Source organism: Chiloscyllium plagiosum, unplaced genomic scaffold, assembly GCF_037043375.1.
Source record: "Chiloscyllium plagiosum isolate Xiang-an unplaced genomic scaffold, Cpla_swu_hap1 HiC_scaffold_39, whole genome shotgun sequence".
Lineage (NCBI taxonomy): Eukaryota > Metazoa > Chordata > Chondrichthyes > Orectolobiformes > Hemiscylliidae > Chiloscyllium > Chiloscyllium plagiosum.
In genome coordinates, this window is record NW_028270177.1 from 3060075 (window position 1) to 3199153 (window position 139079).

General features: G+C 45.7%; 2 protein-coding genes and 2 long non-coding RNA genes across 4 annotated transcripts; 3 read left to right on the plus strand and 1 right to left on the minus strand.

The window, feature by feature from the left end:
* The first annotated feature begins 8432 nt into the window (after positions 1–8432).
* On the plus strand, positions 8433–55522 carry LOC122540832 (retinol dehydrogenase 13). Its single transcript, XM_087981353.1, has 7 exons — positions 8433–9421; positions 23822–23962; positions 24441–24632; positions 29566–29727; positions 46163–46279; positions 48560–48767; positions 51751–55522. The coding sequence occupies exons 1-7, from the start codon at positions 9274–9276 to the stop codon at positions 51878–51880; spliced, it is 1098 nt and encodes a 365-aa protein (XP_087837479.1). The 5' UTR covers positions 8433–9273; the 3' UTR covers positions 51881–55522.
* Positions 55523–55669: 147 nt separating this feature from the next.
* On the minus strand, positions 55670–66586 carry ankrd34c (ankyrin repeat domain 34C). Its single transcript, XM_043677096.2, has 2 exons — positions 66330–66586; positions 55670–58618 (listed from the first exon to the last, which is right to left on the minus strand). The coding sequence occupies exon 2, from the start codon at positions 58566–58568 to the stop codon at positions 56973–56975; it is 1596 nt and encodes a 531-aa protein (XP_043533031.1). The 5' UTR covers positions 58569–58618; positions 66330–66586; the 3' UTR covers positions 55670–56972.
* Positions 60057–65820, plus strand: LOC148138621 (uncharacterized). The gene is made up of 3 exons (XR_015753754.1): positions 60057–60233; positions 62564–62765; positions 64651–65820. It is a non-coding gene; the product is annotated as an uncharacterized LOC148138621 (long non-coding RNA).
* A 36151-nt stretch (positions 66587–102737) lies between the features above and the next one.
* On the plus strand, positions 102738–122418 carry LOC148138622 (uncharacterized). The gene is made up of 3 exons (XR_015753732.1): positions 102738–103165; positions 109644–109752; positions 122002–122418. It is a non-coding gene; the product is annotated as an uncharacterized LOC148138622 (long non-coding RNA).
* The last annotated feature ends 16661 nt before the right edge of the window (positions 122419–139079 follow it).

Below are 139079 nucleotides of genomic sequence, written 5' to 3' on the forward strand. Positions count from 1 at the left end.
GGAGAGGGTGAGGAGGAGTGGGGGGGAGAGGGTGAGGGTGAGGAGGAGGGGGGGGGAGAGGGCGAGGGTGAGGAGGGGGGGGGGAAGAGGGCGAGGGTGAGGAGGAGGGGGGGGAGAGGGGGAGGCGGGGGGAGAGGGCGAGGGTGAGGCGGAGTGGGGGGGAGAGGGCGAGGGTGAGGCGGAGTGGGGGGGGAGAGGGCGAGGGTGAGGCGGAGTGGGGGGGAGAGGGTGAGGCGGAGTGGGGGGGAGAGGGTGAGACGGAGTGGGGGGGGAGAGGGTGAGGCGGAGTGGGGGGGGAGAGGGTGAGGCGGAGTGGGGGGGGAGAGGGTGAGGCGGAGTGGGGGGGGAGAGGGTGAGGCGGAGTGGGGGGGGAGAGGGCGAGGGTGAGGAGGAGTGGGGGGGGAGAGGGCGAGGCTGAGGAGGAGTGGGGGGGGAGAGGGCGAGGGTGAGGAGGAGTGGGGGGGAGAGGGCGAGGGTGAGGAGGAGGGGGGGAGAGGGCGAGGGTGAAGAGGAGGGGGGGGAGAGGGTGAGGGTGAGGAGGAGTGGGGGGGAGAGGGCGAGGGTGAGGAGGGGGGGGGAGAGGGCGAGGGTGAGGAGGAGGGGGGGGAGAGGGGGAGGCGGGGGGAGAGGGCGAGGGTGAGGCGGAGTGGGGGGGGAGAGGGCGAGGGTGAGGCGGAGTGGGGGGGGAGAGGGCGAGGGTGAGGCGGAGTGGGGGGGAGAGGGTGAGGCGGAGTGGGGGGGAGAGGGTGAGGCGGAGTGGGGGGGGAGAGGGTGAGGCGGAGTGGGGGGGGAGAGGGTGAGGCGGAGTGGGGGGGGAGAGGGTGAGGCGGAGTGGGGGGGGAGAGGGTGAGGCGGAGTGGGGGGGGAGAGGGTGAGGCGGAGTGGGGGGGGAGAGGGCGAGGCTGAGGAGGAGTGGGGGGGGAGAGGGCGAGGGTGAGGAGGAGTGGGGGGGAGAGGGCGAGGGTTAGGAGGAGTGGGGGGGAGAGGGCGAGGGTGAGGAGGAGGGGGGGAGAGGGCGAGGGTGAAGAGGAGGGGGGGGAGAGGGCGAGGGTGAGGAGGAGTGGGGGGGAGAGGGCGAGGGTGAGGAGGAGTGGGGGGGAGAGGGTGAGGGTGAGGAGGAGTGGGGGGGAGAGGGCGAGGGTGAGGAGGAGGGGGGGGAGAGGGCGAGGGTGAGGAGGAGGGGGGGAGAGGGCGAGGGTGAGGAGGAGGGGGGGGAGAGGGCGAGGGTGAAGAGGAGGGGGGGGGAGAGGGTGAGGCGGAGTGGGGGGGGAGAGGGTGAGGCGGAGTGGGGGGGGAGAGGGTGAGGCGGAGTGGGGGGGGAGAGGGTGAGGCGGAGTGGGGGGGGAGAGGGTGAGGCGGAGTGGGGGGGGAGAGGGTGAGGCGGAGTGGGGGGGGAGAGGGTGAGGCGGAGTGGGGGGGGAGAGGGTGAGGCGGAGTGGGGGGGGAGAGGGTGAGGCGGAGTGGGGGGGGAGAGGGTGAGGCGGAGTGGGGGGGGAGAGGGTGAGGCGGAGTGGGGGGGGAGAGGGTGAGGGTGAGGCGGAGTGGGGGGGGAGAGGGCGAGGCTGAGGCGGAGTGGGGGGGGAGAGGGCGAGGCTGAGGAGGAGTGGGGGGGGAGAGGGCGAGGGTGAGGAGGAGTGGGGGGGAGAGGGCGAGGGTTAGGAGGAGTGGGGGGGAGAGGGCGAGGGTGAGGAGGAGGGGGGGAGAGGGCGAGGGTGAAGAGGAGGGGGGGGAGAGGGCGAGGGTGAGGAGGAGTGGGGGGGAGAGGGCGAGGGTGAGGAGGAGTGGGGGGGAGAGGGTGAGGGTGAGGAGGAGTGGGGGGGAGAGGGCGAGGGTGAGGAGGAGGGGGGGGGAGAGGGCGAGGGTGAGGAGGAGGGGGGGAGAGGGCGAGGGTGAGGAGGAGGGGGGGGAGAGGGCGAGGGTGAAGAGGAGGGGGGGGGAGAGGGCGAGGGTGAGGAGGAGTGGGGGGGAGAGCGCGAGGGTGAGGAGGAGTGGGGGGGAGAGGGTGAGGGTGAGGAGGAGTGGGGGGGAGAGGGCGAGGGTGAGGAGGAGGGGGGGGGAGAGGGCGAGGGTGAGGAGGAGGGGGGGGAGAGGGCGAGGGTGAGGAGGAGGGGGGGAGAGGGCGAGGGTGAGGAGGAGGGGGGGGAGAGGGCGAGGGTGAGGAGGAGGGGGGGGGAGAGGGCGAGGGTGAGGAGGAGTGGGGGGGAGAGGGTGAGGGTGAGGAGGAGTGGGGGGGAGAGGGCGAGGGTGAGGAGGAGTGGGGGGGAGAGGGCGAGGGTGAGGAGGGGGGGGGAGAGGGCGAGGGTGAGGAGGAGGGGGGGGAGAGGGGGAGGCGGGGGGAGAGGGCGAGGGTGAGGCGGAGTGGGGGGGGAGAGGGCGAGGGTGAGGCGGAGTGGGGGGGGAGAGGGCGAGGGTGAGGCGGAGTGGGGGGGAGAGGGTGAGGCGGAGTGGGGGGGAGAGGGTGAGGCGGAGTGGGGGGGGAGAGGGTGAGGCGGAGTGGGGGGGGAGAGGGTGAGGCGGAGTGGGGGGGGAGAGGGTGAGGCGGAGTGGGGGGGGAGAGGGTGAGGCGGAGTGGGGGGGGAGAGGGTGAGGCGGAGTGGGGGGGGAGAGGGTGAGGCGGAGTGGGGGGGGAGAGGGCGAGGGTGAGGCGGAGTGGGGGGGGAGAGGGCGAGGCTGAGGAGGAGTGGGGGGGGAGAGGGCGAGGGTGAGGAGGAGTGGGGGGGAGAGGGCGAGGGTTAGGAGGAGTGGGGGGGAGAGGGCGAGGGTGAGGAGGAGGGGGGGAGAGGGCGAGGGTGAAGAGGAGGGGGGGGAGAGGGCGAGGGTGAGGAGGAGTGGGGGGGAGAGGGCGAGGGTGAGGAGGAGTGGGGGGGAGAGGGTGAGGGTGAGGAGGAGTGGGGGGGAGAGGGCGAGGGTGAGGAGGAGGGGGGGGGAGAGGGCGAGGGTGAGGAGGAGGGGGGGAGAGGGCGAGGGTGAGGAGGAGGGGGGGGAGAGGGCGAGGGTGAAGAGGAGGGGGGGGGAGAGGGTGAGGCGGAGTGGGGGGGGAGAGGGTGAGGCGGAGTGGGGGGGGAGAGGGTGAGGCGGAGTGGGGGGGGAGAGGGTGAGGCGGAGTGGGGGGGGAGAGGGTGAGGCGGAGTGGGGGGGGAGAGGGTGAGGCGGAGTGGGGGGGGAGAGGGTGAGGCGGAGTGGGGGGGGAGAGGGTGAGGGTGAGGCGGAGTGGGGGGGGAGAGGGCGAGGCTGAGGAGGAGTGGGGGGGAGAGGGCGAGGGTGAGGAGGAGGGGGGGAGAGGGCGAGGGTGAGGAGGAGGGGGGGGGAGAGGGCGAGGGTGAGGAGGAGGGGGGGGGAGAGGGCGAGGGTGAGGAGGAGTGGGGGGGAGAGGGCGAGGGTGAGGAGGAGGGGGGGGAGAGGGCGAGGGTGAGGAGGAGGGGGGGGGAGAGGGCGAGGGTGAAGAGGAGGGGGGGGAGAGGGCGAGGGTGAAGAGGAGGGGGGGGGAGAGGGCGAGGGTGAGGAGGAGTGGGGGGGAGAGGGCGAGGGTGAGGAGGAGGGGGGGAGAGGGCGAGGGTGAAGAGGAGGGGGGGGAGAGGGCGAGGGTGAGGAGGAGGGGGGGGGAGAGGGCGAGGGTGAGGAGGAGGGGGGGGGAGAGGGCGAGGGTGAGGAGGAGGGGGGGGGAGAGGGCGAGGGTGAGGAGGAGGGGGGGGGAGAGGGCGAGGGTGAGGAGGAGGGGGGGGAGAGGGCGAGGGTGAGGAGGAGGGGGGGGAGAGGGCGAGGGTGAGGAGGAGTGGGGGGGAGAGGGCGAGGGTGAGGAGGAGTGGGGGGGAGAGGCCGAGGGTGAGGAGGAGTGGGGGGGAGAGGGTGGTGGTGAGGAGGAGTGGGGGGTGACAGGGTGAGGGTGAGGAGGAGTGGGGGGGAGAGGCCGAGGGTGAGGAGGAGTGGGGGGGAGAGGGTGGTGGTGAGGAGGAGTGGGGGGTGACAGGGTGAGGGTGAGGAGGAGTGGGGGGGAGAGGCCGAGGGTGAGGAGGAGTGGGGGGGCCGAGGGCGAGGAGGAGTGGGGGGGGCCGAGGGCGAGGAGGAGTGGGGGGGGCCGAGGGCGAGGAGGAGTGGGGGGGGTGAGGGCGAAGAGGAGTGGGGGGGGTGAGGGCGAGGAGGAGTGGGGGGTATGAGGGTGAGGAGGAGTGGGGGGGAGAGGGTGAGGGTGAGGAGGAGTGGGGGGGAGAGGGTGAGGGTGAGGAGGAGTGGGGGGGAGAGGGTGGTGGTGAGGAGGAGTGGGGGGTGACAGGGTGAGGGTGAGGAGGAGTGGAGGTGAGGGTGAGGAGGAGTGGGGGGGAGAGGGCGAGGGTGAGGAGGAGGGGGAGGGAGAGGGCGAGGAGGAGGGGGGGGAGAGGGCGAGGGCGAGGAGGAGGGGGGTGAGAGGGCGAGGGCGAGGAGGAGTGGGGGGGAGAGGGCGAGGGTGAGGAGGAGTGGGGGGGAGAGGGTGAGGGTGAGGAGGAGTGAGGGGGAGAGGCCGAGGGTGAGGAGGAGTGGGGGGGCCGAGGGCGAGGAGGAGTGGGGGGGGCCGAGGGCGAGGAGGAGTGGGGGGGGCCGAGGGCGAGGAGGAGTGGGGGGGGCCGAGGGCGAGGAGGAGTGGGGGGGGCCGAGGGCGAGGAGGAGTGGTGGGGGTGAGGGCGAAGAGGAGTGGGGGGGGTGAGGGCGAGGAGGAGTGGGGGGTATGAGGGTGAGGAGGAGTGGGGGGGAGAGGGTGAGGGTGAGGAGGAGTGGGGGGGAGAGGGTGGTGGTGAGGAGGAGTGGGGGGTGACAGGGTGAGGGTGAGGAGGAGTGGGGGTGAGGGTGAGGAGGAGTGGGGGGGAGAGGGCGAGGGTGAGGAGGAGGGGGGGAGAGGGCGAGGGTGAGGAGGAGGGGGGGGAGAGGGCGAGGGTGAGGAGGAGGGGGGGAGAGGGCGAGGGTGAGGAGGAGTGGGGGGGAGAGGGCGAGGGTGAGGAGGAGTGAGGGGGAGAGGCCGAGGGTGAGGAGGAGTGGGGGGGCCGAGGGCGAGGAGGAGTGGGGGGGCCGAGGGCGAGGAGGAGTGGGGGGGCCGAGGGCGAGGAGGAGTGGGGGGGCCGAGGGCGAGTAGGAGTGGGGGGGCCGAGGGCGAGGAGGAGTGGGGGGGGCCGAGGGCGAGGAGGAGTGGGGGGGGTGAGGGCGAGGAGGAGTGGGGGGGGTGAGGGCGAGGAGGAGTGGGGGGGGTGAGGGCGAGGAGGAGTGGGGGTTATGAGGGTGAGGAGGAGTGGGGGGGAGAGGGTGAGGGTGAGGAGGAGTGGGGGGGAGAGGGTGGTGGTGAGGAGGAGTGGGGGGTGACAGGGTGAGGGTGAGGAGGAGTGGGGGTGAGGGTGAGGAGGAGTGGGGGGGAGAGGGCGAGGGTGAGGAGGAGGGGGGGGAGAGGGCGAGGGTGAGGAGGAGGGGGGGGAGAGGGCGAGGGTGAGGAGGGGGGGGGAGAGGGCGAGGGTGAGGAGGAGTGGGGGGGAGAGGGCGAGGGTGAGGAGGAGTGGGGGGGAGAGGGCGAGGGTGAGGAGGAGTGGGGGGGAGAGGCCGAGGGTGAGGAGGAGTGGGGGGGCCGAGGGTGAGGAGGAGTGGGGGGGCCGAGGGTGAGGAGGAGTGGGGGGGAGAGGCCGAGGGTGAGGAGGAGTGGGGGGGCCGAGGGTGAGGAGGAGTGGGGGGGCCGAGGGTGAGGAGGAGTGGGGGGGCCGAGGGTGAGGAGGAGTGGGGGGGCCGAGGGTGAGGAGGAGTGGGGGGGCCGAGGGCGAGGAGGAGTGGGGGGGCCGAGGGCGAGGAGGAGTGGGGGGGCCGAGGGCGAGGAGGAGTGGGGGGGGCCGAGGGCGAGGAGGAGTGGGGGGGGCCGAGGGCGAGGAGGAGTGGGGCGGGTGAGGGCGAGGAGGAGTGGGGGGGGTGAGGGCGAGGAGGAGTGGGGGGTATGAGGGTGAGGAGGAGTGGGGGTGAGGGTGAGGAGGAGTGGGGGGGAGAGGGTGAGGGTGAGGAGGAGTGGGGGGGAGAGGTTGAGGGTGAGGAGGAGTTGGGGGGGAGAGGGTGAGGGTGAGCAGGAGTGGGTGGGGGAGAGGGTGAGGGTGAGGAGGAGTGGGGGGGAGAGGGTGAGGAGGAGTGGGGGGGGAGAGGGTGAGGGTGAGCAGGAGTGGGTGGGGGAGAGGGTATGGGTGAGGAGGAGTGGCGGGGGACAGGGTGAGGGTGAGGAGGAGTGGGAGTGGAGAGGGTGAGGGTGAGGAGGAGTGGGGGGGGAGAGGGTGAGGGCGAGGAGGAGTGGGGGGGCCGAGGGCGAGGAGGAGTGGGGGGGAGAGGGCGAGGAGGAGTGGGGGGGCCGAGGGCGAGGAGGAGTGGGGGGGAGAGGGCGAGGAGGAGTGGGGGGGAGAGGGCGAGGAGGAGTGGGGGGGAGAGGGCGAGGAGGAGTGGGGGGGAGAGGGCGAGGAGGAGTGGGGGGGAGAGGGCGAGGAGGAGTGGGGGGGAGAGGGCGAGGAGGAGTGGGGGGGAGAGGGCGAGGAGGAGTGGGGGGGAGAGGGCGAGGAGGAGTGGGGGGGAGAGGGCGAGGAGGAGTGGGGGGGAGAGGGCGAGGAGGAGTGGGGGGGAGAGGGCGAGGAGGAGTGGGGGGGAGAGGGCGAGGAGGAGTGGGGGGGAGAGGGCGAGGAGGAGTGGGGGGGAGAGGGCGAGGAGGAGTGGGGGGGAGAGGGCGAGGAGGAGTGGGGGGGAGAGGGCGAGGAGGAGTGGGGGGGAGAGGGCGAGGAGGAGTGGGGGGGAGAGGGCGAGGAGGAGTGGGGGGGAGAGGGCGAGGAGGAGTGGGGGGGAGAGGGCGAGGAGGAGTGGGGGGGAGAGGGCGAGGAGGAGTGGGGGGGAGAGGGCGAGGAGGAGTGGGGGGGAGAGGGCGAGGAGGAGTGGGGGGGAGAGGGCGAGGAGGAGTGGGGGGGAGAGGGCGAGGAGGAGTGGGGGGGAGAGGGCGAGGAGGAGTGGGGGGGAGAGGGCGAGGAGGAGTGGGGGGGAGAGGGCGAGGAGGAGTGGGGGGGAGAGGGCGAGGAGGAGTGGGGGGGAGAGGGCGAGGAGGAGTGGGGGGGGAGAGGGCGAGGAGGAGTGGGGGGGGAGAGGGCGAGGAGGAGTGGGGGGGAGAGGGCGAGGAGGAGTGGGGGGGCGAGGGCGAGGAGGAGTGGGGGGGCGAGGGCGAGGAGGAGTGGGGGGGCGAGGGCGAGGAGGAGTGGGGGGGCGAGGGCGAGGAGGAGTGGGGGGGCGAGGGCGAGGAGGAGTGGGGGGGCGAGGGCGAGGAGGAGTGGGGGGGCGAGGGCGAGGAGGAGTGGGGGGGCGAGGGCGAGGAGGAGTGGGGGGGCGAGGGCGAGGAGGAGTGGGGGGGCGAGGGCGAGGAGGAGTGGGGGGGCGAGGGCGAGGAGGAGAGGGGGGGCGAGGGCGAGGGCGAGGAGGAGTGGGGGGGAGAGGGCGAGGGCGAGGAGGAGTGGGGGGGAGAGGGCGAGGGCGAGTCATAGAGATGTACAGCACCGAAACAGACCCTTCGGTCCAACCCGTTCATGCTGACCAGATATCCCAACCCATTCTAGTCCCACCTGCCAGCACTTGGCCCATATCCTTCTAAACCCTTCCTATTCATATACCCATCCAAATGTCTTTTAAATGTTGCAATTGTACCAGCCTCCACCACTTGCTCTGGCAGCTCATTCCATACACGTACCACCCTCTGAGTGAAAAGATTGCCCCTTATGTCCCTTTTATATCTTTCCCCCCTCACCCTAAACTATGCCATCTATTTTTGGACTCCCCCACCCCAAAGAAAAGACCTTGTCTATTTACCCTATTCATGCCCCTCATGATTTTATAAACCTCTATAGGGTCACCCCTCAGCCTCTGACCCTCCAGGGAAAACAGCCCCAGCTTATAGCTCAAATCCTCCAACGCTGGCAACATCCTTGTAAATCTTTTCTGAACCCTTTCAAATTTCACAGCATCCTTTCCGATAGGAAGGAGACCAGAATTGCACTCAATATTCCAAAATTCACCTTCAACAACATAATCTACAAACAAACCAACTGCACACCCATGGGATCTCCACTATCAGGATTCATAGCAGAAGCGGTAATGCAAAGACTAGAACAAACAGCCCTACCAACCATCAAACCAAAAATCTGGGTCTGCTACGTAGATGTTGGGGTGGCACGGTGGCACAGTAGTTAGCACTGCTGCCTCACAGTGCCAGAGACCCGAGTTCAATTCCCGTCTCAGGCGACTGACTGTGTGGAGTTTGCACGTTCTCCCCGTGTCTGCGTGGGTTTCCCCCGGGTGCTCCAGTTTCCTCCCACAGTCCAAAGATGTGCAGGGTCAGGTGAATTGGCCATGCTAAATTGCCCATATTGTTAGGTAAGGGGTAAATGTAGGGGAATGGGTGGGTTGGTATGGACTTGTTAGGCCGAAGGGCCTGTTTCCACACTGTAAGTAATCTAATCTAAAAAAATGACACCTTTGTCATCACAAAACAAAACAAGATAGAAGAGACATTTAACATCATCAACAACACCCTCACAGGCATAAAGTTCACCAAAGAGGAAGGACAACGGAGAACTACAAACCTGTGTATACAGAAAACCGACAAACACTGACCAAATACTTAACTACACCAGCAACCATCCCAACACATACAAACGAAGCTGTATCAGAACACTATTCCAACGAGCCACCACACACTTCAGCACAGATGAACTTCGGAAAACAGAGGAAAACCACCTGTACAATGTATTCAAGAAGAACGGATACTCAAAAAATACAGTCCGCAGATTCCTCAGGAATAAACCATGACAAGCAGACCTAACACAGCCAGAAACCCTAACCACCTTACCATACATCAAAGAAGTCTCAGAAATGACAGCCAGACTACTAAGACCCCTTGGAATCCTAGTAGCACACAAACCCACCAACACTCTCAAACAAAAACTAACAAACTTAAATGACCCAGTACAACCCATGGACAAAACCAATGTCATCTACAAAATTCCATGCAAGGACTGCCACAAACGCTACGTAGGACAAACAGGAAGAAAGTTAGCCACCAGGATACACGAACACCAGCTAGCCACAAAAAGACACGACCCTCTCTCCCTTGTAGTCCTACACACGGATGAAAAAAAACCCACCATTTCGACTGGGACAACACATCTATCCTGGGACAGGCTAAGCAAAGACATGCCGGAGAATTCTTAGAGGCCTGGCACTCCAACCACAACGCCATAAACAAACACATAGATCTAGATGCCATCTATCAACCCCTCAGAAAACGAACAGGAAATGACATCACCACAAACCCAGAACCCCATCCAGGACAAACATATAAATAGAAAGCAGGAGACAACAGTTTTGCTTCAGTTGGAGGTCACCGCTAATGATGTTACCGAGCCAGGTAATGAAACGCCTGGATATCAAACCTACAGCTCAGCGAGCAAACCTATACCCTAATTCCAAAAGTGGTCTAACCAATGACCTCCCAACATGACCTCCCAACACCTGTACTCAATATTCTGACCAATAAAGGAAAGGCTCATATGTTTCTCAGCCCCATTTTCTGCCTCCTCCCTGATCCCCTTACTAATTAAGAACATTCTAGCATTAGGATCAAAATTTGCCCAAATAAAGCAAATAAGTAATGAGAGTGAGGAAAACTATTTTTTTCTTTGCATACAGTAATTATGCCATAAGTTGCTTCATTGTTGGCGGGTACCCCTGGTTATAGTCAAAAAGTGTGGTGCTGGAAAAGCACTGCCGGTCAGGCAGAATCCGAGGAACAGGAGAGTCAATGTTTCAAGCATAAACGTTTAATCAGGAACCAGTGGTCCTCCTGGTTAGTAAGTTAAGCAAAAATTGGGCAATTTGTTTCCAGGTTCAGTAGAAATTTTTTTTCTGCTAAGCAGGAATAACCAGTCTGACTTTTAATCTCTTAAATGTATGTTTTGGAATGAGCATGACCAGTTTGTTGTCATTTGAAAAAAATGCATAACAGATCTGAAACGTACCCTGCAGCCCTCTGTTACCGGCACAGTTTACAGATCTGTTGTATATTTTTCATGTTTGATTTTATTTATTGTCATGTGTTTCTTACAAAATGTAGTCAGAAGTGTTGTATAATGTCACTATCTCAAAATACGGAAAAATAAATCAAAACATAGAATATAAAGGCAGAAGAATGAAATAGTGTCAAACTTTGCAGTCCTTCTTGTTATGTGCTCCATCATGGGCCTGGTTCCCCAACCATGATCCCCCTCACCGTGTTGCTAGCGCTGGAATGAAAGTTGCCATTCTTTGGCACCATCTCGTCTCCACTGACACGCCCGCCACTCTAAGAACATCATAACATAAGAAATAGGAGCAGAAGTAGGCCATCTGGCCCTTCGAGCCTGTTCTGCAATTCAATAAGATCTTGGCTGACTTTTTCATGGACTCAGCTCCACTTATCTGCTCGCCCACCATAACCCTTAATTATTTTACTGTTAAAAGATCTATCTATCTTTGCCTTTAAAACATTCAAAGAGAGCCTCAACTGCTTCACTGGGTAGGGAATTCACAGATCACAATCTTTTGGGTGAAGAAGTTCCTCCTCAACCCAGTCCTAAATCTGCTGCCCCTTATTTTGAGGCTATGCCTCCTAGTACCAGTTTCATACACCCCTCCCCCCACCGTGGAAACAACCTCTTTGCTTCTATCTTATCTGTTTGCTTCATAATTTTATATGTTTCTGTAAGATCCCTCCTACTATTTTTCTAAATTCTAATGAGTATAGCTCCAGTGTACTCAATCTCTCCTTGAACCCTCACAATTCCAGAATCAGCAAACCTCCTCAGCACCCCTCCAGTGCCAGTGCATCCTTTTTCATATTAGGAGACCAAAACCATGTACAGTTCTCCAGGTGTGGCCTCACCAGCACTCTCTATTTTTAAACTCCATCCCTCTAGCAATGAACGACAATATTCCATTTGCCTTCTTAATTACCTGCTGCACCTGCACACCAGCTTTTGTGATTCGTGCACAAGGAGACCCAGGTCCCTCTGCACAGCAGCATACTGCAATTTTTAACTATTTAGATAATAGTCTGTTTTCTGTTAATCTTACCAAACTGCATGATCTCACATTTACTAACGTTGTACCCCGTCTGCCAGATCCTTGCTCTTAACCTATCTATATCCCTCTGCTGACTTTGTGTCATCTGCACACTTTGCTCTGCCACTTATTTTAGTGTCATCTGTGAACTTTGACACATACACTTGGTCCCCAACTCTAAATCATCTAGGTAAATTGTAAACAATTGCAGTCCCAACACTGATCCCTGAAACACACCATTTGCCATGAGTCCTTGCTGGACCTCGCCAGTGCAAACGCCACTGACGACAAGCTGGTCAAGCACGATCCTTTTGATTTGATTTAAATTGTCACACATATCTAGGTACAGTGGAAAGTTTTGTTTTGCATGCAGTGCAGACAGGTCATAACATACAAAGTTCATGAGGTGATTGAACAGAGTGAGGAATATAAAGTTATGGCTGCAAAGAAGGTGCATAAAAAATAAGATCTATATTAGATTTGAATTTTGAGATGTCCATTCAGAAGTCTAATGACAGTAAGTAAGAAGCTGGTCTTGATACTTCTGGTTAAAGTGTTTGAGCTCTTGTATTTTCCCAAGCATATATTTAGGAGATAAGAAGTCAGGCTGGTTAAACATGCATTGCGTGCAAAGCAAATATTTACTAAGTCACTGGTTATCTTTGCAAATCAAAAATCCATGTGGTATCTTAAAAAAATCTCAAACCTGAATTTAACAGAAAATATTTTACTATGTTGCATGATACAAATCAATTCTCTCATTATCTCTCTCATGTACCCTCACCCATATCTCTCTCAAATACTACCACTCTCTCTAACACTCATGAAGGAGAGCTTCTTGATGGGAGGTGTACAGGGACTGGATGTCCATGGTGAAGATAAGGCGTTGGGGACCGGGGAAGCGAAAATCACGGAGGAGGTGGAGGGTGTGGGTGGTGTGCCGAACGTAGGTGGGGAGTTCTTGGACTAAGGGGGACAGGACTGTGTCGAGGTATGCAGAGATGAGTTCGGTGGATGGAGGTGTACAGGGATGAGCGCCTCCTCTTCTGCCTAGGAACCCTCCAACCACAAGGGATGAACTCAGATTTCTCCAGTTTCCTCAATTCCCCTCCCCCCCCCACCTTGTCTCAGTCAAATCCCTCGAACTCAGCACCGTCTTCCTAACCTGCAATCTTCTTCCTGACCTCTCCGCCCCCACCCCACTCTGGCCTATCACCCTCACCTTGACTTCCTTCCACCTATCGCATTTCCAATGCCCCTCCCACAAGTCCCTCCTCCCTACCTTTTATCTTAGCCTGCTGGACACACTTACCTCATTCCTGAAGAAGGGCTTATGCCCGAAACATCGATTCTCCTGCTCCTTGGATGCTGCCTGACCTGCTGCGCTTTTCCAGCAACACATTTTCAGCTAACACTCATGAACTCCGGTAGAAGTTTACAATTTCTTATAGTATATGCTAGTATTAGCAATAACATGCTAAGATTGAGCGCTGATGAATTAAAGTAAGTAAAGGCTCTCACTAGTGCAGCTCTCAGGCAGTGGTGCCTCACATTCCCCTCTGAGGATCAGGGTGGGAGGGATCTGCAACAGGTTATTTGCAACAGATCTGCATAGGTTAGGTTATTTTATTTTAGATTAGGAATAATCCTTGGCACAACATCGTAGGCCAAAGGGCCTGTTCTGTGCTGTACTTTTCTACGTTCTATGTTCTAAACATGAAGTACTGCAAGTAGAAAGTTATATTTTTCCAATGTTTAAATGTAGTGATTTAAAGTACTATATTTCATTTTACAAGATTTTTTTTTCTACTAAGAAGGGCTGTAGGGAATCCAACTCCAGGTTTAACATTGATTCCTAAAAGACACAAAAATTGCAGCTTTAAGTGAGAACTTCCTGTATGGTTTAGCCTTAAAACTATAGATAGTGATGGGAGAAGCTTGTTTCCACCGCATAGCTGACCAGGAACCTCCCCTGCTCTTGCTGTCTTTCATTTTGTGTATGTCAGAAGGATTTACAAATTTGATGTTCAACCTGTTTGCCCAATTATAAATGCATCTTCTTTAGCTATCTAGTTCTGAAGTGGATTTAATCCTGGCTCCAGGTCAGTGGCATTGAGAACTGAGGGCTAAAGGGGATGAAAAAAAAGGCAGGACACTATTTGAAGGAAGGGCAAGGAGGTTTTCTGATCTCTTAGCCCAAGTTCCTCCTGCAACAGTGCCAAAACCCTGAATTTGCCCTTGTTAGGTATGAAATTCCCTTGCCTACAATAGTTGATTGAAGTGTTTTGGAGATGAGGCATAGATTTGTTCATAAAGTAATCTCTATAAAGAAGAACAGTAATTCTCCTCTGATCACTATTCTAATGGGTCACGTTTCATTTGGAAGATTGAACTAGTACTCATTTGCTAATAAGGCCATCTGGAAAAAAAAAATTTCATGAGATTCTATGTGGCTGTGGGGCTGGTGTGAACAGGCTTGTTTTGTGTTGACTCAGGTTGCATTCACAATACAACCAAAGTACTGAGTTAAGATCTGGTCTGAGTAAACAAACCTCCTTAGTGGAGGTGTCTCACACTGCAATGCTGTTCAGTCAGCTGTGGTTTAAGTCTACAATTGCAGTACTTGACTACTTCGAGCCTGCATCTGCCCCACCGAATTCATCTCCACCTACCTCAATGCTGACTTATCTTCCCCTCCCCTCCCCTCCCCTCCCCTCCCCACCCCTCCCCACCCCCTCGGTCCAGGAACTCTCCACTTAAGTTCGGGACACCACCCACCCCCTCCACCAAGATTTCTGTTTCCCCAGCCCCCAAAGCCTCATCTTCACCATGGTCACCCAGTCCCTCTACACCTCCATCCACAATGACCAGGGCCTCCAAGCTCTCCGTTTCTTCCTCTCCCAACGTCCCCACCAGTACCCTTCCACTGACACTCTGATTTGTTTGGCTGAATTGGTCCTCATCCTCAACAATTTCTCCTTCAAATCCTCCCACTTGTTCCAGACTGCTAAGTAGAGCAGTCCATCTTCCACAGTTACACCAGCACCACTCCCCACCTTTTCCTCTGCTACATTGATAACTCCATCGGCGCCACCTAATGCTCCCACGAGGAGCTTGAACAGTTAATCAACTTCAGCAACACATTCCACCCTGACCTTAAATTCACCTGGACCATCTCTGACACCTCCCTCCCTCTCCTTCCTGGACCTCTCCACTGCCACTCCCTCACCACCCGATGCCTGGAGGAAGAATGCCTCATCTTCCACCTCAGGACCGTTCAACCCCATGGCATCAATGTGGACTTTACCAATTTCCTCATTCCTCTCCCCATCCACCTCCCCACCTTACTGCAGTTCCAACCTTCCAGCTCAGCACTGTCCTCATGACCTGTCCCACTTGTCAATCTTCCTTCCCACCGACCTGCTCCACCCTCCTCTCTGACCTATCACCTTCACCCCCACCTCCATCCACCTATTGCACTCTCAGCTACCTTCTCTCCAGCCTCACCCACTTCCCATTTATCTTTCCACCCCTGACATTCCCAGTCTCATTCCTGATGAAGGGCTTTTGGCCGAAATATCGATTTTTCCTGCTCCTCGGATGCTGCCTGACCTGCTGTGTTTTTCCAGCACCATGCTAATCTTGACTCTAATCTCCAGCATCTGCAGTATCCACTTCTGCCTACTTCAAGCTATATGCTTTACTTTTAATTCAAATGGTTAAAAGACATATAGCAGCCTGTCATTATATTTGTAAGTTTATTTTTAACATGTAGGTTTAAAAATGGGAGACGGGTTAGCAAGGTTAGGTCTCACGGGATAAAGGGAGAACTAGCCATTTGGATACAGAACTGGCTCAAAGGTAGAAGACAGAGGGTGATGATGGAGGGTTGTTTTTCAGGCTGGAGGTCTGTGACCAGTGGAGTACCACAAGGATCGGTGCTGGGTCCTCTACATTTTGTCATTTACATAAATGATTTGGATGCGAGCATAAGAGGTACAGTTAGTAAGTTTGCAGATGATACCAAAATTGGAGGTGTAGTGGACAGCAAAAAGGGTTACCTCAGATTACAACAGGAGTTTGATCAGATGGACCTATCGGCTGAGAAGTGGCAGATGGAGTTTAATTCAGATAAATGCGAGGTGCAGCATTTTGGGAAAGCAAATCTTAGCAGGACTTATACATTTAATGGTAAGGTCCGAGAGAGTGTTGCTGAATAAGGAGTCCTTGGAGTGCAGGTTCATAGCTCCTTGATAGTGGAGTCTCAGGTTGATAGGATAGTGAAGAACGCGTTTGGTTTGCTTTCTTTTATTGGTCAGAGTATTGAGTACAGGAGTTGGGAGGTCATGTTGAAGCTGTACAGGACATTGGTTAGGCCACTGTTGGAATATTGCATGCAGTTTTTATCTGCTTCCTATCAGAAGGATGTTGTGAAACTTGAAAGGATTCATAAAAGATTGACAAGGATGTTGCTAGCGTTGGAGGATTTGAGCCACAGGGAGAGGCTGAACAGGCTGAGGCTGTTTACCCTGGAGCGTCGGAGGCTGAGGGGTGACCTCATAGAGGTTTGCAAAATTGAGGGGCATGGATAGGGAGGTGGGGGAGTCCAGAACTAGAGGGCATAGGTTTAGGGTGAGAGGGGAAACATATAAGAGAGACCTGAGAGGGAACTTTTTTACACAGAGGATGGTATGTGTATGGAATGAGTTGCCAGAAGAAGTGGTGGAGACTGGTACAATTGCAACATTTAAAAGGCATTTGGATGGGTATATGAATAGGAAGGGTTTGGAGGGCTATGGGTCGGGTGCTGGCAGGTGGGACTAGATTGGGTTGGGATATCTGGTCGGCATGGATGGGTTGGACCGAAGGGTCTGTTTCCATGCTGTACATCTTTATGACTCTATTAGTAACTTTTCTTACTAAGGTGGTGACAGTAAAAGCAGAGTATTGCGAGGTCATTGTACCAATGGGTATGTTGGTGATGTTTGCCTTCATTGACAGATCGGTATGATAAGATTTAATCAATAATATTTTAAACATGTAATACTGAATACTCCATAAATTACAAATGTATAATGCTGGAAACCCCCAGAAGGACTGAAAGTATCACTGGAGCAAACTGGGTAGACTAAAATTTCAGCTTGAAATTTTCATCAGAATTCATCACCCTGAAATAATTCTTTCTGCAGAGGTAGCTTGACCTATTCGGTATTCCAATTTATGGATGTGTCCAATAGATTACATAATGTGATGTCAATCTAGTGTGTCGGTGCAATCTTGCAGTTTTTGTGTCAATTTGCTTTTCATTTCCACCCCATGCTTTTGGCTAGCGACCATTGAGACAAAGAACCAAAGTGTAAGACTTTGTCACTACACAGCCTTTCCATTGGTAAATCCTCAGTAGTGCCTCTTCAAGAGGTTTGAGCTATAGAGACGGGCTGAATAGGCTGGGGCTGTTTTCCTGCAGCGTTGGAAGCTGACGGGTAACCTTATAGAGGTGTATAAAATTATGAGGGGCATGGAAAGGGTAAATAGACAAAGTCTTTTCCCTGGGGTTGGGGAGTCCAGAACTAGAGGACATAGGTTTAAGGTGAGGGGGGAAAGATATAAAAGCGACCTAAGGGACAACTTTTTCCATGCAGAGGGTGGTACATGTATGGAATGAGCTGTCAGAGAAGTGCTGGAGGCTGGTACAATTACAACATTTAAAAGCCATCTGGGCGGGTATATGAAATGGAAGGATTTAGGGGGATATGGGCCATATGCTGGTAATTAGGGCTAGGTTAATTTAGGATATCTAGGTTGGCATGGACAAGTTGGAGCAAAGGATCTGTTTGCTATTTGTTTCTATTACTCCACAAAGATGCATGGAAATATTGTTCCAGCACTGTTCCAGTCTAATGCTTCAGAGGAATTCTTGAGCAACTTTGGGCAAGTAACTCCCTTGTGAATACCTCGCAAGAATGAAAGGCTAACCAATTAGATCCTGAAGAAAGTTTGGAGTGGGGCCCAAAGGCAGACTGATACGTAAAATATTCTCTTTCTGAAAACTTCTGTACCAAAAGCAGTGCTAGTGGTAATGACTTGTATTCATATGGAATGAGGGAAACAATATTTTTAATGATTTGGAGGTGCCGGTGTTGGATTGGGCTGTACAAAATTAAAAATCACACAACACCTGGGTATAATCCAACAGGTTTATTTGGAAGCGTTAGCTTTCAGAGCCTGATGAAAGAGCAGTGCTCCAAAAGCTGTTGCTTCCAAATAAACCTGTTGGGCTATAAGCTGGTGTTGTGTGATTTTTAACTTTATATTTTTAATGTTTGTATTTCTTGAGGCATACCATAACTGGAAAGGAATTATCCCTCGCAGCTGCTTTTGCTTTCTTAGAAACTGGGATTTGGAAACTTAAACTTCTGGGTAGCGTGAACCTGGCTAAAAGATATAAATGGACACTGACCAATTCAGGCTGCAGAGTACTAGAAGTTGATGAGTTCACTATGCAACACAAGCAATCTGAAGGAGATTGGCTAAATCCAGAAGCGGAGACTACGCAAAGAATTAGTTCTTGGAGTTGTTTCTAGTATTTGAAGACAGTCTGGAACATGTAGACCCAATGTAGAGTTGAGCACGTTCTGCACGTGTTGTTTTCAGTGAAAACTGTACTTTTGGTACTCAAGCTGGTTGTCTCTTGTTGACTGGACATTAGATTATGTCTTGAGGAGAAAGGTGCTAAATTTCTTGGGAAATTTGAATTTTAATGGACCTTGTGACTATTCATGATGTTTGCTGAGAGGATTGTCTAATCAATCTGCAAGATATGGCTTGGTTGTATCTGTCAGCTAAGGTATAAATTATAGTTTGTATTCAGCTACAATTTCCTGTTAATTGTTTTGGCTGGAGTTGATTCTGGATGTGAGTGAAAGACGTTATTATTTAAGATATTAAAAAAACAGAATGGTGGAGAAACTCAGCAAGTCTGGAAGCGTATGTGGAGAGAGACAAAAAGAGTTAATGTTTTAAGTCTGGCATGACTCTTCATCATTGTAAGCAAACCATTTCCCTTCCCGGCCCAGTATCTCCCTCTGCAACAAATGTGGCAGAAACTGCCATGCTAAAGGAGGGCACCTGAGTCACCCCAGATTATGTTTAAGCTGAGACAGAAGACTGCCACGTTTTAAAATATTGAAAGGTATCCTATCTTTCTTGATTTATCAGTTTTGTTTTGGTTCAGAATTTTTTTTTCTTGTACTGTCTTATGATGAAAGAGGCATGATGCTGTGGTTCTGTTCGCCGAGCTGGAAGTTTTTGTTGCAAACATTTCGTCCCCTGTCTAGGTGACATCCTCAGTGCTTGGGAGCCTCCTGTGAAGCGCTTCTGTAGTGTTTCCTCCGGCATTTATAGTGGCCTGTCCCTGCCGCTTCCGGTTGTCAGTTTCAGCTGTCCGCTGTAGTGGCCGGTATATTGGAAGCGGCAGGGACAGGCCACTATAAATGCTGGAGGAAACACCACAGAAGCGCTTCACAGGAGGCTCCCAAGCACTGAGGATGTCACCTAGACAGGGGACGAAACGTTTGCAACAAAAACTTCCAGCTCGGCGAACAGAACCACAGCAACGAGCACCCGAGCTACAAATCTTCTCACAAACTTTGAAGAGGCATGATATTTAAAAAGTGCCGCATCATCTCTAGGTGTGCCAAATACTTTCATAACAAGGTATTATGTTAAAGTATAATTGGTTATCATGATTTTGATCAGTAATCTATAAACATCAAAATTGGCATGTGCACATTGTTTGAGTTTACTGGGAGTGGCGAGAAGAATACTGATGAGGAAGCATTCTATTATTTCACAAACTTTCTTGTTTCAGTCAACCTGACAGTTTCATAATAAGAGGAGAAAGTGAGGACTGCAGATGGAGGAGATTAGAGTCAAAAAAGTGTAATGTTGGAAAAGCACAGCAGGTCAGGCAGCATCAAGGAGCAATGATGAAGTATTAAAGTACCTATTCGAGATGGCTCAGAGAATCCCAAATGACCTGACCTGTAGACCTCTCTTGATTCGTGTCAGATATTGTACTCTGTAGTAGTCTGGAATATAAAACTCTTACAGACTGTTTAGTTTAAATAATTACCTTTATTTACCAATGGCATCCATGTTAGCCAGGCTTCAGCTAAGGTTCTAAAATCATTAGCAGTGTAGCAGCACCAGCTCTTACCCCAAAGAGCTCTCTCAGGCTACTCCCCTTATTGCTGCAAACAAGTTGTCTTTATACAAAACTTAGTACTGAGATGACAAAAACACCATGTGTCCTTAATCAGATAAGCAGCAAAAGAAAGGCAAAAGTTTATAGAGTAAGAGAAACTCATTAACAGGTCTGAGTACACTTGACTAATTAAGCTACGTGCACATCAAAGTGGGAAACCCTGATCAAATCAGGACAAATGCTTTAGCTAGATAAGCTCCCTGTTAAGACCACAGCGTGACAAGAGACTCGTCTAACCTATGTGGAAAAGCTCATGAGGTATCCACGCTTAGCTAACATGCCCCAGTACCATTGTCCTACAAAATGGCTTTTTTTTTAAAAAAATCATCTTGATTCCCAAAATGCAAATCAAATTCATAACATTCCCGGATCTCGAGCTCCAGGGAGCAACACACAAACATTCAATACATGACAAGCAAGTGTACAGTCAAATCAGATCACAACAAGTTAACTTTTCCATCCGCTTCTGTCCTGTCTCTCCCCTGCCACCTCCCTCTCTCTCTTTTTACTCTCTCTCTTTTTCTCTCTCTTGCTCGCTCTTTCACTCGCTCATTCTTTCTCTCTCTCGCTCTTGCTCTCCCCATCTCAGTTTCAGCCTTTGTGTTTTCCTAGCCTGTAAGGGTAATGACATATTCACATTCCATAACAGTCAAGATGAGGGAGCTGAGCTTCATAAATTCAAATCTGCTCAGTGGTGGTGTACATGAAAATGTATCAGGATTGTTCTATTACGTGCATATTCCACTCAGCTTATTAAATTACAAGTTCTTTTCCTATTGAGTATGATTTTTGTTAAGAGCCTTCAACATAAACCAGAAATTTAGTTATCCATCATCCAGTTGCGCAGCTTCCAGCTCTCGGGGTCAAAAGGAAATACTGCCACATATTCCACAAGTGAATAAATGTTATCACCTTATTTACACCAATCCATTGACACTAAGGACAGATATCCTTAATTCTTCTGAACAAATGCTTCCCCCTCCCCACCCATATGGTCAAGCGATTTCCTGCATATCCTGTTTAGCTCTTGTGTGTGTGTGGCAGAAGTGTCAAATGTAAGGCAAACCTTCTCAGAAGGGCTAATGCCCGAAACATTGATTTTCCTGCTCCTTGGATGCTGCCTGACATGCTGTGCTTTTCCGGCACCACATGTTTTGACTTGGGTTTCATAATGAAAAGTTGATCTGAAAATATACGTGGTGCAGTGGCTCAGCACTCAGGACCTGGATTCGATTCCAGTCTTAAGTGAACTGTATGTGTGGAGCTTGCATGTAGGCGTGTGGGTTTCCTCCCACAGTTCAAAGATGTGTAGGTAAGGTGGATTGGCCATGCTAAATTGCCCATAGTGTCCACAATTGATGCAGGCTAGATGGGTTAGCCACGGAAAATGCAGGGTCACGGGATAGGGTCGATGGGGCAGGGGGTGCCCTTTGGAGAGTCATTGCAGACCTCCTGGCTGCCGTGGTCTCTATCTACACTATAGGGAGCCTGTCTGTTTCTCCAGTGCCCAACTAGATTATAGAAACATAAGAATAGGAGTAGGCCATTCTGCCCACTTGACTTTGCTCTACCATTTAATATGATTTAGACCAATCAAATGCTTCAATACCTTTTACTCTCACTATCCTGGTAACCTTTTATGTCATTGGTTATTAGAAATTAGTCAACTTCTACTTAAAAGATACTCAAAGACTGAGCTTCCAAAGGCTTTTGGGTAGAGAATGCAAAGATTCACAATCCTGACTTTATTAACAAATAAAACCCTCCTCATTCTCAGTCCTAAATGGTGCCCCGGGTTCTAGACTGCCCAACAAAGGGAGGCATTTTACCTGCACCTACCTTGCCCATCCCTTTTAAGTATTTTGAAAGTTTCTGAGATCAAAACTTGTCTGTTATGACTATAAATTAGGTGTAACTCTCAGATTTTTGAGTCAAGCTGTACATAATAAGCTTCAGCAAACAGCGATATGATAATTGGGTAATCACTTTTTGTGATTATGATTGTGGGATAAATATCAGCCAGCACATTAGGCAGAGCTCCTCTTCAAAATAGTGCCATTACTGTATTATAGGCTCAGATATTTGTAACAATATTTGAAACCATAACCAAGGTGACAGAGCAATAACTGAAGGAATAGTCCCAAGTTTTCATGCAGTTGATTGGGGGATCAGTTGAAATGTGCTCGCAGCAGGAGCAAGAAAGGTTTCCTTTTTTTTTGATGGTTGATTTGCACAGAAAAAGGATCCCTCTGCTTTCCAGGATGTGTCCCACTGTCCCACTGCACCTTTCAACCACTGAATGTGGCCAATTGCTTTGTAAAAGTAAAGTTGTCACAGTCTTACCAGACCATAGGGTTGCTCCATCATTAGAGAAAAGTAACTGATGATGCCTTAACCTGAGGGTCATCACACTTGTGGTAACCTCATCTGGTGTGGGGAATTGGTATCTCTCTGCATTGCAAAGCTGTCCAGCCAACAGTGCTAACAAATCTCCCTTAGCTCTAACTCTTGAAGAACATCATGGTCATCCCATGTGGTCTGTGGCATATTGTACTAATTGCATGGAGGTCTCTGTCTGCTTATGCACAATGGTAATAATAATATGAATGTTTTAAATGTATCTTTTTCTCGTAACTTGCTGTTAAACCAAGGCTATAAACTTCAGCAATGTACCATTAGTGTTTAAATTCCTGGTGGAAATCTATGTTCATTTTATCTATTCCAGTTTGAATGGTTTAAAAGTTTTTCTTTCTGTCCTTTTAAAGCATTATTGTTAAGATTAGATTCCCTACAGTGTGGAAACAGGCCCATCGGCCCAATAAGTCCACAGCGACCCTCTGAATTCAGAGTAATCCACCTCGACCCATTTGCCTCTGACTAATGCACCTAACACTGTGGGCAGTTTTGCATGGCCAACTTACCTGACCTGCATATCTTTGGACTGTGGGAGGAAACCAGAGCACCCAGAGGAAACCCACGCTGACATGGGAGAATGTGCAAACTCCATATAGACAGTCACCCGAGGCTGGAATCGAACCTGCGTTCCTGGCGCTGAGGCAACAGTGCTGCCCGCAGTTGTCTTTAAATTCACAAAGCTGTTCATGTTTCAACCTTGTAATGGCTCTTATTTTGATTCAATTAAAATGAAAAATTTCCTGGGTTTTAATTTATCTTCTGTCACAGTCTACTAATTCATGCCCTAATTTTGAGGATGACATCCTTTTGCATCACTTGACTTCAGCTTTTACACTGTAAATATTTTGTGATGCTTGTAGATAATTATGAATTATTAAATATTAACATCTTGTGTTCCGTCGTTTCTTTTCTGACTGAATCAGTTTGATTCTAAAACTAGTTGAGCTACTTTGCTGTTGCTTTCAGACAGAATGATGAAAAATCTGTCTCTTGTTCAGGCTAAGCCTCTAAAATTTTGCAATCTCGTCCCTCATTGTGTCATCATTTATTCTGCCCTTTCCAGTTTGTTGGGTGAAGTGTAGAATAGCAATAAAATACACTCCCTTCTCCTCCTCCTCTTAATCCCCTCCCATCCTCTTCCCCTACTCAAGGTGTTTCCATCTCTTTTCTGTTTGGTTGTTTTATATTTTGATTTCCCTGCTGCAACAGTCTCATTAAGTAAGTTGCCTACTCTATTCCTATGGTTAGCCTTCTCCAATCTCAATAAGCAGCAGAAATACCCAGGTAAACACACTGGCAAACAGTAGCATGGGTTTATGCTAACAGGATTAAATTAGGAGACCTGGACTGATCATCTGGAGATGCACGTTCAAATCTCATCATTGTAGCTGGGAGACTTAAATTATTAATTAAACCAGATTAAAATGAACAGGTAGTTTCAGTATCAGTGACCATGTAGCTACTGGATTGTTGTAAAAATCCCCTTGGTTCATTGATGTCTTTGAGCAAAGAAAGTACCATGTTTACCTGAACTGCCTTCTGTGGACTTCAGGTTCAATGCACTGTGGGATGACTCTTTATTGTTCTCTCAGCTATTTGCAAAATAGTATTTTCTGTGTTCTGCTCTCTGTGCTCTCCCTGTGCCCTTGTACCCTTGCTGTGCCTTTGCTTTCTTGTTTTACTTGCCTGAGAACCTTCTATCACACACCATCTCTGAAAAATCTGCAGTGCAGCAGGTGACTTTATGATCTCTAAACCCTGCTTTTAAAATGGGTGGAAGTATGGGGAGTGGCGTGTATGAACCTGAAGAAGGGTCATGAGACTCAAAACGTTAATTCTGTTTTCACTCCATGGATACAGCCAGACCTCCTGAGTTTCTACAGCTGTTCCTATATCTGCAGAATCCACAGTTCTTTGTTATACTTCTATATGCATTGACACCTCAATAGATGTTCTCATCTCTTCATTAGCTAATTTAGCATGAGAAAACTTAGTTGTGAGTGACCTGTCGTTTTAATGTTCCTACAGGAATTGGACTAGGTTTTTTAAGACATTGGTTTTCTGGTGGGGTTTGTAAGAGTAAAACACGACTGGATGGAAAAACAGTGATCGTTACTGGCGCTAATATTGGGATTGGAAAGGAGACTGCCAAAGACCTTGCTCAGAGAGGTAACCCTGCTCTTTAATGTAATGTTTTATTTTGTATGGTTACTTCTTTTATGTCAATCTGTATGACAGTTAATATTTGATTATCTGAAATTGAAAGTGCATTTCTGGTTTGCAGTGAACCAATCCTAATTCTGCTGTGAAGCCTGTTGCTACATCTTGACAACAGTAAAGGAAAACTGCAGCTTGTTTTGATCTTGAGCAGTCCTGTAGTGCTTTACAACCGAGAGAATGGTTGTCAGCACTGTTGCAATGCAGGAGTACATGTTGGAATGTACTGAATTTTGATTTGGTGGTTGCCATTTCTGGGACAGTGTCTTGTACTAAATATTTACAGATAAAAGTGTATAGAATTAGCAGAGGGAGAGAGAAATTAACCTCGTAGCTCCATCACAGAACCAATTGGGGCTCATACACCATTTTGCTGTACATTGTCTCATTTAATGATGAGAATCCTGATAGCCTCACTTTCTGATTGTAGGGGCTCGTGTGATATTAGCTTGCCGTGATTTGGAAAAAGCCGGAAAGGCAGCTAAAGAGATCAGAAAAGCAAGTGGGAATGGAAATGTCGTAGTGCAGAAACTGGATTTGGCATCACTTCAGTCCGTGCGTTCCTTTGCAAACAAAATTACAGAAACTGAAACACGCCTGGACATTCTCATTAATAATGCAGGTAAGAGCAGTTTAAGATGCTGGAAAAAGAAGAAAAATAATCTGATTCATACCAAATCTTATAATCTTCTCGGCTTTCAAAATTATTTTCAGCCAATTAATTACTTTTGAAGCATACTTTTTGGTTGGCAAGTGTAAGTTTAATAATTAGATAATTCATATTAATTCATTGTGGGTGCAATTTAGTTCAGATGCTTCAAATTTGACATAGTGTAGTCTAGGCACTGTGTTAATGAATAAAATGGAATTCTCATTGGTTAGTAATGCAGTAATAGTTAATTTGGTTAGATTTTAGTGTGTATACATTGCCTTAAACATGAGACTGTGGAGTGTTTTAGAGTGTACACTTTGCCATTCAAAATGGGACGGCATGGTGGTTCGGTGTTAGCATTGCTGCTTCACAGCGGGTTCGATTCCAGCTCGGGCGACTGTGTGGAGTTTGCACATTCTCCCCGTGTCTGCATGGGTTTCCCCCGAGTGCTCTGATTTCCTCCCGCAGTCCAAAAGGTGTGCAGGTCAGGTGAATTGGTCATGCTAAATTGTCCATAGTGTTAGGTGCATCATTCAGAGGGAAATGGATCTGGATGGGTTACTCTTCAGAGGGTCAGTGTGGGCTTGTTGGGCTGAAGGGCCTGTTTCCACGCTGTAGGGAATCTAATATAATATCAAATTTTTATGAGCATTTGAATTAAGAGCAGGAGTAGGCTATTCAGCTCCTCTTGCCTGCTCTACCATTTACTAAGGTCATGGTCAACCAGTTTATGGCCTCAAATCCATGTTCCTATCTATCCACAGCGCCCTTTTCAAAGTATACTCAAATTAAAGATTACACTCGTCTAACAGCTTAGGGATATTTAAGTAATTTTAAAAAATACAAAACTTTGCACTTCTCAAGAACAGAGGGCAACCTTGAAGCCCGATATCCAGAACCCAGCTTGTAGACAGTGAATTTTACTTCCTTGAGGCAAGATATCTAAAGTTTTCATGCTGATAGGAGCCCAACCTTTGGACAGGGGTCTCTGCCCTGGAAGTTAGGCTGTCTTAGATTTATCTATATTCCAGCCCTGAAATAAGAATATACCCTGACATCTTACTGATAAAAGAAATACTCAACATTAAGGTTCCTGGGACTACTTTTCAGTACTCAGTTTGGGTTAACCCACCCTAACTAACAATTCTTGTTGAAATTCTCATTGGTTAGTAAAGCAGTAATAGTTAATTTGGTTAGATTTTAGTGTGTATACATTGCCTTAAACATGAGACTGTGGAGTGTTTTAGAGTGTACACTTTGTCTTCAAAATGAATAGGCCTCCACTCTCTAGTGTAAAGATAACATCTTCATATTTTCTTTATTTTTGGGCTGTGGAAAATACTGGTGTGTATCAAGAACACAGTGGAATGAAAATCGCTGCAATTTTAAAAGTTATGCTTAACGGAGTTGTTTGCAGCATGTCAAGCAAATGGAGGTAAAAGTGCATAAGAAGCAATGGGCAGAATCCTCTAGGTACCAGTACAACATGGACTATGACGAGAAGTCAGTGAGGTCTATCTCGAAATCAGGAGCAATTTGCTGTATCTTTTAATTAAGTTCCAGCATATTGAGATGGGATTCCCATGAGGGAGTAGCAATTTCCCTGTTAAAGGGAATTATTGCTTGTTAAAAACCTATTAATATGTTGCTTTCAGCCCCACCATCCGTCACAAGCAAACTAGATGCTGAAAGTTCTTACATTGCTAGCCAGAGTGGATGCCTAGTGACTTCAGCCTGCTACTGGCTGTGAAGAATCTCTACATAATATATACACAGCAAGGCAGGGCATGATCTATGGGCATCAGTCACACAAACCCCTCATCCATGGACATTGGCATCTGATATTTGTCAACACTTCAGGCTCCACATGGCCCCTGTCCAATCTCAGGAGCAAGATGCATGGAAATCACAGAGCTGTATTGTACTGAGCACCAGCAGGGGAGGCAGTGGTGAAGTGCTATTATTGCTAGACTATTAATTCAGAAACTTGGCTAATGTTCCGAGGACCTGTGTTCAAATCCTGCCATGACAGATAGTGGAATTTGAATTAATTAAAAATCTGGAATTAAGAGTCTAATGATAACCGTAAAGCCATTGTTGATTGTCGGAAAAAAAACATCTGGTTCGTTAATGTCCTACAGGGAATGAAATCTGCCATCCTTACCTGGTCTGACCTACATGTGATTCCAGACCCACAGCAATGTGGTTGACTCTGAACTGGGCAATAAATGTTGGTCTAGCCAGAGACAGCCAAATCTCATAAGTAAATTTTAAAAAACAGCTAGTATCGAAAGGCTGTTGCAAGGACACACTGCATGCTGGGACAGGCGCGCATCTCTCAGATGGATCAAACTGCTTGTTTACTCTCCTCATGCTCAATCAGCACTGTGTGCTTACGGCATCCCCACCCTGTTTTGCCTTGCTTTGTTGCATTTATTAGCATAGTTACACAACCAGGCAACTTGTCTTGCTGTGTGGTAGCTGCATCAATTTTGCATCTGCACCATGCACAAACAGCTTACACAGCAAAAACACTGCATGTCCATCAAGCAAACAGTTGTGTCTCAGTTTTGGTTGATGGGTAGGTAGGTAGGTGGGTGGGGGAGTTGGGAGTAATTTTCACCAAAGTCCATGAAGTACTCATCAGCCAGGGGATCCCAGCACAGTATGTCAAGGGCAGTCTGTGATACCAGTCCAGAGGATCTACTATGGTCAAGCATCTGGTTGGAGTGTACTTGGCCAGGGGTACATGCTTCTGCCATCAGGGAGTGGGTGATACTCAGTCCTGTGGTTCCATAGTGACCAGGCTGAAGACTAGGGCCAAGGCAGTTTGGAATATGCAAGGCAGCATTCAGGGGTCTGGACATTTCTTATCTGTTTTGGTTAGGTAGCTCAAGGGATGGGTTACAATCAGACCATCTGGACTAGGTGGACTGCTGCTGTGTGAAAGTGCCTTGAGAATCTATTTGCAAGTATTGGGGGCTGCAGGCTGGGGAGGGGATAAATGTGGTAAAGCATGGATGAGAGTGGTGTAATAATTTGGGAATGGGGTAGTGACAGCATCTGACATGGTCAACTCATGGGTTGTGGGGAGAAAGTTGGGCAGATGCAGACTCATGTTGGGTGGGAACCTGGCGAGGTGTGAAATCTGTGGGGTTCATAAGAAAGGCCATCAGGATGGGGGGTGCTGAGTGTTTAGGGCCTCAATTGGCAGAGGCTGGAAACCACGTTCTGAGGAGTGTTCATTGTCACCTTCCATTATGCTGGAAATCAAAACTCTGCAATGTGAAGAAAATTGTTGCGACTGTACCTGGAGTACACATAGTAAGTGTCTTAACCTCTGAGGGAGAGGATTGCACAACCCACTGACATGAGGCCCTTTAGAAGGCAAGAATATTACACCTAGACTATACACTGTTTGGGAGGAAGACATGTGGGTTCCCTTATCCTTAATGTATTCCCTTTATGCTGCACATCTCCCTGCACCATATGTTTCTGACCACTTTGTGACCAGTGGTTAGAAGTGGTGTTTAATGAAGGGCGCTGACAGTGGGAGTTGCATTGGAATGATGAAGGATGCTTGGTTGCCAGGACGTGGATATTTCAGTAGGACATGGATATTTTGGCAAACCTGTTGTAAACTCCTGATTTTTCTTTTCTCCTGAGTGACAGGATTCTGTTCTCCTTTTGTTGGTGAGGTGGTGACATGGTGGTAAATTACTGAACTGTTGCCTATCCAATTGCTTGGATTTCATTATCAGTGATGAAAAATTATGACATTTGCTTTTGAATTGAAAGAAAACTGTCTGCAAAGATCTTAATTCCTGTGGTGTGTATTTTCCCATTTTGTTTCGATTTTCCTTTGCTCTCTAACCTTTCCCTGACCACCTCTTTTGTTCCATTTGATGCTTTCCACCTTTCCAACAGTCTAATACCCATAACTGTTCCATCCCTCTTAAAGAATCCTCTCAGATTTGAAATGTCAGCTCTTTCCCTGGCCATAGTTGCTGCTAGGTCTGCTGCATTTTTCCAGAATTTTCTGTTTATATTTCAAATCTCCAGTGTCCAGAGTAATGTGCTTTACTTCCTTTTTCCTGATGCTGGTTTAAATCTGACATCAAGTCAAATGATCTCCAGCCATCCAGCCAGTTATGTCAGCAAGCAATCATAAATGTTTTCAAAAACAGTATAATGTACAGATATTTTGCTTTAAAATTAAATTTAATTGACAGCAAAATGAATGGAACATTCACATGGGTTTAAAGCAAGCTAATATTTTGTATTTGTAGAATTATAAAATCAACAAATTTGATTAAAAAACTATATTAGCTTTGCAGAGTCAGAGGTTTTATCAAAAGAAGTTATGAATCTATTCCACCATTTAAAAACCTATTTGCACTTCATTAACTGAGTTTTGTTGTCATTACTCCTGCAAAATCCAGGCCAACATAAAGTTATATACAGCCTGGTCCCACAAGAACAAAAGACAAAAACGGCCAGCTAATTAATTTTAATGATGTCTAGAATGTAAAATTCCACAAACAACACAGCAGGATTGCTTTATTGTTCCAATAGCATCAAGATCTTTTATATCTTCCTGAGACAATAAACAAAGCCTTCATTTTGCATTGAATCTGATTGGTATAGCACTTGTTCTGTAGGATTTTACAGTCATTCAAATCCTTTTATCAAGAACCTACAGGTCCTACTTTCTTTAAAGTACAGTATTGACAGCTTTTTGTTATTGCTTTTGATTTTATTTGAAATAATCCTACACACAGAAAGTATACTTCAAAATTGATGTGCACTTTGCTTTACTGCTGCTGGTTTTTCATTTTGCGAGTCCAGTAGCTGGTGCTCAGAGTTCCTTGTTCTCACATGATGTTTTTATTTGTGTCTCCAGGTATCATGAGGTGCCCAAAGTGGAAGACTGAGGATGGTTTTGAGATGCAGTTTGGAGTTAATCATTTGGGTCATTTTCTCCTAACCAACCTGCTGCTGGACCTGCTCAAGAAGTCTGCACCCAGTCGGATTGTTACTGTATCCAGTTTAGCCCACATCCGTGGTACATTTCCTGCTTACTTGTAATGGTGTAGTGCTTCGTGAAACCTTATAGTCTAGGAACATTCCAGTTATCTTCCCCACTATGCTCCGTAGCTGATAATGGGAATAGAAGTCAGATCTTTGAAGCTGGAGTTTGTAAGATGGGGCAAGCAAGAGGTAGGAAGCAATTATTCAGTGAGGCTCTGCAACAGTTATCCAACAAGTCTGATTAATAGTGACAGGCTCGGCTGCAGTACCTTGGTTTGAATGGCCTGTGTGCGAACAGTTACTGCTAAATTCTACTGTGATTCATTTGGTTGTGTAAGAGTTGTAACTGTGGGATCTTAAACAAAGGCAGGAAGGAGAGAAAGGTGAAAATGCATGAAGGCAAATAGCAAGGACAGAGATCTCTCAAAATATACATCTCCAAATCAAGGTCTGAGACCGAATTCACTGGGACCCAATGCAGACCCTGGCCCTGATCCAAAGATACTTCATCTTGAAAGCCTCTAATTCCAATTACTGGTCCCTAATGTCATCTTCCTTTTTCCCCTGCCAGGCCATGTACAGAGTACAATGAACTAGCTAAATTGACGCTTTGTAAAATGGACTTGCTGAGAAATTTGAATAATTTAATTGTTATGAGGATGTAGGTATACTGGACCTTTTTTAATCAAAAAGCTGCTGATGCATTCTCTCAGAATGAACAGGCTTCAGAATACAACAAATCATAGGAAGCCCCACCCAAACCTTCATCATATTAAGTTTAAGTCACCTTTGCAAATCCCTATTCTCATGTATTGCACTTAAAGTTTAAAAAATAACCACTGCATCGCTGTGAGCCCGGGACATTGCTCAACATAAACTCCTTCACACCCAATAAAGCCTAAAGCTGGGGCTCTTTTGATAAAAACCTAGACATCAGAAGTAGCCATTTAGCTGTTTGAGCCTGGTCTGCCACTCACTATGATCATCCAGCTCAATCGCCTTTTCCTGCTTTTTCCCTGTATCCTTTGATTCCTTTAGCTCCAAGTTCTGCATCCAACTCCTTCCTGAAATCTACAATGTTTTGCTCTTGCCTGCTTTCTGTGAAAGTGAATTCCACAGATTTGCCCACTCTCTGGGGATAAAGAAATTCCTCCTCATCCCAGTCTTAGATGGTTTACTCCGTATCCTATGGCTGTGACCTTTGGGTCCCCCCCATCAAGAAGAACATCCTGCATCTACCCTGTCTAGTCCTGTTAGAATTTTAGAGGTTTCAATAAGAACCCCTCATTCTGCTGAACTCCCCCCCCCGTGAATGTAATCTGAATTGATTTAATCTCTGCTCATATGTCAGTCGTGTCATCCCAGGAGCTGGCCTGGTAAGCCTTTGCTGCACTCCCTTGGCTACAAAAACAACCTTCCTCAGATAAGGAGACCAAAGCTGCGCATGACGTTCCAGGTGTGGTCTCAGCAGGGCTCTATATAATTGCTCTACTATGTCCCTGCTCCTGTGCTGTAATCCTTTCACAATGAAGCCCAGTATACCATTTGCCACTTTTACTGCCTGCTGCATCTATATGGTTACCTTCAGTGACTGGTGTTAAGGGCATCCAGGTCTTATTATACATTCCCTCTCAGGTGGAATCCCTCACATTTATCCTAATTAAACTACATCTGCCATGCATTTGCCCACTCAACCAGCTTCAAACCACACTGAAGCATTCTGCATCCTCCTCACAGCTGCCAACCCCACCCCCTGCACACCCCATCACTCCCACTGTTGTGGTATTTGCAACTTTTGTTGTATTACATTTAATTCCCTCCCCCGAATCATTAATATATACTGTTAATAGCTGTATCCTAACACTGATCCCTGCAGTACCCAACTAATCACCATCTAACATTTGGGAAAGATCTGTTTATTCCCACTCTTTTCCTGTCTGCCAGCCAATCTTTTGTCCATCTCAATGTATTATCCCAATTCCATGCAGTTTATTTTTAGACTCATCTTTTCTTTGAATCTGTATCAAAAGCTTTCTGGAAGCCCAAATAAATCACAACCACTGGCTACCCCAGTCAACTCTACCAATTACATCTTTGAAAAACTCTAGTAAATTTGTCAAGCATGATTTCCCTTTTATAAATTCATGCTGACTGTGTCTTTCTGCCATTGATTTTCAAAGATTCTGCTATTAAATCTTTTATAGTGGTTGGTAGCATTTTTGCCTAATGATGTCACACTGACTAGTCTATGACTCCCAGGTTTTTCTCTGCCTCCTTTCTTAAATAGGTGGGTTACATTAGATACCCTCAAATGTGTAGCAACTGTTCTAGGATCTATAGAATCTTGGAAGATGACCAACAATGCATTGACTATCTTCAGAGCTACTTCCTTAAGTACTCTGGAATGTGGTTTAACATTTATTGGCCTTCAATCCCATTGGTTTCCCCAACATCCTTTCCCAGGAAAACTGATTTCTTTCAGTACCTTGCTCTCACTTAAACCCTGTGTTCCTAACATTTCTCATACAGGTAGTTCTCCTATAATACCATAGTTGAAATCCAGTGAAACATCACTTAATAGAAAATTGCTTAATATAAATAATGGGGCCTGTGGCAAAAGTGGGATTAGGGGCAGACCAGCAAAAAATATCACTTACGATCGCTCACATATTACCCAAAAGTGTAACACCAAGTTTAACAGCCTGAATGAAGGTTTAAATCATATTTACCAATGAAACAAAGGTAAATTTAACACAGTACATTTTTTAAAAATATTGTTAATGCAGGGACAGATGGTCATCATGGTGCATAAGGTAGACTTCCTCATTCCTGTTAAGTGAACTATATCACATATTCTCTCCTTATGTTCAATACGCTTTATAATATCTAGCTTCTCTTTCAGTGTTATAGCCTTTCTTTTGCATTCACCACCCGCACTTTTATCACCAGGATGCTTCTTGGTAACATTCTTATCACTATGCCCTTCCATTTTTTCAAAAAAAAGGGATAATCTACAAATTGAGGGATGATAGATTTAAGACCGATGTCAGAGGCAGCTTCTTTACGCAGCGAGTGGTAAGGGTGTGGAATGCCCTACCTGCCAATGTAGTCAACTCAGCCACATTAGGGAGATTTAAACAATCGTTAGATAAGCACATGGATGATGATGGGAAGCTGAGAATAGTTCACAAGTTGGTGCAACATCGAGGGCCAAAGGGCCTGTTCTGCGCTGTATTGTTCTATAATCTATGAGTAATGTACCTTTCACAGGAAGCTGCTCAATATATCTCCCACAGGTAGCTGCTCTCTGTACAGTACCTACCACAGGTAGCTGCTCTCTGTACAGTACCTCCCACAGGTAGCTGCTTTCTGTACAGTACCCCTCACAGAAAGCTGCTCTGTTGGCAGCTGATACTGGCACATGCGCAGAATGAAATGCATGAAATGATCATTGCTGGAATCGCACTATTGCGAACAGAGATAAGCATTCTCCAAACTCCTGTTCCTTAATTCCTCAGTGACATCATAAGCAAATCACACTTCCAGAATGCATGTTATTTGAGAACTATCTATGTTATTTATGTTCTCTTCCTAATTAGAATCAAATTGCTTAAATAGTTAATCAGGCATTTCTTTGTCCCCCCCCATTACAAATTCTCCTGTTTCTGGCTGTAATGGACCTATGTTTGTCTTCAGTCTCTTTCTCTTTACGTATAAAGCTTAATGTTTCCTATGAGCTGATTCTGGTACCCTACTTTCCCTTCTTGTTTAATTCTTATATCCTCCTTTGCTGAATTATAAACTGCTCCCATTTCTCAGATCTTTTCTTTATGGCCAATTTATATATCTAATACGATCTCTGATTTTCCTTGTAAGCCATGGTTTGGGCATCTTTCCAATTTTACTATTTTACCAATAGGAGTGTTGCAGTTCACCAATGTGCCATCACCTTTTCACTTTCATTCCTTTAAGTAATATTCCTCAATCTATCATAACCAACTTGTACCTCATATCATCGTAGTCTCCTCTATACTTTGATTTAGGACCGATTGCAGAATCAACTACATCACTCTTCATTTTGATAAAGAATTCTGTTATGGTCGCACATCCCCAAGGGGCCTCACACAACTGGATTGTCAATTATTCCTTTCTCATTGCACAATACCCAGAGTAGGCTCTACTGTTCTCTAGTTGGTTCCTCAACGTATCGATCCAGGAAACCAACCTGTATATCCTCGAGGAATTCCTTCTTTATGGCACTGTTAGTAACTTGATTTGACTAACTTATATGCTGATTAATGCCACCCATAATTGCAGATGGTCCTTTATTGCTTGAACCTCTAATTTGCTGTTAAATGCCAATCCCAAAAATCACTTCTACAGTTTGGGTGTCTATTTACAATCCCACTAATGTGTTTTGTGTCCCTTGGTGTCTCTCAGCTCTACTACAGATTCCACATCGTCAGAGTTAATGTCCTTCCTCACGGTTGAGTTAATTTCCTCTTTCATGAACAATGCAACTCCACAGATTTTTTGTCTGTTCTTCCTAAATACTAAACTTCAGTTCCCGTCAAATGCTGAGATATTTGGAACTTTAATTTCTTAAGTTATCAACTTATACTAATTTCCTAAGCTAACATACAGTTTTTAAACAGGGAAAAATACTTTTACTACAGACACTAGCTGGCTTAAAAGTCTCATATTGGGTTTTAAAACCGATAGTTGTACAACTGGTAAGCTTTGGTTTAATATTCCCGAAGTCACAAGATTCTTAAATTGTCCCTGTGGTTTACAGTGTAGAAAGTGCAACGCCACACTCCAAAGCCAGTGAAATAAAGAAAGCTTGAACCTTGGCCTAATTTGTTTGACATCAAAGTAAGGAAGCACTAGAATCTTATCATTTTGCACTTCTCAAAATCATGATATGATTTGGCATCAGTGTAATCTTCTGAAAGGGATTTCATATTTTACAAATGTATTGGTGTTTTTTGAAGGTGTGTTTAGCATGATAAATAGAGGCACAGTGAATGGAGTATTTGTGGAGTTTCAAAGGTTATTTGAGAAGGTGTAAAATGAAAGATTTTATGAGCAAGGCAACGTTAAGAGGTAATGTTGTATATTTGAACTGGTTAATGGGTTGAAAATAGAACGAGTAATTGGGTAGTTTTTGGGTTGGCAGACTGCAATTAGTACAAAGTACTTCAGGGATCAGTGCTTTGTTCTCAAATATTTGTTATATCAGTGATGTACTCATGTTTGTTTACAATATAAAATGAGCTGGGAGCAAACTGTCGAGGGCACGCTGGAACGAAGCTGTTATTATGTGTGTTAAAGTTTACTTCATTGACCAGCTACCTCATTCCACTCTGAAGAAGGGTCATTGGACCTGAAATGTTAACACTGATTTCTCTCCACAGATACAGCCAGACCTGCTGAGTTTTTCCAGTAATTTCTGTTTTTGTTTCCTCATTCTAAGAAAGAAGAGAGGAGAAAGGGCCACATTCTCTGGAGCTTGGATGAAGTAGTAGTCTCATTCCAATAGGTAACATTGAGTGGTCTTCACAGGATAGGTGCTGAGTTTATTTTCCCGGCTGAAAAATGTGGAATTAGAGGATGAAGGTCTGATCATTATGGATTGTGAAGAGGAAGGATTTCTTCTGAGGGTGTGTGTAATTTTGAAATTCTCTGTCTCTGACAGTATTCTGATAAGTCAATATTTGGAAGCTAATAGAAGCAGTTGTCAGGGTGGGAAAATGGAGTTAAGGTCCGAGATCAGCTTTGATTGTATTGGATAGTGCAAGTTCAAAGCCTACATGGTCTACCTCTGTTCCTGTTTCTTGTGTTAATTTGACTACCTTCTGTTTCGGGGCTTCTTTTGATGTGCTTATATAATAAACCTTTGCTTGAACCCTTGATACCAGCTGTATTTTTCCCACTATACTCCTTGTTCTCAATTGTATCAGCTTCCAGTAATGAAAAATTTGTGGTCTCTTGTGTCTTGGAGGTTAAACAACAACTTTAACTGAAACCAGCAAATTAACTCCAAAGCCTACTTTAGTGTTTCATTAAAAGCTTTCAGCTCCTGACGTGACAGTGGAGAGAGAGCTCCACTTGGGGCATGATCCAAAAATGAGCATGTAGATTAGAATCTCCAGTTTTTTGTGCTGTGTAGAGTAGAATTGTGGTCTCCGTATCAGGGAGCGAGTGATTGAAGCATCTCCATTTCACTGAGAATGCAGTGAGGTTTGAGGGAATTCCGACAGTACAATGACGAATGCAAAGAACCATTTCAAAGAACCTTCCTGTTGCTATAAGCTGATTTATTTCTTTAAAAAAAAAAATCAAGATCTGTGGGAGCAAAAATAGAGAAAGTGAGTCTGAAAATTCCTGAAGCTGTTTGGATTCCTTTAGTTTGGATCATAAGTCACAGTCTTCTGTACTTACTCTATAGTGCCTCCTCAATGTTTTTTGTAATGTTGGGTTGAAGGTTCAAAGTTTGTGAGAAGATTTGTAGCTCGGGTGCTCGTTGCTGTGGTTCTGTTCGCCGAGCTGGAAGTTTTTGTTGCAAACGTTTCGTCCCCTGTCTAGGTGACATCCTCAGTGCTTGGGAGCCTCCTGTGAAGCGCTTCTGTGATCTTTCCTCCGGCATTTGTAGTGGCCTGTCCCTGCCGCTTCCGGTTGTCAGTTTCAGCTGTCCGCTGTAGTGGCCGGTATATTGGGTCCAGGTCGATATGTTTGTTGATGGAGTTTGTGGCCAATGTCCACTACAGTGGACAACTGAAACTGACAACCGGAAGCGGCAGGGACAGGCCACTATAAATGCCGGAGGAAACACCACAGAAGCGCTTCACAGGAGGCTCCCAAGCACTGAGGATGTCACCTAGACAGGGGACGAAACGTTTGCAACAAAAACTTGGGTTGAAGGATAAAGAGTAGGTAGAAATCTTTTACAGGAATGTTAGAATAGGAGTAGGCCATTCAGCCCATCAACTTGCTCTGCCATTTAAAATGATCCTGGCTGATCAAATACTTCAATACCTTTTACCCATACTATTCGTCATGTTTTCTACCAATAATAATCAAAAAATTATCAACCTCTATTTTAAAACTACTCAAAAAATGAGCTGCTACAGCCCTCTGGGGCAGAGAATGCCAGAGATTTTTCATCTTCTGACTTGAAAAAAAATTCTAATCTCAGTCCTAAATGCCATCTCCTCTTGTTTTTCAATAGCTCCCCCTGGTTGTACACTTCCTAGCTAGAGAAAGATTTCAATGAGATCACCTCTCATTCTTTGAAACTGTAGAGAATGCAGACCCAGCTTTCCTACTCTGTCCTTAAAGGACTGTCCCACCTTCTCCAGGAACAGGTCTGGTGAACCTTCATTGCACACCGTCTCAGGAAATATCTTTCCTGAGATAAGGAGACCATAACTATGTGCAGTACTTTAGATGTGGTCCAAACAAAGGTCTATGCAAAGGCTTCACTAACCTTGCACTCAGATGCCCTTGCAATAAAGGCCAGCATTCCTGGAGCCTTCCAAACAGCTCGCTGCACCTAAATGTTAGTCTTCTGTGACTTATTGACAAGGATGTCCAAGTCTCTTTGTACAACGACACTTGCCATCACTGGTATTTCAGAAATACTCTGCACATCTGTTCTTCCTACCAAAGAGGATAACCTCATTATTTTCTAACTGTCACATTTTGCCCAGTCACTAGGTCTGTCCAAATTTTCCTGCAAACATTTTACACCTTCTTCACTGTATACATTCTTGCTTAGCTTTTTATCATCTGCAATTTTGGAAGTATTACATTTGAACAACTGGGCCCCAAATACTGATCCTTGTAATAGCCAACCAGTCAGGCTGTCAAATTATTCCTATACTGTTTCTGTTTGTTAGCCAGTCCTTAGACCATGCCAATATGTTACCTCCTATCCCACGTCCTTAAATTTTGCTAACCAACTTCATGTGGAGGACCTTATCAAAAGCCTTCTGAATATCTGTGGGCGGCACGGTGGCGCAGTGGTTAGCACTGCAGCCTCACACTACCAGACCCGGGTGCTCTGGTTTCCTCCCACAATCCAAAAATGTGCAGGTTAGGTGAATTGGCCATGCTAAATTGCCCCTAGTGTTAGGTGAAGGGGTAAACGTGGGGGAATGGGTCTGGGTGGGTTGCGCTTCGGCGGGGCGGTGTGGACTTGTTGGGCCGAAGGGCCTGTTTCCACACTGTAATCTAATCTAATCTAATCTAATCTAATCTTAATATCTGTTGACTTCCCTTTCTAAATTTTGTTAGTACCAGTCCTCATTTAAAAAACAACCTCTTTGTCAAAGGCGTTGCCCAATCAGATTTCAATCCAGTGTTCATTTATCGTGTTCTCTATGATAAATTCTAGCATTTTCCCTACTACTGATGTAAGGCTAATGGGTCTGAAGTTCCCTGTTTTCTTTCCCCTTACTCTTTTCTTAAATAGTTAGGTAGTATTTGCAAGCTGCCAATTTGCAGGAATCATTCCAAAATCTATGGAATTTTGGAAGATGGTTTAATGCATGGGCTATCTCTGTAGCCATCTCCTTTCAACACTTCACGATGGAAACAATCCAATCCTGAGTACTTACCGACTTTCAGCTCAATTTCTCCATTTTAGTAATACTAATTTCCCTCAATGCCTCATTATCCCTAGTCATTTGGATTTCTAATTACAGGAGATTTCTTGTATCTTCATCAGTGAAAACAGAATCTTTCCATTCTTCTTTACTACTTGTGTATGCTATTGTGCGCACCTGCATAGACCCTGAGACCTTGGTGTCATGGACTTGTTTCTGGCCACACTTCCCGGAGGAAATATTCCCTTCATTAGCTTCAAAAATTGAATGCTGATTAGCAAGCAAGATAGACTTGAGACTCCTGCTCAACCTTCTTGGATTTTTTAACTGTTGCCTCTTTCCTCTAGTTGCTTCTACTCTGCGGTGTGATCGCCTCCCTGTATGACCTCTGCCTTGCTGATGCACAACAGTGACTTCAGCTACTGCTCCAATTCCAAAACCTGGAGGTCAAGCTTGGGTAGCTGGTGGCATTTCCTGCATATGTTTGTCTGAGGATCATCATAACTCCATGACTTCACACAGGATATACACTCCCTGTCCTGCTGACTTGCCATCCAGTAACTTTGAAAGCTATTTTACATTTTACTTCACTCATATTAACTTTATTTTGGTTTGCTTTATTATTTGATTTTTCTTAAGTTTGCCTCCCTTCTGTTAATGTTCCTTCCTAAAATCCAAGTAGCTGCATCTTTTTTATAATTTTTTTTTTCAGTTTCAAGCTATTTGGGTACACTCAGTAACCGCAGATTCTGACCAACAAATAAACTTCGTAATTTCCTGCGATCTTATTCTTGAATGTTTTTTGCATTCAGCATCTCTCTGCACTGTGTTCAGAATGAAGCCACTGTCCTCTCTGCACACTGTATTTAAACATGCCTTCTCACTCGATGCTTTGTTCAGATTGAATCAATTGAAATAGTGTCATGATCCTTTATATCCACGAGAGGGCATTCACAACTTTGCTTTAACAGTTCATCCAAAAGCCTGCTTATTTAACAGTGCAGCAATCTTAAAGTACTGTTAATAAAAGTATCAATCTTGATGATGCCAGTGGAGTGGGTCTTTGAATGAAGCAAAATTGCTACCAAGCTAATGTGTAGCGGACTCTTTGTAAGTCAGATTTCAGCAAATAGTCTGCAGTTTCCTGCAAACTAAAAAAGATATTCATCTAATTCATTCATTGTTTCCTAGGACCTGTCCCTAAAATAGTTTTCAACTCTGTCCAGGTGAACTCATTGCTTTTCTCTTTTCATTTATCCTTTGAACTGATACTTGTCCTAGTAAAGTAAGTATACAGGTGACTCCCCCTATCCATGTGATACATTCCAAGACCTACCGTGGATGCCCAAAACCATGAATAGTAATGAACCCTCTCATTTACTCTATCACAACCCTATCACTTATCTGCAGTAAACCATAGATGTGAGGTTCTACTGTACTTCAATCAATGCTCACTATTTAACCTTTGTTTTGCCCATTACGCTATAGTTTCAGAGGAAATGATGGCCTTGTGGTATTGTCGCTCGACTATTAATCCAGAAACTTGGCTAAGGTCCCAGGTTCAAATCCTGCCACGACAAATGGTGGGATTTGAGTTAAATTTTTTAAAATGTAACTAAGAATCTATTGATGACCATTAAGTTGTTATACAGTGAGAAAAACCCATCTAGTTCACTAATGCTCTTCAAGGAAGGAATTCTACCATCTTTGCCTGGTCTGGCCTACATGTAACTCCAGACCCACAGCGATATGATTGATTCTCAATTGCCCTCTGAAATGGCCTAGCAAGCCACTTGGTTGGATCAATTGCTTTGAAATCTCAAAGGTGTGAAACGAGACAGACCACCTAGCAATGGCAAGAACTATGGCAAAAACAGCCCTCTTGACCCTGCAAAGTCCTCCTCACTAACACCTGGGGGCGAGTGCCAAAATTGGAAGAGGTGTCTCAAACTAGTGAGCAAAGAGTCTGACATCGTCATACTCACGGAATCATACCTTAGGACAATGTCCCCACCGCCACCATCCAACTGGCAGGACAGACTCAAGAGAGGTGGAGGTTTACTGGTATACAGAGGGGAAGGAATTGCCCGAGGGATCCTCAACATTGACTCTGGATCCCATGACATCTCATGGCTTTAGTTTAAGTGTGGGCAAGGAAATTTCCAGCTGGTTACCACTTGCCATCCTCCCTCAGCTGACACATCAGTACTCCTCCAAGTTGAGCAACACTTCAAAGCATGGAGGGTGGCAAGGAGGCAAAATGTATACTGGGTAGGGGATTTCACTGTCCACCACTAAGTGTGGCTTGGAAGCAACAGTATTGATCAAGCTGGTCAGGTCCTAAAGGACATAGCTGCTAAACTGGGTTTGTGGTAGCTGATGAGGAAGCAACAAAAGGGAACAACATACTTGACCTCATCCTTACCAACTGCCAGCTGCAGATGCTTCTGTCCATGATACTATCAGTAAGAGTGACCACCGCTCAATCCTTGAGGAGACAAAGTCCTGCCTTCACATTGAGAGTAGCCTCCACCACCGTGCTAAATGGGACAGACTTCAAACAGATCTGGCAATTCGGGATTCCATGAGGTGCTGTGGGCCATCAGCCGCAGCAGAATTGTACACAATCTGCAACTTTGTGGCCCAGTATATCCCCACTCAACCATTGCCATAAAGCAAGGGAATCTACCCTGGTTCAATGGAAATTACGGGAGGGCATAATGCATACCTAAAAATTAGGTTCTGGATTAGTGGTGCTGGAAGAGCAGCATCCGAGGAGCAGTAAAATCGACGTTTCGGGTAAAAGCCCTTCATCAGGAATAAAGGCAGAGAGCCTGAAGCGTGGAGAGATAAGCTAGAGGAGGGTGGGGGTGGGGAGAAAGTAGCATAGAGTACAATAGGTGAGTGGAGGAGGGGATGAAGGTGATAGGTCAAGGAGGAGGGTGGAGTGGATAGGTGGAAAAGAAGTTAGGCAGGTAGGACAAGTCATGGGGACAGTGCTGAGCTGGAAGTTTGGAACTGGGGTGAGGTGGGACAAGGGGAAATGAGGAAACTGTTGAAGTCCACATTGATGCCCTGGAGTTGAAGTGTTCCGAGGCGGAAGATGAGGCGTTCTTCCTACAGGCGTCTGGTGGTGAGGGAGCGGCGAAGGAGGCCCAGGACCTCCATATCCTTGGCAGAGTGGGAAGGGGAGTTGAAATGTTGGGCCACAGGGCGGTGTGGTTGATTGGTGTGGGTGTCCCGGAGATGTTCCCTAAAGCGCTTTACTAGGAGGCGTCCAGTCTCCCCAATGTAGAGGAGACCGCATCGGGAGCAGCGGATGCAATAAATGATATTGGTGGATGTGCAGGTAAAACTTTGATGGATGTGGAAGGCTCCTTTAGGGCCTTGGATGGAGGTGAGGGAGGAGGTGTGGGCGCAGGTTTTGTAGTTCCTGCAGTGGCAGGGGAAGGTGCCAGGACGCCCCTGGTGTTCACCTTCCACCCTACCAACCTTCGCATAAACCAAATCATCTGCTGACATGTCCGCCACCTCCAAAAAGACCCCACCACCAGGGATATATTTCCCTCCCCACCCCTCTCCACCTTCCGTGAAGACCGTTCCCTCCGTGACTACCTGGTCAGGTCCACGCCCCCCTACAACCCACCCTCCCATCCTGGCACCTGGAGGAAGAACGCCTCATCTTCCGCCTCGGAACACTTCAACCCCAGGGCATCAATGTGGACTTCAACAGTTTCCTCATTTCCCCTTCCCTCACCTCACCCCAGTTCCAAACTTCCAGCTCAGCACTGTCCCCATGACTTGTCCTACTTGCCTGTCTTCTTTTCCACCTATCCACTGCACCCTCTCCTCCCTGACCTATCACCTTCATCCCCTCCCCCACTCACCTATTGTACTCTATGCTACTTTCTCCCCACCCCCACCCTCCTCTAGCTTATCTCTCCACGCTTCAGGCTCTCTGCCTTTATTCCTGATGAAGGGCTTTTGCCCGAAATGTCTATTTTACTGCTCCTCGGATGCTGCCTGAACTGCTGTGCTCTTCCAGTACCACTAATCCAGAATCTGGTTTCCAGCATCTGCAGTCATTGTTTTTACCTAAAAATGAGGTGCCAACGTGATGAAGCTACCACCTAGGATTATTTGCATGCCAAACAGCATAAGCAGCAAGTGATAGGCAGAACTAAACAAACCCACAACCAATGGATCATATCTAACCTCTGCAGTCCTACCACATCCAGTTGTGAATGGTTGTATATGAGTAAACAACTCCCAGGAGGAAAAGGAGGCTCCACAAATCATCATTGATGGAAGAGCCCAGCGCATCAGTGCAAAAGGTAAGGCTGAAGCTTTCGCAGCAATCTTCAGCTAGAAGTGCGCATGGATGATCCATCTCTGTCTCCTCCAGTATTCTCTGAATTACAGACACCAACCTATGGCCAATTGATATCCACATTATATCAATTTGGAGGCACTGGCCACTGCACAGGACATGAGCCCTGGCAACATTCCAGCAATAGTACTGAAGAGTTGTGCTCCAGAACTTGCAGCTCCCCTAGCCAAGCTCTTCCAGTATGGTTACAACACTGGCATCTACCAGACAATGTGGAAAATTGCCCAGGTATGTCCTGTACTTTAAAGAAGGACAAATTCAATCTGGCCAATTACCACTCCATCGGTCTACTCTTGATCATCAATAAAGTGATGGAAGGTGTCATCAACAGTGCTATCAAGCAGCATCTGCTCACTAATGCCCAATTTGGGTTCCAACAGGGCCACTTGCCTCTTGATCTCATTACAGCTTTGGTTCAAACATAGAAGAGCTGAATTCTGGAGGTGAGGTGAGAGTGATAGCTCTTGATGTCAAAGCCATAATTGGGGTGAAAGACAGTATGGCATTGAGGACCCCTAGCAAAACTGGAATCAGTGGGTATCGGGTAAACCCTCCACTGGTTTGAGTCTCTCCCTGGTGCGTAGGAAGATGATTGTGGTTATTGGAGATAAGTTTTCTCAGTTTTCGGTCATCTCTGCAGGAGTTCCTCCGAGTAGTGTCCTGGGCCCAATGACCCTCCCTCTATCATAGGGTCAGAAGCGAGGATGTTCGCTGATGATTGCACAATGTTCAGCACCATTTGTGACTCCTCAGATACTGAAACAGTCCATGTTCAGAAACAAGAATCTGGACAATATTCAACTGACAAATAACATTCGCACATTACAAATGCTAGGTGATGACTATCACCAATAAGAGAAATATAACCACTGACCCTTGTCCTTCAATGTTATCATCATTGAATTCACCACTATCAACATTCTGGAGGTTACAACTGGACTCGTCACATAAACACAGTGGCTACAAGACCAGGTCAGAGGCTAAGAATATCGTAGCAAGTAACTTCTCTCCTGACTCCCCAAAGCCTGTCCACATCTACAAGGCACAAGTGAAGAGTGTGATGGCATATACTCTCCACTTGCCTGATGAACGCAGCTCCAACAACACTCAAAAATAAAAATCTCAGCACCATTCAGGACAAAGAAGGCCGCTTGATTGGCAATACATTCACAAGCATCCACTCTCTCCACCACTGATGCTCAGTAACAGCAGTGTATACCATCTACAAGATGACTGTAAACGTTCATCAAAGATCCTCAGATAGCACACTCCAAAGCCATGATAACTTCCATCTACCAGGACAAGTGTAGTAGATTTGAGGGAACACCACCACCTGCAAGTTCCTTTCCAAGCTACTCACTATTCTGATTTGGAAATATTTTGCCATTCCTTCAGTATTGCTGGGTCAAGATCCTAGAATTATCTCCATAAAGGCATTGTGGGTCAATCCATTGCAGGGTTTCAAGAAGGCAGCTCACCAGCACCTTCTCAAAGGCAACTTGGGCCATGAAATTAATGCTGGCCAGCCAGTGACACCCACATCCATGAATGAATAAAAAAACGTTGGGTCTGTTTGTGTGTCTACCTGAGGAGTAAATGACATTTGTCATAATTGCAGTTTGAGAAAGAGAAATCCATATTTTGGATTGGACTTTTGTTTCTTTGTGATCTCGTTTACAGATTTTCATTTTGGCAAATGCAAAGTATTATAGACTCAATCATTTTCAGCTGCTTCATCAATGACCATCCCTCCTTCACAAGGTCACGAGTGGGGATTTTTGTTGATGATTGCACAATGTTTAGCACTATTCACATCGCTTTGGATACTGGAGAGGCCTATATCCAAATGAGAAAGACCTGGGCAATATCACGGTCTGGGCTAGCAAGTGGTAAGTGATGTTTGCATCACTCAAGAGTCAGACAATGACCATCTCCAGTAGGAGAGAATCTAATTATCTCCTTGACATTCAGTGGCATGACCATTGCTGAATTTGTCACTGCCAGCATTCTGGTAGTTACTGTTGACCAGAAACTGAGCTAGATTGACCATATTAATGGCTACATGAGCAATCTGGTCGCAACAAATCCTGCAACAATCACCTTCTGACTCCCCTATGTCTGTCCACTGTCTACAAGGCACAAATCAGGCATGTGATGAGATCTCCCCACTTACCTTGATGATTGCACCTTCAGCAACATTCAGCCCACTCCATTGTGTTGAGCATAATTCACAAATTTGACAAAGTCTGATTGATTGGTCCCATATTCACAAACATTCACTCCTTTCATCGCCGACACGCAGTGTTTAAAATCGACAAGATTACCATATAAATTCACCAAAGCTTCTCCGACAGCACCTTCCTAACCCATAACAATTACAGTCTAGAAAGGCGAGGACAGCAGAGCTATGGGAATGCCACTATGTACAAGTTTCCCTCCAAGCCATTCACCATCCAGACAAGAAAATATATTGCCATTCCTTCAATGGTACTTTGTTAAAATTATGGATCTCCCTCTCAAACAGTTTTGTGAGTTACCTCCACCAAATAGACTGCAGCAGTTCAAGAAGGCAGCTCACTATCACTTTTTCAAGTGCAGATAGGGGTGGACAATAAATGCTGGCCCAGCAAAAGTCACTAATCATGAATGAATAAAAATGCCTCAGTTTTGAAAGCAAGGTCTTTTCACGTTCATTCATGTGCTGTGTTAAAAGAACCGAAGAAACAGTGATTTGATGTGAGCCACATAATCTGGAGTAAGATCAAACAGAACATTACCTGAATCACCGAGCTGGGAATTTGTGTTGCAGACGTTTCGTCCCCTGTCTAGGTGACATCCTCAGTGCTTGGGAGCCTCCTGTGAAGCGCTTCTGTGATCTTTCCTCCGGCATTTGTAGTGGTTTGTCTCTGCCACTTCCGGTTGTCAGTTCCAGCTGTCCGCTGCAGTGGCCGGTATATTGGGTCCAGGTCAATGTGCTTATTGATTGAATCTGTGGATGAATGCCACGCCTCTAGGAATTCCCTGGCTGTTCTCTGTTTGGCTTGTCCTATAATAGTAGTGTTGTCCCAATCAAACTCATGTTGCTTGTCATCTGCGTGTGTGGCTACGAAGGATAACTGGTCGTGTCGTTTCGTGGTTAGTTGGTGTTCATGGATGCGGATCGTTAGCTGTCTTCCTGTTTGTCCTATGTAGTGTTTTGTGCAGTCCTTGCATGGGATTTTGTACACTACATTTGTACACTAAGTAGGGGACGAAACATCTGCAACACAAACTCCCAGCTCGGCGAACAGAATCACAACAACGAGCACCCGAGCTACAAATCTTCTCACAAACTTTGGTTACCCGAATCACTTGAAATACCCAAAGACCATAATTGCTTCTTATTCAATTACTTCTTAAAATGTGATTTCACAAATGACTGAAGTCTGTAAATGGGTTACTGATTGTTCTAATCCTTTTCTCAAATACAGGGAAAATTAATTTTGATGACATTAATTTGGACAATTGTTATGATCCTGCTGTTAGTTATGAGCAGAGCAAGCTGGCCAATGTACTGTTCACCAGAGAACTTGCAAAGAAATTAAAAGGTGAGTGTTGTAGAATGTACCAGCACTGCCAAGGAAGATTGAACTGGCTGGGGCTCCCTCCTCTATAACTGAGAATAGTAAGGGGTGATCTGATAAATGTGTTTCAGATTATAAAATGATGATACAGAGTAGATGTAGAGATAATATACCTCTATCCATTGTGAGTAAGTAGCATTCAAGGCCCAGAAACATAAGATAATCATAACTTCATTAATAAATTTAGGGCAAACTGTTTTACCTAGTTTTGGATGGAATTTGTCAAATCAAGTCTTTAGTCTAAATGGATTGTAAGAAGGTGCTCTTTATTCAAGCTTGTACCAAAGCATTATGGGAGAGGCCTGAGGGTCAAGCTCCAAAACACTGCTGTTCACAGTTCAAAACAACATATTTATACATTTTCACATCATAATGGTTACATGCAACGTTGGTATAAAATAAATTATATGTCAATCTCTTACTGCAAAAACAGGATTTAGTTTAGATTTTTTTTTGCAAAGTATAGAGTTCTCTAAATTCAATAGAACTTCCATTTCCAGTTTATCTTCAGGACTTCTCCATTCCTACCATCTCTCCTCACACTGAAACCTTTCCTTATGATTAATGCTTGTGTAGCTATCTCAAGCTGTACAACTGGTCTCTGAACTCTAAGTTGACTATTGTGTGATACTAGTGACCTGTGATCCAGGGGTCATATAGCATGGCCTCTTGCCCAACGCAAATAACAGCTGCACTTTCAGTTAACTGAGGATTTTTCCCTCTTATGGACATGCAGTTAAACTACCTTAGCTACACTAACTGTTTTCTTATTTGGATATATCTCAGCAAACTGCTTGCTGTCTCCCATACACCATACTCCAGAATGTTCTACATACTACGTTACTTCAACCTTGCATCCCTCTACCCAGCTTCTTCACATGACTTGTAAGTCAAAGTACAATTAATAGTCGGGCCCTGGGTAGTGTTGTCAAACAGGGAGGCCTAGGGGTTCAGGGACATAATTCTTTGAAATTTGCATCATAGGCAGACAGGATAGTTAAGGCATTTAGTACGCTTAATTGCTCAGACCACTGAGTATGGGAGTTGGGACGTTATGTTAGGTTTGGACAGGATATTGGGGAGGCCACCTTTGGAGTACTGTGTATGGTTCTGATTTACAAGGATGTTGCCAGGACTGGAGGAATTGAGTTATAAATAGAGGGGGTAGTAGCCTGGGCCTTTCCTTCCTCTGGAGTTAAGAGATGACCTTACAGAGGTTTCTAAAATTATGGGGTGTAGATGAGATGAATAGCAAAGGTATTTTTCCTGGGGTAGGGGAGTTCAAAGTTAGACAGCATATTTTTAAGGTGAGAGGAGGAAGATTTAAAAGGGACCCGAGGGGCAATTTTTTCACAAAGTGGGTGATTCGAATGTGGAATGAGTTGCCAGAGGAAGTGGTAGATGCAGGTGCATTTACACTGCGTAATACACATTTGGACAGGTACATGAATAGGAAAGGTTTAGACGAATATGGGTCAAATGCAAGCAAGTGGAACTGGTTTAGTTTGGGAAACTTGGTTGGCATGGATGACTGAAGGATCTGTTTCTGTGCTGTATGACTCTTAAGACCTAGAGATTGCTTAGACTACACATTTGTTAGCACATCATTAGTGCGAAGTGAATAGCATTGATTTTATTTAGAGCTAAGCTAGCTAAATATATGGAAGGGGTTAGCTGGGGAAGGGTGAGTGGAGGTTCATGTAAAGTATAAATGGACCAAATGACCTATGTATGTGCTAAGTACTTTTATAACAGTACTATGTATTGTATTCAGAGAGACAATTAAGCTGTTTATAATGAAGTCAGGGAGTAGTGTTGATAATTGGGGGGACCAAGCTTCCAGTTATTAAGTTAACATAAGTTATTAGCCTTTAGGATCCTAGTTCAGTATTTATGGGTATCTTCTTCATCCTTGCCTCTTTGAAGTTAAGATGTCTACTTAACTGTGAAATGTATTGTTTAAGTTTTGTGTTTCCAAGTCAACAATAGCTTTTGTTTGGATGCATTAGAAAAATCTGCTTTTAATTAATATTAACATGTATTGTTTAATCCCAAACTCTGAAAAGTGCTTCAAGCATTTCCACTTTAAGAACTGACACCAGTGGATGCCAAATTATGACAAGCTTTATTGATCTGTTTGTTCTGATTTGAATCATAATTCTCAGGGAATCATCTTTATCAAACTTTGAGTATATATCCTAGATTTCACATATTTGCCTTTGTAATTGTCTGCCTTTATTTTAGACACAGGAGTAACTGCCAATTGTCTCCACCCGGGAGTAATACAGACTGAGTTAATACGTCACCTGTACCCTACTCTGTCAATCTGGTTGAAGATTCTCCTGGTGCCTTTATCCATTCTGACCTTTAAGAGTGTACAGCAGGGAGCTCAAACAAGCATCTATTGTGCAGTTTCTGAGGAACTGGACAACGTTAGTGGTCTGTATTTCAGGTGAGGTTGCATTCTTTATTTGGTATTAAGGTCTACTTCTTGAAACAGTTGAAAGTGCGTGACTAAACATTTTGGTTCCCTCGATGTTTTCCTGCCAGGATTCCTGTGATGGTGAACACAACCAATGCACTCACTGATAAAGCAGATAATAAAGAAACAGTTACCAACCTGTCATGCTCTGGCTTTTCACAGTCTTGCACCATCTGTCCAGAGGTGTCAGTTTAGTGGTGGCAGATAGCATTCTTACCTCTGAGGCAGTAGGTCATAGGCTCAAGTCCTTTTTCAGAGACTTGAATCTAAAATCAAAGCTAAGAATAGGGCGGCACAATGGTTAGCACTGTTGCATCACAGCGCCAGGGTCCTGGGTTCAATTCCAGCCTTGGATGACTGTCTGTGTGGAGTTTGCACATTCTCCCTGTGTCTGCGTGGGTTTCCTCTAGGTGCTCTGGTTTCCTCCCACAGACCAAAGATGCGCAGGTCAGGTGAATTGGCCAAGCTAAATTTCCCATAGTGCTAGGTGCATTAGTCAGAGGGAAATGGTCTGGGTGGGTTCCTCTTCGGAGGGTCAGTGTGGACTTGTTGGGCGGAAGGGCCTGTTTCTGCACTGTTGGAGGTGTTTCTGTTGGACAATGTTAAAGCAAGGGCCTATTTGCTGTGTCTCAGGTGGATATAGAAATTTTAGTGCAATATTTTTGAGAAGAGCAATGGATCACTCGATAATATCTTTGCCAAATATTTACTCATCCGTCAACATCACTGAAAAGGCTGATCTGACCATTAACAACTTGCTAGTTGTGAGATCTTGCTATGTACAGCCTGAATGCGTTCAAACATTACGACAATGACTATCTTTTCTCATTGTATTACACAGACATTTTAAGGATGTGAAAACTGCATTGTTAATGCAAATCTATTATTTGCATTTGTTGCTGTATTGCAGTTTCACAGTGTATCACATTGCTTTTGAAATGTTGCATCAAGGAGCATGTCATAGAGTCATAGCGATGTACAGCATGGAAACAGACCCTTCGGTCCAACCTGTCCATGCCGACCAGATATCCCAACGCAATCTAGTCCCACCTGCCAGTACCCGGCCCATATCCTCCAAACTCTTCCTATTCATATACCCATCCAAATGCCTCTTAAATGTTGTAATTGTACCAGTCTCCACCATATCCTTTGGCAGCTCATTCCATACACATACTACCCTCTGCGTGAAAAAATTGACCCTTAGGTCTCTTTTATATCTTTGCCCTCACACCCTAAACCTATGCCCTCTAGTTCTGGACTCCCTGACCCCAGGGAAAAGTCTTTGTCTATTTATCCTATCCATGCCCCTCATAATTTAGTAAACCTCTATAAGATCACCCCTCAGCCTCTGACGCTCCATGGAAAACCACCCCAGCCTGTTCAGCCTCTCCCTGTAGCTCAGATCCTCCAACCCTGGAAACATCCTTGTAAGTCTTTTCTGAACCCTTTCAAGTTTCACAACATCTTTCCGATAGGAAGGAGATCAGAATTGCATGCAATATTCCAACAGTGGCCTGACCAATGTCCTGTACAGCTGCAACATGACCTCCCAACTCCAGTACTCAATACTCTGACCAATAAAGGAAAGCATACCAAACGCCGCCTTCACTATCCTATCTACCTGTGACTCCACTTTCAAGGAGCTATGAACCTGCACTCCAAGGTCTCTTTGTTCAGCAACACTCCCTAGGACCTTACCATTAAGTAGGTAAAAACAATGACTGCAGATGCTGGAAGCCAGATTCTGGATTAGTGGTGCTGGAAGAGCACAGCATCCAAGGAGCAGCAAAATCGACATTTCGGGCAAACACCCTTCAATCAGGAATTCAATCCAGGATCCCTTACCATTACGTGTATAAGTCCTGCTAAGATTTGCTTTCCCAAAATGCAGCACCTCGCATTTATCTGAATTAAACTCCATCTGCCACTTCTCAGCCCATTGGCCCATCTGGTCCAGATCCTGTTGTAATCATAGGTAACCCTCTTCACTATCCACTATACCTCCAATTTTGGTGTCATCTGCAAACTTACTAACTGTACCTCTTATGCTTGCATCCAAATCATTTATGTAAATGACAAAAAGTAGAGGGCCCAGCACCAATCCTTGTGGCACTCCACTGGTCACAGGCCTCCAGTCTGAAAAACAACCCTCCACCACCACCCTCTGTCTTCTACCTTTTGTGTTTATACACCCCCCCCCCCCCAAAATAAAGTGCAAAATCTGTAAGGGTCATGCAACTGTTAGACTAAGGTTATAGCACTGTGACTATTGTACATTGTCATGTGACTGCTCTACACAAATATTCGTAGTTTTGATCTGAAACTCTTACTATTGATGCTTGTAAGTGCATAGGAATAGTGTGAGAATCTCCACCCTGTAACCTGTGTAATTCAAGCTAGTGATACCAGAATTATTGTTGTACAGCTGAAGTCAGCTGGCTGTGTACACTTTGGGAATCTTTCCCATCAGTTTGTACCAACAGTGGTGTTGAGACTTTGAATAATTTGCTTCTTTGCCAGTGTAAAGTTCTGCAGAAAATACTGAATCTGAGTTTCTTGAGTGGGTTGTGAGGGTGGGGAACTTTGACATGTGCAATGTCATGAAAAGAAAATGCAATGAAAGGAAAGGTGCCCTGACCTCATGAGAGACTAAACATTTGATGACTGAGGGTAATAAATCTGTTCCATTCTGCCGACAAATCCATATCATTAGGAATGGGAAAGCCAAAAACCAAAAAGTTAAAAAGAAATTATATATAGAGAGAGAGAGGACAGTTTTTGATTGCGGCATGCTGGGAGACAGTTTTGCATCTCTTGTTTTGAAGGTAATGGCTGTAAGGAGTGGTCCTTTACACCATTGCACAAAGCCAATACCTACCCCATTGTCACCTAGAGGACCATCTACAGTTAACAGTGAATGCTAGACTAATTCCAATTTGTTCATGTTTGACAGTGATTGTGCTGTTAAAGCAACTGCCCCTCAAGGCAGAGATGATGACGCTGCAAAGAGACTTTGGGAACTCAGTGAAAAAATGGTGGGTCTCGAGTCTGAAGGACAACGGCTTCATGTTCCTGAATCCTGAGATGTTAATCCATTTGTCTTTATTCTATATTCCTGATTGAACATCTTATCTCCAGGGTGTGTTGTGTTTCTAGCTACCTTACTATGTAATATTAGCAGTTCTGAGGGAAATTTATTATCATGGTTCTAGGATGTTCTTGCCTTGGTTTGTGCAGAGATTTTGAAGTTTGGATAGAGCCAGTGTAATCGTAGTATCTTTCAAGACATTAAAATTCAATAAATTTCAAGAAGTCTCATAACCGTTACTGATTTCAAACATGCAGCTTGTAGGGAGAGGAAATGCAAAGCTCAATCTTTCACAGGCATGGTCACTGGCTTTTGCTTCACTTGGAAGGGATCAGCGTCACCCCAACATACAATTTCAAAAGTTAGCTAAAAACTCGTGAGGAAAATAGAATGACTTATTTGATTAGTGTAATGGCCTGGGTATTGGGAAGCAAGAGATGACTGTAATGTGTGAAAATTATATAATGTGTCCAGTGAAATATTTTACTGTTATTCCAACCTTGTCAACTTTCTAATTATAATTATAGATGCAAGAATTTATAATGGAAATTTGTCACACTACAAGGCAGGAGCAAATGATCACAATGTGCTGAAGTATTTCTCAATCTGGATATGAGAATACCAGCATAGGACTCTGTAAAATGAGAACTGTAATGCATCTGTACTTCCTTATCCAAAACACTTCAGTGACTGAGTTTTGGGATAGTGAGATAGTGACAAGCAATATGCAAATACAGATCTTCCTTGCTTTTATTCAAAAACTGAACTTTATATTTTTAATGTAATTTTCCAGAAGATTAAGCTGGTATTTGGAGGGGAGAAAGAACTCAAATTCTTATCTGAAAAATAGGAAATATTCCTTTTGCCAGATCTCCTGTGCTAGAGCAAACAATGGTCTGAGTAAGTGAGTTTATAAATCTTAAGCCTCTTCTGCAATAATGCATAATTATCTACCAACCCTAAATCCACTAATGTGGGCTGTTTAGGAAATTGGGTTTGCACATTCTTAGCCTTGTCTCTGCTGGATTGACAATTGACATACTATTTTCAAATTGAATATGAATTTCTTCACTACAGTGTGAAGGAGGGGTTTAACCTGCAATCCAAAACTTGTTCTTCATTTTTCAGAACTTGTATGTTCAAAAATAATGTTAATTAATTTTTCTGATTTCATAAAGTGACTCTGATTAGAATTAGGAATTCTATCTTTAATCTTGGTCTTGTTAATGCAATACATAGGTCACCATAAGTCTCTAAACAAGAATAAAATAATTCTTTGATCATAATTATGAATTACCTGTACTTGTTGGATGTTGGAGTATTTGTGTGCAGAGTTTAAAAATGTCACATTCTGTCCTCTGCAATGTATAGTAATAGCTCTGTTTTAACATATGAATTTCACACACAAAACCTTTAAAGTATATTATGCCCTGTAATGAATTTGTTTTTTAAAATTGTTCAGTGAGTGTTGAGACTGAAGAATCTACCTGTAGTGTTTATAAAGCACAGGAGGTGGTTTGTATTCATTTGGAGGTGGGAGCAGCGTCCAGTATCATTCCCCCTCTGTCATTGACCATTGTGAGTGTAACTGTTTTTATCTTTCACGTGTATCAGACTTGTATCTCTGTACTTATGAGCCATCCTTCTCACTCAGTGCATTTAATCTGTAATTTGCCCTGGCCCTTATTAGTACTATTTGCTAGATAGAGTTGGCTATTTATCTATCTAGTGTCCATAAAAGAATTAAAGGCTTTGTGTAAGTTGTATAATTCTCTTCAAGAAAACTGTCATCTCTTGCTGTATGAACTCTGACCACAGATGTAAGCTATGGTACTACCCTATTGATAATCAATTTGAACCATTGCTCATTTTGAAGTATTCTTGCCAAATCCTTGAAATTCCTCCCACCAGCCATAACTGAACCTGAGCATAGAACCATAAGATGGATCATTTTCATATGCTCATCCAAGTTGAGATGTTAATTTGCTTTGCTGACCTTCAAGAAATTGGATGTCCCAGGTTAGGGTGGGATGGCTCTGTCTTACAGTTAGAATGTAAAAAAATTTACATTGCCAACTCCTTCTATTCAGGGTAAATTTATATTGTCATCTCCTATTCAGAATCGATAAGAAAATTTGCAGTTAAAATTCTGACCACAACCTGCAGTTTAAAAAAAAACCGATTTACATCAGATCTTGTCATTAAGGAATGATCTACATCACATTGTTTCTGGAAATAATCAAATCACTACATAGTCACATGCCTCTCAAGAGACAATGGGGGGTGGCTTGGGGGTTGACTTCTGGGCATTACTGATTGTAATGTAAAATCTTGTGTCAAGGAAAAACTGGTCCCTTTGTTCAGGGAGATCTCTTGACGTGGTTGACCAAGCATTGCGAAGAGTGCTAAGGGTTCCCTCCAAAGCTTGTACTTGCTTAACAGAAGTTGGCATATTGCAGTTGCATCAAGTATGTAAGAATCTAAAGACCATCCTTTTGCATATGAGGTTAGGCAGTGAAACTGGGAATGCCATTTGTTCACTGCAGCATTGGTAAATATAGGGATATTGTTCTCAAATGCAGTGGAGAGATTTTGCTCTTCAGTGTTTTTGTATTGTAAAAGTTTTGTCCAGTACAATGTTACATGCCATTGTAATATACCACCCATTTATTTTATGAAAATACTCTTGTACACAAGATGCTGTAACAATCTGCTTACATTCTGTAAAGAAATGCTTGCAATTTCAAATGATAATTTAAATCCTAGAACAGTCTCTGAACCTTTCAGTGAAGCTTCAAATATCTATCATTGAGACAATATGGGTTAACATTTGCAAGTTCCATCCTGGGAATGTTGCTTATTTACAGACATTAAATTTAAAATATTAAGAAAATACAGATATCATGTTATTTACACATTGACAAAACACTAAGCAGAACAATGGACAGAGTTAGACCAATAAGCAAAATGGCTTCCGCAAATTGTAATTTTAATCAGCTCAACACTTTCTGCTTCATTTGGTTTAACAAACTTTGTCCAACCATCATTCAGAATAGAAGCTTTGGATTTGAGGGAGTCTCACCTCTGACAAAACTTTTAAGGTGCTTTAGACAGAGAAACAAACACATCTTAATGCACTTCGAGTTGGCAAACTGCTAATTATAATGATTCACATTCTAAATTTATTTCCACAGAAATACACAAATATTTACTTGAACAATATATTTTCTCAATTTAAATTTATATTTACTCACACAATACTCTGCAAAACCAATGCTAATACTTGTTTATGTTATTGTATTTTTCCATCCATTAGTGTAAAGTATAGGATAGTTACTTGAATTTTTTTTTGTAATTAAAGTTTGCAATTGTTTAATTTTAATGGATTCACAACCTTGGTCGAATGAGTCAGATTGGTGACTTCTAAGTCTTTTGCCCTTTTAGTTGATGAACTGACCTCCTTGCATAATGTAGGTTAGTCTTTGATTATTAAATGCAAAAACACAAAAGAATTGACTGTTGTGATTCAAAGCCCGTGTGGTGGAGGGAAGAGTTCAGGAGAAACGGGGATGAGACATTGTAATCAGGTGGTTAGTACTGAAATATATTTAGAAAAATAAACATTTTTGACACTGGTCTAATTTGTATTGTCATGTTTAGCTTCTAATGTTTGTCACTTTTTAGTATATAAATCCAAATGACAATTGCAGTTACTGCTCCAATGCCTATGTGCATTTCTCCGATGAGAGAAATTGAGGTCCTATTTGACCTGTTTGGTTGGGGCATATGGAATCGTATGGCACCGTTCCAGAGCAGGGAGCTCTAACATCACTAAAACACGTTGCCTGGTTATTGCTTTGCGTTGGGTCTGGTTTTAAGCACATTGGCTGCCATATTTCCCGCATCACAACAGGAATTACACTTACAAAGTATTTAATTACCTGTAAAGCGCTTGGGGATGTCCTGAGGTGGTGCAAGGTGCTATATTAATGATCAACCTGACAAACACTCCGACCACTAACTGCCCAAGTCAAAATAAATGCTAACTCGTCCCCAGTAGACGTCTTCAAGTGGTTTAATCTATCCGGAAGGACTACGGATAATATCTACTGCCGTCAAAGTGGAATAAGGAATACCGCCTAAACTAAGGATCCCGTTCGACAGCATTCACAAATGGACAGCAGTAAATAGTCTTATTGATGCGGTTGAATTCTGCTGCTTAAACAATAATCAAAGTTGCCTTTGTGATTCTGGCAAGTTGGGTTTATGTACATGGGTACACAGTCTGGCTGCTGCTGCTGCTGCTGCAACAAAACCGGTCAATTCACTGACCATGCTCAAGACTTTCAGGCAGAAAGTCCCCTCCGCCTTTCTGATTCCATGGTAACTTGTCAATTGAAGGCAGGATCACACGTTCATCTCTTTAAGAATAATTTTAAAACGTCCGAGGGGTGTGCAGGAATTTACGCTAGTTAGTTGATGTCCAAAATTTCGATAGTTGGAATATTAAATCCGTCACAATTAGGGAAATATTTGCGGTGATTAACTCGCCGGAAACTGTCCAGGCAACAAAATCTAGAATGCGCGAGTTTGTGCGCGGCCTGGAAACTAAGGCTTCACTGAAACCAAAACAATACCAGCACTTTGGTTATGTCAGGAGTGACCACGTCTTTTGGCAGTTAACGGGAGAGAGTGTGGGGCGGAAATGCCCTTTGAAGTGCAACTGGTAGTTTTCCTGCCATCAAAACCTGGCTCCTGGCTGTCTCCATGGGAAAGGGTCTATCCTTTGGGCTCATTTCATTGTCACCAGCTCCAGTGCCAAACCGGCCCCGATCCCTTCCTCCCAGTTGCCGGTGCAAGGGAAAGGGGACAGTGGCGGGGGAGCCCCCACCATCGTTGAAGTTGAGCTCATTTCGGTCCAGTTTGGCGACTGGTTTATATCCAAATGAAATGCGGCTCCCTAATGCTGCCAGCCCAGTTCCCCCGGACACTGGAAAGGAAAAGACTAATCAGTTTATTTAACTATAATCTTGAATTAATTTACATTCTGTTGGATATCTGAAGGTGAGATGGGGCTGTCAGATGCACTAAGTGTTCAGCTCCTCAAAGTCAGAGAGCTGCTTCATCTGCTCCACCTGCATGGAGTGCCTCCTCACCAGCTTCTTTTTGGTTTTCATTTCGTTCCGTTTCGGTGAAGATGGTGCCACAGGGACCAGGGATTTCAGGCCCATCGTCAGCGGCGAGGACGGTTTGCTGTTGCAGCCGATGTCAGGGATAGGCGGGTTGGGATTGACATTGAGTGGGGGCAGGTGGCCTGGCCTGGTGTGGGAGATGTGATCGAGCAGGAGGGTCCCAGAGCCCCTCCTCTCCAGGAGACCCGGGGGCCGGCGGCGGACAGAGCCCGGGGAGGTGCTGGAAATACTGTCCAGGGACTCCCGGGAGCTGGTCAGCAGCGTCAGCGGAGAGGTGTTGTGCTTTTTCCTTTCAAACGTGATTTTGATGGAATCGAATGGATTGGAGAGCGAGTCTGAGTAAAGCTGGGAGTCTGAATCATAATGGTCATTGCCCAACCTCCTGCGGTGCACGGTGTCCCTCAGGCTGACCGCTCCAGTGTCCTGCTCAGACGGGAGGGTACTCCTCCGGGCGAGGGGCTGGTGTTGGCTCTGGCTTTTCTCATAAGATTGTTTCCGGGAAACTGGAGCGGAGGTGGAGGGAGTGCGAGAGGTTGGGTCACCCACAAACGGGAAGGTGGACGGGTCTTTACTCTCGATGCTGTTGGTCCTGGACAAGGTGGTGCGTTTGGGTAGCGCCAGGCCGTTAATGCCCTGAATGAGCTCCTCATCGGGGCTGGCCCGTTTACACTCCTCCTCCTGGAGGGCAGCAGCCGCTAAGACAGAGGGAGCGATCAGGCCCCAGGGCTCAGACTGTAGCCTCTTCAGCTGTGGCAAGCGAGTCCCCATTCTCTTCGGGTTGACCTTCCTGGTTGGGGAGCTGGGCTCATTGTGGGCTTTGCCAGTGTAACCGCCGCTCTGGTGTGACATCACCTGAAAATTAAAGGTCTTCTCGCTTTCCTGGTCATCGGTGGGAGATGGAGTCAGCGATGTCTTGAGTTCAATGTCAGAGGGGGACATACAGAGAGGCGGAGTGTGTCTCTCCTCTAGTTCCGGGGAAGGTGGGACATTTAGATATTGCTTTGTTGTTTTGGTTCCAGAAGGAGATTTGTCAGTAGTGATGATGATGACCTCCTTTCCTTTGGCTTTGCAGGCGTTTAGAAGACATTTTAAAACCTCTTTATCATCAGTGTTGATGGCGTAAACCAAGGCAGAGGCCCCGGAGTGGTCCTCCAGACTGGGGTCTGCCCCGTTAGTGAGCAGCAGAGAGACTGCCTCTTCGCCGGCCCTCTCAATGCAGGCGTGCATCAGCGCGGTCCTCCCCGCCTTGTCCTGGATGTTGGGGTCCGCCTGGTTTTCCAGCAGGTACTTCACCATCTTGGCTTTGCTCACACTCTGCTGGTCGACGTGCCTGGTCATACACGCGACCATCAGGGGGGTCTCCCCTCTCTCATTGCTCTCATTAATGTATGCCCCACCTTCCAGCAACAGCCTGGTCAGCCTCAACCTCCCCAACCATACCGCCTTCAGGAGAGAGTTACCGTCAGTCCGGAGCTCAGGAGCATCGTCCATCCTCAGTGCTGTTACTGTAGCCCCTTTAGAAACCGGGAGGATGCGAGAACCTGGGGTAAGGGGAAAAAGAAAAAAAAGAATCATTCATGGATCTGCGGTCATTAGCTACCTGAATGCGCCCTGACTGAATTCTGCTGTTTCTCATCATCTCGGGCTGTCCAGAGTTACAAATTAACAAGTTTATCCAGGAGTTTTTGAGGATTGTGCAGTGAGGGCTGACCCACGCAGTACATTACCGAAGGATGGTGCAGTTAACGGGCCAGTCTTTAAGATGCGATGCTACAGTCAACTCCCAATTGAAAAAAAAAGGGACACTGTTCATTCGGAGGGGAGAACAAAAGAACAGAATATTATTTAAATGGAGAAAAATGGCAGAAAGCTGCAACACAAAGGGACTTGGGGGCACTTGAGCATAAAACACAATGTTAACACCCAGCTGCAGCAGGTAATCAGGAAGGGTAATAGAATGTTGGCCCTTATTTCAAGGGGGTTGTAGTATATGAGTAGAGAAGCCTTACTGCAACTGTACAAGGTGCTGGTGAGACCCCGTCAGGATCACTGTGAACAGTTTTGGTCCCCTTATTTAAGGAAATGTATCATTTCTTTGGAGGTAGTTCACAGAAGGTTCGTTCTGACGATCCCTTGAGTGAACAGATTGTCATATGAGCAAATGTTAAACAGGTTGGGACTCCACTCATTGGAGTTTAGAAGAATGAGAGGTGATCTCATTGAAATATAAAGGATTATTAAGGGGCTTGACAGGGTCAATGCTGAGAGGATGTTTCCCCTCATTGGATAATCTAAGACCAGAGGGTATAGTATCAAAGGGGCACCAAGATTGAAATGAGGAGGAATTTCTTCTCTGGGTTGAGAGTCTTTGGAATGTCTTGCCACAGAGAGCTGTGGGGACAGAGTGCTTCTGTATATTTAAGGCTGAGACAGATCTTTGATCAATCTGGGAATCAAGAAATATGAGGAAAGGGCACAAAAGTGGATGTGATGAAAGTTGGATCAGCCATGACCTTATTGAATGGCAGCACAGGCTTGAGGGGCCAAATGGCCTCCTCCCGTACTTTTGTATGCCCTTATTAGCTTATTCCCCTCTCCATAAAGATCACATAACACCATTCACAAGGCGAGTTCTGGATCCAATGTTTAACCCACAACCAAAATGCAGTAAGAAAATGCCATCTAGTCATTGCTGTACTTAGACCAGCCACCTCCTTTTCCTGTGTTACATCTACATTAACATTTTGAAACAGAAGTACTTAATGCTTTGGGATAGCCCAAAGTTGTGAAAGGTGCTATATAAATACATCTTTCAATGTATCTAATGACCAATGAACAGTGCTTTGCCTTGGAAGGCATGAAATTGTGTTGGTGTTGGGTATAACTCCAGTCTAATATAACATTGTCTTTTAGAAATTGGACTCCTTTGGGAACTGCAGAAACTAATTTTCTATTTTTATCTTTCAAGAAGGAAGATCATCCTCTTCTCCCACTGTGTCCTAATACCAGACATCAACTGGAGTTTTCTACATCTGTACAGACAGACATGGAGCTGCTTGTAATTAAATTCAGCCCAAGGGTTAGCTGGCTTCATGACAACAACAACAACAGCTTGCACTTTCCAAATTGGAAAACAATCCAAGAAATCTCACCAAGGTATAATCAGACAAAACAATGGCACCTAGTCAAAGAATGAGGAGGGATCACAAAAATAGTATGTTTTCAGGATGGACTTTAACTTCTCTGCTACTCTCATTGTGATGGAAATTCCATAGTTTGGAGCTTCCATGACCGTAGGCACAGCAGCCTCTGGTAGAGGAAGGAAGTGGGAGTGGACAAAGCCCAGGGGGGTGCAGAAATCCTGGAGGTTGGGTGAGGTTACAGAGAACTGCATTAGATAAGGTGGCCATGCAGGATTTGAGCGCAAGGATCAGACTTTTAAAATTAAAGCACAGCCAGACTGGCAGCCAGTGTAGAAGGGAGATAGACGGCCTGGACTACTTGTGAGTTGGGATACAGGCAACAGAGTTTTGAGTGAATTCAGGTGTGTTAGCTGAGTATCTCACTATGCATGGGCCAGTCTGAGATTGCTGCTACAGTCAGACTCTGGGTAATTGTCATACTGTCGCAGGTAGATAGGATAGTGAAGAAGGTATTTGGTATGCTTTCCTTTATTGGTCAGAGTATTGAGTACAGGAGTTGGGAGGTCATGTTGCGGCTGTGCAGGACATTGGTTAGGCCACTGTTGGAATATTGTGTGCAATTCTGGTCTCCTTTCTATTGGAAGGATGTTGTGAAACTTGAAAGGGTTCAGAAAAGATTTACAAGGATGTTGCCAGGGTTGGAGGATTTGAGCTATTGGGAGAGGTTGAATAGGCTGGGGCTGTTTTCCCTGGAGCGTCAGAGACTGAGGGGTGATCTTATAGAGATTTATAGAATCATGAGGGGCATGGATAGGATAAATAGACAAAGTCTTTTCCCTGAGGTGGGGGAGTCCAGAACTAGTGGGCATAGGTTTAGGGTGAGAGGGGAAAAATATAAAAGAGACCTACGGGGCAATTTTTTCACGAGAGGGTGGTATGTGTATGGAATGAGCTGCCAGAAGAAGTGGTGGAGGCTGGTACAATTGCAATAGTTAAAAGGCATCTGGATGGGTATATGAATAGGAAGGGTTTGGAGGGATATGGGCAGGTGCTGGCAGGTGAGACTAGATTGAGTTGGGTTATCTGGTTGGCATGGATGGGTTGGACAGAAGGGTCTGTTTCTGTGCTGTACATCTCTGACTCTATGACTTAAGGATCTTCTGAAGCAATAAAACAAAATTGCCACTAAATAATTTAGCACTAAATTATTAGTCTCATTCAAATTTGCAACAAGAGTGTAAGCAGGATTCCGTCAAATTGTTCAACCTGTGCAATTGTATAGAATCCACACATTGTAAGTACTGTGCTGAAAGTTGAGCTTTCACATGCTTTTTAACCTTCAATTGCAAATTCCCTCATGTCTGCTGCAGGCTCCTTCTGCATCATTTTCTAATCCTAACACCCAACCTACCCTCAGTTTGGCTGCAGTCTCCTGTTCTTTCTCTGCTCACTGCCATTAATGGTTGTGTTGTATGAAATTCCTTCACTAAACTTTTTTTTCCCGCTTTTCCCTCTCCTATTTCTCAAAGCTTCCCTCAAAATCTTTCACTTTAATCTTACCTTTACTTGCCTTCTGTAACTTTTCGGAGGGAAAAAAGTGAGGACTGCAGATGCTGGAGATCGGAGCTGAAAATGTGTTGCTGGAAAAGCGCAGCAGGTCAGGCAATCCTTGTCGAGGGAGGCAGAGAACTTCTTCAAGGAATCCTTGTAGAGGGAGGAAGAGAGCTTCTTCAAGGAAGCCTGAAGAAGGGCTCATGCCCGAAATGTCAATTCTCCTGCTCCTTGGATGCTGCCTGACCTGCTGTATTTTTCCAGCAACACATTTTCAGTTCTGGAACTTTTCTCCTAGTTTCTGCTTTCTGTCTGTTTTCATTCCCCACTCCCGCCCCAGTCCCACCTTGTTCTTTTGAAGAGCATTGGGACTTTTTGATTTGATACAGCACAGAAGAAGGCCATTCGGCCCTTTGTGTCTGTGTCAGCTTCAGAAGAGCAATCCAATGATACCTCCCTATGTTAAAGTTTTATAAATGATCCATTGATACAAGATATAGGGAGATGGTAGGGCTCTTGTGGTACAGTGATAGTGTCCTTGCCTTGAAGCCAGGAGGCCCAGGTTTAAGTCCCACCTACTCCAGAGATATGTAAGAACATTTCTGACAGGTTGATTAGAAAATATCTATAGAGAGGTGGTTCCACTAAGGACGGGTTTCTGAGTATTCTTGGGATGAAAAGAAATGTTGTAGAAGGAGCCAAATTCAGCCAGATACTCAAGAAATTACCTGAACTCACTGAACATTCACAGTCAGAAGAAGGTAGGGGTAAAACAATTGCTGTATCTTTCAGGCACACACTGAGCAACACTTTAAATATCGGGGAAGGCTGTGGCGAAGTCAGTCACAGAGCGGAAAAAAGTTCAGAGCTTCAGTTCACCTCCCTACTTTGAAGTCAAGATTTCAAGGAGGTTTGATACACACTACATGATGATGAACTGCACCTTCTGTTCATTTGTGGATACCGTTCAGTTTCTTCAACCATAGGTAGCTTGGTGAGTGCTCCTAAAACAACTTGTTCAGTTTGAAATGAGCATTACTTCAATGCTTAATAAATTAAGTAACTGAGGGGAAATAGTTCTATTGCAGAATAATGTGGGACTTTGATTTGCTTCTCTCGATGGATGTGGCCTCAACAAATGAGTCATTACTCACAGAAATAAAAGGAAATTAATTGACATTTCCAGTGATTTATTAACAATGTCTTCTAATGAGCACTACAATTTACAGACTTACAGAAATTGGCAGCAACTGAATGATCTGGAGGGATGCCTCATTATTCTCGGGCAGTTGAGAGCATGGTGGTGATAAGAGTCACAGTGGATGTGTTTGTACACTTTGGCCAGAAAGTTGAGATAGTCCTATCTTGACTCTTTATTCTGTCTGGCAGGAATAGACTGGAGTGCTTGACCCAGAATCTAGTTTGTGCTGTTGTTCATTAAGAACATGCTGCATGCACTGAAGGCAGAAGGTGGAAGCATAAATCCTTTGCAAGAACTGCTTCTGTTAGCTTAAACTTGTCACATGTCATCCATCATCATTATTTTCCAAACATAATCACACCCATGATACTCCAGCACAGACCTGAGTGACTGCTATGACTGTTGGAGGTGTCATCTTTCAGATGAGACACTAAACCATGGCACCTCTACTTTCTTGGGCGTGTGTGAAACATTCCATGGCGCTATTCTGAAGGAGAGCAGAGAAGTTCTCTCAAATTCTGGTCAAAATCTATCTCTCAACCAATATCACAGAATCAGATTAGCTGATAATTATCACTCTGTTATTTGCAAGATTGTGTTGTGTATGAATTGGTTGCTGTGATTCCTACATTAAATCAGTAACTATACCTCAAAAATATTTTCTTGAAAGGGAAGTGCTTTGAGATATCTGGTGGGTTTGCAAAACACCATTTAAATTAAAGTTTTCCTTTTTTTTATATGCAGAATCCTAACTCTTCAAAAAGTCAGTCAACATTCAGTGGTCTTTTAAGATTAGGGTGTTGACTGGTTGTGGGCAGTAGATGGCACAATAGTCCACGTGACCTGAAAAATTCCTCCAAAATCTAAATTCAGAATAGATTGCAGGTTAACTGCCAGATGCTCTGTACTTAATGAAGATAATGAAGATTTTATTTGACAATATGTTGTGTGAGACATTTTTGTACATCACATTTTAAACATATTTGGAACTGGTTTGGCAGTTGACATATTGCTATGACTGTAATGCAAGTTCATCAACTTATAACACTTTGTTATTCACGTACATATGGTTAATAATTAGAATTGAATTGAAGAGGTTCATTGCTGTAATCTGGAGTGAATTATACTGTTATGATATGTATGTCAGTAACTCACATTGCACTGTTTTCAAAATCCTTATCCTTATTTACAATTCCAACCTTCCTCCCCAATACTTCTGTAAATTGCTGCAGATTTTCCTGGTCTTTCCCACCGATCAATATCACAGATTTCAGAGATTTCCATGACCAAAACTTAAATTTCTTTCCAAACCTTCCCATGTTGCTACTTCTCTTTGCACCATGAAGGGTCCACTCCTCACCTGAGTGCTGTTTGTGCGCTATTCTTACCACGCCGCTCTTAATGCAACACTCGGGGGGTGTAGCTATACATGAGCACAGGTTGTTTTTGTAACAAAAATGATCACATAAAGAACAATTTCACCTTTGATATCCATTATTGACAGTATGTGTTTAATACTTTTTGTTCGATTAACTTACACTTTAAATGTAAATTTAAATATTTAGTTTGATAAGAATGAAATTGTTTAATAACAAAATTTGACAATATTCCCACGAAGGATGAAGCTGTATTTAATTCTGAGAGAAAAACTCAGCGATTGTATATTTTTTTCCGACAGTGCTTTGCATAAATCTACAACATTGGACTAAAGCTGTAGTGTTATGAAAACCACATCGATCATAAATGAAAATAGAGAAGAAATGAAAGCGCTTTATTCAACCCAATGAAAAGTCATTGAGAGGGAGCAGTGGACAGTCCAGTCTCGCGGTGCAAATACAGGAAAAGCTGAGGGAAGAAAAGAAATAGAGACAGAGACATAACACCGACGTAGAAGCGGCTCGCCAGACAGACAGACAGACAGCAGCAGACACAGTGAGCTGGACCAGGTGGTGAAATAGCTGAGGCTCGCACGGGAATGATACCGCTGTCCATGGTGCTGTTTCTGCCGCCGCGTCAATGCTGTGGGACTCTGTTCAAACCATGTTGACATTTTCATAAAAAGTAATCGACCTGAAATATTAACCCTGTTTCTCTCTCCACTGACGCTGCCTGACCTGCCGAGTGTTTCCAACGCTCTCTGTTTTTATTTCCGATTTCCAGCATCTGCAGTTTTATGATTTTTCACTGTCATTTTCATTTTCTTTCCTCTGCTCCCCACTCGCTGTTGTGCCCCCTCTCGACCTCCCTCATTCCTTATCCCTCACGTCCTCTCCTGGTTTTCCGTTTGGCCCCATGTCTGTCCTCTCGGTGCCTTGTATCTCTGCTCTCTCCCAGATATAGCAGATTGCACTCTGATCTGTTTCAGTACTTGTGTGATGTTGGGTCAAACTCCTGTCTGTGCCTCTCCAATCACTCCCTCTGTGTTCCTGGCTGTCGGTGTCCCTCTCTCCCTCATGGATAGAGTCAGGAATCTCTGAGTGAACCCCACTGAGCGGTACCGCGTTGCTGTCTATAGACTTCACTGACCGGGTACTGGCTGGTGGACAAGTCGGCTCCTCTCACAGGCCGAGCCGGGTCCTCGGGGTGGCCCGAAGCCGGGGTTCAGGCGCCTGGGGGTTGAGGGGGAGAGAAGTGTTTATTTTTTACAGACGGACCAGCCGCTTGCTGAGCCGGGGGAGTATCCCAGCGTCAGACAGAGCTGTCTGAGAACCTTAAATGGGGGAGTAGCGAAAGAGAAATGATTCCCGGGCAAGAGGAAGGCGCGGAATTCCTGAACAGCTTCCATTCCAGCGGCTGGGGTAGCGGTCTGTTGAGCCCCTGGTGAAATGACAGGCAGCTACCTGGGCAAGTTCACGACCACATTAAACATAGCAACCCCCGGGGCGGCGGGGTTAAATCTGGGGGCTTTCCATTGGGAAATGTGAGGCTCCCCGTGGCCGAATACCCTGTTTGTGAAGGTGTTCGAAGCAAGTGCAACATTTCAACCGTGAAGAGTCCTCTCGAATTCAACAAAATAAAACGGAGTAAAAAACGCGCGGAGATTTCCTGAACTCTGTAAATGAACTCCCCCCCCCCCCCCACCCCTTCCCCTTCCCCTTCCCCGCCAGCACACCCTCCCCTCCCCCGGGATGTAAGGGGGGGGGGGGGGGGGAGTGGGGCTCTCAGTCTCTCTGTCTAAAACCAACAGCAACCCACCAAGCGGTCCATGTATCCTTAACCATCCCGAGGATACAGCATTTAGAAAGTGTAAAAGCTTAATGTACTGTAAAATGTTAATTGGCAGATGGATCTTTAATATTAAGCTGTTTCCAAGTTGTAATCAAATCCAAATGTTTCTGGAAGATTAAGGAGACTTACCGTTGTACAGGGAGCAGCCCGAGGCGGCTGCAGGCGCTGGGAGCAGGACATGGTGCAGCCGCTTTAACTCCCAGAATCTCCCTGGAACCTGCTCCCTCTCTCCATCCGACAAGGAAGCAGCACTGGAACCTGGTTATTTCCCAACTGCAGCAGCGACCGGACTGGGAACAGGAAATCTTCGGCAGATTCACAATTCCAACTCTAAACAAAATGTCATTCTATTTTGCACAAACCGATTTAAACAAAGCCGGGGGTGGTTGTGGGGGGGGGGGGGGGGGAGGGAGATTGGTGGAGTTTTGCCGGGGTGGGGGCTGTGAATGCCGGTGCAGTACTCAACTCGGTCTCACTGTGTGTTTTTGGGGGGGGTGGGTTGAGATGGAGAGATGGAGTTTATAAATAACCTTTTTTTTCATTTGTCAGAAGCAATACGATTGCGTGCACGTCACTAACGTCATTCCCAAAATAAGCACGTAACAAGAATGGTGAGAATTCCCCCCTCCCTCACATCTCTTGCCCTCACTCCCTAGCACTCATTGCCTTCCTATTACATCGTGTAAGCCGCTCTGGTCTGCTTGTGATGTGGAAGGAGTTACTTGTGGTCAATATCTCAAAGATTAAACTTTGGGAAATTAAAGGAAGTCTGGAAATCACTCATGTCTAAAATCAATAATGTTGGGAAAGGTTCAACTATTTTCCATCCCATTTCTCAGTGACAAAGCAGGGATAGGGATGTGAGTAATGTGAGACATGGCCTGGGCTGACCATGGGAGGAATCAATGTATTTGGAAGGAGCTTTCCCCAAATTTTCCCCCACTGGTGGTTTTGTGTCTCACTCTGTTGGAGCCTCAGGGATGGAGATGGATGACAGGGATTAATAGCAATCCCATTGTCATTGTGATAACTGCAATTGCCAAGGTGCAGTTGCTAGCACAGATCCCCCTTGGATCAACAGGCAGTGGGATCATGTCCCAACCCAAGGCCTTAAGTACAAACTCCAGGCTGATGCTCTGATAATCCTGAAGGAGTGCCGCACCATCAGGAGGGGCTTTCTTCTAAGGATTTCTCTGCCCCCTCAGAGACAGCATGGTCACTGTTTAATCAACATCGGGGGAACTTTTTTCTCAGTGCTTTCTCCATCCATGCTCTTTCTCAGGCTGACACCTACAGGATGGGAGTTTCCAACCTGTTTTCAGAGTTTGGTTGATATGTAGTGCATACCTTCATTTGTGAAAGACTTTCCCATCATCTTGTCCAGAGAACTGAGGCACAGGTTGGGAAAAGACTCCACTAAAGTACCCTTAATATCGTACTGTCTAGGCTAAAGCCAACAACCAGCTAAAACACAATAACTAACCAATACTGTCGTAAACTTCTTTAATTGGGGAAATATTCTCAATGATTATATGGAGCTGGATGAAGCCCAGACCTTATTTTCTGTCAGTGAGCCATATTGACTGGCCAATCCAAAACAGTGCATTAGAGCATTGTCATACATTCAAATATAGTTATTACGTCTCCAATCTCCCATTGGCAAGCAGCTCAGCATCAATTCCACTCTGGAAACATTTCTTTTTAATCAAAAATGAATACTGTTCATCTTGGAAAGGCTGGAAACAATCATGAAGTCAGGCAGCATCTGCAAAAAGATGAATATTTGATTAATATTTTGTGTCTTTTGGTAGAAAGCCAGACTCAGATGGGCAACATGATTTCAAACCTTGCCAAAGGGTCATTGACATGAATCTGGGAATAACTGAGGATCTGACAGTGAAGGATCCAACAGATTCATTGATTCCCACTTAAATATTTGTCACAAACCCATTCTCAGTACAATAGTAGAGTGAAGAGCTCTACTTTCTGAGCTTATTAATAAAGGAAGAATTTATCATCTTTAGCATCTTCTATGTTTTCAGGCTCCTATGAAGCACCTTTTAAGTCCCTAATTTCTTCCATCGAGAAAGTCACAGGCTGCAGTTACATAGGAATACTACTGCCTGCAAGCTCCCCTCCAAGCCATTCATCATCCTGACTTGGAAATATCTTGCTATTCCTTCAGTGACACTAGGTCAAAATTTTGGTATTCCCTCCCTTAGAACGTTGTGAGTCTACTGACAGCACATGGACTGCAGTGGTTCAAGAAGGCAGCTCACCCCCACCCTTCTCAAGGGATAACTAGAAATGCTGCGCAGCCAAAGACACCCACATCCCATGAATGAATATTTTAAAAATTATTTTGAAGTATAGTTACTGTTGCTATGTTGACAAACGCAACAGCCAATGAAATAAATGACTAATCAATTTGTTTTAACTTTGTTCACCAAGGGATAAATGTCTGGGGTGTCAGGGAAAATGTCCTGCTCTTCTTCAGAAATGTGCAGTTTCACCTTTAAGTGAACTCTCCATTTAACACCTTTTCCAAATAACACACCTCCCTCATTAAATTGAACTCCAGTTCTCTGTTCCTCTACACAGTCACAGGTATGACCCGTGAAGTCCACCAGGAGCAATCTTAGCTTACGAAGGAAGTTTATATTGGGTGAAGGCAGAATCTGATCTGTTGCCTTTTATAAACAGCTGAAAGACTAGCTGTTTGATCAATATTTCAAGAGTGCCCAGTTGGACAAGTTAGAACCAAACAATCCCCCATTCAGGAGAGGAGAGTAGAAAAAGAGTGGAAATTAAAAAATAAGAAAGATCTGGGCCTAAAGTACAATCAGGTTAAAGATTAATAGCCTGTAGTGAATCTTTGTATCTAACTAATGCATCAATGATTTATCAATTGACTAGAATATCTTTTATATACCTATATATATATGATTTCACCTACTTAATATGTTTTAGCTATTAAACATATTTCTATCATCTTTCTTGGCCATGGACTGAGCCTTTTTTTTACCCACTCACTGCCAGTTTGTTCCAAAAATAGACTTTTTTAACAATTTGTCGCAGCACTAATCTAAATCTCTCACTGTGACTCACTGTAAATATAAATATATTTATAGCACTCTTTGAATTTTTTTTGCCATTCAACTGTCTCTAGATAGATGATATATTCAGAAATGGGCGCATATTGCACTTCAGTTAGTACCCCAATAAACCCTGGAAAATATTAAATATTCATAATTAGGAGTTTCATCTAAATTCTGTGACACATTGTCACTCTAAAGAGAAGAATGATTTAAGATGGAAATAGCAGTGAAGGACAAGTCTTGTGGCCAATTTTATGTGAAGCTTAGGGTGGCATGGTGTCTCAGTGGTTAGCACTGCTGCCTCACAGCGCCAGGGACCTGGGTTCAATTCCAACCTCAGGCGACTCTCTGTGTGGAGTTTGCACATTCTCCCCGTGTCTGCGTGGGTTTCCTCCGGGTGCTCCGGTTTCCTCCCACAGTCCAAAGATGTGTGGGTTAGATGAATTGGCCATGCTAACTTGCCCATAGTTCAGGGATGCACAGGTTTGCTGCATTAGTCTGGGATAAATATAGGATAAAGGAATGGGTTTGGGTGGGTTACTCTTCAGAGGGTAGGTGTGGACCTGTTGGGCTGAAGGGCCTGTTTCCACACTGTAGGGATTCTATGCATGTGTAAAGACTGGAGGAATTGGGTGAGATTAGCTGAGAATAAGGCTACGGCAGATTTAACGGAGAAGTTTGAATCTTGAGGAGTTTTAGTGGAGCTGTGCGGAGAAACAGTTTCCAGTGGCTGAAGTGTCAGCAAGACATAGTTTTAATGTCATTGATGAAAGAACCAACAGGAAGAGGAGGATGTTTTTAATGCAGTGAGTTGTTATATTCTGTAACTTGCTACCTGAAAAGGCAGTGGAAGTAGATTTAAATAGTTGAAGGATTGAAAATGCAGGGCTATGGGGAAAGAGCTGCAGTGGGGGTTTAGTTTAATAATGCTGAGGTCGGACATTGTGTTCCACGTGGCTAGCACCTCTTTCATATTGAAGCTCTTCAGGAACTCGCTGTTGCTGCTGTTACTGCAGCAGGATCAGTCCTAATCCCAACAATATTCCCATTGTACGAATATTCCTCTAACCAACGACGCAGAACAGATATCCATTCCTCCTGCAACCACTGTCAATTCTTTAATCTTTACAATTCCAAGTTTCAGGGATTAATTTTTCTGCTCTGAATTTTCTGGGACCTTGACCAATGTAGTCCCTTAAATATGAGAAACATAGATAACTTCTAAACAATCCACCAGGGAATTCAGGGGACATTTCGTGAAGGAGAAAAGACTAGAGAGATATGTGGAGATGACATGGGTGGGAGGATGCTAGAGCATAAACACCAGCATGAATCAGATGGACTGAATGGCCTGTTTCTCAGTTAAGAAAGATCTGGTAATTTCAGATCTTCATCTTGTATCAAAAGTTCAACAAAGGTTCCCAATATTGGAGAAACCAGACATGACATTTCAGACATGTCCTTGGATGGCAGTAGGGGAATCGATTTAACAGTTGCTATGTCAGGTCTCAAGGTTCATTTTTAAAAGGTGGTGTGCGTTGCTGGCTGGGCCAGCATTTATCGCCCTTGAGCAAGTGGCGGTAGACTATTGCAGTCCTTGGGGAGGGTGGGGGATGGGGATAGGCAGGCATAGCCACTCCGCTGTCAGAGAGGGAGTTCCAGGTTTTGACGGTGCAGGCACACAAAACTGTTCCACAACACTGTCAGGATAGTGGATGACTTGGAGGGGTACTTGCAAGTGATAGTGTTCCTATGCAACTGCTGCCCTTGTCCTTCTGGATGGTAAAGTTCCCTGGTTTGGAAGATGCTGTCTATGGAGCCTTGGTGAGTTACTGCAGTGCCTCTTGCGGATGGTACACACTGCTATTACCGAGCAGCAGTGGTGGAGGGAGTGGACATTGAAGCAGTGAATAATTGTTAGGCTAGTGGGCTACATTGTTCTTCTTGAGTATTGCTGGAGCATCCAAGCACGTGAGGAGTATTCCATCACACTCCTGATTTGTGCCTTGTAGATGGATCTTCGATCCTTCAGTGAGCATCGTTTTGGATTCTGGTTCTGTACTAGTGAAAACATTCTCTCCTTCGTTATCTCAAACGCCTCTGTCAGATCACATCTCAGTGTTGTGCTTTCTGGAGAAAAGAATCCCAGCACATGCTGTCTATGCTCAAATTAAAACTTTATGTTTCTGATATCAAAGTTGTAAACTTCTTTCAGAACTTATTCAGATAACAAGTTACATAATTTCAAGAATTCAGAACCAGTTCATTTCTTGGTCTTGGCTGGAGACAGATTGATATGGAACCTGGTGTTGGAAGCAGCTAAAAGTTATTCTATGCTTAAACCAACTCAGTGCCTCAATTATACTATGGACATGTATTCACTGCTCAGTAATATTTTCTAAACAACCTGTTCAGAAATGTTATTACCCACTTCTGGAGCAGATGGTAATTGAACACAGCTTTACAATTCAGTGACAGGGACATTACCATTGTGCTGCAAGGGCCTGAAAAATCACTGCTGAGTAGTTATCAATCCATTAATCAATAACCCAATCCCTTGAAGTTTGGTAATCTTACTCTTGGAAACAGTATTCAATTAAACATGAAATCGTGAACACAAAGATGTTACCTATGGTTTTGTAATACCACAGGAGATGTAGAGCTGTAAGGGGAGACAGTCCAGAATCTAGGGAACTGTAAACCTCTTTCATACTTTTTGATTACTGAGAAGTCAGACTTGTTTTAGGGTGGATTTGCATAAAGTGTGATCCCTGCTACTTGTACAACTTTTAATATGTTTTATAGGTACAAAGTAATAAAGGAAATTAATTTATTTTCTGTCTCACTACATTTCCTGGCAATGTTTCAAAGCTTGTTTCAAAGTATTACCAACTTTTGGCAAATGTAATGTTGGTTCCTCAGTTACACCCTCTCAATGGTCAGATGATGGACTCCTCCATCGCCAGACCAACCAACCCAACCACCCCGTAGCCCAACACTTTAACTCCCCCTCCCACTCCACCAAGGACATGCAGGTCCTTGGACTCCTCCATCCCCAGACCATGGCAACATGACGGTTGGAGGAAGAGCGCCTCATCTTCCGCCTAGGAACCCTCCAACCACAAGGGATGAACTCAGATGTCTCCAGTTTCCTCATTTCCTCTCCCCGCACCTTGTCTCAGTCAAATCCTTCGAAACTCAGCACCGCCTTCCTAACCTGCAATCTTCTTCCTGACCTCTCCGCCCCCACTCCACTCCAGCCTATCACCCTCACCTTGACGTCCTTCCACCTATCGCAATTCCAATGCCCCTCCCCCAAGTCCCTCCTCCCTGCCTTTTATCTTAGCCTGCTGGACACACTTTCCTCATTCCTGAAGAAGGGCTTATGCCCGAAACGTCGATTCTCCTGCTCCTTGGATGCTGCCTGACCTGCTGCGCTTTTCCAGCAACACATTTTCAGCAGTGATGATGAACACTCACTTATTCTGGGCCCAGTTGAACTGAACTGAACACATTAACTTGGTTTGAACTGTTCTGGGTTTTAATGTACATGTGACCTACTCACTGTAACATGTTCAGAGGAATCTGAATATCTAATTTCCCTCACCACCAATAAATTAGTAAATTTCTCCAAAGTACAAAGAATTAAAGTTGTGATATTTAACATGTGATTTAGTACAAGTGAAAAGGAGATATGCTTGTTAAAGAGCTTTATTGATTCATAAATCAATTTTTCTCAAAACATATACTATTGGCCTCTGACTTGCTTTAATTGAAGTGTTGTTGCTGCACAGGAGACTACTGTCTCTCTACAGCATCAGGCAATAAGGTAACATTTATGTACAAATGCTTAACATGTTTGTATATTATCACATTATCCCAATGTTAATAAAAACATTAACTCATTTATTTTAAATTGATCAATGCCTTTATTAAATTTGCAGGCAAACAAATTCAAACAAACACATATTGAAATGAAATCATAGGGTGTTGCTGGTACAGACACTTAAACGTGTTGATCTCAAATTTATCCAAAACATAGCTGCACCGTCTTTTACCCTAATTCCCACCAAGTCATGTTCAATAATCATGACCTACACTGGCTTGTGTCCAGCAATACTTTGCTTTTAAAATTCCGATCCTCATGTTCAAATCCCTCCGTGGCCCTGCTTCTCCCACAGCCAATCCCTCTGAGATTTCTGTGTGCCCTTGTATATCCCTCATGCACCTTTGGTAGCTCTACCCGCACTTCCTTCAGCCCGCAGCAGAAACTTCCTCTGAAGTTTCCCCGTTTCTTCTCTATTTTGCTTCTCATTTTTGATAAATCTTAATACTCTTAAAGCCTCTTTCTTTGACTTGGAGTTAATTTTTGTTTGATAATGCTCCTATGAAATGCACTAAGACATTTTCCTGCATTGAGAGCAATCTTGCAGAGAGCTAGCATTAACTTGATGGGCCAAATGACTTCATTCTCTGCTGTACCCCTTCTATGACAAAATAATCACAAATTGTTGTTAAAATTTCTCTCTCCATTAGTTCCTCGATTGTATTAGGCCATTCATGTTAAGTAGGTCAGTGACTATACTAAAATAGCCCTAAAAGGAAATTTATATGAGTGTGTTCAGTTAATCATATTCAAGGCTCAAAATGTTCACACACACATGACTTTCTAACTTAGGAGAGGCTAATGTCCAGAACTGGATCAGACAGCAAAGTATTTGAGTAGGGTGATGAACACAGTGGCTCAGTGGTTAGCACTGCTGCTTTACAGGATCAGGGACCTGGGTTCAGTCCCATCCTTGGACGACTGACTGTTGGAGCTTGCATGCTCTCTCCATGTCTGTATGGGTTTGTGCTGGGTGCTCTGGTTTCTTCCCACAGTGCAAAGTTATGCAGGTTGGGTGGATTGACCCTGATAAAATGCAGAGTTGTGGGGCTGGGAGGAAGTAGGTCTGAGTAGAATACTCCTTCGAGGATCAGTGCAGACTCAGTGGTCTGAACCTGCACTGTAGAGATTCTGTGATACAAAATCCTGAAAATATCAAATTAGAGACCAAAGGTCAATGTTTAAAATAGAACCTGATACTTTCCATGTACTTCTGCGTTTTGTGATTTGTTGGGTTATGTGTTAACATTTGATGTCAGGAAAAGCAGATTAGATCTCAGGACTGTAATCTCATCTCCTCAAAACCAGACCTGATCTATTGTCAGAAATGGTCTTGGCAAACTGTGATTTTCTGTCATTCCTGAAGAAGGGCTTAGGCCCGAAAGGTCGATTCTCTTGTTCCCTGGATGCTGCCTGACCTGCTGCGCTTTTCCAGCAACACATTTTCAGCTCTGATCGCCAGCATCTGCAGACCTCACTTTCTCCTCAAACTGTGATTTTACAATACTATTGTTCAGCTTGACTGAGAGCTTTTGTAGATCAGGGAGGACAGCAGCTTCTGAGGAACAACAAGGAAACAGAAACATTTCTGTCTTCAGAGAAGGTATCCTTTCCACTGCTCATTACTGTTTCTTCAATAAATTTCTAGAGATGAGACAGAGCTTATCAATGTGTTAATGAGGTTTGTCTAACTTTACATTGAGCACTACAGCAAGCTTCTGGCATGTTTGCAGTGTAGCAAGGGGTCTGTACAATGTGCTCAAGATAGATCAGTTAAGTACTATCACAAAATTAGACTAAAAGCACCGTTTGAATAGCTGTGAAAAAGCCAATGGTTGGTAGAGAATTACTCATATACAGATGCAGAAAGAAAGATAATGATCTGCAGAGCACTGTAATTGGAGAAGTTGTCTAGGATTTGCTATAAATAACTCCTCGTGGGTTAAGTGTTCCCCATTTCCCAGCAAGGATATTTCTTTTCATTATAGAATTGGATGGAAACTACTCAGTCTGTCAAGGTTAGGCCAAATCTTTGGAAGAGCTGCACAACCAATCCCAACTCACTACTCTCACTGCATGGTCCTGAGAAAGTTCCCTTTTCAGGTACAAAAGCAATTTTCTTTTAAACATCACTACTGAACCTCTTTCCATTATACTTTCAGAGAGCTTCAGCTCACTGTCACTTGACGTGCAAAAGGAATTCTTATTTTCCCTTCGGTTATTTTATCAATTATCAATTATTTTCAATGTGTGTCCATGGTTACAGATGAGACTGAACTAACACATTTGTTATTCTGGTTTTGAAGAATTAAGTTATCAAATTACAGAGTAATAATGTTTACAGTACAGAATGAGATCATTAACAGCATGGCCACTCATTCTGTGTTGGCTCTCTGTAAGAGAAACATATATAATCTCGCTACCAACTTTAACCATAACCCAGCAATTTCTTTCTCGTCTGGTCATTATCCAATTTCCTTTTGAAATTGTGACTGAACCTGCCCCCACCATGTTGTCAGGCAATGTGACCCAGGTCCTAACCACTCACTGCATCACAAATAATTTTCTCACCTCACCATTGCTGCTTTTGCCAATCATCTTAAATGGGTGTCCTCTGGTTCTCAATGCTTCCATCAACAGGAGCAATTTTTTCATCTAGGCCTCTCATGATTTTGAACCTTTACCAGATTCCCCTCTTAATCTTCTCCAAGGTGAACTATTCCAATTCTCCCAGCTATCCACATCTGAGGTGTCTCGTCTCTGGAATCATTCTGAAGAAATATTCCTACACCCTCCTTTCCATCCTTCCTGCAGTGTGGTAGCTAGGAATGGAAACACCACTTTAAATAGGTCTGAACCATTATCTTATTAAGGTTCTCCCTGGTAATAAAGCCCACGGTCCCCCTAATGCTGCAAACCACTTGCTCAACCTGCCCTGGAGTTTCCATCATGGATGAACAGGTACCCTTTATTTTCTGTTTCCCCTCGCCATTCTTCCTACCAAAGAGGAAATCTTCTTTGGAAAAGACGGTCCTGGGGGAAAGAAAATTTCCAAAATTTAGAAGAGAGTTTGAAAAAGTCAGGGTCTTGAAGACAGATGGGAAAAACATTTATCAGAAAAAGGCCTGATCTTGGAGGTTCCTGAAACGTTGTTGCTCTTACATTCAAACTGGTGTTTAAAATCCTTGCATCAAATTCTACTTGCATCTTAGAAATAGACAAGCAGCTCTTGATACTGAGAGCCATGAAGTACTGGCTGAATACAGTATGTTACCCACAATAACATGGTTGTGCTGTATTTTATTTTATCCCAACTTTATCACTGTATTAATTGATCTTGAAATAGTCTTTTTCTGTTTGCAAAATGACGGTTGTTAATTTAGATGATGGAAGTGTGAGTTGCAATAATGTGCAATGAAATGGACTATTATAATTCAGTTCAGGTACTGCAGTGCAGTAGAGAAAAAATAGGAATAATTAACAACAGCTTTGCTCCTCAAGTGATCAGATTGCTGCTAAGTGTGCATCCAGGACTTGTCATTTTATCATTATGTTCCTTTAAAATACTAATTAAGATGCAGCACAGTTCATTGAAATAAACAAAATGGTGGCTTCCGTTGGATTCTATTGTGATTGTGAGTTTCACCCAGTTACTTGGGAAACTAGCTGATAATTACAGTGAATGTCAGTTTCTAAATTACCAGTGACAGAAACAATAGTGAGAACAACAAGGTATTGAGTTTTTGAATGGTCATGATTTTGGAAGCTAAGTGCAAAGAGCAGCCATTTGAAAGACCAGTGACAGAGAGTGTAGGACGCTCAATGTGTAAATAGATATCAAACTGTTAACTCCAAATATTAATGTCCTCCCTCCCCAAAGCAAATGGAGATTTTATTAAGATCACTTTGCAAGAGAGGTTGTGGTGAAGAACTTTCCTCCAGACCCTCTATTATCTTGCTCCCCTGAGATCACATGGCTCTCCCGTAATCAGTTCCAGATGGTAATGTTGGTTCATTGCCCTGACCTTCATTCCTCATCACATTATTACCAGCTACCACCATCCTCATTGATGCAGCTTTCTCCAGGACCTGATTGGTCAGGTGTGGGACAGGAAAACCACATACTGATCCAATGAGAAGTGTCCCTTGTCATTAAGATTAAGGTGGAATCCACTGGGGGTCTGCACAACGTAGGCCACGGTGAGCTAAGGGGCAAAGTCAGGTGGAAAGTCTGATTTCTGGTTTTCCTGGGCAGTGTGGTGTGGGTCTCCCGGTCAGTGTTGAGTTACCAATGTTTAGTGATTAATTCTTGTTAAGGTCATGTTGACAGTCCGACTCACATCATTAATATTCCAGTTGTTACAAGCTACTCTGCCTTTCAATGCTGCCCCTCAGGCTGCCCCGGTATCTCTCACTGTAACCCTGCAGCAAGGACACTGTGTGCTCAGGGATACCCCCCCCCCCCCCCCACCCCCCAGGTCAGGGACTGCCCCGGGCTGTACCTCCAGGCCCTTCCCTCAGTGTCAGGGCCCTCACTCACTCTGAGCTGACCCCGATGCTCACAGCGCCCCTACCTTACAGGGACATGGCTCTTTGTGCTTTCCCCCCTTAGCCAGAGAGAGCAGGCTGACAGTGCTGCTGCCTGGCCTTGCTGTTAGCACAGACACAAAGCCAGGAAGCTTCTCATCGTTGTCAGCTGGATTCAGTCAGGCCGAGAGGGACAGCGTTCGGTCAGGGGCTCCCAGCTCAGGAAGGCCCAGGGCAGCCTCCCATCCCAGGCCGGGTTCTGCTGAGATCACATAAGGGGTGAGGAACTAAACAACAGCAACACACCACCCATCGGGAGTTTTCCTGCCTTGTTGTATACTAAGGGAGATGAAAGTGGGTGGCATTGTTGGTGCGGGCGGGGGCTGTCCCGAGTGAGTGAGTGGGCAGCACAGAGGGCACGCTGGGTCAGTGGTGTTGAGGGTTAGGGGTGGGTGAGGGTGAGGGAGGGAGGATGTTGCAGGCGATAGTGAGAGTGGCAGAGTATGAGGCTCGGTGGGAGGTGGGTATAGGGGCAGAGAGAGAGTGAGGGTGAGGTATCAGGGAGAAGATGGTGCCAGTTACCCTGGTGAAGTGGAGGAGGACGTTGACCTTCTTCCTACAGACGCTGGGCATTCCTCCAGATGCTGGGTGTGCGCTGACCACAGGGGTTGGGTGGGTTGTGGAGGGTGTGGTGGGTAACCGCAAACCAGGCTGGGCGTGGCCTGGTGTCAGGGTCTCCCCTGCTGGTCCCTGGGGGGATGAGGGTGAGTGTCAGGGTTTTGGTGAGGATTAGGATGAGGATGAGGGTGAGGGTTTTGGTGAGGGTGAGGGTGAGGATGAGGGTGAGGATGAGGGTGAGGGTGAGGGTTTTGGTGAGGGTGAGGATGAGGGTGAGTGTGAGGGTTTTGGTGAGGGTGAGGATGAGGGTGAGTGTGAGGGTTTTAGTGAGGGTGAGGGTGAGGGTTTTGGTGAGGGTGAGGATGAGGGTAAGTGTGAGGGTTTTGGTAAGTGTGAGGGTTTTGGTGAGGGTGAGGATGAGGGTGAGGGTGAGGGTTTTGGTGAGGGTGATGATGAGAGTGAGGGTGAGGGTTTTGGTGAGGGTGAGGGTTTTGGTGAGGGTGAGGATGAGGGTGAGTGTGAGGGTTTTGGTGAGGGTGAGGATGAGGGTGAGGGTTTTGGTGAGGGTGAGGATGAGGGTGAGGGTGAGGGCTTTGGTGAGGATGAGGATGAGGGTGAGGGTGAGGGTTTTGGTGAGGGTGTGGATGAGGGTGAGTGTGAGGGTTTTGGTGAGGGTGAGGATGTGGGTAAGTGTGAGGGTTTTGGTAAGTGTGAGGGTTTTGGTGAGGGTGAGGATGAGGGTGAGGGTGAGGGTTTTGGTGAGGGTGATGATGAGAGTGAGGGTGAGGGTTTTGGTGAGGGTGAGGGTTTTGGTGAGGGTGTGGATGAGGGTGAGTGTGAGGGTTTTGGTGACGGTGAGGATGAGGGTGTGTGTGAGGGTTTTTGTGAGGGTGAGGATGAGGGTGAGGGCGAGGGTTTTGGTGAGGATTAGGATGAGGGTGAGGGTTTTGGTGAGGGTGAGGATGAGGGTGAGGGTTTTGGTGAGGGTGAGGATGAGGGTGAGTGTGAGGGTTTTGGTGAGCGTGAGGATGAGGGTTTTGGTGAGGGTGAGGATGAGGGTGAGTGTGAGGGTTTTGGTGAGGGTGAGGATGAGGGTGAGTGTGAGGGTTTTGGTGAGGGTGAGGATGAGGGTGAGGGTGAGGGTTTTGGTGAGGATTAGGATGAGGGTGAGGGTTTTGGTGAGGGTGAGGATGAGGGTGAGTGTGAGGGTTTTGGTGAGTGTGAGGGTGAGGGTGAGGGTTTTGGTGAGGGTGAGGATGAGGGTGAGTGTGAGGGTTTTGGTGAGGGTGAGGATGAGGGTGAGGGTTTTGGTGAGGGTGAGGATGACGGTGATGGTGAGGGTTTTGGTGAGGGCGACGATGAGGGTGAGGGTGAGGGTTTTGGTGAGGGTGAGGGTGAGGATGAGGGTGAGGGTGAGGATGAGGGTGAGTGTGAGGGTTTTGGTGAGGGTGAGGATGAGGGTGCGTGTGAGGGTTTTGGTGAGGGTGGGGATGAGGATGAGGGTGAGGGTTTTGGTGAGGGTGAGGATGAGGGTGAGAGTTTTGGTGAGGGTGAGGATGATTGTGAGGGTGAGGGTTTTGGTGAGGGTGAGGGTTTTGGTGAGGGTGAGGATGAGGGCAAGGGTGAGGGTTTTGGTGAGGGTGAGGATGAGGGTGTGTGTGAGGGTTTTGGTGAGGGTGAGGACAAGGGTGAGTGTGAGGGTTTTGGTGAGGGTGAGGATGAGGGTGAGGGTGAGGGTTTTGGTGAGGATGAGGGTGAGGGTGAGGGTTTTGGTGAGGGTGAGGATGAGGGAGAGGGTGAGGTTTTGGTGAGAGTGAGGATGAGGGTGAGGATGAGGGTGAGTGTGAGGGTTTTGGTGAGGGTGAGGATGAGGGTGAGTGTGAGGGTTTTGGTGAGGGTGGGGATGAGGGTGAGGGTGAGGGTTTTGGTGAGGGTGAGAATGAGGGTTTTGGTGAGGGTGAGGATGAGGGTGAGGGTGAGGGTTTTGGTGATGGTGAGGGTGAGGGTTTTGGTGAGGGTGAGTGTGAGGGTGAGTGTGAGGATGAGGGTGAGGGTGAGGGTGAGGGTTTTGGTGAGGGTGAGGATGAGGGTGAGGATGAGGGTTTTGGTGAGGGTGAGGATGAGGGTGAGTGTGAGGGTTTTGGTGAGGGTGAGGATGAGGGTGATGGTGAGGGTTTTGGTGAGGGTGAGGATGAGGGTGAGTGTGAGGGTTTTGGTTAGGTGAGGGTTTTTGTGAGGGTGAGGATGAGGGTGAGTGTGAGGGTTTTGGTGAGTGTGAGGATGAGGGTGAGTGTGAGGGTTTTGGTGAGGGTGAGGATGAGGGTGAGGGTGAGGGTTTTGGTGAGGGTGAGGGTTTTGGTGAGGGTGAGGATGAGGGTGAGTGTGAGGGTTTTGGTGAGGGTGAGGATGAGGGTGAGGGTGAGGATGAGGGTGAGGGTTTTGGTGAGGGTGAGGATGAGGGTGAGGGTGAGGGTTTTGGTGAGGGTGTGGGTGAGGGTTTTGGTGAGGGTGAGGATGAAGAGAAGAGAAAGGTTGGTTGTGCAGGAAGTGCTCAAGTTTCTGATGTTACCATGGATATGAACGACAATCCATGAATATAGTGATGAGCAATCAACAGGAAACTGTTTCGAGCCACAGTCTATTTTATTTTCCTTTAATTAATCACTTGAGAAATTGGAAATCTGGGACATGCTGCATTTTGCTTGACTTGGAGTTGTTCCGACTCTGAATGAGATGCTACCGAGATCTCCATGGTTATTGCTACATCTATTTCTATTTCTGTAAGTCAGATGCAAGTACAGAGCAGCGCTTGTGATTAATTAAGCTGACAAGGTCTGGATGTGATTGATGGTTCTGGAGATAAAGCACTGCTTAAAGAGATGACAAAGACCAACGTACATTTTGATAATTATTTTTGCATTCATTAGCATACTCACAAAACTGAAGAATACTTTCCGTAGGCCCGCAGTGTAAAATGTGCAATGTATTGAATCAGTCAACAATTATTCAACTCAACCACATCCAGAGCATAGTTTGGAATCACATCGAGTGAGGTGTTAAGCTTTGGTTGAAGTTTTGAACTTACCCAGTTCTCTTTGTTCTATTCCACTGGCCAGCTTAATACTGAAGGTGCCTTGGCTTGATTGAAAAAAGAGCAGGAGTTCTCTTGTTCCATCCCTCAACTAATCAAATACCGTGCCACCAAGAACAGAGATCTGACTGGGGGTGACATAACTCCTGCCATATTTATCTTAGCAATTGCTGTGCAAACAAAACTCGTCTTGGGCTCAAATGTGACCCCAAGTTGTGAACAATCTGTCTCAGCCTCAGAGAGGTGCTGAGAAGAGAGAGATAGACACAGGCACTAGGGAACCGAGATTATTGCAGGGGTCAAATGCAATGATTTTGATCCTCCCAAAATTTATTGGGAAGAAGCATTTGCTCATTCAGTCCTGGACATCAGGCAAACAATCTGACAGCTCCAAGAGCAGGGACAGAACATGCCAAGTGATAGCAGAGTGTCACAGCACACGCAATAGAATCAGTATGCTGTTGGAAGATATCACTGAGAGACAGCATTAAGAAGCATAACATCAGAGGAGTGAGAATACTGCTGGGCAGATCAATAATTGCAGCAATTTGGTGTTGGATGGAACACAAAGACCTGAGAGCTAGGATTTGAAGGTACAGATGTAAGTGAATCGAGAGAGGGTTTTGTCTGGAGAATGTAGAGCAGGGACAGGGAAGGTAGACATGGGCAGAGAACGTCAAAGTAGTGAGGCCAGATCAAGGAGGTTGCAGGTCTGTGAATATTAGTTGAGAGTTTACTTAGTGAAGGATGTCAGGAAAATGTGGGAAGTCAGTGAACTCAGAGGAGACAGAGTTTGATGAGTCAAGATGGAGGTTGATATCACAATGGGCTGGGTGCAGAGGAAAGAAAGATCTCTCAGTGAGAAATTTAACACAGTTAAAATTCATCGTTTTAAACAAGAAACACAGCTGCACAATGTATACTCACCCGTACAGCGAGAAATCACACGTGCACACACAGTCATGAAATCAAACATGCAATGTGTGGGGAAATCACATTACTGCACATACTGACAAAACTCATACATATGCATGAACAGAAATCACACAGACATTAAGAGACAGAAATTGGGTGAGTACATGCATCCACACACAAATAGACACACCTCTACTCTTCTCATTTCCATTCAGAAAGCTCTCTGATCAGATATCACCTCAAGTGAAGCCAACTGTGTGCTGTAACATGTTGAGTGATGTTCCGTTGCATATGGAACAATCATCATCAAAGGTTAAACAGTTTTCAAAATAAGTATCTCCTTTTAACCACACATATTGTCCTTGAATACCCAGCTTACAGTTTTCTTACATTCAGAACATTGAATAGTGAAATGACTCAAATATCAAATGCAATTCCTTGAGAAACAATGGCAATTACATCACAAGCTGAGGCTCATTGTGTGCAGTGTTTAACATGTCACAGGATTGACATCTCACTGCTAAAATCTTGGGCCTCATTCACTGAGCACACTGTGTCTGCAGGCAGAATGAAAGAGAAATTAAAATCAGTCTCATCTTGCTAATAGCCTGCTGAAAGAATGTGCCTCCTGCTTGATACTGACCAATGTCGACTCAGGTAGATGACAGGGTCTCTCCACTCACCGGGCCTACGTTAACTCCTCATCTGTTGTACCTCAATTTTCAATTTGATTCATTTTGACTTTATGACTCATATAGAAACTCATTTTGGCTACATTGCATGTTTATTAAAAAGGTTGCATGTAAATGAACAATAGCAACAAAAAGGAAGATAATTACCCTATCTCAAAGGCCAATTTTAATTAAAATATATTAGAAACAATTCCAATGAAGCAAAATAATCTGTTTGCATGTCTCACTCTGAATGCATCTCTTCATCCATTCATTAAACTCTAGTTCAAAGTTCTTATGGAGAAGGACACTAAATGGCCCAGGGACTAACCAGACTGTCTTGCATCTGAGGGAATATAGTTTTTTTTTTCCCCTGAAGCTATCCAAGTATATAACACTGAGACAAGAGGTAATCCCCATTGCTCATGGCACTCTACTTGTGTCAAAATTCTTTGAGGACAGATTTCATCAAGGAAGATTGGTTTATGAAATATTTTTCTGCCTGGTTTAGTAATCTCTTTCGCATTAAAGAATATGTTTTCCTTAGACTGTTGTATCATCTTCTAAAGTGGATTCTTCAGTTCTTCATATAAGGTCAGGATACACTTCTAGATTACTGTTAAACAATGTTTATTAATATGCTGCACACGATGGGAAGATTTGCGATTTTTGTGAAGGTCTGTAGCTCAGGTTGAGGTTCAGATTTTACATTTGCTCACTGAGCTGGAAGGTTTGTTCTCAGACGTTTCGTCACCATGCTAAGTAACATCATGCAGTGAGCTTCTGATGCCTCTACTGGACACTCATTGATGATGTTACCGAGCATGGTGACGAAATGTCTGAGAACAAACCTATCAGCTCAGCGAGCAATCTTACTACCTGCTGATGGGAAGGTCACATAGTTGTGTGCTCCAAGTTGGACAGGTTCCAACCTTTGAGCAAGACATTAATATGACTACATTGGTCACAGTTACATCACAGGTTACCGCAAGGCTGACCGATAGATTCATTAAACCCTATCTTTACAAAGACTGTCTTACAGGGAGACATAATGAGCAAGGGTAGCACTCTCTAAGGCTGCTTTGTGGAAGAGTTTTATGATTGTGAGTTTATTCAATGGGATTTTAATTCTCAGAAATAATATAATTGTGTATTATCACTGCATCTTGACATTGCTCTCACCAACTCAACATTACCATCTACTCTGCAACCGAGATATTTGCAGTTTGTAAATACTTCAATGTCCACATCATTGAATCTTCATGGGAATAATAACATTAACTCCTTTCTTCGTAAACTGTGTAACTATTCCTTTTGTCTTGTTTTTGTTTACTTTACGAGCAGTATAATTGCACTGTTTTATGAAGTTCTCTATGATAGTTTACTTTGCTATTCCTGTTGAGAGCCACAACTACCATCTGATGGGTAAACATCAGGAACTGTTGTGCCATTGTGCTCCAATCAATAATTGTTCACGTGGAAGATGAAAAGACATTTTAGAATCCAGGACCTTTATATCCAGGGATTGTGAGTGATTTGGTACATCAGAGAGTTATGGGGCTGAAGGACTGTATGAAGTGTTAAGGATGATCCAAGGATAATCTCCTCCCACATGTTGTTGCCTGTTAGCATTCTCTCATTGAGAAGGAATGGGAGTGTGGAGGCCACTGTGTGAGAGGGAGTCATAATTTCCATTTATGAGCTCCTGACTTTAAATTCTGCAATGAATTTGATGATTGGCTTGTAACATCTCCAAGGAAGGTAATGGTATAATTATTACAGCTTGATTTCTTATCTTAAATACAATGATTGTAATCACATGTAAAATGAAAATCAAGTAAGAAGGACTTGGCATTCTCTGTCCCTAAAGAGATGGGACATTGTCTAGCCTCAAAATGGCTCATTGTTGGCCTGACTTTAACTCGGCTCCACTCCTGCGTAGCAATGTGGGAATGCTGCATTTTTGGGAGCTGCTATCTTTCAGATGAGACATTCAACCCTCTCAGTTAAAGACACAAAATACCAAGGAACTAGTTTGAAGAAGCATGGAGAAATTAAAAGAGTGAAGGTCATAGGTAGAGATAAAAGAGTTAGAGAGACAGAGAGAGTGGAAGTGGGAACAATAGCGTGGGAGTAAGTGAGGTCTGCAGATGCTGGAGATCAGAGCTGAAAAATGTGTTGCTGGAAAAGTGCAGCAGGTCAGGCAGCATCCAAGGAACAGGAGAATCGATGTTTCAGGCATAAGCCCTTCTTCAATAGCGTGGGAAGCAACATTGAAAGGAAATGTACGCTTGAAGTGAAGTTGGACCTTGAGTTCCCAGTGCAAACAAACTGAGCATGAGAGTTAGCTTGATATGATGGAATTCTACATCACAATGTCAACACCTTGAATTTCCTCTACACAGTGATCCAGTTGAGACAAATTAGCACTTTGTTGGAATACCGGCAAAGAGTATAACAGGGAGATAGAGGAAGGGTGTTCCAGATGGCAGGAGAGTCTAGAACTAGGAATGACAGTATGAGGATATGGGGTAGACCATTTAGGACTGAGATGAGGGGAAACTTATTCACCTAGAGAATTCACTCAGAAAGCCTGTGGAATGTTTTTCACCCAGAGAGTGGTGAGCTTGTAGAATTTGCCACCACAGAATGTAGTTGAGACCTAAACAATGTATGATTTCAAGAAGGCGTTGGGTAAAGGGATTGAAATAAATGAGCAAAAGTGGGAACAGACTGCTGGGTTGGATGATCAGCCATGACCATAATGAATGGGGGAGCAGAATCGAAGGGCCAAATGGCCTCCTCATGGTTTCTGTGTCTCTGTGCTTCTCTGAAACATTCATATTGTGGTGTGAGCTGTGATGGCCAGCACGGCCTCAGACAGCTGTTGGTTCCGGATTTACCTCCTGAGCTAGTCTGACATTCCAGTGCAGTACGAGAGGGTGCTGCACTGTTGGTGGCACCATCTTTTGGATGAGGTTTTAAGCTGAGGCCAAGTAAAGAGCAAATAAATCCTACACTAATGAGACTTTCCCTTGGTGTGTGTGACACTGCTCCTATGGGTTTTCTCTTTGCAGTAGAGAAGGTTAAGAGGAGCTGAAAACATCAAATGCTGGAGATCACAGCAGCTCAGACAGCATCTACACAGAGAGAGAGCAAGCTAACGTTTTGAGTCGTGGTGTCTCTTCATCAGATCTGAGGTGAAGTGTGGAAGGGACAGCATTTATAGGGGGTGGGGTTTGGGGGTGGTGAGCTGTAGAGTGTTGGGGGAGAAAGGGTGTTGATAGTTCAGATTAAGTGATCAGAATGTAAGAATGGCAGAACAATGGTGTGTCTAACTGTCCGACTGGAAAGGGCAGGCTGTCCCACTGGGGGAAGGGGGAGGGCACAGAGGGCATGGGACAGAGAATCCAACAAGTAAAGCTGAAAGAAAGGGAAGGAAAGGGTCCACAATCTGAAGGTGTTCAACTCAATATTGAGCCCAGAGGTATGTGAAGCACCTCGCCTGAAGGTGAGATGTTGTTCCTCGAGTTTGCACTGGGATTCAGTGGAACACTGCAGCACACCGAGGATGGACATGTGGGATATGTGAGCAGGATGCTGTGTTACAATGACCGGCTATGGGAGGATCAGGGTCCTACGTGCACACAGACTGGGGGGTTCTGTGAAGCAGTCACCCAGTCTGTGTTTGGTTTCTCCAATGTAGAGGAGGCCACATTGGGTGCAGCGAATACAGTCCACAGGATTGGAGGAGGTGCAGGTGAAATGCTGCTTCACCTGGAAAGACTGTTTAGGCCCTTGGATGGTGAAAAGGGAAGAGGGGAAGTGGCATGTGTTGCACCCTCTGCAGTTCCATGGGAAGGTGCTGTGGAGACGGGGGAATGTTGCTGGTGGTCGTGGAATGGACTAGGGTTTCCCAGAGGGACTGATCCCTGCAAAGTGCAGACAGGGGAAGTGAGGGGAAGATGTGTTTGGTGGTAGTATCCTGCTGGAGTTGTCTGACATGGTGGAGAATGATTCTTTGAATGTGGAGGCTGGTGGGATGAAACGTGAGGTCAAAGGGAACCCGATCACACTGTGAAGGGGCAAGAATGGAAGCACAGCTGATAGGTCAGGGCCCTGTCAACCACAGTGGGTGGGAAGCCACGGTTATGGAAGAGGCAAGCCATGGCAGCAGCTCTGTTTTGGAAGATGGCATCATCCGAACAGATATGACCCCCATACTACCCCCCAATAACTGAATAAATGCTGTCCCCTCCACACTTCATGTTAGCTTTGATGAAGGATCATCTAGACTCCTAACATTAGCTTGCTCTCTCTCCACGGATGCTGCCTGACCCGCTGTGATCTCCAGCATTTATTGTTTTCAGAACAGATTCCAGCATCTGCAGTAATTTACTCTGAGATGGATAAGGGGAGATTTGAGTGAGGTGATTTAATTCATGAATATTTTTGATCAAATCAATTGGGACAAACTGTTTCCACCAGCAGGAGGGTTGACAAAAAGAGAGAGAGCACGGATTTATGATGTTTGCTGAAAGAATCTGAGGTGATATGATCCTAATAGCTGTCTCAGTGCTGTAAGATTCTGTGAAATTAAAACCTAAACAAAATGTTTGACATCAACCTCCGAGTGGTCAGAAAGTGTGTGAATGGAGAGGGGATTAAAGAGCAAGCTACTTATGAGGCCTGTTGTTGTAAAGACCTATGGTGTATATTAGTTAGATAGTGAGCACCTTTAACGTAATAAATCTTTAGTGTTCGCTGCACAATTATAATCCTTTACCTTGTATTATACTGAAATAATTTCTATTTAATCTTCTCAGTTTCACTATTTATAGGCCATAAAATGACTGTCACCAAATCATTTATGCTTCAGCATCAGTTCCTGTCACTGTGACTTTAGAATTCTGTCTGTAAAGTTATGGATGAATTAGGTTAGGGGTGATTGCTCTGTAATTTATATGAAGCAAGGAAATACTTTAGTTTTTACAGATTGTTGTCCAGTATAATGTCATGAAAGACAGTAATCACAAGATATGTGGAGTAATATGAGAAATAAACAATATTCTGTGTCCTCTAACATGTGCAGTTTATTATACAACATGAACATGGTTTGTTACTGACCTGATTTTAACTGTACTAGTACAGAGGGGATTGTAGAAGGTGCTATTTTTCAGATGAGGTGTTAAACTAAGCCTCTCTCCATCACCTCAGGTGGATGTATAAGAGAATAGATAACATTATTTTGAAGAAATGTAGGGTTACATTCCCTGACATTCAACATTTATCTCTTTATCCACATCACAAAATTAGTTATCTGGTCAATGTCACATCGCTGTTTGTGGAAACTGTGTACAACTTGACTGTTACAGTTTCTATGGTACAATAGTGACGGCACCTCAGAAGTCTGCGTTTGATGCAAAGGTGCTTTTGATGCATCTGGTGGTTGTGAAAAGCACTATATAAATGCAAGCTGATCTTTCCTTTTCTTAGGAATTGACTGGAGGAGATCTGGTAAGTAGGTTGGACCAATTTATGCTGCTCCCCTCATCACTGGAGGTGATTAGAACCTGCAGATTGTTTCTTCATCAGGCTGACAATTATATCATTCAGCCACAACTGCAATTCTAACCTCAGGTCTGAGGCCCAGAAAACAGATACTCCTTGGTTTCCATAGGAGACAGAGTGAGCAGGGGGATTTTGTCCACTGGACTCCCCCCACACCTGGTAACATTGTACCTGCTCCAGCCCCAAACCTTCCTCTTTCTCCTCCCCTCCAGGCCCCCTTCACCAACTCACACCAGTGCCCATTCCTAACCATGGCATCTGAGAAATCTCCATCAAAATCCCACCGATTATCAGCTTGGGCCTGGGCGGGTATGTTGCTGGAGCTAACATGTCCCATGAGAGGTGGCATATTGGGAGTGGGCTGGGTTGGGGGTCTGGGGAGAGGGGATGGGGGTGAGGGATTAGTCAGAGTGACATCCATCTCTCTCTGACCATGTAACTGCAGACAGAGGTTCTGCGATCTGTATCACAATTCTTTTATTGTCACTGGGTGAAAATTCTGGAACTCCCTCCCTAAGAGCATTCTGGATGCACCTACCTCCCATGGACTGCAGAAGGTTCCAGAAACCAGCAGACCACCATCTGCTCCAGGGCAATTAGGGATGGGCATTAGTTACTCAAATCCTGCAAATGAAAACAACACAAGCAAATTAACAATGGTGTTGTAATGATTGGTCTCAGACATCAGGAGCCTAGCAACAAGCAACATAACATCCTGATGAAGCTACAATTCTGAGTTCCCAAATTCTGTATGTACATGAATCGTGGAATTTCAAGAACAGCTATCTTTGTTTTGGGATTACGCCCTGAGAAGATTCACAATGGACTGTTGGGTGACTATATTATGTACAGAACGCATTACCATCCTGTAATATCCGTGTTCTGTTATTCTATAATAGATTTGATATGATCCTGTAGGGAATATGTTTTTTTTAATTTCAAAAATATACTTTATTCATAAAATATTTTGATGATCTGTACAATTGGTCATGCAGTACATCTGTAAACATTCCATTTCTTGGTATACAGAGACAGAGTAATTATTCATATCTACTGGTCTATACGATTACATTTTTAGCTGAGGCGTCAGCAGATCCCAAATGACTGCGCGGGCCCCCTGTTCTTCTTAGGCAGGCAGATGTTACACGGTGGTCATTTCCCACCGCGCCTTGGCGGCAGCTGCCCCAAGCTTCAGCGCGTCCCTCAACACGTAGTCCTGGACCTTGGAATGTGCCAGTCTGCAACACTCAGTCGGGGTCAACTCCTTTAGCTGGAAGATCAACAGGTTTCGGACCGCCCAGAGAGCGTCCTTCACCGAGTTGATGATCCTCCAGACACAGTTGATGTTCGTCTCGGTGTGCGTCCCGGGGAACAGACCGTAGAGCACGGAGTCCCGCGTCACGGCGCTGCTCAGGACGAACCTCGACAAACACCACTGCATTCCTCGCCAGACTTCCTCTGCGTAGGCACATTCCAGAAGGTGGTGTGTGACAGTCTCCTCCCCACCACAGCCACTTCGAGGGCAGCGTGCGGTGCGGCAGAGAGTCCGGGCGTGCATAAAGGATCTCACAGGCAGAGCTCTTCTCACCACCAGCCAAACCATGTCTTGGTGCTTGTTGGAAAGTTCTGGCAATGAGGCATTCTGCCAAATGGCTTTGACAGTCTGCTCAGGGAACCGCTCGATAGGATCCGCCCTCTCCTTTTCCCGAAGGGTCTCAAGGACACTACGTGCTGACCACTTCCTGATGGACTTGTGGTCAAAGGTGTTTTTCTTCACAAACTTCTTCACGAAGGACAGGTGATACGGAATGGTCCAACTACTCGGAGCTTTCCGCGGCAGCGAGGCCAGGCCCATCCTTCACAACACCAGGGACAGGTAGAACCTCAGTACGTAGTGACACTTGGTGTTTGCGTACCGGAGATCCACGCACAGCTTGATGCAGCCACACACAAAGGTGGCCATCAGGGTGAGGGTGGCATTGGGTGTATTTTTCCCCCGTTGCCCAGATCTTTATACAGTGAGTCCCTTCGGACCCGATCCATCTTTGACCTCCATATAAATTGGAAGATGGCCCGGGTGACTGCAGCGGCACAGTTCTGGGAATAGGCCAGACCTGTGCCACGTATAATAGCAATGACAGTGCCTCACACCTGATGACCAGGTTTTTTCACGCGATGGAGAGTGACCGTAGCTTCCATCTGCCCAGTTTCTGACTCACTTGTAAGGAATATGTGTCTTATTGTGGTATGTATAAGACAAGTGGAGGTATAGATGTTCCCAGTCTGTTTCTCGAGTCTTAGTCATTGTTGGTTTTTATTTAGGAAAGGTTAACTATAGTATGATAGACTTAGGATTTTGTGTGAAATAACTGGGGTGACATGAATTGAAATCAATGACATTTCCAAGGATTGAACATTCAAGATTTTGAAACATAAATTCTGCTGAACAATCACTTCATTTTCAGTTTAATTTTAATTAATCTACATTTCTCACCCTGCTTGAGTTTCCTATTGAGACGATGTGAGTGTATGCTCAGCTGACAACGGTTATATCAGGAGCCAGATGGTGCTAAGGCTCAGTTTAAATGAGTTTGCTCTCTGGTTGCATATCAATGCCCTGATATTAGGATCCATGAATATTAACATACAGATTGATGGAAATTCCTCTGCATGCTGTTTCAGTGGAAATATTAATTGCTTAAAACCATGTCTCCATTAAAATAGAGGACAGAGAAATTTCACAAGGTTCTGCTAATCCTCAAAAATTGGAGTCTCATGGCCCAGGGACTGCTGTGAGAGGTTATTTTGATGTTTAGTGCTCTAATACGTTTGTGTTATTTCCCATTAGAATAGAATAGAATCCCTACAGTGTGGAAACAGGCCCTATGGCTCAACAAGACCATACCAAGCCTCCAAAGAGTATCTCACCCAGACCCATTCCCCTACCCTATTATCCTAAATTTACCCCTGACTAATGCACCTTATCTAAATATCCCTGAACACTATGGGCAATTTCGCAAGGCCAATTCACCTAACCTGCACATCTTTGGAAACCAGAACAAACCCATTCAGACACAGGGAGAATGTGCAAACTCCACACAGACACTCGCCCGAGGCTGGAATCAAACTCGGGTCCCTGGCACTGTGAGGCAGCAGTGCTAACCACTGAGCTACTGTGCCACCCCTACTCCATGATGGCATCTTATTCAATAAACCTGCAATACTTAGTTTATCAGGATCTAATGGAATTGTGGAACTCACTCCCCTAACAATGGGGAGGCTGAATAGCAATGAAAATGTTTAGCCCACTGAGATGGCCAGATCTATATTTGATGACAGATATGGAGCAAACTCAGTAAGTTAAATTTAGATCCACATTAATACAAGACAGGTGAATGACACAAAGTTCTCTAATGCTTGTCAGTGAGGCAGTGCAGACAAAATGGGCTGAATGGCCTCCTTGTACACTGTAACAATTCTGGATTCATGATCCAACTGACTGGCAGAACAGGCTCAGGAGGCTGAATGGCCTCTTTCAATTCAGATATCTAGTTTTGAGATAGTATTATATTCCCGATAAAGGGTTTATGCCTGAAACGTCGACTCTCTTGCTCCTCGGATGCTGCCTGACCTTTTCATGCTCCAAACGTTTTGACTCTGACTCGCCAGCATCTGCAGTCCTCACTTTCTCTTTAGTATTGACATGTTGTAGGAAAGTACAGGTATTCTGTGAGTAATGGAGTGGCTCAATATTTGCAGTAAATGTTGCAATGTCAATGCATTTGGAGTCCTCGTTATCCATTGTGATGCAACACTGAGTGAAATGCTAAAATAAGAAAGAAGAGTTTGCATTATTTTAGAGACATGTGGGAGCTTGCTGTGCACAAAATGATGACTGAGTTTTCTAAATTACAACAGTGACTTCACTTCAATAATACTTAATTGCTTTTAAGGCATTTTGGGGCATTCTAAGATCATGGAAGATGCTATATTAATGCAAGATGCCATTCCTAGAAACCTTTCTTCAGTTGCATACTGTTGCGAAGCAGCACCCATTGGGTGAAAGATCCCAGAGTCAGTGTTGTCATGCACAGTCCGAATGCAGCACCGTTAACATAACACTGAAGGGTGTTGGGTGACCTAACAGGATATTTAAAGATCACAAAGGGTTTTAATCAAATAGACCCCAGGGATATTTCTCCTACCTGTGAAGGATTCTGAAAAAAATGTATTAGAAATAAAGATAGTCACTAGTAAACACATTGCTACAGCGAGTGGTTAAGGCAAATATACAGGGTTTGTTAAAGGGGAGCTGGATAAACTCAAGACAGAAAGGGTGAAGAGGATCTGCCAATGGGATGGGTTGAGGTAGGGTGGAAGGTGGGCTATGTGGAGTAAGGGCTTGTTTGGCTAAATGGGTGAATTCTCGGTGGGTTATTGTGTAATTTTAATCTTTTATCTCTGTTTTAGGCCAAAGGGATATTTTCCTGATTTAGTCCTCACTGCTGTATTGGATGAAAAGGCGAGCAATTCCCTTTTGTGAACTCTTTAAATTTCCCTGACCTATAGTGGGATTGAAAATTTGTCCCCAAAGCATTAGTCTCAGTCTTTGGATCACAAGTCCCAGTGATATTACCACAACATCATGGTCTCACCTGAGTGCTTTGGAGAAACAATCCTCTAGCAGTGAGGATTGGGGAATTATCTCTTACACAGAAATGGACTGGGATTGAGAGGAAATAGAGGTGAGTGTTGATGCTGGTCATGCTACATTTCAGGACTGGTTAAGTTGAAACTTTCACAGTCTTTTCATGTTACAGTGGCCAGCACACTGTTTAGGATTCATTCTCAAACAGCATGTGGATCCACCCAGGTGAAAAATAGTGCTTTCCTTTTGAGGTGAGTCCTGCGTTATGGGATTAGGAGGTGTTTGCAGTTGGCAGCTGGGAAGATAATGACTCTTGGTTTTAAACAGTGGGATAGCTGGTGCAATCCCATCTGTTGCAAAGTAATTTCCACTTTCAACAACAGCATTGAAATAGCTCTTTTCATCTTTCTAAAGGAATCAACAGCTATCTCTGGGGACATTTTCTTTTGAAGGTTTGCAATTATTTTGTATTGCTAAGCAATGAAAAATGGGACAAGGAAAGAAATGAAATACCATTGACATTTTCTGGAGATAATGAAATGATTGATGCAGTGAAATTGATCAGTAATTGATCAGTGAATTGGAAGGTTTAGAAATCCATGTGTCACAGATTAAAATGAAGGATATTCGGAGAAAGATGATTGTTAGGTAGGATGCTGTTTTTCAATGAGTGTTAAGGAGATGCTGTAAATGGGTCCATGATAAAATTGTGTGTGTTTCAGGAGAGTTGAAGATTGCGTGAAACAGAGAGGACATGATGGTGTGGACAAAATGTTGGGTTGGATGTTTGCCAAGAATACCCCTTCATCATGGAATTCTTCATCTGTCTGTAGAAAAGAAACTGAGGAAGACTTTGTAAGGATCATTAAGATTATGAAAAGATTTGATAGGCCAGAGCTAAGAAAGATGTTTGAAGTTGTGATAGAGACCAGAATGATGAGCCAGAAATGTAAGATAGTCATTCACCAATCCAATAGGCAATTTAGAAAACTCTTCTTTACCCATAGAATGGTCAGAATGTGGGATTTGTTATCACAAGGAGTGGTTGGGATGAGCAGTCTGGATGGGATTTAAGGGAAAACTGGGTAAACACCTGAAAGAGAAAGGGTTAGAAGGATGGACTGAATGGTTGAGCTGTCATTGGGTGGAGGAGGCTCTGTGGAGCAAAAATAACAGCATTAGGCAGTTGGGCCGAATGGCCTGTTTCTTTGGCGCACATTCTCTGTCTCTTTTATTCAGTTAAGTGACTCAGTATCAAAATGGAGCAACAATGTATTTCATGTGCTTAGTAGACACAAGGCAGAGTGAAGGATTGGAGTTCTGAATGCTGCTGTGAATGAGCACTCCTCTTTAGGAGGGCCAGTGAGAATATTCTTCACTAACACTGAAGAAAGATTCATAAAAAAGGCCAAGATTATTTGACACACCTTTTGAATATTACTGTAATGTTGAGCCACTACCTCTTGTTATCTGTTTGATTAAACTATTCCCCTTCTGCATTGTGAAGGCATAGACAGACACTGAGCTGTGAAAAGATGATCCTGTTATAATGAAAAGAACAAGATTTCATTCAAATGACAACTTATCACATCTGCAGAAATATCTATCCCATTGTAAACAACAAATTGCTTTAAAGAGGAACTTCACAATGTAGTTAAATGTAATAGACCATTATTACATGGAATAATCCCACAAACTCTGAAATACAAGATCAGTGAGTGGGCAAAAATCTGGCATATGGAATATCACATGGGAAAATGTGAAGGTGTTGACTTTGGCAGGAAGAATAGAAGAACACAGTATTACTTAAACAGAGGAGAGCTTCAGAATTCTGAGGTGCAGAGGGATGTAGGAGTTCCAGTGTATGAGTCGCAACATATTAGTGTACAGATTCAGCAAGTGATTAAAAAGGGTGAATGGCAAATCCTTTGTTACGAGAGGACTTGAACATAAAATAAAGATGTTATATTTCAGTTCTACAGCGTGTTGGTGAGACCACATCGCAAATGGTGTGTGCAGTCTGGGCCTCCGTATCAAAGGAAAGATGTAAATGCATTGGAGAGAGTTCAGAGGAGTTTTATTGGTTTGATCCCTGGAATGAGGGGGTTGTTTTATATGGAAAAACTGGATTTGTTTCCACTGGCGTTTAGAAGAGAGAAGAATGACTTGATTGAGACGTATCAATTCCTGAACAGTCCTAACAAGGTGAGTACAGAAAAATATTCCCTCTTGTGGTTCAGTCGAGAACTAGGGACTCCTGCTTTAAAATGAGATCTCACCCTTTCAGGACAACAATGTGGATTGTCAGAGAGTAGTGTGAACTCTGCCTCAGCAGCAAGATCAAGTGGGATCGATGAATAGTTTGAAGACGGAAATAGCTAGATTCTTGTTAGGCAGGGGATGGGAAGGTTATTGGAAGTGGATGGGATTTGGAATTTGGAATGAAAACAGATCAGCCATGACTTTATTGAGAGACTACATAGCATCCCACTATGTCTGGATCATACGTTTGTTTATTGAGTGAAGAATATTGACCAGTAGATTCTTAGTAAACACGATTGTGCTTGGGGGGAGAGGGTGAAGAACTAATGGTATTATTGCTAGCTTATTGACCCAGGGCACCAGGTTCAAACCCTGCTGTGGTCAAATTTGAATTCACCTGGAAAATCTGGAATTGAAAATTATGATGATAACCATGAAACTCTTGTCGGGAGAAACCCCATTTGGTTCACTAATACCCTTTAGAGAAAGTGAGGAGGATCAGACCTGGAATAGCAGACTGGTTCAAGGGGTCAAATAGCCTACTCCAGTTCCAATCTCTTAGGAATCTGCCATCCTTACCTGGTCTGGCCTGCGTGTGAGTCCAGACTCACAGCAATGTTGCTGTGGTTCTGTTCGCCGAGCTGGAAGTTTTTGTTGCAAATGTTTCATCCCCTGTCTAGGTGACATCCTCAGTGCTTGGGAGCCTCCTGTGAAGCGCTTCTGTGGTGTTTCCTCCGGCATTTATAGTGGCCTGTCCCTGCCGCTTCCGGTTGTCAGTTTCAGCTGTCCGCTGTAGTGGCCGGTATATTGGGTCCAGGTCTATGTGTTTGTTGATGGAGTTTGTGGATGAGTGCCAAGCTTCTAGGAATTTCCTGGCTGCTCTTTGTTTCGCTTGCCCTATAATGGTAGTGTTGTCCCAGTCAAATTCATGTTGCTTGTCGTCTGCATGTGTGGCTACTAGGGGTAGCTGGTCGTGTCGTTTCATGGCTAGTTGGTGTTCATGGATGCGGATCGTTAGCTATCTTCCTGTTTGTCCTATATAGTGTTTTGTGCAGTCCTTGCATGGGATTTTGTACACTACATTGGTTTTGCTCATGTTGGGTATCGGGTCCTTCGTTTTGGTGAGTTGTTGTCTGAGAGTGGCTGTTGGTTTGTGTGCTGTTATAAGTCCTAGTGGTCGCAGTAGTCTGGCTGTCATTTCAGAGATGTTCTTGATGTATGGTAGTGTGGCTACTCCTTTGGGTTGCGGCATGTCCTCGTTCCATTGTCTTTCCCTTAGGCATCTGTTGATGAAATTGCGGGGGTATCCGCTTTTGGCGAATACATTGTATAGGTGTTCTTCTTCCTCTTTTTGCAGTTCTGGTGTGCTGCAGTGTGTTGTGGCCCTTTTGAATAGTATCTTGATGCAACTTCGTTTGTGTGTATTGGGGTGGTTGCTTTCATAGCTCAGGACTTGGTCTGTGTGTGTGGCTTTCCTGTGTAACTTAGTGGTGAATTCTCTGTTAGGTGTTCTCTGTACCATTACGTCTAGGAATGGGAGTTGGTTGTCCTTTTCTTCCTCTCTAGTGAATCGGATTCCTGTGAGTGTGGCGTTGATGATCCGGTGTGTGTTCTCTATTTCTGTGTTTTTAATGATTACAAAGGTGTCATCCACATATCTGACCCAGAGTTTGGGTTGAATTTGTGGTAAGACTGTTTGTTCTAATCTTTGCATTACCGCTTCTGCTGTGAGTCCAGAGATCGGTGAGCCCATGGGTGTTCCGTTGATTTGTTCGTATATCTGGTTGTTGAATGTGAAGTGTGTTGTGAGGCACAAGTCCAGTAGTTTAAGTATGCCATCTTTGTTGATGGGTTCACCGTCCTGTTGTCTGTTATGTCTATTCAGCAGGTTGGCTATTGTTTCTCTGGCTAGGGCTTTGTCAATAGAGGTGAACAGTGCCGTTACATCGAATGAGACCATGGTTTCTTCCTTGTCTATATGTATATTTCTGATGATGTCCAAGAATTCCTGTGTTGATTGTGTAGAGTGTATAGAGTATGTGAATGAATCTGAACTGTCCCCGGGCAGTTAGTAAATGCTTCCCACGTGGTTAAAGATGCCCTCCAACGCATCTCGTCCACATCCCGCATCTCCGCCCTCAGACCCCACCCCTCCAACCGTAACAAGGACAGAACGCCCCTGGTGCTCAGCTTCCACCCTACCAACCTTCGCATAAACCAAATCATCCGCCGACATTTCCGCCACCTCCAAAAAGACCCCACCCACAGGGATATATTTCCCTCCCCACCCCTTTCCGCCTTCCGCAAAGACCGTTCCCTCCGTGACTACCTGGTCAGGTCCACGCCCCCCTACAACCCACCCTCCCATCCTGGCACCTTCCCCTGCCACCGCAGGAACTGTAAAACCTGCGCCCACACCTCCTCCCTCACCTACATCCAAGGCCCTAAAGGAGCCTTCCACATCCATCAACGTTTTACCTGCACATCCACTAATATGATTTATTGTATCCATTGCTCCCGATGCGGTCTCCTCTACATTGGGGAGACTGGACACCTCCTAGCATAGCGCTTTAGGGAACATCCCCGGGACACCCGCACCAATCAACCACACTGGCTTGTGGCCCAACATTTCAACTCCCCCTCCCACTCTGCCGAGGACATGGAGGTCCTGGGCCTCCTTCACCGCTGCTCCCTCACCACCAGACGCCTGGCGGAAGAACGCCTCATCTTCCGCCTCGGAACACTTCAACCCCAGGGCATCAATGTGGACTTCAGCACTTTCCTCATTTCCCCTTCCCCCACCTCACCCTAGTTCCAAACTTCCAGCTCAGCACTGTCCCCATGACCTGTCCTACCTGCCTATCTTCCTTTCCACCTATCCACTCCACCCTCCTCCTTGACCTATCACCTTCATCCCCTCCCCCACTCACCTATTGTACTCTATGCTACTTTCTCCCCACCCCCACCCTCCTCTAGCTTATCTCTCCACCCTTCAGGCTCACTGCCTTTATTCCTAATGAGGGGCTTTCGCCCGAAACGTCGATTTTACTGCTCCTCAGATGCTGCCTGAACTGCTGTGCTTTTCCAGCACCACTAATCCAGAATCTGGTTTCCAGCATCTGCAGTCATTGTTTTTACCTAGTTAGTCGATGCTGACCTAGTCAGTGACACCCACATCCCATGAATGAATAAAGAGTGGAACTGTAATATTGTCAAATTGTGTAAATCCCCTGTTTTCTAAATGATGGGAAAAATTGCCACTGTGATCAAATAAGGTAACACTGAAATTCTTCTCTGACAAAGTAGATCTTGTTAACTTCTTGTTTGCTGCAGGAAGTGTTCAATGTAAATATGAAGAACAAGCCTCTGCCTGTGGCTTTGAAATGACTTTAAAAGCCTGAGCTGGAATCTCTGTGAAAGACAGGGAGAGAAAGAGTGATCTCCTTCACAGCATTGCAGCCTTTTAACATTGCAGCAGTACTGCTGCTGAGTGTCACCCACAGTATGTCTTAGATTAGATTACTTACAGTGTGGAAACAGGCCCTTCGGCCCAACAAGTCCACACCGACCCGCCGAAGCGCAACCCACCCATACCCCTACCTTTACCCCTTTAACCTAACACTACGGGCAATTTAGCATGGCCAATTCACCTGACCCGCACATCTTTGGACTGTGGGAGGAAACCGGAGCACCCGGAGGAAACCCACGCAGACACGGGGAGAATGTGCAAACTCCACACAGTCAGTCGCCTGAGTCGGGAATTGAACCCGGGTCTACAGGCGCTGTGAGGCAGCAGTGCTAACCACTGGGCCACCGTGCCGTCTTCAAATTCAGAAGTGCAGCTTAAATTGCACACCTTGGGAATCAGAAGTGAGAGTGTTAGGAATGGAATTAAACAGAACATAGGAACTGGAGAGGCCATTCAGCTCCTCAGGCCTGTTCCACGTTTCTGTGAGAATATGGCTGATCCATGGTCTAACTCCCCTAATGCCTTTGATGAACAAAACAATCTCATTTAAATTAATAATTGATCTGGCACCAGGTGCTGCTTGTGGAAGAGAATTCCAAATTTCCATCAACCTTTGCATAAAGAAGAGTTTCCTAATTTCATTCCTGAAAGGTCTGGATCTAATGTTTAGTCTGTGTTATCTTTACCTAAACTCCCCAAGCATTGGGTCTGTCTACAACCACTTGCTGGTCTTGTGTATATGAGCAGGCGTGTGTGCCTTCATTGATATATATGTAGCATTTGTCACATCCTCAGGAGTCCTTAAGATGATGAATAACTCCTGATAAAATCTCATAACAGCCAACACATGCACAGCAACACCCTGAAACACAGATTGACAAATGGACATTTAATTTGTTTTGTTGGCATTTATTAGGGGACAAGTATTGATGAGGTCACTAGGATAACTCTTGGATGCTTTTTCGATCCTGCTTTCAACAGGCATGTCTGATCCAAAAGGCAACAGGCCCAAAGGGACAGTTTGGCATCTCTCTAGATTATGTGCTAATGTCTTTTCTTACTGAGTGACTGCTATGGCATATTGGAACTGGCAGCTTTCTGAAAATGTGTGTAAGCAGGGGATGTGGGTGAGTGCATTGGCACTCCATTTCCACTAGCAATGATGCTGGGGTGTTGCAGAATCCCTTACTGTCCTCACCCTGATATTTCTCTGGTTGTTGCTGCCATTATAAAAGAGGCAGAGAGATGTTTTTGTGTTACTCAGTGTGCATGAGGCCGGTGGGTAACACTGTCCCCTGTGTACCCCCCTCCATTCTAGCTCTCAGTGTCAGCATTGACAGTAACTCATGCAGGTTCAGTTAATCATGTATGCTACCTGCACATTTTGTGATTGGCTACAGCAATATCCATGGTGATGGCTAAATGGCTTTGCTGTCATTGGAGTTGCCATGGAAACACTGGCTTACCAAAAAAAATCAGTGAAAGAAAGTCTTGATGTTAATATACAGTGGAGCTGATTCATTGGAGTTTGTTCTCAATCTCTTTTAATCCAGTGTATCCTCCAAAACTTGTGCCTCTCCTCAGAGCATTGTATTTGTGATCAGAAAGATGTAGTGCCTTCAGTTTGATGGTGAAAACAGCAGCTGGAGTTTGACAACGTGAACTCACCTCCTGCAGAGGGGAAGGTAGGCCAGAGGCTCACCGTTTTCAACAGCCAGTGGGCGAGTGGGTCTAGGAAGAAGCAAAAATGGAAAATAGAGTTCCCAGAGAGACCAACAGTGCAATCCATGGAGACAAATAGCAGAGTGACTCTTACAGAGTGATCAGAGTGTAGAACTCATGAGAACATAGAGTACTTGAAATTAATAGATAGGTTTGCTTTAAGCAGAGGAGAAAGTGAGGTCTGCAGATGCTGGAGATCAAAGTTGAAACTTTATTGCTGGAACAGCACAGCAGGTCAGGCAGCATCCAGGGAACAGGAGATTCGACGTTTCGGGCACAGGCTCTTCTAAGCGGAAACAAGATTCTTTAGCAAAAGGCTAAAGCTGTAGAAGGATTTACTGATAGTGTGAGATGAAGTGGAGTCAAATGGGGAGCCTGTGGTGCATAGACCCCACTGTGGCCATAGTGGGCTGAATGGCCTGATTGTGCAATGTACACTCAATATACTGATCTCCTGTTAACGCTTTATCCTAATGCAGCCACTGTTTGATTTGTAGAAATCATTGAAATTACAGTCCAAATTACTTTAGCCCTTTCTCAGGATTCCAGTGCTAGCCCTCAATGGAGCTGTCCATTCCACTCCCATTCCATCACCATTTCTCTGTTTAATTTTGTATATTTCCTGGTCAATATTTGTCCAATTCATTTTATGATGGTGCTGTTAATAGATTGAGTGAATGAGAAAAATTGTGATCAATGATTTTTCTGTAGTCACATGTGAAGTCATGCACTTTGAATCAAAAAAGAAATTGGGTTGAGTACTTTCCTAAAACGTTGCAAAAACAATGGAGGCCCAAAGAGACCTGGGGCTTCCGGCACACTGAACACTAACATTTCTTGGTCAGGTACAGAATATTCAAACACAGTGCTTTATGTCTCAGCTCTAGTCTACCAGGAGATCAGTTGTACAAGGTCCTGGTTAGACCTCACCAGGACTTACTTAAGGCAGGTTTGGACACTACACCTATGGAAGGAGACACCAGATTTGGAGGGAGCAATTGCTGATTTTCCAGATTTGGAGGGAGCAATTGCTGATTTTCCAGATAATAGCTGGACTGTGAGGGTTCAATCATGTGGGGAGCTCACCCAAATTAGGGCTGTGTTCCCTGCAATTTAGAAACTTAATGGCAGGTTTGGTCAAAGTCTTCAGAGACTAAAGGGAAGAGTTAAGTCAAATGAAGAGAAGCTTTTTCTGTCTTTCAGGGAATCTCTGACTAGAGTACATTGTGTGGAAATTTGAGGCATACTTTTCTGGAGAGAGTTCAGGGAACACATTGTGGGGAAAAAGATCTGCCCACCCACAGCATGGCCACATTAAAAAACACAGAAGCTGTCCTGCAAAACACAGAGATCAAGCCTGACAACACATACAGAAACCACCCAGTGTGCCCCAGTCTTGGCCAAACATAGAACCCAGACATGGCCAAGCCACTCCCAGACCAGAGAATACACTTCCTAAATCAGCTTTCACAATCAGATCCCAGCCCAGATTAGCACTGCAGTCTCAGCACCCTAAGGGCAGGCTCCTTTCCCATTGAAATCGATACCACATATTCAAAGAGGTAGACCGAGAGACCCTGGAAGACTTCGCTCGCAGGAGGAACACAATGGACACCCCTGAATGCCAGGAGAAGGGACATTTACACATAGTCACATGGATGGGAAATCCAATAAAGAATCCTCTCGAAGACATTCTCACGCACTCACGGAGATGGCTGGATTCTCCTGTGTCAATTACAAATGAATTGCTACTGCTGGACGCTTGATGAATTTCCATTCAGTTTATTCTTGTTTTAATCTCTTTACAATTTTCCCCATTGTACTGTAACTGCTTTACAACGATCACCTTTGTGTTGTGCCCCTATAAAGCTGCTCGGGGAAGAGCAGTCTGGCCATCTGTGCAAAGAATCAGTTCTGTGTCAGCCTGGTCAATTTCTCTTCCACAATATTGTTTTGCTTTTAATTAAACTGCTTGTCAATTTCTCCGCCGCCCTCGTTTGTGAATTCCGATCCATTGGGCTCAATTTCTCCGATACACATCTGTACAAGAACAGTGGGAGAAGATCAAAATTCTGTTCTGGAAATATGATTTCTATCTGAATAGTGCCTTGGGCAGCTCTAGAACTTCCTCGCAACAAAGTTATGAATGGTTTATGTGTATGTCATTAGACGGGGCATGAGTTTTATGCGGTGGGATCTCACAGCTAATGCTGTTGGGAATGTGGATGGCAAATTGTTGATAATTGGATCCTGGCAAGACATTGAGACAAAATCATTCATCGCAACATTAATTTCATCAAGATACCCCCAGCTGGCGGCTTGTGTAACATAATGCTGATTCGAAGATGCCAGTGTTTGGGAAGCGCTCTGACAGGCTCAATGTTAGGAAATAAAACCAGCTCCAGGGAGGTGGTGCCTGAGCTGGTAACTCTCACAATGTTCACTGTCCCACAGCAGCTGACAAGTTCTTCGCTTGGACTATCACAGGTAATCCAACAATGATAAAATTTGAAACCATTCCAGAATATTCTGATTATAAGATTTCATCTCCCAACCAGCGAGCTGAGCTTGTGACTTATTTAGTTTTCCTTTAACTCTGTGACAGAGATTATCAGCCAGCATTTCATGCATGTGCACACTCACACCCACCCACACACACTCCAAACCCCCCACTCTCTCACACAGACCCCCACACATCCCCACCCCCACTCTCACACAGACCCCCACACATCCCCACCCTCACTCTCACACAGACCCCCACACATCCCCACCCCCTACACTCACACCCCCGCACATCCCCACCCCCACTCTCACACACACCCCCGCACATCCCCACCCCCTACTCTCACACCCCTGCACATCCCCACCCCCACTCTCACACACACCCCCGCACATCCCCACCCCCTACTCTCACACCCCCGCACATCCCCACCACTACTGTTAGTGGGCGGCACGGTGGCACAGTGGTTAGCACTGCTGTGAGCGCCAGAGACCCGGGTTCAATTCCCGCCTCAGGCGACTAACTATGTGGAGTTTGCATATTCTCCCTGTGTCTGCGTGGGTTTCCTCCGGGTGCTCCGGTTTCCTCCCACCGTCAAAAGATGTACAGGTCAGGTGACTTGACCATGCTAAATTGCCTGTAGTGTTAGGTAAGGAGTAAATGTAGGGATATGGGTGGGTTTCGCTTTGGCGGGTCGGTGTGGACTTGTTGGGCCGAAGGGCCTGTTTCCACACTGTAATGTAATGTAATGTAATCTAAAATCTACTCTCACACAGACCCCCACACATCCCCACCCCCACTCTCACACACCCCCACCCCCACTCTCACACAGACCCCCACACATCCCCACCCCCACTCTCACACAGACCCCCACACATCCCCACCCCCCACTCTCACACCCCCACACATCCCCACCCCCACTCTCACACAGACCCCCACACATCCCCACCCCCACTCTCACACACACCCCACACATCCCCACCCCCTACTCTCACACAGACCCCCACACATCCCCACCCCCACTCTCACACACACCCCACACATCCCCACCCCCTACTCTCACACCCCCCCACCCCCACTCTCACACAGACCCCCACACATCCCCACCCCCACTCTCACACACACCCCCACACATCCCACCCCCTACTCTCACACCCCCACACATCCCCACCCCTACTCTCACACAGACCCCCACACATCCCCACCCCCTATTCTCACACCCCCACACATCCCCACCCCTACTCTCACACAGACCCCCACACATCCCCACCCCCTACTCTCACACCCCCACACATCCCCACCCCTACTCTCACACAGACCCCCACACATCCCCACCCCCACTCTCACACAGACCCCCACACATCCCCACCCCCTACTCTCACACAGACCCCCACACATCCCCACCCCCTACTCTCACACCCCCGCACATCCCCACCCCTACTCTCACACAGACCCCCACACATCCCCACCCCCTACTCTCACACCCCCACACATCCCCACCCCCACTCTCACACAGACCCCCACACATCCCCACCCCCACTCTCACACACACCCCACACATCCCCACCCCCTACTCTCACACCCCCCCACCCCCACTCTCACACAGACCCCCACACATCCCCACCCCCACTCTCACACACACCCCCACACATCCCACCCCCTACTCTCACACCCCCACACATCCCCACCCCTACTCTCACACAGACCCCCACACATCCCCACCCCCTACTCTCACACCCCCACACATCCCCACCCCTACTCTCACACAGACCCCCACACATCCCCACCCCCACTCTCACACAGACCCCCACACATCCCCACCCCCTACTCTCACACCCCAACACATCCCCACCCCTACTCTCACACAGACCCCCACACATCCCCACCCCCTACTCTCACACAGACCCCCACACATCCCCACCCCCACTCTCACACAGACCCCCACATATCTTCACCTCCTACTCTCACACACATCCCCACCCCTACTCTGACACATACCCCCAACATCATCCCCACCCCCCCACTCTTTCACACACACCAACACATCCCCACCCCCCACTCTCAAGCACGCACATATGCACACACACACACCCATACATCCCTACTGTCCCATCTCTCACACACACAGACTCACACACACACAGACTCACACACATATCCCAACCCCCCACGCTCTCACACACACACTCTCTCACACACACAGACTCACAAACACATACCCCAACCCCCCACGCTCTCACACACACTCTCTCTCACACATACCCACACACACACCCCAATCCCCACACTCTCTCACAGACACACTCTTTCTCACACATACCCACACACACACCCCAATCTCACGCTCTCTCACACACACACTCTCTCACGCATACCCACATACACACCCCAATCCCCCATGCTCTCTCTCTCTCACACACACACACACATTCTGTCTCTCATACACACACTCTCTCTCTCACACTCACACACACACACATACTGTCTCACACACACCCACGCACACTCTCTCTCTTTCACACACCTATTAAAAGCATGCTCGCCTTTTCAAATTTGGATTTGCCAGTCTGTCTAGTGAGAATGAACCACATTCCTGCTACACAATTTAATACAAATATTCAGTGTTTGATGCATCCCAATATTTATTTGGAACAAAAATATAATTTGAATAACAATTGTGTGAGAAAAGGAAATAAACCTATTTTTATTGTTTCGTTACAATTTGATGGTAATTTTGTGTGAACTGTTCGAATGGAGAGACAGTGTCTGGTTGGTTCCAGATGCTATCCTTGCTCGAGTTTTTATTGATAGGATAATTACACTTTCGAAGATGCTTGTGACAGAGTGACACTTCAGCCAGTTCAGTGATTACTGGATGCTTTTTGTGGTGACTTCATTTCCACTTACACTAATGCATGGAATTACAGTAATTCAAACCCTCAACAAGTGACACCAGCAATGCTGTCAAATTAGAGAGATAAAGTTTTCAGGGGAAATAAATGTTTGACAAACTACCTTTCCCTTGTATGGGAAATGGGAAACCCATTTGGAGCACTGATCCAGTTATCTGTTTCTTGGTTACTGCAGTATTCTCTTCGTTAGTCTCTTGTAAATAGTTGAGTTTGTTTGAAATGCCCCTGATTGTGTTTTAACTGACACCAAGCCCTTCGTGTCCAGCTCCCCGTCTCAACTTTCAGACCTTTTTGTGGTTTTGCTTCTCCCCGTGTCTGCAACCCGCTCCAACATGAAAACCCTTTGATATCTCCAGCGGCTGCCCCACCTCCCACCTCCAATTCTGCTCTGTTGCACCTCCCTGCTTTACCCGCCCTGCTTTGGCAGCTCTAGCTTCAGTTACCCTCACATCTGAAATGTCCCCAGAAACCTCCCAGCCTCTCACTCTCCTCTCTTCAGATGTGCCTTAAAACTTAACATTTTGTCCAAGGTTACCCTGTCCTAACATCTGCTTACATGGCTCCAGTGAGAAACCTCGGGGCACTTTCCAACATTAAAGGTGCTATGTAACTGCCAGTTGTTGTTGTTGCTGTTGTGATTGCGACTCTGATCCCAAGGTTAGGAATTTGTCAAAGAAAAGATTAGAAAGCAAATGGCGATCGGAAGATTTTACTGAGCTGTGCAACATAGCACAGAGAATGGAAAACATCAATCCCAATTACTTTAAATTAAGTTGTAGTAATCGAACATGGGCATGTTTATATTCAAACTAATAAAAGACAAATTCAGGATTGATGTTTTGTCAGAATAAACTGGGAGAAACAAAAGGGTCAGCTGCCAGGAGACACCAATTTCAGATCATTAACAAAAGAGCCAGGGAGAAAATTCCGAGACTTTTTTTTGACACTGCGAGTTGTTGCAATCTGCAATGAGCTGCCTGAGAGGGGGATTCCACAATAACATCCCAAAGAGGAACGGGATAAATACGTGAACAGGAGGAGATTCATGGGGAATGGGACTCACTGCAATCCTTCTCATTGGATGACAGTGATGGGCCCAATGGCCACATGCTGTGCTGGTTAATTCAGTGATTTTACTGAACTTTGCCTCAGACTGTAGTCAACATGAGGAATAAATTGCAGATGGAGTAGTGAGCATTATTTTACAGATTGCTCATTATTTCCTTGTCTACTGCCACAGGTAAAGTGGGGGAGGGGAGGGCTGTGTCTGGGGTGGGGGCGGGAAGGGGTTGCTTTGTGCACTGATACTGAGACCAAGCCCAAGAACTCTTCAAGGATCAGCCTGAATCCTTGCTGCCCAGTGGCAGAGACACCCTGCCTCAGGTTCAGAATCGAAGACTCCCTCCATGTGACTGACACGTGATGCAAGCCCACTTCTCCCAGTCACGTTCCTGAGGTCATACCTCTCTCCTTCAGGACTCCCACACATTCCCCTGCCCAGAGTATGAGACAGTTACTGCAACCCCAGTTTGAAAGAGATGATCAGCTATTAGTAAGAACAAAGCCCAGGACAAGGCAGGCATATGGCTATGATGTTGGTTAGAAGTGCAGCAAGTGAGGAATGCTCCTGTTCTCAAACTGGAAAGAGGTCTTCAGTGCATTCGTCTGTCTAAGGGGTGGATGGGCTGGTATTAGGACTAACTGCTCCTGATTTTAGAATCCCTGCAGTTTGGAAGCTGGCCATTTAGCTCATAAAGTACACATCAACCCCCTGATGAGCATCTCACCCAGACCCAACCCCATCCTTGTAACCCTGCATTCCCCATGGGTAATCCACCTAACTCTGCACATCCCTGGACACTACGGGGGGAATTTAACACAGCCACGCCACCCTAACCCTGCACATCCCTGGACACTACGGGGGGAATTTAACACAGCCACTCCACCCTGACCTGCACATCCCTGGACTGTGGGAGGAAACCGGAGCACCTGGAAATGACCTGGACAGATTCAGGGAGAATGTGCAAACTCCACACAGACAGTTGTTCAAGGGTGGAATCAAACCACAGTCCCAGGCACTGTGAGACAGCAATGCTAACCACTGAGCCACTGTGCTGCCCTATTCAACTGGATTTAACTTGATTCTATTCTATGGTTGATGCTAATGACTTAAGTGTGGGTAGAGAGAGTCAGATATCAACATGGGCAGCTGTCACTAAACTCAGAAATGAAGTCGAGAGTGAGGATGATGGTGACAGACGTTGGGAGGATGTGAGCATTGTGAAGCAATGAGCAGACACATGGCAGATGAAATTTACTGCAGAGGTGGGAAGAATAAGCAGCAGCAACATAAACAGTCATGTTTAAAGGGAACAGAAACAGCTGAGGATGCAGAGGCACAAGTACTTTACAGGAGGCTGTTCAAAACTCCAGGGTGGATTTGTGAATTTCAGATGCACTCGAAGCTGAAGCATTACGAGTTTGGGTCTGGGGCTGAGGTAGATTCTTTATCAGTCGGGAAATCGAGAAAGGGATCTTGAGAAATGTTGGATCAGCCATGATCCTATTGAATGAAGGAACAGGCTCAAGGGGCTGAATGGCCTACTGCTGTTCCTATTTCTCGTTGTCTTACAGACCTTGGCTGAGGCAAGGTCCAGTTCTGGGCACCATATCTTGGAAGGGGTGTTAGGTACAGCAGAGGTTTTAATCACTTTGGTACCGGGCTGAAGGATGGCAATTACTAGGGAGATTGAAGAAGAGAAGATGGTTTTCTCCAGACAGAGAATGGGAGGTTTGGAGATGTGTTCAAAATTATCAACAGTTTTGATTGAGTAAATCAGCAGAAATTATTTTCCATTGGACAGAGGGTCAGTGACCAAAGGAATATGAATTTAAGGCGATAGCAAAGTAAACAGGTTCTGAGGAAAGAAAATATGCAGTAACTTTGCTATAATCTGGAGGGAACTATTGCAAAGAATGATGGAAAAAAATTCAATAATAATTTCCAAAGGCAACCGGGTAAAAGTTGAAAGGGAGAAAAGTTACAAAGTTATTGGGAAAGAGCCAAGGAGTTGGACTAATTCGACAGCCTTTCAAAGAGCTAGCAGGGTTAAGATGGATCTGATTGCCTCTTTTTGTGTTGTAAGAATCCCCACAACTTTATGGGTGTATGCAATGTCAGCCATGGTTCAGTCGGGATCATAAGATGTTGCTGTAGAAACTTGAGGATGAACTTGAGGCGGCACGGTGGCACCACAGACCTGGGTTCAATTCCCGCCTCAGGCGACTGTCTGTGTGGAGTTTGCACATTCTCCCTGTGTCTGCGTGGGTTTCTTCCGGGTGCTCCGGTTTCCTCCCACAATCCAAAGATGTGCAGGTTAGGTGAATTGGCCATGCTAAATTGCCCGTAGTGTTAGGTGCAGGGGTAAATGTCGGGGAATGGGTCTGGGTGGGTTGCGCTTCGGCGGGTCAGTGTGGACTTGTTGGGCCGAAGGGCCTGTTTCCACACTGTAATCTAATCTAATCTAACCATGGTGCCACACACTTGTTGCAGTGCTCAGGAAGTGCTACACTGTCAGAGGCTCATCTTTCAAGAAGATGTTCAGCTTGGACTCCATCTGCCCTTGCAGTTGGATGTGAAAGATTCCATGGTACCGTTTCAAGTAAGTGCAGGGACATCTTTCCAATAGTTACTCCTCAATCAACATTACTAAACAAACAAACTCTTTCAACAGAAGCTCACAACCATCTCTGGAAGCTCATTGTGTGTAGATTGGCTGCCATATTTCCAACATTACAAACCATGATTACACTTTGAAGTCTACCTTGTTGACTGTAATGTGCTTTAGTTTGGTTCTGACCTTGTGAAAGCAATGTTAGAAATCCCAGCTTTTATTTGTCTTGATATCGATGACTTGAGCATAAACCATTCCTTTCAGGAACAGCACTGATTCCATTCCTCACCTGTTACACCAACAGCAAGTCTGTATCGAAGCTCCAAGTTCTGTAAACTTGCAAAAGATGAGAGAAGATGTTTTGATATAATTCTTGCGCTGAATCAGATAGGTTCAAACCTGGGCAGTGCCTTGAAAACATTTTCTTATAAACTGAACAATTTCAGCCGTTGATCATTTATCTATAAGATCATGGTATGAATATAGTTTGTAAATCTGAATGTTACATCTCATAATGTTGTTGATGTATTAATGAGATTTCTGAGGAGAGATGATATTGGGATCTAGAATAGAAGGTTAGTATGGGTTTACATAATTGAGCTCATTATCATTGGAGAATGATTGCAGGTAGCACATTCCCAGCCTTTCAAATGATCAAAAGAATGAATAATGTAAATATTTTTTAAAAAGTCAAAGAACTGTGGATACTGGAAATCAGAAACAAAAACAGAAATTGCTGGAGAAACTCAGCAAGTCTGGCACCATCTCTGGAGAGAAAGTAGAGTTAACATTTCAGGTCTAGTGAACAATCAATTTTCTCTCCACAGATGCTTCCAGACCTGCTGAGCTTCTGAGAGAGAGAGAGAGAAAGAGAGAGAGAGAGAGAGAACAGAATGGGAAGAAGGGGCTGAATTTTCAGATCTCTGTGAGATCAGGAGTCACACAGCTCACAGGTTTCTGTTTATCTTTAACCACTGGAATAACGGAAACATAAATTGCTGATTTATAACTCTATAATTTAAGCTCTACCTCTTCAATCTCAGAAAGTAATAAGGCAGTTCTAACGCCTAAGATACAACCAGCTAACCAAAGAATCAGATCGGAATTTGGTTTCTTCGCTGCATAATTCTTTGCAATCTACACAGAATCTAGCTGAGTCACTAGCCCCACTGGTGAACCCCAGCAGCCTTTAGCTCAGTACAATCAGGTAAATCTCTGAGGGGAGGAGGTGATATTCTTAGTGAACTGTTCACCCAGAGACCCAGATATCATTCTGGGAACCTGGCTTCGAATCCCACCATAGCAGATGGTAGAATTTGGATTTAGCTTTTTTTTAAAATTGGAATTAAGAGTCTAATGGTGACTATGAAAATGTTGCCAATTGCACTGAAACATTTATCTGGTTCACTAATGTCCTTTAGGGAAGGAAATTTGCCACCATGACCTGGCCTGGCCTATGTGTGGCCTCGAGACCCACAGCAATGTGGTTGACTTCTTACTCCCTCTGGACAATTAAGGATGGGTAATACTGTCAATGCTACCCAGCCACATCCTGTGAAAGAATTTTAAAAACCCACTGGATTCAATGAGTTGTTTCCTTTCATTTTGTCCCAGTTCCTTTCCATTTGTTGTTGACAAAGCAAGGCTGTTTGTACACTGATGGTGTCTTTCATGTTCTGGGTGAGAATTCTGCCTTTTCAGAACCTCTGAAGTTGATTTTCCTTGTCTTTTCCCCTTTCAACAAGAGAATTTGTGGAGAAAGGTGAGTGGAAATCAGCGAAGGGAATAGAGTATAGAGCGGCAGGAAACAATGGAAGGACTTGGTCAGCCATAGCTGGAATACTGTGAAGAGTTTTGGGTTCCTTCTCTAAGGAACGCTAGACTGAGGCAGGCCAGGGAAAGTTCACTCGTCTGTTAACAGGCCTGGAGGACACAGTACTTATGAGGATACGTTCAGTGGTTTGGGCCTGTGCTTATTGTAGTTTAGAAGAATGAGAGGCAACTTTATTGAAACTTATAAGATTCTTAGGGGACTTGACAGGATGCTGAAAGGCTATTTCCCCTTGTGGACAGCCTACAAGGGGACTGTAGAGGGGGTAATCTCAGAACAAGGGGCTAGATATTTCAGACAGAGATGAGGGGGAATTTCTTCTCTTACAGGGGAATGAATCTGTGGAATTCTTAACCTTAGATTACTGTCGAGGCTGGGTCAGTCAGCATTATCCAGGCTGAAATAGACAGATTTCGAATCAGTGAGGGGAATCAAGGGTTATGGGGAAAAGGCAGAAAAGTGACATTGAGGTTGATCAGATAAGCCATGATCCCATTGAATGGCAAACAGACCCGATGGGCTGAATGGCCCACTTCTGGTGTGACCATCTTATGGAGGTGGGTGGAGTCGCTGTGAGCTGTTTGCTGTCTTTGTTCTTGATGCTGCCATTTTAGTCGATGTAGCTGTGGGACCCAGAAAGGATTCCTTCCAAGAGATGGAAGAAGATAATTAGTCTCACGGATATCGCAGTTAAACAGGGTTTACAGAGACATGGGGATTTTTCCAGACAGCCCCCAGTTTCATAATGTGATTGAGGGAATGACCATCTGCCTGAAGGTAGGTCGTCAGGGGCAAGCTGTCTAGGGGAGGGGGCATTGCCACAGGGACACTGTCAGGGTGGGTCACAGCCAAATGCTGTGCTACAAATGGGCAATTCCCAGTACAGCCTTCCTCCATCCCTTCACCCCATTTGCCCTGACCCTTGACCCCTTGCAGGCTGGCAGTTTTATCTCTGATTGAGGAAGAAGCTGGGGGGGGGGGGGCGCTTTCAATGGAGCATACCCTCTGTTACTCCCACAGCCACGTGATTCTTTGAGTCTATGCTGCCTCTGATTTGTCCTCTGGGTTTGGGAGCTCAGTCACAGCCTGTAATTGGACAGGAACCTGATAGGCTCTGAAGATTCATCTCCTTCATCCTGTCTTGCCCGCCAGAGAGAAAGAGTTGTTGATTAATATTCATGTCACTAAGGGTTAAAATGTAAGTTTAATTTTAAAGAACCTTGACTCATTGCTCACTGTTTTCAGCATTCTGAAGTTTAGGAGTTTGTCTGTCCAGCCCAGGGGCAGGTTCAGGTTCAGGATCAGAACCCTGAAGTGAAAGGTCAGGCAGACTAAGTAGCAGAAACTCACAGCTTTCTGTATTTAAACAGCTGCTCAGATTATTGTGAATCAATTGAACACCAGGAGAGGAGACTGTGCCCTGAAAAATAAAACAATCATTTCCAAGTGGAAGTAAAGAACCTGAGGAAATAAACTCTGCTGTTACAGGTGTAACCTCTCTACAGGGGGAACTGCTCTCTACAGGTGTAACCTCTCTACAGGGGGAACTGCTGTCTACAGGTGTAACCTCTCTACAGGGGGAACTGCTGTCTATAGGTAAGATGGTACGGACTACAGGCGGAACTCTGCTGTCTACAGATGGAATTGTGCTGATGATGGTTGTAATTCCGAGGAAAGGTCACCAGACCTGAAATGTTAACTCTGATTTCTCTCCACAGATGCTGCCAGACCTGCTGAGTTTTTCCAGCAACTTCTGTTTTTGTTTCTGGTTTACAGCATCTGCAGTTCTCTCAGTTTTTATATTGTAATTCTATTCCCTACGGGTGTAACTGTGCTGTACACAGGTGTAACACTGTTATCTACTGCGAGAACTGTACTAAATACAGGCGGAATGCACTGCCAGCAGTGTCATAGAGTCATAGAGATGTACAGCATGGAAACAGACCCTGTGGTCCAACTCATCATGCTGACCAGATATCCCAACCCAATCTAGTCCCATTTGCCAGCACTTGGCTCATATCCCTCCAAACCCCTCCTATTCATATACCCATCCAGATGCCTCTTAAATGTTGCAATTGTACCAGCCTCCACCACTTCCTCTGGCAGCTCATTCCATACACATACCACCCTCTACGTGAAAAAGTTGCCCCTTAGGTCTCTTTTATATCTTTCCCCTCTCACCCTAAACCTATGCCTTCTAGTTCTGAACTCCCCGACCCCAGGGAAAATACTTTGTCTGTTTATGTATCCATGCCCCTCATAATTTTATAAACCTCTATAAGGTCATCCCTCAGCCTCCGAAGCTCCAGGGAAAACAATAGTAGATCTAGATACATTACGGACTCTTGGATAGGCACATGGATGCGAGTAAAATGAAGGATATATAGGTTAGTTTGACCTTAGTAGGATAAAAAGTCAGCACAACATTGAGGGCCGAAGGGCCTGTACTGTGCTGTACTGTTCTATGTTCTGTACAACTGCTGACTACAGGTGATATTCTGCTATCTCCAGCTTTATCTCTGCTGTGTATGCGTGGAACCCCCTCTCTTATTTTGACAATTGCCCTGCTCTCTCTTCCTGGTGAAGACCTTGTCTAGTGCCTGAAGATCTCTCTGGGACATGAGATGAGATTACAATAGTCCATCCCTGACGATGTGTCACTCATTTGGAGCACCATAAGTGGCTAACCTGATTGGACTGTGTGTCTTTAAACAATGTCAGAATTGTGATGTGCAAATTAAATCTCAGCCTTTCCCCTCCTCCGAAGGTCGCAAAAATCTTCCCTACATCACAAGACTTGACTGAATGACAATTTCCAGTTCATGACAGAAGGAACTCATTGAATTCTATCAGAGTTTGTGCTTTCTTCTTTCTCTCCTACAATGGGAGAATCCAATGAATATTTTTTTTATTGACAGTTTTGACTATTCCTTCCTGCTGTGAAGTTTATTTGTTCTGGCCAAGCTGGGGATTGTGAATGAACGCAGACTCCTACACTCAGACTTGAATAAAGACCTGCGGCAGCAGTGTCAGGGGAAGCAGCAGTCCCCAGTGTTGCCATGGCAACTGTCAGTTTAAAAATAGTTCCTCAACAATTTTTGGGGAGTTGCTGGTCTGGGCTGTGGAAACCAGGCTGAGGAGACAGTCAGACCCTTAAAATAAGAGATGGTTTCCACAGTTGCTCTCAATGGCTCCATTTTCCGAACCTGACTTACATCAATGGGATTTATCTGCCTTGCATTTTGTTGCAATTTGCTTCCCTCCTGACACTTGCTGAAACCTTGAACAAGTGCATTCTGCTGACACACAATTAGCAAGAGAGAACTGTACGTATTCCTCTCCCAAACTGCCCAGATTTCCGGACAGCTCAGACCCACGTTGACATCGATGTGATTGAGCTGACCTTCTGGGAGTCACTTTCTGTTAGAGGTTCCCAGCACAATGACCCAAACCTCTTGATCCATTAGTTTCAGTCCAATTTCAACCCCTGCACCAGTTAGGATGGGCCAGTCCTGCTGGTTGGAGCAATCTCTGAGGAATTGAGGCTTCGCAGTATGGCCCTTTGTGAACGCAGTGGGACATCACCTCTCCAGGGAGCAGGGAGCAGTACAGCCCCAGGGGCAGAAACTCTTGTTTGGGAATTCTCTGAACCTTTCAGCCCCTTACCAACACCCCCTGGCCCCTATCTTCCCCAACCCAACCTCCCCCTCTTTGCCACACCAACATCTCCAAACCCCAACCCCACGCCCTGGTCTCAGGCATCCACACGCTTTTTGAAAGAAAGAAGCAAGATGTCCATTCATATAGCACCTTTTACAACCTCTCGAAAGCAGTTTAACATTAGCGAAGTGCTTCCAAAGTGTAGTGGGTGTGGAAACGTAGGAAATGCTGCAGCCAATTTGTGCACAGCAAGCTCCCATAGCCAGGTATTTTGAATTTGTGAAGTTGATCAAGGATTTTGTCCAGAACATTGGAGGGAACCTCATTATGAATAAATTTAATTGAATTAGCCTCTATTGCCATGTGCATTTGAATGAACACAGTGAAAGGTTTGTAACATTGCTGCTTAGACACCATCTTAGGTAAGATACTGAAACTTAAATATGTGTTACAGACTTGAGAGAATCATAAAGAAAGGTTCAGCATCAGAACAAAAAATAAAGATGTTTTCTTTTCAAAAAAAACCTCGAATTTTAGTCTTTTCACCAAGTCTGTGTGAGCACCAAGCCTTCAGACTGCCCTGGGCCAGGCCTCGAAACCACACCAGGCTTCAAACCTCGAATCTTGACTTCCAGGCCCCAAGGGCCTCACCTCCTCCACACTGGCCTGGCCTGGGACTCGCCTGCAGGACTCCCTGTCCCCGTGCTGGCAGGGCCTGGGACTCACCTCCACGATACCCTTCCCCCATGTTGGCCTGGCCTGGGACTCACCTCTGGTAAGGCAAAAGTGAGGACTGCAGATGCTGGAAACCAGAGTTTAGATCAGAGTGGTGCTGGAAAAGCACAGCAGGTCAGGCAGCATCCAAGGAGCATGAAAATCGACGTTTCGGCCAAAAGCCCTTCATCAGGAATCGAGGCAGGAAGCCTCCAGGGTGGAGAGATAAATGAGAGGAGGGTAGGGGTGGGGAGAAATTAGCAAAGAGTACAATAGGTGAATGGGGGTGGGGATGGAGGTGATAGGTCAGAGGGGAAGCTGGATCGGATAGGTGGGAAGGGAGATTGGCAGGTAGGACAGGTCATGGGGATGGTGCTGAGCTCTGGCAAGTTAACGTTTACAGTTTGAAAATAAAGAGAGAAAAAAGAAAAAGAATGGGCGGGCAGAGGGGCCCTAGGTGGAACATCCTACTTTGCCACCATCTTGAATCGAGGTGGACTATAAATTGAACCTCCATAATGTTGACCGTGACAATTATTGTTAACCGTCATAAAAACCCCACCTGGTTCACCAATCTCAGCACTGACCCTCTGACAGTGCAGCACCCCCTCAGCACTGACCCTCTGACAGTGCAGCACTCCCTCAGTACTGACTCTCTGACAGTGCAGCACTCCCTCAGCACTGACCCTCTGACAGTGCAGCACTCCCTCAGTACTGACCCTCTGACAGTGCAGCACTCCCTCAGTACTGACTCTCTGACAGTGCAGTACTCCCTCTGCACTGACCCTCTGACAGTGCAGCACTCCCTCAGTACTGACCCTCTGACAGTGCAGCACTCCCTCAGTACTGACCCTCTGACAGTGCAGCACCCCCTCAGCACTGACCCTCTGACAGTGCAGCACTCCCTCAGTACTGACCCTCTGACAGTGCAGCACTCCCTCAGCACTGACCCTCTGACAGTGCAGCACTCCCTCAGTACTGACCCTCTGACAGTGCAGCACTCCCTCAGTACTGACCCTCTGACAGTGCAGCACTCCCTCAGTACTGACCCTCCGACATTACTGCACTCCCTCAGCACTGACCCTGCGACAGTGCGAGACTTCCTCAGTACTGAACCTCTGACAGCGCAGCACTCCCTCAGCACTGAACCTCTGACAGTGCAGCACTCCCTCAGCACTCACCCTCTGACAGTGCAGCACTCCCTCAGCAGCGACCCTCCGACACTGCTGCACTCCCTCAGTACTGTCCCTCTGACAGTGCAGAACTCCCTCAGCACTGACCCTCTGACAGTGCAGCTCTCTGTCTGTACTGTCCCTCTGACAGTGCAGCACTCCCTCAGCACTGACCCTCCGACAGTGCAGCACAACCTCAGCACTGACCCTCTGACAGTGCAGCTCTCTGTCTGTACTGACCCTCCGACAGTGCAGCACTCCCTCAGCACTGACCCTCTGACAGTGCAGCACTCCCTCAGCACTGACCCTCTGACAGTGCAGCACTCCCTCAGCACTGACCCTCTGACAGTGCAGCACTCCCTCAGCACTGACCCTCTGACAGTGCAGCACCCCCTTAGTACTGACTCTCTGACAGTGCAGCACTCCCTCAGCACTGACCCTCTGACAGTGCAGCACTCCCTCAGTACTGACCCTCTGACAGTGCAGCACTCCCTCAGCACTGAACCTCTGACAGCGCAGCACTCCCTCAGCACTGAACCTCTGACAGTGCAGCACTCCCTCAGCACTGACCCTCTGACAGTGCAGCACTCCCTCAGCACTGACCCTCTGACAGTGCAGCACTCCCTCAGCACTGACCCTCTGACAGTGCAGCACTCCCTCAGCACTGACCCTCTGACAGTGCAGCACTCCCTCAGCACTGACCCTCTGACAGTGCAGCACCCCCTTAGTACTGACTCTCTGACAGTGCAGCACTCCCTCAGCACTGACCCTCTGACAGTGCAGCACTCCCTCAGTACTGACCCTCTGACAGTGCAGCACTCCCTCAGTACTGACCCTCTGACAGCGCAGCACTCCCTCAGCACTGAACCTCTGACAGTGCAGCACTCCCTCAGCACTGAACCTCTGACAGTGCAGCACTCCCTCAGCACTCACCCTCTGACAGTGCAGCACTCCCTCAGCAGCGACCCTCCGACACTGCTGCACTCCCTCAGTACTGTCCCTCTGACAGTGCAGAACTCCCTCAGCACTGACCCTCTGACAGTGCAGCTCTCTGTCTGTACTGTCCCTCTGACAGTGCAGCACTCCCTCAGCACTTACCCTCCGACAGTGCAGCACTCCCTCAGCACTGACCCTCCGACAGTGCAGCACAGCCTCAGCACTGACCCTCTGACAGTGCAGCTCTCTGTCTGTACTGACCCTCCGACAGTGCAGCACTCCCTCAGCACTGACCCTCTGACAGTGCAGCACTCCCTCAGCACTGACCCTCTGACAGTGCAGCACTCCCTCAGCACTGACCCTCTGACAGTGCAGCACTCCCTCAGCACTGACCCTCTGACAGTGCAGCACTCCCTCAGCACTGACCCTCTGACAGTGCAGCACTCCCTCAGCACTGACCCTCTGACAGTGCAGCACCCCCTCAGCACTGACCCTCTGACAGTGCAGCACCCCCTCAGTACTGACTCTCTGACAGTGCAGCACTCCCTCAGCACTGACCCTCTGACAGTGCAGCACTCCCTCAGTACTCACCCTCTGACAGTGCAGCACTCCTTCAGTACTGACCCACCGACATTACTGCACTCCCTCAGCACTGAGACTGCGACAGTGCGAGACTTCCTCAGTACTGAACCTCTGACAGTGCAGCACTCCCTCAGCACTGAACCTCTGACAGTGCAGCACTCCCTCAGCACTCACCCTCTGACAGTGCAGCACTCCCTCAGCACTGACCCTCTGACAGCGCAGCACTCCCTCAGCACTGAACCTCTGACAGTGCAGCACTCCCTCAGCACTGACCCTCTGACAGTGCAGCACTCCCTCAGCAGCGACCCTCCGACACTGCTGCACTCCCTCAGTACTGTCCCTCCGACACTGCTGCACTCCCTCAGTACTGTCCCTCTGACAGTGCAGAACTCCCTCAGCACTGACCCTCTGACAGTGCAGCACCCCCTTAGTACTGACTCTCTGACAGTGCAGCACTCCCTCAGCACTGACCCTCTGACAGTGCAGCACTCCCTCAGTACTGACCCTCTGACAGTGCAGCACTCCCTCAGTACTGAACCTCTGACAGCGCAGCACTCCCTCAGCACTGAACCTCTGACAGTGCAGCACTCCCTCAGCACTGAACCTCTGACAGTGCAGCACTCCCTCAGCACTCACCCTCTGACAGTGCAGCACTCCCTCAGCAGCGACCCTCCGACACTGCTGCACTCCCTCAGTACTGTCCCTCTGACAGTGCAGAACTCCCTCAGCACTGACCCTCTGACAGTGCAGCTCTCTGTCTGTACTGTCCCTCTGACAGTGCAGCACTCCCTCAGCACTTACCCTCCGACAGTGCAGCACTCCCTCAGCACTGACCCTCCGACAGTGCAGCACAGCCTCAGCACTGACCCTCTGACAGTGCAGCTCTCTGTCTGTACTGACCCTCCGACAGTGCAGCACTCCCTCAGCACTGACCCTCTGACAGTGCAGCACTCCCTCAGCACTGACCCTCTGACAGTGCAGCACTCCCTCAGCACTGACCCTCTGACAGTGCAGCACTCCCTCAGCACTGACCCTCTGACAGTGCAGCACTCCCTCAGCACTGACCCTCTGACAGTGCAGCACTCCCTCAGCACTGACCCTCTGACAGTGCAGCACCCCCTCAGCACTGACCCTCTGACAGTGCAGCACCCCCTCAGTACTGACTCTCTGACAGTGCAGCACTCCCTCAGCACTGACCCTCTGACAGTGCAGCACTCCCTCAGTACTCACCCTCTGACAGTGCAGCACTCCTTCAGTACTGACCCACCGACATTACTGCACTCCCTCAGCACTGACCCTGCGACAGTGCGAGACTTCCTCAGTACTGAACCTCTGACAGTGCAGCACTCCCTCAGCACTGAACCTCTGACAGTGCAGCACTCCCTCAGCACTCACCCTCTGACAGTGCAGCACTCCCTCAGCACTGACCCTCTGACAGCGCAGCACTCCCTCAGCACTGAACCTCTGACAGTGCAGCACTCCCTCAGCACTGACCCTCTGACAGTGCAGCACTCCCTCAGCAGCGACCCTCCGACACTGCTGCACTCCCTCAGTACTGTCCCTCCGACACTGCTGCACTCCCTCAGTACTGTCCCTCTGACAGTGCAGAACTCCCTCAGCACTGACCCTCTGACAGTGCAGCTCTCTGTCTGTACTGTCCTTCTGACAGTGCAGCACTCCCTCAGCACTGACCCTCTGACAGTGCAGCACTCCCTCAGCACTGACCCTCCGACAGTGCAACACTCCCTCAGCAGCGACCCTCCAACACTGCTGCACTCCCTCAGCACTGTACCTCTGACAGTGCCGAACTCCCTCAGCACTGACCCTCTGACAGTGCAGCACTCCCTCAGCACTGACCCTCTGACAGTGCAGCACTCCCTCAGCACTGAACCTCTGACAGTGCAGCACTCCCTCAGCACTGACCCTCTGACAGTGCAGCACTCCCTCAGTACTGACTCTCTGACAGTGCAGCACTCCCTCAACACTGACCCTCTGACAGTGCAGCACTCCCTCAGTACTGACCCTCTGACAGTGCGGCACTCCCTCAGCACTGACCCTCTGAAAGTGCGGCACTCCCTCAGCACTGACCCTCTGAAAGTGCAGCACTCCCTCAACACTGACCCTCTGACAGTGCGGCACTCCCTCAGCACTGACCCTCTGACAGTGCAGCACTCACTCAGTACTGATCCTGCGACAGTGCAGCACTCACTCAGTACTGATCCTGTGACAGTGCGGCATTCCCTCAGTACTGACCCTCTGACAGTGCAGCACTCCCTCAGTACTGACCCTCTGACACTGTGGCACTCCCTCAGTGCTGACCCTAATAAACACCTTCTTAACCATCCAGCCTACGTGTGCCGCAAACGTGAAAGAATTATGTGTCTGAACCTCTCTGTTCTCCAGTCTGTTTAATTGTATAAGTCATGTTGTTGTTTGTTTTACACTTTACATTTTTTCAAATTAAACTCTAAATGCCTCTGCTTGGCACATTGACCTAATTGATTAACATTTTTTGATAATCATAGAGAACCTTCTTCACTGACCACTATCCCACTAACGTTGGAGTCATCCACAAACTTACTTACCATGCTTTCAGTAATCTCATCTACACGATTTATGTATATTTATACTCGATGAATGACTTGGTTTCGCAATGGGTGGGAATTTTTGTTCGTCTTTCTGCTCTGATGACCTTTACAGTTCAGGTCACTGAACACCAAATGAGGGTGGACATTGAGATGAAGACAGCAGCAAGAAACTAAAAATAAATTAGATGTCGATTGTTGTGAAAATGTATTGGTGCTTGTTTCCCATTGTACTGAATTCACATTAAAAATCAGTGAATGAAAAGCTTCTATAACGAAAGTCAAACCCTAGAAAAGATGGGTAAGTAGGAAAGAGGGGGCAATGATAAAAGCAAAATTCTGCAGCTGCTGCAAATCTGAAACAAAAACAGAAATTGATGGAGAAACTCAGCAGGTCTGGCAGCATCTGTGGAGAGAGAAACCGAATTAACGTTTCGCGTCCTGTGGCTCTTCTTCAGAATAGAAAAATGGGCAGATATGTGAATGACATAAAGAGGGTGGAAATGTTAATAATGTGCTGGTCACAGCTGTAGGATGACAGTGATGGGAGAAAGGTAATTATTCGTGTTTCAGAAACAGACAGCTCCTCAGCTCAGCAACAGCAAAAAAAATTGAAAAGAAAAGGCATTGAAAATTCGACAAAAATATGACGGCCTGCCTGGAAAGGTCAGTGGAATAGTGGGAGGATTGGTCATTGCCAGATAGCTTATGAACATCTGAGTCATTTTCATATTGCAGTTTATATTTTATTTTACAGATGTCAAGGCCTTGGAGTGGGTGTAGAGGAGATTTATCGGAATAGGACGAGAGATGGGGACATCACTTTTGGTGAGACTGGAGAAGCTGCAATTGTTTCCCTTAGAAAAGGGAAGGTTAAGCAGAGACTTAACACAGACACTGCAAAGCATAAGGATTCTGAAAGATTTCCTGCTGATGGCCTGTGTTTGTAAATTCTATGCAACATAAATACTACAGTATCTGTAAACACAACAGAATCATTGAAAAGCAATAGAATGACTGAAGGCACAGTCTGATTATCAAGATGTTGAGTTGGATGAAGTTTCCCCTTTATGCAGGAATTGTGAGAGTGCTTTGGTTTTATTTTACCAAGTCAGCAATAATTAGTTATTTTGCAACATAAAATTATGAAGAAATAATGTAATCACAATTAAACTCTAAATGTTTCGTGAAACTAATGAGCTACTTAACTGGTACACTTATGTTGCATTGTATTGAGAACAATTATTTTACACAAGGCTGACCCACCAACAGTGCAGCACTCCCTCAGCACTCACTCTCCACCCACCTATTGTACTCTTTGCTACGTTCTCCTCATCCCACCGCCATCCCATTTATGTCTTCACCCCGTGCTCCCTGCCTTCATTCCTGATGAAGGGCTTTTGCCCGAAACGTTGATTTTCCTGCTCCTCGGATGCTGCCTGACCTGCTGCGCTTTTCCAGCACCACTCTAATCTTGACTCTGATCTCCAGCATCTGCAGTCCTCACTTTCGCCTGGCATGTAACAGTGACAAGGATCAGTTTGGGATGGTTGAGAGTGTGGTGCTGGTAAAGCACAGCAGGTCAGGCAGCATCCGAGGAGCAGGAAAATCGACGTTTCATCAGGAAATCTTTTTTTTATGAGGCTGGGAGCCTCGGGGGTGGAGAGATAAATGGGAGGGAGTAGGGCTGGGGGGAAAGTAGGAGAGAGTGCAATAGGCAGATGGAGGTGGGGGTAAAAATGATAGGTTGGAGGGGAGGGTGGAGTGGATAGGTGGGAAGGGAGGTAGGACAGGTCACGGGGACAGTGCTGAACTGGAAGGTTGGAACTGGGGTAAGGTGGGGAGAGGGGAAATGAGGAAACTGGTGAAATCCACTTTGCTGCCCTGGGGTTGAAGGGTTCCCGAGGTGGAAGATGGTGTTCTTCCTCTAGGCATTGGGTGGTGAGGGAGCGGTGGTGGAGGAGGCCCAGGACCTGCATATCCTCGGCAGAGTGGGAGGGGGAGTTGAAATGTTCAGCCATGGGGCAGTGGGGTTGATTGGTGCGGGTGTCCTGCAGATGTTCCCTAAAGTGCTCTGTGAGAAGGCATCCAGTCTCCCCAATGTAGAGGAGACCACATCGGGAGCAACGGATACAATAAATGATATTGGTGGATGTACAGGTGAAACTTTGATGGATGTGGAAGTCTTCTTTGGGGCCTTGGATAGAAGTGAGGGAGGAGGTGTGGGCACAGGTTTTACAGTTCCTGCGGTGGCAGGGGAAGGTGCCAGGATGGGAGGGTGGGTTGTAGAGGGGCGTGGACCTGACCAGGTAGTCACGGAGGGAACGGTCTTTGCGGAAGGCGGAAAGGGGTGAGGAGGGAAATATATCCCAGTGGGTGGGGTCCATTTGGAGGTGGCGAAAATGTCAGAGGATGGTACGGATGATCCAGTGCCAACCGGATACCTGGCACTCTTACATTCCAACCGGATCCTTGGTCAGAGAAGATTGTTTTGGATTCAGTAGATGAAGAATTTGAGACACACTGGGTGATGAGTTTTGAGGCACAGGAGGAACTGGTAGACCTCTCACCCACTGGCACTTTTCCTCAGCTCATAGAATCCCTACACTGCAGAAAGAGGCCATTCAGCCCATTGAGTCTGCACCGACCCTCCAAATAACATTCCAGACAGACTCCCCCCACTTATCCCTGTAACCCTGCATTCCCCATGGCTAACCCACCTAGCCTGGAAATCCATGGACACTATGGGAAATTTCCTATGGCCAATTTGTCCTAATCTGCACATCTTTGGACTGTGGGAGGAAGCTGGAGCACTCGGAGGAAACCTGCGCAGACACGGGGAGAATGTGCAAACTCCATACAGACAGTCAGCTGATGGTAGAATCAAACCGTGTGAGGCAGCCACGCCCGTCACTGAGCCACTCGTCATGCCTAAAGGCTTCATTGATAAAGATTGATCACTGTGATCCTGCTGGATCATGTGACACCAGGATTTTCAAAGGTGAATTATAACTGAAGCTCCATCCTTTTACATCTGGCAATTCCTACTTTCGACATTAAACCCAGGACATGACTACATTAATGACCGCAATGGGTTCGGAATGGGAATTAGTCTTGCCATTGAGTAATCAGCACGGGTGTGAAAATGTGGTGGTATTACCAAAGGATTAGTAATCCAGAGAACCCAGGTAATGATGCTAGGACCTGGATTTGAATTTCATTGCAGATGGTGGGATTTGAATTCAATAATAAGAAAATTCTACAATTCAAAGTTAATTGTCAGGGGAAAACCATCTGATTCTCTAATGCACTTAGTTCTAGGATTTTGACCTAGCATGGGCAGCACAGTGCCTTACTGGTTAGTGCTGTTGCCTCACAGCACTAGGAATCCAGTTTTACAACATAGAACAGAGAACAGTACAGGCCCTTCAGCCCTCAATGTTGTGCTGGCCTTTTATCCTACTCTGAGATCAAACTAACCGGCATACCCTTCATTGTACTACCTTCCATGTGCCTATCCAAGAGTCACTTAAATGTCCCTAATGTATCTGACTCTAACTACCACTGCTGGCAGTGCATTCCATCACCCACCACTCTCTGTGTAAAGAACCCACCTTTGACATCTCCCTTAAGTTTCACAGTCAAGGTTTGACTCCCACCTCGGGTGACTGTGTGTGTGGAGTTTGCACATTCTCTCCGTGTTTGTGTGGGTTTCCTCCAGGAGCTCTGGTTTCCTCCCACAGTCACAAAGATCTGCACGTAAGGGTGGACTGCCGATGGGAAATGTGAGGTTATGGGGGGAATGGGTCTGGATAGAGTGCTCTCTGGAGGGTTGGTGCAGACTGGCCCTTAACAGCCTCGATCTGTATTGTAGGGATTCTATGAACAATGAAGGAACAGCTGATGTAGTACTTTCTAGTTGGTGGAAGTCACAGGTTTGTGTAGGATTCAAATTATATTAGTATTTGATCAATGATTGACTCAATTATTGGCCAGAAACTGAACTGGTCAGAGGCTGGGAATCCTGTAGCAAATTATTCCCCTCCTGACTCCCCAATCATCTACAAGGCACAGTCAGGAGTGTGATGGAATACTCCCCATTTGCCCTGGATGGGTGCAGCTCCAACAATATTCAAGAAGCTTAGCACCATCAGGACAAAGCATCCCACTGTATTGGCACCACATCCACAAGCATCCCGCCCTCCACCATCGATGCTCAGTTACAGCAGTGTGTACTACCTACAAGATGCTCTGCAAAACTCACCAAAACTCCTTACCCAGTTTCTTCCAGACCCATGATCATTTCCATCTAGAAGGATAAGGCAGCAGAGACCTGGGAACACCACCACCTATAAGTTCCCCTCCAAGCCATTCGCCATTCTGACTTGGAAATATATCGCTGTTCTTTCACTGTCACTGGGTCAAAATCCTGGAATTCTCTCCCTAAGGGCATTGTGGGTCAACCCACAGCACATGGACTACAGCGACTCAAGAAGGCAGCTCACCCCCACCTTCTCAAAGGGGCAACTAGAGATGGGCAATAAATGCTGGCCCAGCAAGTGACACCCAGATCCTATAAATGAATAAAATAAGTGTACCCGATGGTTTTTTTCAGGAGAAGGATGAAACAATGGATTGTATTTTCCATTGAACCCTTTTTTAATTAAAAAGTTCCAAAACTCAGGTGTTACTCCAGGTACAGTGAGGTCGGTGGTGAAAGCTGATGTGTTCTGAAACCGTGATTCACCTTGTTTTGACTCCTGCACATTGACGCCATTTACCCATTTGTGTCTGGCATTCTCACAGCTCACGGAACCACAGCATAATTCCAACCCGGAAACAGGCCATTTGGCTCAACTTGTCCATATTGGGGTTTATGATCCACACCAATCTCCTCCTGCTCGCTCTTCATTAGTGTATCCTCCAGCACATCCCTACCTCATGTGCTTACCTAGTCTTTTCATTCCAATAATGGATCTTTAGCTCCAGCATGGCCTTAATTTGGATCAGCAACAGGAAGGGAATTCTTATGGAAAACAACAAATGCTGGAGATCACAGCGGGTCAGGCAGCATCCCTGGAGAGAGATCAAGCTAACATCTGGACTGGAAACGTTAGCTTGCTCTGTGTCCATGGATGCTGCCTGACCAGCTGTGATTTCAGGAATTTTTTGTTTTCAGCACAGATTCCAGCATCTGTAGTGATTTACTCCGAGGAAGGGAACTAAGGCTTGAATATAACATTCGCTGGCTTCCTCTGAAATATCAATTTTTTTGAGACAATATGGACGTGCCTGTCAGCACCAAGAGACAAGGGTAGCATTAATAAAATACCCTACACCTTCAGACTATTCAACTGTAGGGTTATGAATATCCATTATATTGTGCATAAATACAAACAGGGAGTCACATGGGTCAATACAACAGGCTGAACAGAGAGTCACATGGGAAAATACGACAGACTAAACAGAGAGTCACATGGGACAATGTAACAGACTAAACAGGGAGTCACATGGGACATTATAACAGGCTAAACAGGGAGTCACGTGGGACAATATAACAGACTAAACATAGAGTCACATCGGACAATATAAGACTAAACAGAGAGTCACATGGGACAATATAACAGACTAAACAGGGAGTCACATGGGACAATATAACAGACGAAACAGGGAGTCACATGGGACAAAAAACAGACTAAACAGGGAGTCACATGGGACATTATAACAGGCTAAACAGGGAGTCACGTGGGACAATATAAGACTAAACAGAGAGTCACATGGGACAATATAACAGGCTAAACAGAGAGTCACATGGGACAATATAACAGACGATACAGGGAATCACATGGGACAATATAACAGACTAAACAGGGAGTCACATGGGGCAATATAACAGACTAAACAGGGTGTCACATGGGACAATATAACAGGCTAAACAGAGAGTCACATGGGACAATATAACAGACGATACAGGGAATCACATGGGACAATATAACAGGCTAGACAGAGAGTCACATGGGACAATACAACAGACTAAACAGAGAGTCACATGGGACAATATAACAGACTAAACAGGGAGTCACATGGGACAATATAACAGACTAAACAGGGAGTCACATGGGCAAATATAACAGACTAAACATAGAGTCACATCGGACAATATAAGACTAAACAGAGAGTCACATGGGACAATATAACAGGCTAGACAGGGAGTCACATGGGACAATATAACAGGCTAAACGGGGAGTCACATGAGGCAATATAACAGACTAAACAGAGAGTCACATGGGACAAAATAACAGACTTAACAGAGAGTCACATGGGACAATATAACAGACGAAACAGGGAGTCACATGGGACAATATAACAGGCTAAACAGGGAGTCACATGGGACAATATAACAGGCTAGACAGAGAGTCACATGGGACAATATAACAGGCTAAACAGGGAGTCACATGGGACAATATAACAGGCTAAACAGAGAGTCACGTGGGACAATATAACAGACTAAACATAGAGTCACATCGGACAATATAAGACTAAACAGAGAGTCACATGGGACAATATAACAGGCTAAACGGGGAGTCACATGAGGCAATATAACAGACTAAACAGAGAGTCACATGGGACAAAATAACAGACTTAACAGAGAGTCACATGGGACAATATAACAGACTATACAGGGAGTCACATGGGACAATATAACAGGCTAAACAGGGAGTCACATGGGACAATATAACAGGCTAAACGGGGAGTCACATGAGGCAATATAACAGACTAAACAGAGAGTCACATGGGACAAAATAACAGACTTAACAGAGAGTCACATGGGACAATATAACAGACTTAACAGGGAGTCACATGGGACAATATAACAGGCTAAACAGGGAGTCACATGGGACAATATAACAGGCTAAACAGGGAGTCACATGGGACAATATAACAGGCTAAACAGGGAGTCACATGGGAAAATACGACAGACTAAACAGAGAGTCACATGGGACAATGTAACAGATTAAACAGGGAGTCACATGGGACATTATAACAGGCTAAACAGGGGGTCACGTGGGACAATATAACAGACTAAACAGGGAGTCACATGGGACAAAAAACAGACTAAACATAGAGTCACATCGGACAATATAAGACTAAACAGAGAGTCACATGGGACAATATAACAGACGAAACAGGGAGTCACATGGGACAAAAAACAGACTAAACATAGAGTCACATCGGACAATATAAGACTAAACAGAGAGTCACATGGGACAATATAACAGACTAAACAGGGAGTCACATGGGACAATACGACAGACTAAACAGGGAGTCACATGGGACATTATAACAGGCTAAACAGGGAGTCACGTGGGACAATATAAGACTAAACAGAGAGTCACATGGGACAATATAACAGGCTAAACAGTGAGTCACATGGGACAATATGACAGACGAAACATAGAGTCACATGGGACAATATAACAGGCTAAACAGAGAGTAACATGGGACAATATAACAGACGATACAGGGAATCACATGGGACAATATAACAGACTAAACAGGGAGTCACATGGGGCAATATAACAGACTAAACAGGGTGTCACATGGGACAATATAACAGGCTAGACAGAGAGTCACATGGGACAATACAACAGACTAAACAGAGAGTCACATGGGACAATATAACAGACTAAACAGGGAGTCACATGGGGCAATATAACAGACTAAACCGAGAGTCACATGGGACAATATAATAGACAAAACAGGGAGTCACATGGGCAAATATAACAGACTAAACATAGAGTCACATCGGACAATATAAGACTAAACAGAGAGTCACATGGGACAATATAACAGGCTAGACAGGGAGTCACATGGGACAATATAACAGGCTAAACGGGGAGTCACATGAGGCAATATAACAGACTAAACAGAGAGTCACATGGGACAAAATAACAGACTTAACAGAGAGTCACATGGGACAATATAACAGACTATACAGGGAGTCACATGGGACAATATAACAGGCTAAACAGGGAGTCACATGGGACAATATAACAGGCTAAACAGGGAGTCACATGGGACAATATAACAGGCTAAACAGGGAGTCACATGGGACAATATAACAGGCTAGACAGAGAGTCACATGGGACAATATAACAGGCTAAACAGGGAGTCACATGGGACAATATAACAGGCTAAACAGAGAGTCACATGGGACAATATAACAGGCTAGACAGAGAGTCACATGGGAAAATATAACAGACTATACAGGGAGTCACATGGGACAATATAACAGGCTAGACAGAGAGTCACATGGGACAATATAACAGGCTAAACAGAGAGTCACATGGGACAATAGAACAGACTAAACAGAGAGTCACATGGGACAATATAACAGGCTAAACAGAGAGTCACATGGGACAATATAACAGACTATCCAGGGAGTCACATGGGACAATATGACAGAATAAAGAGGGAGTCACATGGGGCAATATAACAGGCTAAACAGGGAGTCACATGGGACAATATAACAGGCTAAACAGGGAGTCACATGGGACAATATAACAGGCTAAACAGAGTCACATGGGACAATACGACAGATTAAACAGGGAATTACATGGGACAATATAACAGACTAAACAGGGAGTCACATGGGACAATATAACAGACTAAACAGGGAGTCACATGGGACAATACGACAGACTAAATAGGGAGTCACATGGGACAATATAACAGACTAAACAGAGAGTCACATGGGACAATATAACAGGCTAAACACAGAGTCACAGGGGACAATATAACAGACTAAACATAGTCACATGGGACAATACGACAGATTAAACAGGGAATCACATGGGACAATATAACAGACTAAACAGAGTCACATGGGACAATACGACAGATTAAACAGGAAATCACATGGGACAATATAACAGACTAAACAGGGAGTCACATGGGACAATACGACAGACTAAATAGGGAGTCACATGGGACAATATAACAGACTATACAGGGAGTCACATGGGACAATATAACAGACTATACAGGGAGTCACATGGGACAATATAACAGACTAAACAGGGAGTCACATGGGACAATATAACAGGTGCACACAACTTTAGCCAAAGCTAATAAAAACATTGTGTCTTTTGGAGACATAATTGCTGGTTGCTAAAATGTTAATTTTAATGATAGTTTGAATTAGGAGGTTAAACATAAGTTAGTGTGGTTTCATTGGAGCATGGGGGAAGACGCTGGGATTATCTGTGACACTAATAAACATAGACCATAGGCAATGATTTGAAACAGAGGGGGTCTCCCTAGTGACTTATTTATCCCTCAACCAAAACCTCAAACTGCTTAACTAGGAGTTGACCCCTTTGTTGTTTGTGGGAGTTTGCTGTGCTCAGATTGGTGCCACACGTCCTGCATTCCGGCAGTGTAATCGCCTGAACACTATTCCATTGACTCTGAAGTGTCCTGAGGTTGTGAACAGCGTTATATAAATTAAGCCCTGTCTTCCATTTTCTTTAGAAGTAATGGAATACTATCAAGGTGGATAATGAGTAAATAATCATTGAATGCTTTCAGATAAACAAATCCAGCTGAAGAGGCTGGTAAAAAGAGTTATTTGTAGTTTGTAATGATGACAGTGCAGACAGAGTCTATTATCCATGTGAAAACACAACAGCCTGGCAGCCTGTGACAGAACTGAGGGATGGCTGACTTGCCACACTGACTCATCCCTCGTGGAAACAAACAGGAGAAAATAAAGAAAATGCCAAAGGGTTGGAGGTGGGAGATAGAAACTGGGGATGTAACTATGACTCTGTTTTCTCACTGAGACTGAATATTCCATGGAAGGAATTAATCAAACCAGAAAATAGGTATAGCAAATTTAAAAACAAGAAAAAAATACCCTCTGCCTGAAAGTTGACACTGTTCCGTTATCTCACAGGCACCATTCTGACACTTACATTCTTAAACAGGAGATTACAAAGAGGAAAGAATGTGCATTAATATAGCACCCTTCATGGCCTCAAGGCACCACAACACACGTTACAGCCAATGAAGCACTTATAAAATGTTTGCCGTTACAATGTAGAAAGTGTGGCCCAATTTGTTCACAGTAAGAATCCAGAAACATCACTGTGATAGTGACAAGATAATCTTCCGATGATATTGGGCAATTGATATTGGCTAAGACACTGGGAGTACACCCCAGTTCATATCCAAAATCTTTCATGTCCTACTGGAAAAATAAGAGAGCTTTTAAAAGTTCTTCCAGTGCATTATTACAAAGCTTCTGCTAAGTGTCTGGACTTGGCCAATGTATCTTTTCAGTGTTTTCAGATTCAAGTGGGTTGACACATTTCTCATCCAGACTGTGCTCAAATTCCAGCAGAACCTTCTGTTGAGTTTTCTATCCAACAGCAACTTTCCCAAATGTCCCAATCAATTCATGCTTGGAATTTCACCACCTGTAAATTCAACAGAACTCATTTCAATCCCAAGAACTGATAGAAGCTCAAAGATGATTTTTACACAACATAATTATCATGTAGATTAGCATGCCATCCATTCAGAATGATCAAAGGTCAGTCTTCTCATTCCAATCATCGAGGAATGGAATTCTTTACAGCATTAAATTCTGTGCATTGTTTGTTTTGCCTAATTTCAATGATCACGTAATACATATTTTAAAAACTGTAAATAAATGTCTATAATATCAGAACAAAATTGTTCTTAAACCTGTATTCACAGTTGGGATGAGGCTAGTGTGGAACACAGCCCAGTTCAGCCAAATGGCCTTTCTCTATCCTTTAGGCTCTGTATAATTCAGCCCTTAATCCTTCTCCAAAATTCAATCTGATCCTGAGCTAATTTGATCATCTTTTACATACCCATCTCTTCAGTTATCCTTAAATCTCTTACCCAACAAAAATCTACTCAATCCAGTCTCTTGCAATCTTGATTCAGCTCCAGCACATGCACCTTTTTGTACTGATTGGAATGAGGTCAGTCAGGTGGACCTCATAGCATATGAGTTTCCTGATTGGATTGTTAACCTGGTCCAATCAGGGAGCCCTAGCTGACAGATATAAACAGGAGGGGTCTCACACCTGCACACACACACCATGGGTGCTGGGGGAAAAAAAAGCACTACTGCACTTAGGTGGTAGTGTGGGGGTTAAAAAGAAAAAAAAAAAAAAGAAAAAAAAATAAACAGGAGTGTCCCACGCTCCTGAGAAAAAAATAAATAAATAAATAAACAGGAGGGGTCTCACACCTGCAAACACACACCATGGGTGCTGGGGGAAAAAAAAGCACTACCGCAGTTAGGTGGTAGTGTGGGGGTTAATAAGAAAAAAAAAAATAAAAAAGAAGAAGAGAAAAAAAAGAAAAAAAAACAGGAGGGGTCTCACACCTGCACACACACACCATGGGTGCTGGGGGAAAAAAAAAGCACTACCGCAGTTAGGTGGTAGTGTTGGGGTTAAAAAGAAAAAAAAAGAAAAAGATTAAACAGGAATGTGCTCTATTTTGATTTAGTCCCTCCCCTCCCCTTCACTGTTTTGATCACACAGCACTGTCCCTTGATGTGAAGGGCAGTGCTTGTCACTGGCCACCCGGGTGTTTTCCTATCTTCCTGGTGGTGGAAATTGAATAAAGATTCATGCACTTTGTGTCTTCCACTGTGTCTCACACCTGCACACACACACCATGGGTGCTGGGGAAAAAATAAGCACTACCGCAGTTAGGCGGTAGTGTGGGGGTTAAATTATAGAAAAAAGAAATAAAAAATAAACAGGAGGGGTCTCACACCTGCACACACACACCATGGGTGCTGGGGGAAAAAAAAGCACTACTGCACTTAGGTGGTAGTGTGGGGGTTAATAAGAAAAAAAAATAAAAAAGAAGAAGAGAAAAAAAAAGAAAAAAAAAATAAACAGGAGGGGTCTCACACCTGCACACACACACCATGGGTGCTGGGGGAAAAAAAAGCACTACCGCAGTTAGGTGGTAGTGTTGGGGTTAAAAAATAAAAAATAAAAAAAATTAAATAAAGTAAGAAAAAAAAGAAAAAAAAGAAAAGAAAAAAAATAGAAACAAGGGATTAAAAAAGAAAAAAAAAGAAAAAGATTAAACAGGAATGTTCTCTATTTTGATTTAGTCCCTACCCTCCCCTTCACTGTTTTGATCACACAGCACTGCCCTTTGATGTGAAGGGCAGTGTTTGTCACTGGCCACCCGGGTGTTTTCCTAAAAGAAAATAAACAGGAGGGGTCTCACACCTGCACACACACACCATGGGTGCTGGGGGAAAAAAAAAGCACTACCGCAGTTAGGTGGTAGTGTCGGGGTTAAAAAATAAAAAATAAAAAAAAAGAAAAAAAAAGTAAGAAAAAAAAGAGAAAAAAAAGAAAACAAAATAGAAACAAGGGATTAAAAAAGAAAAAAAAGAAAAAAATTAAACAGGAATGTGCTCTATTTTGATTTAGTCCCTACCCTCCCCTTCACTGTTTTGATCACACAGCACTGCCCTTTGATGTGAAGGGCAGTGTTTGTCACTGGCCACCCGGGTGTTTTCCTATCTTCCTGGTGGTGGAATTTGAATAAAGATTGGTGCACCTTGTGTCTTTCACTGTGTCTCCCACCTGCACACACACACACACCATGGGTGCTGGGGAAAAAAATAAGCACTACCGCGGTTAGGTGGTAGTGTGGGGGTTAAAAAAAGAAGAACAAAAAGAAAAAAAAAATAAATAAACAGGAGATGCTCGTCCAGGTCAGAAAACGGATTAAGCAGAGGATTTAAATACAGACAGCGGATTAACCAATCTTTCTGCTTTGAGAGGCCATCTTACTGTTGTTTATAAAAAAAAATAAACATGAGGGCTCCCTCCAACTCTATTTTGATTTAGTCCCCACCCTCCCCTTCACTGTTTTTGATCACACAGCACTGCCCTTTGATGTGAAGGGCAGTGTTTGTCACTGGCCACCCGGGTGTTTTCCTATCTTCCTGGTGGTGGAATTTGAATAAAGATTGGTGCACTTTGAGTCTTTCACTGTGTCTCCCACCTGCACACACACACCATGGGTGCTGGGGATAAAATAAGCACTACCGCGGTTAGGTGGTAGTGTGGGGGTTAATAAGAAATAAATAGGTTAAAAAGAAAAATAAATAAATAAATAAATAAACAGGAGATATCTTCCTGGTGGTGGAAATTGAATAAAGATTCGTGCACTTTGTGTCTTTCACTGTGTCTCACACCTGCCCACACACACACACCATGGGTGCTGGGGATAAAATAAGCACTACCGCACTTAGGTGGTAGTGTGGATGAAAAAAAAGGAAAGAAAAAAAACAGAAAAAAGAAACAAAAAAATAATAAACAGGAGGGGTCTCACACCTGCACACACACACCATGGGTGCTGGGGGAAAAAAAAAGCACTACTGCACTTAGGTGGTAGTGTGGGGGTTAAAAAGAAGAAAAAAAATAAAAAAAAAGATAGAAAAAAACCCAGAAGATATGTTAGAAAAAAAAAATAAACAGGAGGGCTCCCTCCAACTCTATTTTGATTTAGTCCCTATCCTCCACTTCACTGCTTTGATCACACAGCACTACCCTTTGATGTGAAGGGCAGTGTTTGTCACTGGCCACCCGGGTGTTTTCCTATCTTCCTGGTGGTGGAATTTGAATAAAGATTCGTGCACTTTGTGTCTTTCGCTGTGTCTCACACCTGCACACACACACCATGGGTGGTGGGGAAAAAATAAGCACTACCGCGATTAGGTGGTAGTGTGGGGGGGTTAATTAAAAAAAAAACAGTAGTGGGGGCAGCGGGCCGTGGAGGGGGTCATTAGGGCCGACTGCCTGCCCCTCTTCCGCGGACAAAAAAAAATTAAACTGGAGTCTCAGGGTTTGGGCTCTGGCTTTGCTGTCCCTCTCCCTTGTAAATTACTGTATCTCTGTATACAGCTTCTGGATTGGTGGTGCTGGGGGGGTGCGGCGGTTCGGGTGGCGTCCGGGGAGCAGCGAAATCGACGTTTCGGGCAAAAGCCCTTCATCAGGAATAAAAGCGTCGGTTTCGCTGCTCCTCGGATGCTGCCTGGGCTGCTGTGCTCTTCTGGCGCCACTAGTCCAGAATCTGGTTTCCAGCCTCTGCAGTCATTGTTTTTACCTCTGTATACAGCTGTTAACATTAATTGGTTATTTGTAAACTGTACTGTTAAAAAAAATAAAAAAAGAAAATAAACAGGAGGGTAGAGCCCGGGTGTCCTTGGAGAAGGAGCACGCGGTGTCGACCAACACCCTGGAGTTGTTCAGGGAGAGGTGGGCGCCGCAGGGAGTGGAGTGCATCATTTCTCCCTCCAACTCTATTTTGATTTAATCCCTACCCTCCCCTTCACTGTTTTGATCACACAGCACTGTCCTTTGATGTGAAGGGCAGTGTTTGTCACTGGCCACCCGGGTGTTTTCCTATCTTCCTGTTGGTGGAATTTGAATAAAGATTCGTGCACTTTGTGTCTTTCACTGTGTCTCACACCTGTACACACACACCATGGGTGCTGGGGAAAAAATAAGCACTACCGCACTTAGGCGGTAGTGTTGGGGGGAAAAAAAAAGAACATCAAATAAGCACTACTGCACTAAGGTGGTAGTGTGGGGATTAAAGAATAAATGAAAGGAAAAAAAAATAAAATAAAAAAAAATAAACAGGAGGGTCAGAGGTTCTGTTCCATCCAGGTGAGCTGTGAGCTAGCTGGGCCAGTGTCAGGCACTATGCATGTGTACATAATGGGTGACCAGGTGAGCTGTGAGCTAGCTGGGCCAGTGTCAGGCACTATGCATGTGTACATAATGGGTGACCTGGGGACAGGATACTGGCCTTTGTGGATCGATTTCACTTTTCAGACAGACCACAACTCACACAACGACTGACACCGTTAGTGGATCCCATTGACATCCCAGGAAGAAGCAATTGGTAGTAAACCTATGGTGGTTGAGGTGAACAGTACAGAAACATTGAAGGGGAAGCTGGATAAACACAAGGGAGAGAGGAAGAGAAGAATACATTGATGGGGTGTGAAGTTGACACTGATGATATGCTCAGGGGTATTGGTGGGGGTGCAGAGAGCAGAGTGAGGAATGAGATGGTAAAGTTCCTCTTGATTTGTTTCTGTACTGTTCACCTCAACCTCCATAGGCTTACTACCAATTGCTTCTTCCTGGAACTATTCATACACCTGAACTTAAACTCTAGAGTCATCAAGTTTCACTTTATCCTTCCCTTCCCAGGAGTACTTGTCTATGTAGCTAGCTTCATCAAAGGACTTCACAGGATTGTCAAAACTTAAGGTAAAATGAAAAAGGTTCTCTCTCTCTCTCTCTCTCTTTCTCTCTCTAAGCTATGAGTGTGTGCCTTAAACTTAAAAATCCTCACCTGACCTTCTAAACTGGAGCCTGTTTAATCTTGTTTGATTGTAAAACTCTACAATGTGGATGAAATCCCGATATTTCTAAAGCTGGGCCTCAAAAGCTCAAAACTCACCATGGCTACAAAAATACTTACAAGTTTGTTATTAACTTCAGACCCACAGAAAACTCCAAATTACAAACTCAAAATTATAGTAAATCCTATTAAAGTCTATATCAATCACACAGTTTGCATCCCAATGTCTATATTCAGTTACTCCTCAAACTTCTCTTTTTCAGGGAACACAGCTTCAGCCTTTTACCGAGTAACTGCTTATCTTGGGTCTATTCTGGTTCAATCCATGGAAGTGTTCATCACCCCAGGGGTGAAGAGGTTTTCACTCGATGGAAGGTTTTGTTCTGCTGCTGTAGACAGGGTACAGAGTTCCTCCTAGATAAGGCAGCCACGCAGCACTGGGGTGCAGAGCTGGCTAATGACTGACAGCTCCACATGTCAACCTGGGTAACATCAATGACTCCTGTCCAAGAGTCCAGGCTGTCAACTGGCGACAGAGCGGGACATGTTGGCCATCTAACAAGTCAACAAGACTCAATAACAGAGTCGAGAGTGTGGTGCTGGCTTCCTGATGAAGGGCTTATGCCCGAAACGTTGATTCTCCTGCTCCTGACCTGCTGTGCTTTTCCAGCACCACACTCTAGACTCTGAAGCTCTAGCATCTGCAGTCCTCACTTTCTCCATGTAATAACACACAGGCCTTGCAAATTGTCCAGTCATAGCACCAAGGAGCTGTAAGTATGAAAGGTCAGCTGATTGAATATGGCTACAAGTCCTTTTGCGATGATGTTGTGGCACTGTCACTGGTTCATGTCTGATCTGACCTTGCACATTGTGAGGTCATCCTGCACCCGGTTCCTATAGTGGCTACATTCAACAAGTACTTCCTTGGTCACAAAGCACTTTGGATATCCTGAAAGATGCTATATAAATGCAAGATTTTTTTTGCAGTGTGGCTAGGTTTGTGGATGACACACAAAAAAGGGAAGGTAAATGGTGAGGGTGATGTAAATAGTCTGCAGGTTAATGGAGTGAACACAAACTAGGCAGATGGAATATAATGTGGGAGAACAATGAGAGGTGACATATTTTGGCAGGAAGAATAAAGGAGGAGAATATTATTTGAATGGAGAAAGACTTCAGAAAACTATAGAGCCAAGGGGATTGGCAGTCCTCGTCCATAAATCATAAAAAGCAAACATCAAGTTCACTGGGTAATAAGAAAGAAAATGGTATGTTGGCCTTTATTTTAAAAGGAATGCTAAATCTATACAAGGCACAAGTCAGGTCCCAGCTGGAATACTGGGAACAGTGTTGTGCTCCTTATCTAAGGAAAGATAGACTGGCCTCGGAGAAGTTTCACATGGCTGATTGCCGGTATGGAGAGGTTCAGCAGGCTGGCCTTGTGTATAATGGAGTTTAGAAAAATGACGGGTGACTTTATTGACACATTCTGAAGAGAGATGACAGGGTGGACATGGAAAGGTTGTTTCCCCAGAGGATAAAATCTCAGAATTTCAGGTTTAAGACAGAGATGAGCAGGAATTTCCTCTCTCCGAGAACAGTGAATCTTTGGAATTCTTTACTGCATAGGGCTGGATCGTTAAGAATATTCAAGACAAAATAGTCAGAGTTTTAATCAGTAAGGGAAGGAAAAGTTAAAACTAAAAGGCAGAGAAATGATGTTGCGGATGATCAGATCAGCAAAGATCTCTCAGATGGCTGGAGTAGGCTCGATGGGCTGAATGGCCTTATTCTGCTACTACATTTGATGTGGTAACTCTGGTGGCAGTCAAATGATCTCTGGTGTAAGCCCACGGCCCTCATCACCCCTTTAGTACTTTGCTTTCAGGTTCAGTAAAGGGTCAAACCTGGTACCAATCTCTACAACTTTAAAATAAAAAGCAGGAAAGTGAATTGTGTACTTTAACTTTCAGTAATTGCAACCCAATGGATAAATTGATGCCTCGAGCAATAGATGACCTGAGGTGTTAAAAATGCGAAATCAATGCTTTTTTTCTATTCTTTCTTGCAGGTGACATCAGGATTAGAGTGTGCTCTGTTGTACTGCAGAATGAATAGATTCTGTATTAACTTGAGCTTTACTCAGCTTGCACACTTACATCCCATTGAATGCATTGATCTTTTACAATTGACAATGAATTCTAGATCAGAAGGAAGATGTTTGCCCTGAGATATTCTTCCAAACATGAAAAATGTCAGGGTCTTTCTCATTAATTTTGCTCAAATGTTAACTAATACAGCTGCTCTGTTAAGTCTGAAAGACAGTCAGTAAACAGGATTGCAATATGCTTGGCATCAGCAGCAAGCTTTAAA

Excerpts from the sequence above, each read along its gene's own strand:
- LOC122540832 (XM_087981353.1), top strand. The coding sequence starts at position 9,274 with ATGCCATCTATCAACCCCTCAGAAAACGAACAGGAAATGACATCACCA. Across the intron at positions 24,633-29,565 it reads CATTCTCATTAATAATGCAG|GTATCATGAGGTGCCCAAAG; the intron begins GTAAGAGCAGTT and ends TTGTGTCTCCAG. Across the intron at positions 46,280-48,559 it reads ACTTGCAAAGAAATTAAAAG|ACACAGGAGTAACTGCCAAT; the intron begins GTGAGTGTTGTA and ends CCTTTATTTTAG.
- ankrd34c (XM_043677096.2), bottom strand. The coding sequence starts at position 58,568 with ATGGACGATGCTCCTGAGCTCCGGACTGACGGTAACTCTCTCCTGAAG.